Source organism: Lathamus discolor, chromosome 3, assembly GCF_037157495.1.
Source record: "Lathamus discolor isolate bLatDis1 chromosome 3, bLatDis1.hap1, whole genome shotgun sequence".
Taxonomy (NCBI): Eukaryota; Metazoa; Chordata; class Aves; order Psittaciformes; family Psittacidae; genus Lathamus; species Lathamus discolor.
In genome coordinates this window covers 127133151-127272870 of record NC_088886.1, presented here as the reverse complement: position 1 = coordinate 127272870, position 139720 = coordinate 127133151, and the positions used below count along the sequence as shown (strand labels likewise).

The window sequence follows — 139720 nt, the reverse complement described above, 5'->3', positions numbered from 1 at the left end:
ACGCACACGCACACAAACACACACACTGAGTGTGAGGTTTATAAGAACAAGGAAGGGAATGAAATAGTTTGGAGTATTTTTGTTTTCCAGACTGTGATTAACCAGGGCTATGAGTTGTTTTGTTTCATGAGTCACTCTGGAGCCTTGTTCAATTTACCATAGGATACCTGAAGTGAAATGGCTGGGGAATTTTCGGTACTGATTTGCAGAAAGAGAGATTGAACCATCCCACCAAGAAAATCTAACAAAACCCAGGCATACCCGAATTTCACAAAAAATCCTGATTTTTTTCCTAAGGTTCCTGGCAAGGGGTTTGTGAGGGTGGAACTGGGAGGGGGGAGGGTGCTCCATGATCTTTATTCAAAATGTAGGCATTTTTGGCAAATTTTATACGAATGCTCCACAGGTATTTCAAGCACAAGTACTGGTGTGATTTATGCCTTCATAACCCCAAATCCAGCGCCCAAATCTTGCCGCTCACACACATCATTTTCCATGCAAACATTCCAGGTTAATTTCTTTCCATTTTACTCCGATCACAAGAAGCTGACCCACCTTGGTGGGTTTCTGCTTCCTTGCTGATTCAGACACTCATGCATTAGACATATACATCCTTTTTTTGTTTCGGTGTCTGTATCCCTGCTGCTCGGTTTGAAACAGTCTCACTCAGTCTTGTAGGCTGAGCCTTTCACATCTGGTCTGTTAGTTGACTATAGAGTCTATTCCATTCAGTCGTTCAAGAGAGTTAGTTTGAAGAAGGAGCACAGTTGCTGATCGAATATGTAACACTTCAAATAGTCTCCTTCTCTGGGATATATCCTTGAAGGTACTGGTTGCTCTTCAGGAACATTCTCTTTCAATGCACAATGGCCGAATCATTTGTGGATATTAAAGGGACACTGTCAAGTACTTTTTAAATAGTTTTTAGGGTTTGGGCTTTTTTACTCTCCATTGTTTGTAATATTCTCTTACAAGCTTGAAAATAAAATTTCTTTCCCTACTGTTTTTGTCCTTTTCCATTGGGCATGTATCGTTCTCTCTGCTCACCCCATTCCTTTCACCTGTCCTCCTCCTCCTCACCTTTCTTCTGCAACAGGAGGAAATCCGCATTACTGATTTCCTGCTGTCTGTCCTCGCTCTATGGAGGGTATGTCTCAGCTCTACAGGGTTGAGCTGTTTTGCTTGTGCAACTTCTAAAAAGGAAACATAAGAGCAAGAAACCTAAAAATATGGAGATTAGGTAATTGAGGAGCAACAGCTCAGCAATCCCAAAATAATGAACCCATAGTGATCAAGCCTGAACCCAGCTCTCCCCAAATTTAAGATAAGGACTTCAGCCAAATTGCATCCATTTGGCAGCAGTGCTGAGCAGCACTGCACAATGGCTGTGTCCAACTGCCCTCCGTCATCTTCTCAGCATCTCCCACAGCTTTTATTGGAGCCAGGGTGAACATGGGCCACCAGCTCCTTTTGGCAGCTAGACTCTCATGGCTCAGGTGTTTCTGGATCAGAGAAGGTGTCAAACTTCACCTTCCAGGTTTGAACATACTAGCCATTCTGAAACGTTGAAGAGGGAAGTTAGCATCTTAAGGCAGGTCGTATTTTTCACCTTGATTACTTGACAGTGTCCCTTTGAATATCAGAATGCAACAGAACAGGTACTTCTTTGGCAGAGAATGTGGAAGGTGAAACACCAGCCAAGAAAGCTGACTTACTGAGGACCCATGTGAAACAGCATGGTTTCTGAGGCCACTGTACCTTTATCTGACCAATCCTATTATCTACCAAAGAGTGCTTTCGGCAGAGGACAGGGAAAGGATGTTGGTGGGCAGAGGAAGAGGGAAGGGGCAATTCCAGTCATCTCTAAAAGCAGCTATTCCCACAATGAAGGTGTTGCAATGAACAGTCTCTGGAAGAACCACTTCTGATCCACAGTAGAGAGAAACCTGGCCAAAGCAAGCAATCACAGCAGCCTCTCACCCCAATGCCTGTCCTGGAAGCTGTCCTCCTTCCAAGAAATGAGTAATTATGGTGGGGTTTGGAAGGGGGAAGCACACACAGATGAAGGGACAGCTGTCAGACATGATGTTGTTTCCCTCCCTGCCATCCGCTCATTTAATATGGAGAAGTCAAATTCCTTTAATTTGGCTGATGGTTTCAAAGTTCATGAGGTCAGAAGCACAACTTGCCATGAAAGAGTGGTGTGATCTAGTACACTGAGCACACAGGACTCTGCATACTCTCACTCCAGCTCTGCCACTGACTCTGTAGCCTTGGGCTGTTTGGCTCAGTCCCCCCTCCACGCAAAGGGGGAATAACAATACGTACCTACCTCACAGGGGTGTTGTGAGAATCCACGTTGGTAAAGCCTGTTGAAGTGCTAAGTCTACCACTGGTAGTCACGAAGTGTGTGGTGGGGGTGAGCAGCGCTGCCCTTTTGCTGGTTACAGTCCGAATCACTCAGCGGGAGTCCCGTCAGCCCTCTCCTGCTTGGAGATCCTCCTTGATCTGAAGCGGAGGGTGTCGTCCGAGTGCCCTCTCCTCCATTGCATGACATTTTTAGCGGCTGTGAGGTGCAGGGTAGTGACAGACAAGAAGTCCTACTTGACCAGGGATTTGCTACAACGTTTTCTATATCTGTGGGGTTTGTTGGTTTGTTTTTTCCATATATTGTGCTTAGAAATAAACTTTCCACTTAGGGCTGGCGGTTTGGGGTCTATTCTGTTGCATGGCAATGTATACAAGTCTTACTGTCTGTCTTACTGTGCAAATGATCCCGCAGCCCAATTTCAGAGATGGGTATGGTCTGAGCCTTGTCACACCGGCGTAAGACTCAAAAGCCTGTCTAGACTGTTTAATATTTAAACAACACTATGAACTTGTCAATTGTATGTGTTCTGTGCAATACAAAGCATGTCATTAGCTGGCTTGATGGGCAGAGGGGCTAAAGAAAGGTCAAAACTTGTTCCAAGAGCTCCATATACGTGCCAGATGGAGCTGAAGGGCTGCCACCAGCAAAGCAAACTTGGGGAAACCACTGGAAACTGTTTTTATAACAGTTAACTCCAGAACAAGGTACTTCCGAGTTTATGAACTTCTAGGCTGCCAGCCTGAGAGAACAAGTGCAAATGTAGTGTGGGGTTTGGGGTTTTGGATTCATTTTTTCTTTCCTCCCCAGAGTATTGATAGCAGAAATACTGATGAGGGTCTCTTCCTTCCATAGCACAGTTCTCTTGTCTCCCACAATCTCCTTGTGCTATCCCCTCTGTGCTACTATGCAGGACTTTAAAAGGTGCAAATGAAGATAGTAAGCTCCTGAGACATGCAAAATACATTGTGTATTGGGGGATTCTAACTGACAGAAGAGATGGGGCAGAGCTATGCTGCAGACAGCATCTCTTCCCCCCCATATCTTTCCTCTAGTCTTGTACGCTGGGTTCCTGAAGAGACGTTCTCTGTATTTTGTTACAAGTCAGTCAGATCAGCTTCCACTGACAAACAAAGCTTGCAGAGTTTGGCAGCTGTTTCTCCCAGTGGAGAAAATTCCAGGTCCTACCACTGTGGAGACCTCTCAGTTCTTGGGCTTTGTGGTCCTCCAATACAGTTTGGGGGTGGTCAGTGTGGAGGACTGTTCAGCCATCATCAGAAATCGTGTGTGTGGTCCTGCTCATTCTTGTGATTTCTGCTAGTCCCCTGATTTTCCGTCGGTTTTGACAGGTCTTTCTGGTAATGCTTTTCTGGTTATGCTCTTCAGAGGTGTTTTGCTCTGTGTCAGTTGCCAATGCTGTTCTTGCCTATTGAAACATCAGTGCTGGCCTCCAGCTTCCACAGCTTTTCTGTTCTTGCCAACCAGTCTCCTGGTAAATACCCACTGCCAAGTTCAGACCCTCTTCCTCTGTGCCTGCAGTGACTCAAGCACATGTACTAACCCAAGGGTCATCAGAGAACACAGGGACCATTAAGAGTCTGCATCAAGAGTCAGACTCTGTAACCATCAGTCAGTCCTCTCTGATATATTCACTTTGCCAGTCTCAGTGCCTGCTGTTAATTGGTTGCCCCCAAACCCCCATAATGCTAGCAAAACCCATATACCCACCTAACATTTGGCTTTCAGTTTCCAGTGTCGGAAGTGATGGACTGTTTTTTCTTTCTCAAGTAAGTCAGGTGTGTTCCCTGTTGTGGCTTCCCAAGCAAGGTGCAGAAGAGGTCCATGTCTTACCTTATCATGATGCATAACCCAAGGAAAGAACAAGTCAGCGAGGTAGATTTGAGTCAAGAGAGGCATTGGCTGTCCGCTGTTTTTACTCAGGGAGACTGAAAAACACTGCTTTTGCCTGCCAGGTCCCTGACCTTTCTCAAAGCCCTTGTATCTGGCCGCAGTAAACCATCAGAGCCAATGCCTGTAAATGGAGGGCAGTTCTAAAGATTTTCCAGTTCTGAAGATGATCCCCTGCCCACGTGTGGTGGTCAGTCCTTCAAGCACCTTTGCTTTGTTTTCCTCAAGAGAAGAAAAGATTATTTTGACTAAGCAAAGTACTGCTACTCTTCAGTGTAGGAGGAGGCTGCAACATTATCACTTCCAACCTGTGGTTTATCCACCAGGACCCCTGCACATCTCCTTGTGAGAACACATGACCAGAAGACCTATTCCTTCCTCTTACTGTTATATGTCAGTCAAGCACATGGAGGGAAGTGCTTGGTCAGCAGTGCCATTGTCTTAGTGACTACTTCCTGAATATCCTAACCTTCCCCCTACTCTCACTTTGCTTGTGACTGCTGCTTCTTGTTCCTGAGCCAACAGGTGCTTCATCCCCTTTGCCAATCCTAAACTCCAGCCCTGAATATTTCTTGAGCAGACAGACACAGGGTTCCTCACAGACTCATTTTAGAGTCTTCTACATCCTTCCTGTATCCATGCAGGCAAATTAATTTCATTGGTAGACAATGACATAGTTGAATTCTGAGAGGAGGAACAAGTGCTGGAGTTTATTACATTGACCTTCACCTCTTCTTCCACATTGAAGGAGATACAGTGAAAACATCAGTTGGTTTCCATATGACAGCACTGAGCTGATGGCTTTATGAATATTTCCCTCAATAACGCAAGTCTGCCATGCTGCAGTTACTGAAGGCAGTCTTTGATCTCACATCTATCATGCTGGATACAAGGAGTACAGAATCTGACACTGTGCTGTTTACACAAACATCAGAAACTATCTTAGTTCATTATTCAAATTACCTCCAGGTCAGTGGGTTTCTCCTTTGACGAAAGAATGATGTTTTCTCTTACAGAACTGGCATTGCAAGCTAAAATACATGTGTACATTTACATATATATTTAGAAATGTTATCCTGAAAACACAAAGGAAAAAACAAACACCGAACCCAACAAATAAACCTGAAAGAATACTTAACTGTATTGAAAAAGTCTTCACAGGAGCTAAGGAGTTGCTGTGCGGAAAGTATGACATACGATTTGACTTCAAGAAAAGGGAAGACAGAAGAGGGAAATGCTTTCATGTGACCTCTGGCTCATCTCTGGTTCATGTTCATTATTGTATAGCATTTAATAAATGCAGAAGTATGTGGGAAACAGACATTCAGCTCCAGCAGCAGGAAACAGACTGAAGACCCCTTAAACTTATCTGAGCCATACTCAGCAAGCACAATGATGCAAAAGCACAAACACCTGCCATCACAAGTTTGAGAAGGCATGGATTTCTGAACAGGGGCAAGAACTCAGAATTTTTTTCCAAGCCACATTGACAGTATTTTTTCCTTGCTTGTTTACTTCCTATTACTAACCCCTTTTTTTCCCCAAGCATCTAAAAAAGAAAATAAAAGATAAGAAGAGGATTCTGATACACAGGACTTGAAGAATTAAGTAACAGTACAGAAGTATGAAGCAAAGATGCTCCTTTATATGTTATATTATGCATCAAGATGTGCTTTACCAAATAGAATTAGGACATCAATTCCCTGCTTGCTCAAATAACGTCTGAGTGATTTAGTCTGCTCACGATCAAGGAGCCTTCCTAGAACTTAGCCTTCTACAGGAGACCACAGCTTTCCCTTGCACGGGATAGCCAGCATCAGGCAGAGATGTGCCCCTCTACATCAAGATGACAACCTGCTGTTAGCAGGTTGTTAGCAAGTCACTGCTGGGCGATGGGAGCATCTATCAGCTTATAAATGTTTTGTTATCAATAATCATAGAATTTGCACAAGCCAAGTGTGCCCCTGCAAGTTTCGTCTTTCATCCTTTCACAGTTCAAGTTGATGACAGTTACTCTGCTCTTTGCTCTTCATTACAAGACAGCTTTCATTTAAAATCCAGCCTGCTGCACTTCTCTGGGAGTTTTTCCACTGCATATTATCTGTGCAGTTTAGTCCTTTTTTCCTAGAAGGAGGAACAGATCTCTACCTAACCCACCTGATCATCTTTCCCAACTAGAGAGACAAAACTTCGTGTTTTCTGAACAGCTCATCTCAGTACCTGTGTTCTTATGAGATTATGTTCTCCCTCCTCTTACACTCACTACTCCATAACCTTTGCTTTTCTTTGGAAAGGGGTTATTCATGGTAGAGCATCTGTCTGAGATGGGAGTGTGAACAGCCCTTCTACTCCTTACTAACAGGCACACAAACCTTCCTCCTATCCTTCTAGACCGGTGTGGCCAGCGAAACCCTTTTTCATGGAGTTTAGCTTCTTGATCCAGAAGAGCGAACACTTTCAGGTATCTCCTTCACTGCTATTGAGCTGTGGGACAATGGCATGGGTAACTTTTTTTTTCTTAGCCTCAGGATAACTAGAGTGAATGATGTACCTGAGCCAAAACCACAGTAAGGACAAAGCACTTGTATTTTAGATGGTGGTAAAACTGGGTGAGGTCTGCTTTGATGACAGGGAAACCAGAATCTTTGTCAGATTTATATGGTAGCAAAGCAAAAAGGCCTTGTCCCTCGTGTTTTAGCTCATACACATCAGCTCTGTTACAAACAAGCCCTCTGTAGGCAATGCAGGCCAGGCCTGGGGAGGAAACCTTCCTCATTCCAGAAGCACAACCAGCCCATAGCTATGCATCAGCCCCTTCAGGACTTTTGCCCAAGAGGCTGAGAGTAAGAAGGGAGGTAGCTAGTGGGTATGGCAAGAACACTTCTCTGGATCTTCATCCCCAGCAGGCAGAATCCCCAAGTAGGCTAAATCTGCATCTCCTCATGTAAGTCCCTTTTGAAATCACTCCCAAGGATTATGGTCTGATCTTTCACTACTGCAGGGTCTGCCTGGGAGGGGAAGCAGTGTCTCTGCATGGATCTCCAAGGTCTGTTAGGGTCCTGAGTCACGCCTGGAAGAAAACACTATGTTCACTGAGGGATGAGTCAGTGGTGTGTCCATGCAGAAATACTCTCTTTGAGATTCTACAGGGATACCTGTGGGGTTGGGAGGGGGGTACTTTTTGTTTAGGGCAGGAAGCACATGGAAGGGAAAGCTGTAATGTAAGAAATAATCAGCCACAAGGGAGGGGTTGACCAAGAGGAATGACCATGTCAACTGTGTTACTGTCCCATCATTCTCCTGGACTCAGAATGGAAACTTCCAAGTGCTCTTCATGAGCTTACATTTATTAGAAAACTATTCCTGGGTGTTGAAGGTTGTTTTCTAATGAAAATATACATAATAAAAAAGCAAATGAATGACTCTTGTTAATCTTTTCATCTCCTCTGTTAACCTGTAACACACACTGTGAAACTTAACTCCTTCCTTGTTTGTTTACTGCCATTCCTGGTCAATAAAATCTCTCTCTTTCTGGTCACAATCTACACAGGGCTTTATCCAGTCAGCTTTCATCTTCTGCCTACATATCAGAGGTCAAGACTTCACGTGAGGGATTTGAACAAAATGCCATGGCTTAGCACACATAGCACAGTGTTTTAGTACTTTGATTTATCATTTGTTTATGGCATTAAAGAGCAAAAATCATTTACCAAACATCACGACAGCGTTCATGTGTGGTGCCTTCCCTGTGTGTAAGAGAAGCTTGAGGTAACCGCAGTAAGTACAGGCAAGCACTGGAAAATGCCGCTGTTTTCAGAGTACCCACCCGGGTGTGCTAGGTCCTTCCCAGGGACAACACAGAGCTGCCCGTGACAGTGAACGTCTCCTGCCTAAGCAGTACTGGAGACAGCCCTTACTCCAGGGCTGTATCTTCTACAAATTGCTGTGTGAACTTCAAGACGGAAGGAACACTCACAGCAAGCATGCACAGAAGTGAAGATGAGGGAAGCCATCACCAATGCCACAGTAGGAAGGGGTTGATAACAACGTAGACTAGATCCACAGCTCCCTTCCTTAATGCTGGGCATGACAGAAAGCTGTACCCCAGGACATCTTCTGTGTGCCCACTGAATGTCCATTCCAATAAGTCTATTGAAATACACAGGAAAAAGGGAACAAATGGAGAAAATGAAATGGGCAGGACAAGGAGCTGCTTGGAATGAAGCAGCTGTGCTAATCAGAAGTGGAGGACAAAAAACAAGGAAGGGGATAAGGCGGTGGGAGCAGGGGCTGGGAAAGAAGATAGGGAGCAGGGATAGGACTGGCAAAGAGAAGGGAGACGTGGTGAGAAGAAGCTGGTGGCAACTATTGATTACTGTAGCCTGATGGTTTGGAGAAAAGAGGGCAAGACAGGCTCTAGACAATCATGGAAGGGAGGAAGAGGCCATGAAACACAGGCAAACTGGACTTCACAGGGTCCTCTCCTATCTGTCTTTCTATGAGTCCAGGACCAAAATTGGGTCTTTTCAGATGACAGCCTGACAAACACCCTTCTTGTTATATTATATCTCCTGATTGCCCAGGATAGGCAAACACAAATTACTGCACACATCATCTTACCCACAACTCATTCGTACCACAACGTATTATTCCTAATTCAAGGCAGCTTCCCAGGGCTTGTTTTATTTTGTGCACACAGCTACATTGCTAAAAACTGTAATGTGCTCTGCACCTGCTCAGACCAAAAGTAATTTCCTGCGCCAGCCAGCCAGGGCTCTACTGAACTGTAGCAGCTATAAAATGCTGTGGTCTTTGCAGCTCAGTAGGTTTCAGGAGAACTGAAAGGCTTTCAGGGGATGCTGAAAGGCTGGGTTGCTCTAGAGACATAGGTTGTCTGTGAGACAAGGAGGTTTGAGTGATACTGCAGCCTGCATTCCCTCACACACAGACAGGAGTGTTGCCAAAACACTGGCATCTGAACTCAAGCTGCAAAATTCACGGCAGAATGGCAAAAATTACAGGCTTGAGAGTAAAGGCATTTCAGACAAGGTGGTGGCAGGAAGAAGATTTAACCACTGGCAACATGAAACTAGTTTGGTTTAGAAATGGGTGAAAAAATTCACCTACAGTGAATGTAGGTGTATCTGTGTAGGGAATATATTTATCTGAATCTTAAAGAGATAATAATCTTGTTTGCAAATTTCAAGCAGCAAATGAATGCTTCCCATCCAGAAGTTACTGGCCACTTCCAGAATAGATACAACAGCCATCTGCTCAGTGGCCAGAGGATGCCAATCCCTAAAGAAGATGGCTAACAACTGTGTGCAATTACAGTGATAAAATTCCCAATATAATACAGGTCTATCAAACAACTAGTTTATTAATTTTGAACAAGATCAACTCAGGGACTGACATAAACCTATATGAAATCAGCAGGATTTTCCCTCGGGGTTTAGTGGGCACATAGATCAGGACTGTGTCCCTGAGGAATTTCATGCTCCCAGCTCCTCAGCAGTTGCTTCTTCTCGTCTTGCAATCCAGAAGCACAAAGCACAGGAGAGCAGTGAACGGATCACCTCTGCGAGGCCAAATGAGTCAGTCTTTCTGCACGATTTGCAAAAGAAACTATTTTTTACATTCACCACAGAAAAAAAAACCTCATTTCCAAGGGAATTAATAGCCATTAATCTTAAAGCATCATCTCTGCAACAAAGTTTTCATGAATTTGCACACCTGTGTCCGGTCATGCTTACGGGTGTAAACATATGCTTGTGTGAGATGGCACTCAAACTGCTATAGGCACACACAGTTAGTGCAAGGCCTGCTGGGGGTGTGCACTAGCTATGCTGTGATGACCCCTGATGTACATGGTCATACCACCCAATAAACTGGCAACAAGTGAAGCAGAAATGCAGTTAGTTACCTTGCATCTGCAGAGGGAAAGAGCCTGTTCACAGGCAGTTACGGTACATAAGCTGAAACAACGTGAGTTCATTACCAAGATCAGTTATTCATCACTATGAGTAAGCAAGGCCTAACATCTCCAGAAATAGCCAACAGTAGCCCCATGCATCCAGGCAAGACACAGTCACAGAGTTGCGCATCTTACAAAGAGTAATTACAGTATTCCCCTCTCTCTCTTTCTGAACTTAGCTGGGAGCAACAAGCACTGAATACTTAAGGTAAAGAGTGCCCTAGTTATTTAATGCACTAAATAATAACAGACATCCATAAACTCACTTATTTTACATACTTTTTAAATGCCCACAGCCTTGTCTAGTTTGTGAATGCTATGAACCTTATTGCACCACTAAAGCCTTATGAAACTTTGGAGTAGTCTCAGGTCAGAGCATAATGGATCATTTTCAATGCTATAAGCAGAGTAAAGGGAGACTAAATAATTTCACTAGATTCCCACTTTCACATACAGTCCATCTACTTGTCCTTTCCATTCAGATAAGGTTTCATGATAGTGAAAGATGTCAAATCTGGAGTTGTTTCTGTTCACAGCACATGGAGTAACCCTGGAAGCTACATCTGTCCTCATATGGTTTCTCAATCTCCAGTAGATACCTCTATGAGTTGAACAATGTTTAATGCCATACATCTCAATGTGCTTTTATACGTATTTAACGTAGGCACCTACAGCTCACCCAACTTCATACATCTAAAGGCCACTTGTCAAACTCTGAGCTGCCTTAGTAATTATCAGAGAAAAATAGGTACCTCCTAGGAATTATTCATCCCAATTGTATTCAGCACCAAACTGCCTACACAGTTGTCTAATATAATTTGAGATGCTTGACTGGCCTCCAGTGTCTCAATTTTAAATTGATGCCCATCTCTAAAGTTAGGTAAAAAACCACCCACCCCTCTTTTGCATGTATTGGGTAGCCAGCAGCCAAATTGGTCATCTTTCTCCTGACTTTATGAATCAAAGGAAGTTAGGCTGCCCAGGCTGAATACACAATGTGAAACATGGTCACTGAAACATTGGTTTCTTAACTCATCTTACTGAAAAAGGGTTTTTGTGAGGTTCTCCCACCAGCCACAATCAGAATGAGACTCCAGCCACCAAACATCTTAACCCTGCAGTTGTTTGCTTACGGTCTACAGCTAGTTACATCTGTTGCTTGCAACCCGTCTCTCATTCTCAACTTTAATTCTGCATTTACAAAAATAATGAAGTAATTCAGGATGTTCAATTCAGGGGACTTTTTTAAAGAATACTTTTCCTAAAAGTAAAACCCCCACTTTCTAAGCAAATTTAGGCCCTTAAGTTATTGCTACCTCCTGAAAATGCAGGCCTGAATTCCTGAATTCTAGATTAATAACCAACATTTTTTAAACAGCAAACTCTGCAAGGCTGTGAATGAAGCCTGGCAAAAAAGCAGTTCTCTAAACAGCAAGGCAGCTAGTCCTATGACTGTCAGCATTTGTGACTCGTGATACTGCAGAGATCTCTCATCATTTTACAGCGCATCTTCCTGTATCAGAAGCATCTTTCAGAGCTTTGGGGAATTGTTTGTTTTCTTGTTTAAAGACTGCAGAAGGGTGGGGGTGGGAAGCTGGGTATCCACTGAGTATCCAGGCAGAGTGGAACAAACTCAGCCACAGTAGTCAGCAAGCTGGCCTGATGGAAAACATAGCCTCATGCTAAAGCACAGCCCCTGGATTAGAAATCACCCCTGAAAATGTTTAACTAAGGCATTGCCTGACAGTCAAAGCAAACAAGCAGCAGCATACAGGGGTGCATTGAGGCTTTAAAACACTATTTGCAAGGTTGAAGGAGATCAGGGGCTCAACAAGCCAAAGCTGTTTGTGCCCATTCTATTTTCCAAAGTAACAGATCTATGAAAGGGAATCACTTATGACCCCACACAACAAGCAATTGATGTTTTATAGGGAGAGCTCCACAGCCAAGAGATATTCCTTGGACTGCCTTTCTCAGTTACCCAAAAAGTTGTGCTCATCTCCTATCACTTGACCTGCAGCCTGTCTCAGTTTCCCCTTCTGGAAAGCCAAGACTTTCTATTCCACAGAGCAGGGGCAGATGTCACTAGCTTCCCATCCGCACTCCAGCAACTGGGCCACTGGGTGTGAGCTCACAAGCACTGGCAACTACGGCTATATTATCCTATACTTCATGTGGATATCATCACAAGGGACCAGCAATCCTGTTCCTTGTGCTGGGCTTCATTTGAACCTATAATGTTAAACTAAAACTACAGCCCAGAAGACATTCGAAACATTCACAGTATATTTCTAAGTACACTGTCCTTGAGCACGTATAAAACAAATCCTGTTACTTTATGTCTCCAGAAAAAGTCCACTGTTGCCTTTGGCATCTGTCTCCACACTTCTTCAACACTTTTCTCTGGGCTATGGTGGTATTTGCTGCTGTTGCTCAGATGCACGAGATTATGCAACTGTCTAGCATTTTGATTTAATCAGCTAGGGGAAGAAAAGCTGTTCCAAATTCTATTAATAACTGGCAGCCAGCTCCCTCCTCCCCTCCCTCCCCAAATTCCCACAGAAAGAGGATCACAGACAGATCCCTGCAAGCACAAACTAGCAGCCTGACTGGATCAATAACATCCATGGAGCCAGAAGTTTGCAAATGAATTCTGGGTAATTAATCTGCCAGGGAAAGACAAGCTTAATTAAGAAAAGCCAAGCTGTTCTTTTCTCAAACCTTTTGATTAATAAAGCCACGGTATTGGTTTGGCTGAGGAGTTTGGTCTAAGCTTTAATGGGTTTTGTGTTCCTACCAAATGTTTTAAAAGCAAGCACACAGGCAGCAGTAGAGTCTTCGAGCAGCACTCAGAGATGTAAGCTCTTTACTTTGCCTTCTTGACACCACATCAAATGATGTCATTAGTTAGGATGGCCTCAGTGTTTTGGGGAGAATCTTGGACAGACAGTGCCATGGGAAGGTTGCCCCCACCTTCACATAAAGAGGCTACAGTTAAGACTGTTACCCTCCCTCCCTTTCTTAGGAAGAGCATCCAGGACAAAAGGTTTCTTCTGAAGGCCAAATCTGCTTTCACACCCATTTCAAGCAATCCTGGAAATATCATTTGGAAGCAAAGGCAGCTTGCCAGCACCCATATTAGATTGCAAGCACAAGCAGCCATTTGGAGATGAACATTTGTACAGGTCACTCCAAAGTTCCTGAAGCAGCTGTTGTCATGAAGCAGTCACCAGTCCTCCCAGGAGCCATGTAAAGATTTAGAAGAAGTATTAGGTATATTTCAGAGATGAGGGATTTAAGTCCTTTGCTGTTTCGCTTCTGGTTCTACTTCAAACTCCTTATTTCATGCATGATGAGTATCCATGGCAACATGTGCCTAGTATGCTCAGGACCTTTCTCCGGTGCTAATGCCAATTGGTACAGACTCAGCCAAGTTCAGAGTCTTACTCCTCAGGGCAAAAAAGGCCAAACAGTGGCCACATCCAAATTGCCTATTGATCCTGACCTGTGTTAGCTCCTGAACCATGCTGGGTACTCTCATGGAGACATCCTGGGCTAAAAGCATGTCAAAAACGAACCTAAAAAATTACTTAGACAACTTCAGTGCCTGGAAGGGTATCCTGGGTATCCATTCAGATGGAGAACATGTCTCAAACTACTCTGGAAGGGCATATGCAGAAACACCCAAAAAGCTCCCTTCAAAGTGGCATTATTCCCATAAAGGACTTGGTCAGCTGTGAGCAAAACCCTTCTGCAGCCATTTGCATATCCAGTTTTGAGGGGCTAAGAGGCAAGTTCTTGCTATTTTCCCAAGGCAAGAAGGCTGTTTTGGTCTGTTAAACATGTGACAGTTGATCACATTTCTGTCTTGACACAGCACAAAAAGCCAGCAGACAAGACAGTTCAGAACAGGATGTTTCTGGAGGCGCTGGGTAAGTCACAAGAATTCCAGAGACTTTCAAAGGGAACTTTAATCTCACCATCCCTGCTCATCTTTGCAGGTCAAACCCTACTCACCTGTCTGAAGCCAAGGAGGTTCTACGTATCTATTGGAAAAAAATTGCATTTTCCCTAATGGTATCCTGGATACAGGGTAATTGTGGTGAAGACTGATGAAAATCGTTTAACTCCTGCTATGGGGACAGCATGATGGCAGCTAGATTAAAGATGTCCTTTATAAACCATCACAGAGCAAGAGAACTTGATAATGAATGAGTTAATTACACCAGCATTTGAGGCTGATACTACCCATCTGCTGCTTTGACTAATTAAAACTATGACTGACAACAATGAAGCCCTTCTCAGGTCTGAGAGCAATTAATTGCTGAGGTCCTCAATAAATCTAACAGCATCGCTGACTGAACTGGCAGAAAAGACCACTTCAAACAGCCCCAGAGGCAGCAAAGCAGATTATGGAGTTTGAAGCATCCCCAACATGATGCATTAATCTTTCGATGTAACACTGGGAGCTGGGGCCTAGCAATTTTAACTTTTGTTTTATTTCCTTCTCTCTCCCCTTTCTTTCCTCTCATGATCATAGCAAGGGGCAGTCTCAGTAAAGGACATGAACTGCTGAGGAGATTGTTAAGGACACATTGGCCCCTTTTGTCCTTTGTCCAGACTCTCCAAGATGTACTGAATGGGTTAAAATTTTGCTCTTAAATGTCTGTTCTCCTTGGACCAGTTACAACCAGTCCTGACAAAACAGGATTTTGGAAATGCAATGGGGAACCGAACTCTTCCAATGCTTTCTCTGTTCATCATTCAAAGAATGACAAAAAGCAACAAGCCCAGGAAGTGGTGTCAAATCAAATCCCACTACGGGCAGGTCAAGGAAAGACTCTGAGAAACCAGACACAGACCATGGGGGTCAAGAGCAAAGGCAGAGCATAAGCAACAGAGAATGAAGCTGGTCAAAGGATTTTCCACTGTGAGAAATCCTAGACTCCAGAACTGCTTTCCAAGGTAGGCAAACACAGAAAGCCCTAGTGCACAGCCATCTATGAGCAAAAAACTTTGTCAGTGTACTGTAGGGAAAACTGGCCACAGCCAGCAGAGGGGAGGAATGAGGCTTTGCACTTTTTGTCCTCTGTCTACCCTGAATATCAGTCTTGCAAACTAAACCCAGCTGGGGCACAATGGGATTTTGAGGGAACATCACAAAAGACCACTTTTTCAGCAAACAGGGCTAGAAGACATCAGACCATCCTCAAAGCCAGTGCAGCTCAAACATGTAGTTTGGAGACCTTGCACAAGAAGATGCTGCTTTTTCAGAGATGGAGTTAAAAAAAAAAAAAGAAAGCCTTTTTTTTCCCATTTTTATCCTACTTGTCCACTGTTAAGCAGCTCTTGCATTTCACCTCAAACACTTTCAATTAAGGAACTAAAGCTTCTTCATATTACAGATCCAAGACAATGATTAATAACAATTATCAGAAGTGATTAGTTAATACGACCATAATACAACAATCCCACTGCCTGCCAGTCACTTGCAGGCATCAGCACATTGAAGCATGACAGCTGCTCTCATTAAACATTGCCTTGCTCCTGAGGACAAGAGGAGCACCCTCTTCACAGATGCAGCCTCAGCTGAGTGTGATACAGGCTTCAACTTCCCATGCTGGAATGGGGGAGGAAACAGAGTTTAGACATGTTGAAGTCAATACAGGGATCATTGCTCTACAGTTATGTTAGAGAGAGGGCAATTATATCCTGGGTGCATGGCTTTTGCTTATTGCTAGGTCTTTAGTTCAGTAACTGAAAAGGAACTGTGTATGAAAGGGTAAAACAGGGGTAAGTAAGCAGAGGACAACAAAAAGGGTTTACTTACAGGGCTCCTGTTTCAAATTACAAAAACTGGTTATTCGAGTGTTGCAAAAGGGCTCACTATGGAAAGGAACTTTTAACATGCAAGCATAGTTAATAACAGACCCCCTTTCCAGTTACAGAAGACAAGGAAACTAGCCAAGCAAAGAAATGGACCTGAAAGGGGGACGGTAGGAAGGCACTTTCCAACAGATGAAGTGGCCATTTGCAAACATTAATAACTCTTTGTCTCCATCTAAACAAAGGAGGGTGAGAGACAGATGCCACATACATACCTAGATTTCCCAGGAGAAGAAGGGAAGGGAAATTAGAACAGACCAGATGTTCAAGAATTAAAATTTTTGAAGAGTAACTGAAACACTCAAGCTGCTGTTATTGCTCAGGTGGGCTCCAGCTGCCTCAAGGTATGTCTGTCTCATGCAATACAGAAGTAGGTAGATGTGCCCTGGGCATCTCAAAAGAGCCAGCTAGGTCAGAGTCATGCAAGTATCTCTTCAGAGCACTGCACTCCCCTGCGCCCAGAGGGCGAGAGGAGGCTAATGCTCTGCCAGTGCATTTTAAGCCATCTTCAGGAAGCAGATAACTCATCGTGTCTCTGCAGATCAGTTGACATGACAGATATGCACAGACATGCGTATCCACTGTAGAGTGAATCCATCATCCAACCTAAGATTTGTCTCAGATTTTCTGAGTCCACCCGCAACTCAACTAAAGACAAGTCCAAAAAAACCACAGAGGGACAAGGATGGAGTGTGGGGGGTGCTCACATGTTTTCGCTTTCTATCACTTCCAAGTATCACATATTTAACTCATTGTACTCTCCAAAAGTCCTTTCCCTGTTGCCCAGCCCCAAAAGACTGCAGATTCATTAAGGAAACTAAGAAATCACTCTCCAAGGGCAGGGATTTTTTGTCCCAGTTTCAGGTTTGAATCCATTCTACATATTGTCTTTTACAGTTAAAACACCTTCCAAATAGCTGCCTACAAAAAAAAAAAAACTAACAAAACAAAAACAAAACCAAACCCACCAGGTTACAAGAAACAACTTTTTAAAACAACTATAAAACCTTACAGCATTCTGCAAGAAGAACCACTGTGCCAAGCTCCCTGCAGAATTTGGCCAATGTAAGGTAAGACAGGGCTGAGGGTGTAACTCTAGCTTTGTATTTCTCTCTTAACCACTATCAGTTCAAGGTAAGCCCAAATGTTATTTTTATCCACTGTACAGACCAAGTGCTACAGAAGTACTTGTCACACTGCAAAACAAGTGTCATATTGAATTAGCGATTCTCTACTACACTTGTCCTGCTCCTCCACAAGCAGGCGTGTAGTAGAAGTGTAATAGTAAAAAAAAAAAAAAAACAACAAAAAAACAAAACCATAACAGTTTCTAACTCCTATTTTATAAATCAGCTAAGTCCTCCACTTACATGACATTGTTGTCATGGACAGTCAAGAGAAGCAGTAATTAGACTGTCACATTAGACACTTGTTAATTACGTTCTGAGTTCTCAATGTCAGGAGAGTTCTTGTTCGTACCTTTAGAAGCTGTGAGAGAAGGAAGAGGGAAAACAAAAGCAACTCTTCTCTGATGCTGTGTAGTTGAATTGGCTAACCAGCTACTGCAGTGTAGTTGCCTTATTTTTGCCACAGACTAATGTATGCATCTGGATGTGCAGATGGACTGATTTTATCCACAAGAATATACAAAACAATTGAAGTCAATGAAGCTGTACTGGTATGGAAACCCACAAAAATAAAATCAAAATGCAACACATCACTTCTAGCATATTGATCTTGATTGGACCAGTTCAGCTGATAAGAACTCAGTTCATGAGACAAAAACACCATATAGGTTTGAAGAAATTGGAACTAGTATTTTTGCTTCAGGCTCAACCCTGACTTGAACTGATTTTCCTCTCACCAGGTATATGGTATGTCTTTCAGTATCTTTCCAACTAAATTATTATGCTTTCCTCACACCTCTCCACCTCATGTACTTAACATGTATTAAATTAAAATGTAATTTTCACAGCTCTTTCACAGGTGGTCTTTGAGCCAAACATCCCTTCTGAAGCACAGAAAAGGGAAGATGGCTGTCCAAGCAAGTGTCAAAGGTGACTCCATCTATCAAAGACCTCAAGAACTGACCAGTAAGTTGCTCTCAAACAAGGGTGCAATAAAAGAAGGAAAAATCTAGGACTAAGATCAACATCCCTCTTGCACAAAAACTGAACAAAGTGAAGGGTGTATCAGTCATTGTTGATACACAGCACAGCTGATATGCCGAGCAGCAGTGAAAACTGCAGTTAAAGCCCTGCTCAAAGCTCTGCTCAGCCAAATGACCTGAACCACTTGCTCCCGGGGGTAGAACTCACAGCAAAACTAAAAGTAGAACCCAGAAGCCCTCATCATAAATACCACCAGTGAACTACCAACACATAAAATATGGCTGCTAACACATAAGATCTTCCATCTGCTTTCATATGCTTTGATTCTCCAGGCGGAGAGCAACACCAACTTTGATGACACATTCCTGCATTGTCTTCTCTGACAGCCAAGCTGCAGCAGACAGCAAAGTGTGCACAAAACCCCTTTTGCACTGAAGTACCTGTGTCTGGACCCCACAAAATTAAGCATAAACAGACAATTAGATGCCTTTGACAGTTCTGGACATGTTCTTTTAGACATTTTAAAAAGCAATCAAGGGAGCACAGGCCTAGTTGAAAGGGAGTATGTTTGTTCCTTTGGAGTGAGGATCACAGGCAGCTGCCTGAGACAGCAAACCCCTACACACTGGCCTACAGCAGTCATCAGGGAACAGCCACACCATGAAATGTCCTGAGCAGAAAGCAGTATGGGCTTTCTGTACCTCTTGCTTTTTAACTGCTGCATCTTTCCTCAGAGAAAAGGGCCACACACACATTGGCTTCTGCTAACACAGCAATCTGCATAAGATGCTTTAAAAAGGGTCAGTGAACCTACCTTGAACAGAAAACACTTTTTCTTTCTCCACTGAAAAAGCATGGGGAAAAAGTTGCCCTTTCTCCCACGTTCAAGAGTTTGCATTAGTCTCAGCTAATCCATGCTAGTGAAGGGTGTGAAAGTATTGCTCTGTCTTACAGAAGAGATCTGAGGCAAAAGAAACCATTTAACACCTCACATCCTCCTTTTTTTCCCATACTCTGGTGTGCAAGCAAAAGTTTCTGCAGTCATGGATTTCTAACCTCAGAAGCAACAGCTGGCTCGTTTGTTCTGACTTCTCCCACACCCCCTTAGCTCCTCTGGCTAAGGGAAATGATGGCTAATCATGAATTTTGTAGAAAGCAATCCAGAGCACTGATTTGAAGGCTTCAGGACATGGGAAAATCCACCAATTTCCTCAATAGTTTGATCTAAACTGTCAGCACAGGGAATCAGGCTCTCCATGTCTGCTGCTGTTGCTGCTTTTCACTTAACCGCACACTACAAACCTCAAGAACAGGGCAGAAAGGATAATAGCAGTTCACAAAAGCGCAGTGAGACTGTCGAAAGAAATACGGTGCTGATTAAAAACAGATTGTCTAGAGTTCAAGCACTGTCTGCAAAGTGAATCAAAACTTAAAGGTGTTACTACAGACAAATGCATGTGCTACAAATCAAAATTTCTCCGCCTGTGTCAACTGTCTCTCACAGTTACAGCCTATATTTAACAAGGCAGACAAGCAAGCCATGCTTACTGTTTCAAAGCGCATTTCATGAGAATCTGCTATGCCATCTCCACTACAGTGCTTAGATAGCAGCAACAAGATGAGTTGGTAGAAAAGTTTGGCTTATATTAGACTCAGTAAGATTAGATTGGAGAGTTATGAAGTCTGCATTTTGACAGGAGATGACAGGACAATGCTAGTCTCAACACAGGCACATTTTGAACCCGCAGAGACACATTCTGCTACCAGGAATAGGGAAGGTATTTTTGGAATCATTCAGAATCTGCCTTGTAGCAAGTCTTGTCACACTCCTCTTCAGCCTCCCACGCTTTCTCCCACCCTGCAGTGCAGGTAACGTCTGCATTTTTGCATCATTTGCACCCCTGAGGGCACATGGTTTTCCAGTTGTCCCTTTCTGCTGCCTCCCACTGAGAAACCAGCACTAAAAAGCATTTGCTGTTAGAGCAAAGCCCGCTGCTAAACACCATGATCCCAGAGAACAGGTTCCAGAGATGAACGAGTTACTTGTCTTTTACAATCCAAATGGCCCCTTGAAAAGCCCCTTGGGGCTTTTGTCACCACATCTGATGTTGGCTTGACTTCACCAGTGGCACAGGAAGACCATGTCACCAATGCCACTTCCCCACTGGCTTTGACTTGCCTAGCTCAAGTGTGCAGAACCAGTCCATAAAGGTCTGTGACAAGGACATGACTTGTCTCTGCCAGCCTGGACTACCCGAGGACTGCATCTACCTTCCTCTAATAGGCACAGCTAGAGTAAGAGTTGCACAGGACGACAGTGCTGAAATTGTAATTTTCCAGATCCCCGGTTGCTGTTTGTAACACCAAGCTGTGCACAAGGAGAGTGCTACATTAGACCACCACCTCACTCACTGCGTGGTTGACCAAGTGCAGGTGCTTAGTCACACTATACAAATTCAGATACAACTCCTCCCAGGCAACACAGTGACACCAAAAGCCCTAATGACTTGGGCTCAGATCAATATCTCTTTTGCGAAGCAGGTGCTTTTGCTTTAGGATCAAGATACCAAGTTGACTTCTCTGCAGCCTACACTAGCTTTCAATCTTGAAAGCTTACATGGGTGATGCTTTTTCTTTCCTCATGCTGATCTACAGATCAATATGAACCTCTTTATTCATCTGATTATAGCTTCAGGGGCTCTTCACAGCTCAAGTACATTTGTCTCCCTATGATGTTAATATAATCAGGCACAAAGATCACTTCATTAAAAGATCATCTATGCTTGATCTTATTTGAGCTGTAAAAATCACTTATTCGTCATACAAACCTTATGGTGAAAAGTGCAAAGCTGGATGACTCGTTTAAGCCCAGGAAGCAGAGTTCAGCTCCAAACTGCAGCTGGAAGAAGAGCTGTCACCACATAAAGGCAGCACTTCCACCATGATTCACATGCAGGCTTCACATTCCAAGCCCCAGTTAGCCTTCTATTTAAGGCCCCAAACCAGCCAGTATCTTGGCACTATTTAAGCACTTCAGACACTTGTTCCTGCCTTATGCTCAAATTGGTGAGACAGGAATGCAAACATCCTTCAAATCCAGCAGAGGTGACTGACTAGCCTGGCTGGCTTTGCAAAGCAGTGAGCCAGGCTGCAGCTTCTACTCCCTTTCTATCAGAGAGCTGCTGATGGGAAGGACAAGTCTCCAGCAAAACAGCTGTCCCATAACAAAGCAGCAACAGCAGTAGTCTTCACTACTCCAGATGAATTCAGGAAAGAGACCCATCTCTGCCCAACAGGGCCTATCTACTACATAGATAGATGGACACTCTGCAACTGGGTACATGGAAGAAGTGGAGACTACATTGAATGCAGGGTGCAAAGTATCTGTGGCAGAACCCAGAATGGAGTCTAGCTCTCCTGTACTGTAAAATGACGTCCTTATTTTCCTCTTCTACCTTTCATATCCCCCCTGAAATGCAAAATGCAGGGTTTGCTTATTTATAGCGTGGTCAGATAGACACTGTACTCAGAGCAAAGGGGCTCTTTTCTAAGTGGCTGGTGTCCTAGAGGGGATGTTGTCTGCAAAGGAGGCCAAGAATGTCCCAGCAAATGCAGCTTTAGGTTGGTACTTACGTAGCCTGGTGTAGCTTCCAGCTGGTTACACAGTGAATATCACACTTCCGCAAAAGAGCACACCTTCAGCAGTAAAGACTAAGATTTGTGATTAACAGCCCAGAGGAAGCAGGTAAAAAATTGAATTTGAGACTCCAATATTGGTAGAAAATGCATTAGCTCCTTGACTAGGACAGACAATAACTGGGTAATGGAACAGCACAGCCAGCCTGTGTCCACTAGATTTTTTTCAGATCTAACCCATTTTCGCAGACATCATCTAAGGACACCTACCCTCAGGCCTGCGGTGAAGAACAGTCTTTGTTAATTCTGCAAGGAAAGCAATGCAGCCTTGGGACACTGAAGCGTGCACACAGAACATGCAGACAAAGCACAACCTCTGCCACTGGTGTCCCAGTCCAAAAGGGACATCTTTCCTCCACAGAAATTACCTTGCCCTGCCAATGTATTCTGTATGTCTACCAATACTGACCCATCTGTGTGGATATTGCCTCTCTACACTATAAAACACTCAGCTGAAAAACAGGAGCAATGCTTACTGTTTGTTTGAAAGCATCAGGATGAAAGTAAGCTATTACAGCACTCTCTGTGCCACTAAGTTATAAATAAACACACAAAGCCCTGAAATCTTTCTAGTAGATTCTCACTGAAAAAAACCCCATAGCACCTATACATATTAAAAATGCAACAATACAGGAAAACCTGAATCCTTGGTTCATCCTTCATAGAAGTTCCCAGACATGAATTAAATACATATGCTTAACACCAGACATGCTCTTATAGCAGCACCATAATGCAAGTTGTTCTTTCCTTATCAGCCTGAATGATTTTTCATGAGCTAGTGATCACAACAAAATTCAGGGAGTGATAATTACAGGTCACCAGGCTGACACTGGTCCCAGAAAGCAGAGATTAGTTACTTGCAACAGAAACAAGATGAAAAATTTTAATGGAGCATCCCAGAACTAAAGACAATAAATTGACAAGAGGTCGACCATGCAGCACTGGAGAAATAGGAATGTCTCCAAAGAATGGTGGTTTGAAGCCTCCTTGGTACCTTTCTGGAGATGTGAATTCTGAAAAGTCATTAAGTCAGAAGAATTTGAGGGGTCTCATTCCAGCCCCTAGGAGTCAGAATCAGGTGGCAATTTCCTGCAACCAGTGGTTTTGCCTCCCAAACCTGGAAGTGCAGCAGACAGTGCTGATTTCAGCAGAAGGTAAGAGCTGAGAACGAAGCACAGCAGTAACACGGGCTGGAGGGAGCAGTCATATAGCTGGAACTGGAAACTGCCAAAAAGGCGAAAGTGAGCAAAGCTGTATGGACACCCAAAAACTTGTAGCCAAGTTCAAAAGTGCTCTGTACACAGTGTATATGGCATGTGAAGGAGGCAGAGGAACACACTGAGAGGGTGCTGTGCAGGAAAGAGATAGAAAAAGAAAAGTTACAGTACTTCCATGCGAAGCCCCCTCCCCAGAAACCAGCTGGTGGTTTTCCTGCTAACCAGTGAGGTGGTGATGGGTACAGTGTAAGCCTCCATACACTCAGCCTACAGCAGTTCGTAAGCCACAAATTGCTTCTTGCCCCAAATTACAGTTAGTGGATCTCTTCATTCTAAAACTCATTTGCAAAAGCAGTGTGAAGGCAGTTGCACAAGGTGCATAACATGTAACAGATACACATCAGACCCATGGCAATGGTAAGAAAGGAAAAAGCAGACATTAGAGACTTGGTGCACAGAGCCAGGCCAGCTCATTCCCAACCCATCTCTGCTGGTTTGGAGTGATGGCATTTCCCTGTCTTTTTACATCAAAGCATTAAAGTCTGGAGCTGTTTAAATACCAAGCAGCAAAGCCACTGTCACACATTGCTTTTCCTTTAAAATCTCACAGAGAAATATCACCTCCTTGAAGGGGTCACTTTATTGTATTGTTCCAGGCACAAGAGGCAAAGTACGTGAGCACATTTTATGCCCAGAAGTCTGCTGAGCTTGACATGAGACTGTATCTCCAAGGTCTGTTAGTAAATATAAAACATGCATTTCCTCGTAGGATGTTAAGTCAGCTGGTCAGCAAATCAGCCTGTTAATGATCTCAGGGCACCAGTAAAAAAAAACATAAATCATACACTCAGCCTATGGCACCTTACAAATAACTCATTGCTTCTTACCCCAAATCACAACAGCATGCAGGGGAATGGTGTAAACCAATTTTGGGGACATCAGTGTTTCTGTTCCATGCTGCTATGAAGCTGTGGGCTTGTATGTAAATATCTGCCATGTGTGCATGTGCATTCACATGTGTACAGACATCACCACCATAGGGGCAATCTTTCCAAAAGGAAACAGAGAAGAAACGAGAACCTGACTTAGGTTTGCCATAAAGTTCCCACCCTATTGAACTCAGAAAAAAACAACTGCACAGGGTGTGAAGGCTGTTTACATCATCATTATTCTGATAAACTTTTTTCTGTATGTTAGTCTTGTTTTGCTGTAGGCACAGCTTCCCAAGAATGGCTGCACAGGCAGGCAGGAAGGACAACCATGCTAGAGGTAGCAGGCCATCAGCACCATGACACAAAGCTACAGGACTCCTCAGTCCTGATACCCCACCCTGGATCCTCATACCTGCACTTCTGATACAGACAGGCCAGATGCAACTTTTAAGGCTTATACAGCAATGCTGATGGAAGTGACAAACTTGCCTTCAATTAGCCAACTGAACAAATGCAAGAGAATGGAGCTGCTTGCTTCAGAAAGCACAACCGCTTATGAGAAGTTTGATGTATTAGGGAAATTGTGTAGCTCTGTGTTGTGACTTTTTTTGGGTAAAACGTCCTTAGTCAGCAATGCAAGCCTGGGTAATCATTGTTAAAAGAATTCCATTATGGGACTGCCACCCTAGGACATATGGGTGTTATCTACAAACAGCAAATGTGCATTAATAAAGACTAGTTTATACATCACAAATATTGACAAGCTCCATGCAGAGCAACTACACAAACTCTGTCACCAAGCAGGATTTTGAGCTGATGACATACAGCCAAATTCTGAAAGCCATGCAAAGACTAAGGACTTATTTTTTTTCTACAGTACTGTGCTCCACAGGGCCTCTGTGAGCTCATTTCAGTGAATCCTAAGGCAATGTGCTTGTTGTTAGGATTTGCTCTCTTCTCATAGTAAATATTTTGCCCTCTTCTACTCATTGTTCCCCCGATTGTCTTGAAGCACTATTTTTCAGCTAATATCAGATTACAAACTGTGTATATGTGTTTTGAATTACATTTCTCTTCTCCTGTCTCAGTTCCCTTAATACCTTTAATTCATGCAGGGATCAATTCACAATCCACAGACACAGCTGGCTTGTTGGGTACCCAACAAATCCCCAAGTGAGTGTAAAGGAAAAGCATTCAGAGCAGTCAAGCAAGCTTCCCTGCAACCTGCTCCAAGAGCAGCATGAACCTGAGCAACTGGGCTGCCAATTCTATGCATACCTGGTGATTTAACTCAGTATCCTCTGTGTAGTCATTGCTATCTGGAGGAAAACTGATGCTGTCCAAGATAATTTTGGTGCAATGAAGACATCAACTTCTGTCCCACCAGCTGGTTTCATACCAACCCTGAGAGCATACAGGAAATCTTCAGAGACTTCAGGAAATCTTTGTACAATGAAGAATACAAACAAGGGTAAGTTATCTTCAGGTGCATTTGCTCTAGAATTTGGCAAGTGGGTTGATTGTTTCTTTAAAGAAAGATTTCAGGGGGTTGGACTAGATGACCTTTAAAGGTCTCTTCCAACCCAAATTATTGTATGATTTAAAGACAGAATTTCACAGAATTGCACCTCAACAATTGTGGTAATTTTGAAGCTACCAAAAGAATCACAGCTTATTTTCTTCAGTTTCACTCATCCTTAGGCTTTTGTACCAGTCTCAAACCATTTTCAGCCTGGCCTAGAGGAATTTTCAAGACCAGATACTGGCAAAATCCCATCACATGGAAATTCCTGCACAAAAAAAAAATCAGCAGGTAAACCTAAAGACAACAATTTGAGTACCTAACAATCTCCATGTAGTTGTAATTTGCCTTTCAGTTCTCTCTATCCCACTGTAAATCTCTGAAATGCCCACAGCTCTTCCGCAAAGAATTAGATTCTGCAGAGTCATGTTCCCTTGACAGCTGTTCAGGTGAAGCGGGTCCTGCCTTCTAGGACACACTCACTCTGTAACATAAATGCAAAGATTCTGTCCCTTGATTTCCAGTGGTCCCCTTGGTTATATATCACTCTTTTTCTGTTTAAAGTTACAGTGACCTGGTGTAGGAAAAGGTCATTTCTGCGTATTTTTCTCCCTTCATGTTTGAATATCCTCTGTCTCATTGTAGCTCTTACATCTGAGTCATCACCAGCTTTGGGTAAATGGGGATTATATACAATCTTACGTGTAAACCTTGAGCTGTGAGTCATTCATATGCTGAAGCCTCTATCGCTCCCATCTCCTGAGGGCTGCAGAGAAATCACTCCTGGACAAGCTACAACCTAATTACATATTGTCTTGTTGGACTAACCCTATTCCTTCTACATTGATTTTGTCACTGCTAACTGAAGGGAACTTCGTGACCATTTGCATTTTTAAACAGGTCAGTGTGTGTGTGTCTGGGAGAACAGTAAATAAATGTTCATTACGTAAAACAGCTCATTTTTTTTCTGGATTGTGAAAAAGATATAGAAAAGCTGTTCTTTCCAACAATAAACTTTGAAACCTCATCTGTTTCCTCCCATTGTTTTCAAAGTCATTAAATAGAGTAACTGATTATCCATTTCTCCAGAATACCTCGGTCTTTGTTTAATGTCTGCCTTTCACATATTCCCGCTGCCTATGAGACACATAATGGAATTCCCACTGCTCCACTTCTCCTCAAGACTAATGATCATGCTCTCCTCACATCCCAGGGAGCATCACAATAGCTTGCTTTTTGCCTTCATTTACTCCCCCCACTCCCAATTTTTTTGCCATAAAATTGTTGCACTTACACACTCTCTGTATATGAAGTCTCATCCAACCCAAGTCCCTCAAAAGTCTTTCAACCGCCTGCTCTGTGAGATCCCGTAAGTAAACACCTTTGCCCAATCGCAATGGGAGGATAATCAAGAGGCAGAGATTGAATAAGTGGCCCCAAATGAGTCTTCAACAGAACTAAGAATAATACCCTACTGTGCTGTCCTCCACTACTGAACCAGATTAGCTCTCTCACTTTCTCATGAAATAAATAAGACAATGAAAAATTTTTAATGAAGCTACAGGGGACACAGCCTGCTTCTCTGATTCTTTAACCTACAGGTTGAGAGAACATATGCCATCTAGAGTACCTTCTTTATCTCCCAAGAATCCTGACCACCAGATCCCACAAAGGTTTGAACCATCGCTTCTGACAGAGCCACAGACCCCTTAGAAACAACGTGCAACAAACTCAGCCAGCTCAGTGACACATAACAGTACTTGCAATTGCAGGGGTCCTCATGCTTTCCTTGTTTGCTAGCAAATAGCGAAAACACAAACCTTCCCTATCTCTGTCCCTTCAAGACACTTCTGCAGTATGTGCATCCCCTAAAGGTAATGTTACTGTCTGCAAAGCATAACTCATACCAGACAAACAACTGTAGTTAGCTACAGAGCACACTGATAGTTCTGGTATTTCAAGTGGCAGAACATAATACAGAAGCAAGTTCATTAAATATATGCAATTTCCATACCACCAAAAATGCTTTATTTCCCAAAACCCTTTGTCTCTTTTACTCCTTTCCCTCAGGGAGAAAAAGGATCTAACTGCTGGCTGATGTTCTCTTTGATAAATTCCCTCATAAGAAAATGAAGAATCAGCAGATCTAGCTTATAGATGATTAGTGTGTTAGTCAAAGGTGGGATTCAGATTATATACAAATTTGTACACTACCCAGCACAGTTCTGTGAAAGGTGAATCAGTTATTGATTATGCTATGCTCTTCCTGGAGAGCATACAACCTTCTAAACCTTGGGACAAAATTGGAACACGCAGATACTGTGGCTGGTAACTGCTGAAAGTTCACAAGGACTAAGGGTGAAGAACCTACATCACAAGTCATTAACAAAGGTCGCAATATTTCTCATCTCACCTTTGCTTTTATCATTGGTAGGCAGAGAAGTGACACTCCCTGAATGTTCAGGAAGGCTGAGGGCTAGAAGATGAAATTCACATGGGATTCACGCACAGTGTTACGGGATCACAGGTACAAGCTGTTGGCTCTTACCTATGCAGATCAGGCCTTTCCATGCTGGCCTGCCTGGGACCAAAGAATAAAGTTCTTCCCCTTACTCCTAATTTTTAGTAAGTAAAGGCTCCCTAAGCATTCCAAAATAGCTGCTATAGCTCTTGTGCGAAGCCAGCATGGTACAGGGGGCTATACACCACTTCTTAATACAAATATTTGTCATTTGACTATTTGCATTAGCAGGCTGGAGAAGGAATGTTCTTACATCCAAGCCATATAAAACTCCAACAATTGGGTACTAGAACTATTTTACCTTATTTTACCTAGCATTATGTCTGATCCACATGCTTCAGGCAAAAATATCTTCACCACAGCTGGTACCCTCAGGAGCTTGTGCTCCCTTCATGCATTGTCTCAGACAGCAGATAGAAAACATTTCTGGTTATACTCTACATTGGAGGTATTTTTGTTTTCTGTTAGTATCTGGACAACCACAAGATTCACTCCCTTCTAGAAGAAAATGAAATGACAGTTATTACTGCTTATTATTGTGCATCAAAATAGGAGGAAAAATAGGGAAGAAAAACAATCCTTTGGTTTGATACATTGAAAGCAACATTAAATACATTTCTACAGTCAACCTACCAACTCCACTGTAGACTCCCCATACTCTCATAGGAGTCCATACAACTCACTTGGTGCATACAGAGGGGTCCTAAGTACACACATGCATGAACCAATTTTAAGTGCTTTTTAGTTCTGTGAAATTTCACTATTTGGTAGCAGCAAGAAGTACTGTGAGTACTTTAGGCTGCTGATAAAAGAGGTGCTTTTGATGGTCAGTACCTGAGAGGTGAGGCATCAGAACAGGATTCACTTCACCGTCTAAACCACTCTGACTTCACAAAGTTATTTGGAAGAGGAAGCAGATTAATTTCTGTTCAACTTAAATCACTGAATTAGAGTAAGTATGTGCAGAGAGAAAGTCAGATGAGTGAAGGGCCTATTTTAAGCCCCTCTTAGCTCACAGATGCAATAAAATTATGTTTGGTCTGTAAAAACTAGAAGAAAGGACAGGTTGCCTAGTTTTTGTTTAGTTACTTCATTTTTGTAAATGCTAGTACCATTCCAAAACAGCAAATTTGGGGAAAAGGGGGGGGGGGGGGGGGGGAAGTTGGGGGGCACACTAATCTTTCCAGTTATCAATATTTGCTACATGGAAAAATATGGTCAAACTTCTAGCTGTGTTCAAAAGTTTTCCAAGTACTTTTCTTGCACAATATGGTATCTCTGCCTCTATGCCAAATTTTTATGCACAGTTCAGTGTGGTTTTTCATCCTTTGGGAAAGGCAAGAATGGCTAAAAATTACAGCCTTGACGTTTTAATAGATCTATTTTAGTTCTTTATATCAGATTATGAGAGTATTACAAAAGAAAACTTCACCAATTCTGGTTTCATTTATTTTCCTTAGCGTGTGGTAATCCTTTCTCTAAGATTTTCAGGTTCAACAATTATGAGAAGAGCCCAAACTGGTGCAGAGCTTCCCTCAAAGCTGCCTTCGAAACAGTGCACAGAAATGCTATATACATAAATTCCACCACCTAGAAAGACAAACTCCTGAAGAAGTCAATGCTGTCTTCATTTACTAGCACCATTCCAGTGGTGGGTTTAATAAAGGAAGCTGTTCTTTGCTATGCAGTAGTTCTTCAAAGAACAGAAACACAAGCCTGGGTGGGCCTCCAGTTCCCTGCTAGTGCTGGGAACATTTGATTTTGATTTTTATTTTTTTAATAACTTTTTTAACCTGCATCTCAAAAGAGAGAGGAGAAAACTTGGAAATTTTCTACATCTGATACTTGTTAGATGCTGCCATGCACACAATTCTCCATTATGCACCTAATGCAGTACTAGTACCAAGAGATGAAGAATGATGACAAAATTTAAAAGGAAACAAAGCTTGGTGGAAATGGGTTTTTCTCTGTCAAAAACCAACAGCTTAAGTTAACTGCTTATTTCACTGGATGGGTGGCATGGTCAAATGAAACCAAACTCACCTCTTAACTTATAAGCACACCATGAATATCTACCAGTATATTTGCCAGTTTAACAAAATGCAAGCCCAAACTCTTCTTCCCAGATTACCCCAACCCACCTGAGATCATGAGAGAACTTCTCCTTTCCCTTATATCATCTGACTTATGGTAGAGGCCAGCAACTTCATCCTAAGAGCAGGATCTCCTATGGTAAGCAACATGGCAAACACAGATTATAAAGATGGGCCCTGTCTGCAGAATTCACAGCCTAAACAACTTTTTCAGTCTTCCACAGATGATGGTGAATTTCCTTCCTCGTTTTCTAATTCTAAAGACCCTGCCCCAATACCAAACAGACAATCCTACCAAAACCAAAATATCAGGAAAGTTGGCAAGCAGAAAATCTACCCTGGCAACTGAGAGACTGCAGTGCAGCACAATAATATCTTCACAGAGGCAGTGTTTTGATGGTATCTGTTATACTTTCATGCCACATTGTAAGAACAGAGGTAGAGCGTTGCTTCCAGAGCTCTCTAAACATGCTGACATCGCACTGTTGACCTGACAATGAATTTGAAGCCAATACAGTATCACATAAATTGTCTTAGTTATGTAACATTTTGGAAGTTATCTTCCACTACTTCCGTGACATTTTCACAACTGTTCAAGAGCACAAATTGGGTTTCTGAAAAATGAATGAGACAAGACTTGAGAACTGTGTTACAGAGTCAGCAGACTCACTGTTCAGTGAAAGAGCAACCAAGTTCATTAATAGAACAGATACAAGCCTGGTTACTTACAGATTCCTGGTATGGTGTTACTGGAAGAGCCTCATTCTTCCTCTATGGCTCCCAAAGCCAGTCTTTTGCCCTTTCTGTGGAGCAGTCACAGTTTCATGCTGCAGCTACAGCTCCCTCCCATATTAATTATGCTTCCTGGTATGATACACCTCTGGATTCTTTCCACATCTCAAAGTCTATGCTGCGAAGTACCTTTTTTCTAGTCTGCATTTCTCTTTCAACTGAGGAATAGAAGAAGACATGCAGACTAAGCAACACATGATACTGATGATGTGCCATGATAACTAGCCTGCCAGCTGGTACTTCTCAGCTGCCAAGCCAGCCAAAGAGGGACAACAGGCTGAACTCTATTCTTCTTCCTTTCACCTCTTCCCAGCATTAACTTCCATAAACATCCTTTAAAATATAATACTGAAATCACTGCCTCTCCATCAAAGGTGACTGTTACTGTCCAATAAGTTAAAGAGCTATCAGAGCAGTAGATTAACAGAAAGACAGACAACAATCACAAGCTTTGATCTCTCAGCAAACAAGGCTAACCATGGTTACTGTCTCATATTATTAGCACCCAAAGAAATTTCCAGAGAGGCATTCCTTTCAGGGGAAAAATAAGATAAATCAGTAAGATACAACAAAACCACAGTCATTATATTTTGGTTTTTTTTTTTTAGACACTTGGATAATTTCTCTTGTTATGAAGTACAGGACAAGGGATGTTCTGTTGCTTACAAGAAAACAAATTTGCATGGCATTTCCTGCATGTCTGCTTTTGAAATGGACAACTGGCTGCTCTGCTGCTTCTGAAGACTGGCCAGTATTGCAATTCAGAACAAGCAACCTCAATGTAATTAGCAAGCAACCAGGTCAGACTTCATAACTGAAAATGTGAACTTAAGACTATGTGAAAGATCTCTTCCAGCTACTCAGTAAGAATCTGAAAGCAGACCCCTTGCCAAAAAAAAAGGTAAAGTCAGGCTGCTATCTGACGGACACTCAGAAAGATGTATCACAGGCTTTTGATGACTGATACGCAGAAGGCTGGGCAGAATGAAAGACACTTGCCTTCTAAGAATTTGCTTTCACTTACTTTGAGTCATAAATTCCCATTCCCTTCTTCAGTACTAGCAACACAGTTACCATACTGAGCCTAAATGTGCTGTACAGGTAACAAGAGCTATGAAATTATACTCCATGAACTAAATCTTTATTACTTGACAGAAGCAAAACTCTCTAAAAATTTGGTCAACTGTTTTGAAAGAGAGAGAAAGCCCTAATCCTTATTTTGATTTGTGAAGTAACTCTATATTATGTCAGGTCTTGACCAAGACTTTTCACGATCTCTGCCAAAATGGTAAAAATTATTTTATTGGGGTGTTGTACAGTTTAGAGTTTGAAAAGAATAGAACAAGTAATCGCACTCAGCTTCTATAGAGAGATTTTGCTGTTCAGTGTTTGCACTGTATGCCCAGAAAAGGGGTTTTTGATAGATTCCCTTAGGTACTGCATAGATGGCTAATAATCTGATTTCAACAAGCATGGTTTGAAGAAGACAACAGCAAATTTTTAAATCTTTTATTAATTAAAAAAAACCCCAACAAAACAACAAAACACAAACCCTCAGCCAGTGTTATACTCTATAAATTGGCCTTGAAAGACATTCAAAACAATGGACAAAACAAATATCTCTTATTTACAGTTAAGAAAAAATACCTTCCAGTAGCACAAATCCTCTAAAGACCTGGAAAGATCACTTATTCCCTGATGTATGTATTTGAGAAACCCTTTCAAAGCCAGCATGAACTCAGTCAAGACATGATCTACTGTGAGGTGGTTGCAACTAGATGATCTTAAAGTCCTTTCTAACCAAAACCATTCTGCAATTCTATGATGGAAGAGAGGAGAGGGCAGGTCACAGTCTAGGGAGATAGGGCCTAAAAACAATCGCTTTTTCCCACACAGGAGCTGCTGTTCAGTATAAAGTGCAGATATTCCAGAATATTTTTTAACTCTTTTTTTTTTCTGTTTTATGATCTTAATATAATTTTGCACAGTATGTTTATACATTTGCAATAATGAATGAACATTTTAAATGAATGAATCTAACAAATAAGCATCTGAGAAGGTGTCATTAGTGTATCTCCAGATCTGTATTCAAATTTGAGTATTTGGCTACTTTGGATTGCTCTGTGTAGACAGCACTCCATTCTGGTTACCAGTATAACTATTAGCAGTTATCTATCACGGGTGTCAGTGTACAGCAATAAAAAAACAAATCCCAGCATATGCAACAGGACAATGTATACATAAAGGGACAGAGACTGTTTAGCTGAGCTGACAGGATGGAGGAACTGTATGAAGAGATGACTGTAATTACTGTGCTTTGAATTCTGTTGCATATTTCAAATGATTACTTTGTGACCCCCAGGCCTAGAATTTTTTCCCCATAAGCCTTTGTGCATATTTTTGCTCTGTTTCTTTAATAGAAAAAAAAGCATGAAAATAGAGACTTTTTCCCCTCTGCAACAATAATGCTATGGAGTTACCTCCACTACAGATTCAGCATTACCTGGTAACATCACTGGTATTTTTGTCTTCCTTCCCAGGCAATGTAACACGAATTTCAGTCACCACTGCAGACTGTCATTAAATTTAGCAGTGTTTAGCTGAAAGCAATATAAAGGATAAGCAAAACTCAGTGTTTAACTAAACTAATGAACAGAAAATAAATAAGAAAAAAAAGAAAAAAAAGAAGTAAATGCCTTAAAGGTATCATTACTTCACAAATACTTCAGATTATTTCAATCTTCTGTTTTTCTATCTTCTGTTCTAGATTTGAAAAGTCAGATGACATTTTTACCAACTGGAAATTTCTCTGGAACTTCTGCTCTCATTTGAGAAAATAGAGATGGATAAACTGTCTTCTCATTAGTGTGTTTAGTGCCCCATCTCACAGGGAGATCTCTTCCAAAACTTTGCTTGTATAGGCACCATATTATCACCCACTCACATCATGTCCAGCTGCAAACAGAAGAAACAGATTTGGAAGAAGTAGCATTGAATTCAAGTTATTTCTTATGTGTTCAGCACTTAGAAAACAAAGCAAATTTGGAAATCCTTGTTGTATAACATAAATGGACTGCACAGAACTTAATACTAGGCTTCTATAAAGTACAAAACCAAACCGAAACCCCCTCATCTTCACATAATAATATGTGCAATTTAAAGATTAAAAAAAAAATAGTTCAGAAGTAGAAACCTGTTTACTATTGAAGCTTCTTTAAAACTGTCTACACCATCAGTTTAAGCCTTGGAGACAGATTTGTAATGACTCAGCCTGTAAAAAAACAGCTAAAATATTTATTAAAAAAACCTCTTGAAATCCTTAAATTTCAGGAAGCCTATAGAGAGTAACATGAGAAGATTAAAACATCTTTTTAAAAATTATTTTCAACCCACATAAATAGCGGTTCTAGATCTATAAGCTTTGTTAAAAGCTATTATAGTAAATTATAACAATCTGCTATCAAATGAGCACACTTACTAGCTCTTTCGAAACACTCTAGAGAACACATTTAACCTATATAAACACCCAGGTTACTATATAACATAGTATTTGCCATCATGAAATTACACACCTGGTTGTGTTTTACAATAGCAAGTAAGTAATTCCATGTGGCTCTTTTCTGACTCAGTTCCTTAGGTGTTTTTTCTAAGCCATGCACATCTACTGCTTTAAGAAGCACTCACTCTCACTGCATCTTTCAGTTAGGTACTCACCAAATCATCAACATCACCGCCTTCATCTGCGGGAGGCAGAATTTCATTTTTCTTTTCTTTTGGAGCCAAGAACTGAAAATAAAAATATATTTATATGATATTGGCAAAACTCTGGCCCTTGATGTTAAATTAACAGAATGTCCCCTTAATATTTCAAAATAAATCCACATGTAATTAAGAATTATGAAGGAAGTTTGTTCTGGTTTCCACTCTCCAAAGTCATTTTGAACTACAAGAAATTTCTTAAGACTTGCTTTTAAAGGATTTTATGGTGAAGTGTATTGGAAAACAGACAAAAAGATATGGTTCTTCAGACAACTTATGGTTAAGCTGTAGAATACCCTGCAGTAAGGATGCTGCAAATATTAGTACCTAGTCTCACAGAAATATGAGGAAAGTTCACAGAAAAGAAATCCTCTGTACTAAGTCCACAGAAACAACCTCAAGCATGGGAAGTACTGGAGACATCAACATCTGGAGCCTGGGACTGTACACTTCTCCTTACCCATCTGTTATTATCCATTGTCAAACATGGGATTCTGGGCTAGATGGAAATTTAGTCCATTACGGTATGGCCACATTTATGTTCTTACAGAAGGTAATTTTAAAAGTAATATTATTTAATATTACGTGCAGCTACAAAATACTAAAGGACAGCAAACTGCATCCTCAGTGGTGAGGCACTGGAACAGGTTGCCCAAAGAAGTAGTGAATGCTCCAGGCCTGGCAGTGTTCAAGGCCAGGCTAGACAGAGCCTTGGGTGACATGGTCTGGGGTAAGACATCCCTGCCTATGGTAGGGGGGGTTGGAACTAGATGATCTTTACAACCCTAACTATTCTGTGATTCTACGGATGCCAGTCATTAAAATTAGAAAATTCAGTATGTAAAATTCTACTGCTATAGCTGCTGATACAACTCACCATATGCCCTTCACTTACAGCATGGCATCCATAAACATAAGATAAAGGTAAGTTGCTCATATAGTACAACAACTGAAATCAAACATACAGACAATATCGGGAGTACAACCACCTCTGAATTATTTTTCTCTTAGCCTAAAATAGCGTGTGGGGAAAATATCTGGAATGGTAGAAAAAAAAATGCAAATACTTGATTCTTACTTTAAAAGTATCCAGTTGTTTACAAATTTTAGCTATGTTCTCTTTACAATAAAATCATGTATTTTCTTTTTCTTATTAAAATGCACCAGAATAAGTACACAGAGCCAAGAGCAACCCTGCCACAGATAAAAAGATGGCTATGAAAACTGAGGAGGAAGAAAAACAATAGCCCATGACTTTTGAGTTCCATCATCCTTAATTCAGAAACAACTTGACTCTAACGCTAGATGATGAAAGAGAACAGCTACTTAGAAAATAACCACATTAATCAGGCTATAAATACCCGCTTAGAGTCTATGTTTATCTTTTCTGAAAACAGCAGGCTCCTGAAAGCAAACTACTGTTTACCTGAGAACTCTTGACTGTAACTGCCACGGAGGCTGTGTAAAAGGCCATGGGATCCCTACCAGAGCACTATCAGTCTCTGAGACAATATATTGTAAAAAGCTTAGATATTATTTTACTTAAATAAAACATTCTAATCCTTTCCTAGAGCAATACTGACAGTTTTATGCAAGGCCTAAAACACTGAGAAGTTACCAGCTGCATCCCATTTGTGGGAAAGTACCAGATATCCACTAGGATGAAAAGCAAATACATTGCTTTTGGTGAACATGAAAGACAGAGGAAGTGGACAACCCCTGCCAAGCTGACTCACTGCCCAAATATCAGACCACTCCTACATCTTCAACAGCAACATCCAAGAGGAATGTAGAAATGTAGAAAGCTTATTTCTACAACAGACAACACCCATAATTTGAACTCAGCATGTTAAAACATCATATAGATTTTGCAGCTGAAGAAAAAAAAGTAAAAATGAGGGGCCAGAGGAAATTAGAATTCCAAGATGCTGTATGTCTGTGTATCTATCTTTTTCGCTGGAAAAGTTCTCAATCTAAGAGTAATATAAGGCACATACTATAAAGCTAAAAGCTAATAACACAGCTCTGAAAGGCTTTTTAGGTCAGACCACTTTTCATTTTACACATTTAATTGAGAGTCAAATGGTATTTCTGAAAGTAGCACATTTTTTTAAGTTTTCAAAATTAGCTTTCCCACAGTAAATTAGGTAACGAAAGATAAAATTTGAGGAAATGCATGATGAAAACTTGCAATAAATTGAAACCCGAAGTTTCAATTACCTTCATTACCTTCCCAAAAGCACCAGAAAAATCACTTGACATTTCTGCTCTTTTAACCTATCATCCTTGTGCTCTAAAAAGAGTATCTCCAATATTATAGGGAAAAAAAAAAAAAGCCCTTTACCTGAAATAATTTTTTCTCAGTGATAGGAAAATACACATGGATAACCCAGATCAACCAAAACAAAGAAGAAAATTTTTATGTGTTACCTATTTAATAAGCAGCCCTGTAAGTCTTCTTTTCTCTTTCAAACAGCAACCCTAGCAATCTTTTATTCAAAATAGTCCTGGAACTGCTATCAGCCAGTGATCTGGAGAAAAGGCTTTTGTATCACATAGGACCACACTGAGAGCCAGCCCCTTGATCTACACATTTGCACCTGACCTAGTACAGAGGTGAAGAAAACTTGCATCTTACCCTACCGTATGATATTTTAAAAGATCCAATATCCTTTTAGTGAATGGTATTACCTTCAGTATAGAAAACAAAAACTGGTTTTGCAATCTACTACAGACCGAGGAAAAATGCTGCCTTACTCCAAGAATAAGTAGTCTTCCAGCTTCTGAAGTGAAAAGTCATATGAACCCTCAACAGAAAACAGCAAATCAGGGTTCTGGTTTTGGATCTGGAAAGTGCATGGTAAGGTGGTTGTCTATCAAGTAAGTGGCATTGCCAACTGCCTAGTTAGCAAAGATGCAACTCATTGATTCTGAAAGTTAACCTAAGTGCTGTGTTAGAGAACAGTGTTGCAGAGCTGATTTCATGCATCCTCTCTTACTCCACTATTTTAAAGGGAAGTTATGGCTGCTGTAGGACCTTCAATCAATCACAAAAGAATTTCCTGCTTTGCAACACCTGGCTGACTGTAGGATGATGTTGAACAGAAAAGCAATTTTGAAGTCAGTCTACAAATGCTTTGCTTCAGCTTAGCCTGGCAGCTGTAAATCTAGTCCATGGTACTCTAATTTGTATTGCATCCTTATGCAGGAACAGTATTTTTTCAGTCACTTCAAGGTCACAGTTAAGACAACAGTATACTGTAAGGTCTTCATAGCTAGTAGAGATTTCGTTATGTTATAGTGGCTATTTCACATAGCATTAGCACATTTTGAGCATCAATGGTAGTTTCAGACTAGAAAGTGAAGTTCTCAAGAAAAGTACTGTCTTATGAAGTTTCCAAGTAAATTCATAGCATTTGGAATACACAACAACAACTGAAACTCTTCAAAACGACCACTGGGGAAAAAAGTTCTATACAATTATGTGTGATGAGAAACAGCCAGTAGGTCCTTCATGTCTAGAAATAACATCATATTCTGTCATTTGTACTCTGCACTTGTGCTTAGCTTTCTAGTCTCTTCGTTTGTTAGCTTTGAATTTTCATGACATTTCTGTGCCTCTTTCACCTTGAGGTAAATTGTTACAGATGAAAAAAGCAGTTTCTAAAATACAACCTTTTACCCACTCATTAATTCACTCATGAAGAACCTACTTCTACCCCTTCCGGTTATTGCTAATGTAAAGCCTGGAAGCTGCCAAAATCAGTGTGGCATCTTTTAGAAAAGCTGCTTCCCTGCAAAGTACTTAGTGATTTTAGCCACAGGTTTACCTTCAGGGTCTGTAATACAAGGACCTCCTTTCTCATAACCTATTTAAAATCATGGCTAGCAGCCTGATACAAAAATGCCAGTATTACCATCGCCACAAAAATACAGGTTTTGACAGCAACTCTGAATTCTGCTTTCTTTGAAACAGAAGGCACCATTCTGCCTGTTAGAATTCATTCCTTTATAACTGTGACATCCTTCATTCATCACTGCAGTTATGAAGTGTCATATTCCTGTAGAAATAATACCTGCAAATACTCCAAACCTTTTGTTTCTAAAAGTATCTTACACAATCAACAGTAATAATACCAGCATCATCTATGATGCCCATCAATCCACAAGAGCTCCATAAAGTGGAAAATGCCGGTATCATCACACATATGGTGAAAACTAGCCACAACAATTATATATTGCTAGAGTTCACAACACCTTAAGACAAAAAAGCATCCCAGGTTTTGAACTCATGTAACAATGAGATCGTGGTTCTTTCTATGAAGCTCAAATAGTAATCTTGCATATACAAATAGTCTGTTATTGTTTCACTGAGTTCCTAGAGTTCCTGTTCTTCGTAAAGTATATTTTCAAATAATGATGTCATTACATGCTACTTTCTAAAGCCCAATTAAAGTAAAATGCTGTGGGACATGCCAGAGAATTATTTTAACTCTGAACTGGGGCAATTTCAACTGTGTGGCAAAAGACCACTCTTCTTCGTTCATATGGATCCTGTTTCATTCACGTAAAGATTTATCCACGTAAGAAAGAATCTTCTATTCCACAGTAAGAACTCTATACAAATAGTTGCTCATTAAAAAAAAAAAAAGATACCTTTTCAGCCTCTTCACTAGTCACTGAACTTTCCTTTGCTTCATCTTTAGTGATCAAAGAAATTCTGTCTAAAAAAAAAAAAAAAAAAGAGATATAAAAATATCATTAGAAGGCTTCCCAAAACCATACTTGATGTTAGAAAAGAAAAACATCTTCCAAATTCCAACTTCTGAATGTGTCAGCAGAAGGAAAAAAAAAAAATATTGCTCAAAGGAAAATATGACTTGCATAAATGAGTCAACCATCACATAAACTATGATACAAAAATAAATTAATGAGCATATTCATAAGATTGTGGAAGTATCCATTTAGGAAACTGCTAATATTATGACAATCAAACTAATGAGACACTGAAATCATAGATCACAGATGAAATGCTGAAAATCTATCAGAAATTACATTTTTAGTGATTCACAGCATGCTCTTAGGTCCTTAGAAAAATTAACTCCTAACATACACTTATGCTGTGATTACCTACACTCTAACTACCAAAGTGCTGGTCCTGCCCCACTTTACTCCTTGATTGTGCCAGCACCACTACTCTGTGCAGTGACCCCTGAAACAACAAATTAAAAAAATCTTAATTACTTTTTACCCCAATAGTTTTTCTTCAGTTTAGCTCATCACTTGGCTACACATATGCCTGTGCCTCAATAAAGAAGCTGTGGGTGTGAGAGCAAAGAAAAGTCAATTCATAAAGGTTTCACAAGTATAATGCCACCTTAATGGCCCAAGCAAACTTGCCATAGATCTGCCTTGCTCTTGAGCCACTCACTCATTTACTCACTCCCATCGTCTTTTGGGGATTGCAGTCACTCATGACAATACCCAATGTATGTCACATTTGGAAGAAAAGAGGGGATGAGTCATTGGCAACAAGAAGGGAAAACAGGACTTCTGCTTTTGGTAGCAGCGAATGAAAAGCTATTTCAGCTGCCTAGTGAAAGCAGCTAGATTATGCACAAAGCACCATGATTTTATCATCTTACAAGACAATCTATTTTGTATGAAAATATCTCTACATTTGTAATTCTGTTTTCTCAATAATATACTGCAGCTTTTTTACAAACTCTGGTTTGTAAAATTATTCTAGCATGGCTTTGGAAGATCCAGGTTTCCTCCTTTCTAAGTTTATTGGTTTCTGTTTTTCCAATTTCTTCAGAGGTCCCCTACAATACTTCTGAATATAACATTCTTTCAGTGTGGTCTTGTGCTGTTTGGGTTGAGAAACAAATTCCCATCTCGTAATTTGAGAAAGTTGGATGAAGTAGACATTACAGAGTGTCTAAGTTAATGACTTTAAAAAGTGTTATACAAAAGCATATATTTGCATTTTATAGCATGCACGTTTAAGAGATACAGCTGAGCAGTTAGCAGATTTTCTTAGCACTGGTTCCAACTAAAAAGAGTATGACGTAAAAGATTATTTTAGTCCACCATGTTTTGTATTTGTGCAAGTGTTCCCTTATTTATCTCTTGCATAGTCTCTGAATGCCTTTTAAACTGCACTGCATCTACCAGCTTAATCATAGGTAGATGTCACATTACCACATATTCTGTCCTTCAGGTTGCTTAAATATGAAATGATCAGTGACATATTTTGATACTATCTATGCCTTTTTTGAAGCTTCATTTGGAAGAATCTTTTTATATCGGTGCTGCATGAGTTTTTTCCATTTATTTTGAAATTCAGCTGAAATCATATCTTCTTCTCCTTACTCTGTAACATTTAATTTGTCTCTCTTCTTCCACAATTAATTTACCATTTCAGCAAAACTTGGCAAGGCATTATGAACATTGCTGAAGTATGAAACTATTAGTGTGAAAAAGGAAGCTGCAAAGTGAAAGATTATTTTGGGCTTTTTGTTTGTTTGTTTTAAACTAAACCCAGAGCCATCTGTTAAATTGTCCCATTGCAAAAAAGAAGTTCTCTCTTAGATAAAGGATAATAAACCAGAAAAATGTCATGCTACCTTGCATCATGATCTCCCAGAAATCAGCTAAGGCTTTATCTTCCACCTTTGATTTCAGGGCCTGCAGAAAATCATTAAAGCACTGCACCTTGGACAGCTGAAAAAAATTACAGCAATGATAAACAAGAGATTAAAAATAATACAGAGCACTGCAAACTTAATTCTTCATGAATGCATCTAACATGGTGAACACAAAAGTCATTACAGATTTTGGTTTTTATCTCTGCTAAATCAAGAGTTCTAAGGAAACATGAGCCACAAAAACTGCCTTTCCAAAAGCTAGAAAGACCGTCTTGTAACTAGTTTTATTGAAGAACAAATTGGTAGGATTGCTTATTTTTCTTTTACAAGCATCAGAGAATAGATTTTTTGTTTGTACTTTTAAAAGAAAACGAACAAAAGCAAATAATACCAGAGCTAGTCCCCATTTTGGTAAGAAACATAAAATGCAAATATGTTTCTAATCTTTCAAATAATATAACATTTTAATCTGTGAATCAATTCTTTTTGCTGTAACAACAGATTATAAACAGATTCCTAATACAGCAAATAGATTCATCATGCCTTTAATTTGAAAGATATGAGAGTTTTAACATATTACCTTCACAGCCTCCTCTCTGAAAACTCTGATACAATTGATCCCTTTCATGTAGTACTGAGAACCTTTATTTTCCAGGAACTGACTGATGCGGTTTATCAACTGCTGGCTCACTGAAGAACAAAGAAAAATAAATAAATCAAAGAATGCACACTTTCAAAACAAAAAATATTTTTCTTTTACATCTCTCTTTCTATTCCACAGGCATCTTTAAAGAGTTAATCATACCCCTACTGCCTCAAGCGACTTAAGTTGACAACTGTTACTTAAGCTACTGAAAATTACTTCAGCATCTCTGGAAAACCTAAATATACTAGGAAGAAATGCAAGCACGGCCAAAGCAAAAGCCTTTCACTGAAACCCAAGATAAAAAGCACTGGACTAGCTGGTTTGATAGAAAGTAAAACTACAACCACTTGGGATCCAAAACTGAGGGAGGTTACGTTCTACAACACAAGCATATCCCCATAGCATCCTTTGAAATACATGCATATTTCAATAGAAGTGTTAAATATACAATGAAGATATAATAATGTCAAAACAACATCTGTAGGGTGATTACAGTTATAAAGAATACCTTCTTGCTATTGACATTAGAATATACCTTGTCTCTGTACAGGTAGTTTGAGGACTTTTTATCCAGGCAGTGCTGTTTATGATTATGGAGATAAGTATCATAAAATGTGCATGCCTCAGAAAGAGCAACAGAGGCAAACAACAAGACTTGTACCAACAAGAAGGGGAACACCAGATTCATTCTCACTGTTCAGCTCCTAAAAAGTAGGTAGCTGTAAAACACTGCAAATGCGACAAGTGAAAATGTCACTAAGAGCTTCTGCTCTTCTGATTTTAGTACTTTCTTTTCCTCATATCTAATTACAGGTGAAAAACTAAAAAATGTTACCCTCTGGCAGACACCTCAGCCTGGGAAAAGACAAGTGGGTGAAGGATACAACAGTGATCTATAAACTCAGAAGCACTGTGAAGACAGTGAAGGGAGTGATAGCCTGTCTCAAAACAAGAGTGAAGAACTGGGTTAAGAACATATGAAAAAAAAAAAAAAAAGAGCTCCTCTTCAAACAAAACCAGTCAACCTCTTTACCACAGACTGCAGCAGGATGCTACAAATTCTTAAAAAAATGCTTTAAGAAATTCTTTAATCAGGGAGATTAAAGGTGGTGTTGACACTGAGGAAGAAAATGCAGGAAAGGATTCTGGAGAAGTCACAGCATCTGCCTGTCCTGTTCTTGCGCTGTTAAAGTTGGTTTACTACATTAGTAGAACCTTTAACCTTCTATAGGTTAAATCTATAGACCTTCTTAAGTTCAGAAGTTACGGGCATAGATATCACTGCAAGTATTTCAGCCATGGAAACATCAACATAGAAAATAATCTGCCAGAGTGATGGAAGAGACAAGGATAAGGAAACACACCAAGAAACAGACACTGTTTAAATATTGTGTTTCACTCTGCTCACTGTAAGCATACACAGCAATAACTGTTATTTATGTTCCATAAAATGCTTAACTGAATATGAAGAACAGCATCTCTGAGTGAAAAAGATGTGAAACAAGACATGCTTGATATTCTTTCCCACTAGCTTTTTACAGTTTCCAGAAAAGGAGGCAGATAATGGCTCTGTCCAACAGCAGCCATCACACAAGAATGTGTCTGAAAGTGCCTGCTCCTCCAGAGGTGATCTGCTCATTCTTTTTATTTACTTTACCAGTAGCTGACAAACTAAATTGAAGTCTCAATACTTAAGCTCCCTGAGTTACATCAGTCCATTTTTTTCCATGGTTAACGATTTTCTCATTAAATGTTCTAATTTCTTACGAATTGCACTAATAAAAGCAAGTCCTGCTGTTTTTTTCAGTGGTGACAGTGGGTTTTTTAAACACTGCCTTTTCATTGATGTGTTAAATTAAAACCCCAGGCACTACGAGGGTGCAATAAATGTCTTTATTGTCAGAATGATTCCAGCATACTGTTTGAGATTATCAGACACTCTATTTCTTCTTTTGCATTTAATTTTTTTAAATCCCTTTCTTTTTGTTTGCACTGGCAGGCATCAGAAGACTTCTTGCTACTGACTGTGAATGCCTCCTTTAGAAATCTGTTTTAAGAAATATAAAAAAAAACCTTACATGTTTTACTAGGCACTGAGAGACTATTTGTAGGAAACGGGTTAAAGGCAACACTATTTTAAGTCAGTCTTCTAATGTCTTAAAACAGCTTGGTAAATGCTGGGTCTGTCCACTGGGCCTTGCTTAAGTGACAGGCAATAATTCATGAATCTAAAATAGATAAAATTCTTCTGATTAGATGACCGAATTATTTCAGGGGGCCAAAGACAACCAAAGAAGGTAGATAAGGATTATAAACTGAAGTTCTCCAAAGTGGACTCTTTTTCTTTACGTTTCTAGGTCTGAGAACTTTGTTGATTTCCTGTTGCCTGTCATCTGCCTATTACCACAAATCTTTGGGTTCCGGTGCTGCAAAAAATAGATCTCCCTGGTTTTTGGCATGTGCTGCATAAAGATCTCTATTAAACTGAACTGTGAATATTAAAATTAACTCTGATGTGCCCCAGACAAATCTCAGGCATTGAGCTTTGAAGAGCAAGTCCTAGAATTACAAATGGACACCCTGTTCAGGACACTATTGTGTAATGGTAGCTTTTTTTTTCCTTCTCTCTGAGCATCCACCATCCCATAGACACCTTTAAGGAAGTGAACTAATGAACTTCTACATTTTACATAAACTGGAATTCCAGCACTCCTAATAATCACCATGTTCTGCAGAACAACCCAAGAAATTTTAATCTTCTGCTTCCTCCTTCTACTGTACCTGATTGGTTAGAAAACCAATACAGTGATTAAAGGCTGGAGAAGTACAGGGAAAAAAATATCTTTGAATACAACATCTCTTAGTTCTAACAGAATTTATTTCTTTTGTCTCTGGCATTCAGATACATTCCCTATGCTAAAATACATTCACCAGTGCTGTTATTTCTCATGAAATATGCTATGAACAATTATATTCACTTCATATCTCTGAACAGTTACAGTACAAAAGTGTAGTCATATTCTCATGTTTGTTCAGTTCAGTCCTTGTTCTTGATTGCTATGCCATCCAGATTACAGAATAGTAATAGATAAAAACTGTATTAGAGTCCAAGTTCAATTACTTGGGGATTTTTTTTTTCCTTAAGAAAAAAATCAGGTTAAAAAAACCAGTTCTTTCTGCAGATGCAAGACTCCTGTTGTTGTCTATCTTCTGATTTATCTGCTGGTGGTGGTAATGATTTATATTCATGGGCAGTGCTTAAAGTAAAAGTCACTGACGAATCAGTTAAATCACCTCATAATTCATTTTAAATTACTGCTCTGTAAGAATAATCTTTTTCTATGTGAAAAGAAGAAAGAGATTCTAAACTGAAAACTCTCCTAATTTTTAAGGACTTCCTGCATCTTTAAGCCAAGAAATAAGAATTTTAACATCAAGAGCTGCTGAACTACTCCAGTGTCCTATAAGGTGCTGTTCAGTTTTGAAATGCTGTCTCTAAATGGCCTGTTGGTACGGACCAGAATGATTTAGACTGGACATCTGTAGGACATACAGCCCAAATCCCTGCTCAAACCAGGGTCTTTGTGAATTAGGTGGTTCAGTGCTCCACAGACTTGAGTTCCAAGTAGCTCCAAAGATGGAGAGTGTCTAAGTTCTCTGGGCTCCTCTTTCTGTGTTTGACTACCTTAATTGTGATTTCCACCCCCCACAAATATCTAATTCACATTCTGTTTGTTGCAACTCAGAGCTTTGCATCTCACCCAATTGCTATGCCCTTCAAAGACAAATCTGGCTCCATCTTCTCTGTGAAGCAGACGTACAGAAAACTTCAAAGTAATTTTATGTACTCGAATATTTGGTTTGCAAATATTCTTCTAATGACTGACTCATTTTCATCAAACCAGTCATTGCATTGGCCTACCTAGCAGCAGAGCATGAACAGTCTCTGAAATACACAAACATCCAAAAAGATAGAAATGCAGATGAACTGCAAATACACACGCCAACAAAACCTGAAACTAAATACTTTAAATTAAAAAAAAACCAAATACCAAGACTATAGGTCTAGAAGAGTAGCTAACTATGCATGTTTCTACAGAAAAAATTATCATCCTTATTGCAACTAATAAATTCCCACTGCAATCTCTTACATACAGTTCTTTTATGCATACAAAGCACCCAGTGCAAACCCAATGTTTTACATTTTACTTAAGAAGCTATCTACAAGCCACGGCAAAAGTGTGACACGTCAGGCATAACAGTATTTGCTGAAATCTATACATGCAATTACTGACTCTTATTCTTCTAGAAATCCCTTGTAATAAAAATATTAACAAGCTTGCTATAAATGACAGCTGGGTACAATTTGTCTCTGGACATTTATGTCCATAACTGTACAGCTGTCATTGCAGATTTCTCTCTTCATTGACAATCAGTACAATAAAAAAAATGCTCTTTCAACTACAGGACTTCAGACACCATGTTCTCAGATAGAAGTCCTGGAAGGTACAATGAAATCCGGCCTCTAAACTCACAAAATTTACAAACCAAAGAAAATACTATACATGTGCCAATATCTTTTTTTACTTCCCATTAAGACAGCCTAGCTTTTACAGAAGCCTATGAAAATACAACACACAGTATCAGACACCTTCTGCTCTTCAGAAATGCAGACATGGATGGAAACCCGTAAACAGTCCAACAGGATGACCTGATAGTCATGCGGCTACTCCTTTGGCATGACAAAGACGGCAAATACTGCATTTGAGAACCGTCTTTGCAGCCACAGCAATGAAGAAACACATTGTACACCCCTGGGAGTAATAATTAGATTCTACTCAGGCAAACTAATCTATTTTATTTGCATTCATTGACAAAAATGTCAGCAGCTGTTATCAGAAAACTGCTCTTTGTGATGACTGTGCACTTGTAACCTGCTCAAAATAAGACCTGCATAAAATTACATCTCTCTGGCCATGAATGCAAATGAGAAAGATATCTGGAGAGGAAACACAATACTAGTTACATGAGCAATCAACATTAACCGGTAAGCTGACACCATCACACACAATACATGATATAAGCTGTAAGTGGGTCCCCCTACCACAATAAACTACACAGATGTTGATTCAAAACAAAGTTAATCACTGTTTCAGGAATTGAGCCACCAGTTTCAGAAATCTAACCCTAAGACCCTTACCAATTTGAAACTCTCTGATTTTCTAAAAATAGGTATTTACGCATTAGTGACCCAGTTCTCACTAACAGCAAATGCATCATTTCTCCTGTGGGATGCAGCATCAGACTCAGGCTGTCTAACTTGCACTTAAGGCTCCTCCTGTGAATGGCACAAACCCTGACCATCAAATCCCAAAGAGGCTACTACATGAGATGCAGTGATACTCATTTTGGTGATAAATACACCATCAGGAGTTCTGACAAACTGGTAAAAAAAAAAAATTAAAAATCCCCCTGCTATACTTAGGTCTTGATAACTTCATTCCTTTTGGAAGGAGTCTCGCTGGGGACTAAAGAGGACATGTGCCATTAACCTGCAGCTTAATTAAGAAGCCACTATACTGTCAATATTTGAAGTACAACTCTCCCTATTACTACAACTTCTCTAGCTACCAAAAATAACCCACCTCAACAAAACAATTGAACGGTCTTTCTCCTCCATGTAGAGGGCCTCTGCTGCTGTTTTGTTTTAAACTGAGAATCTAAGCTCTATTCAGTTTGGAAGACTACACTGGATGCTCTTTTTATACAAGAAAAAAGCAAAACAGGATGCAACCTAGCAGTTCTCCTGTCTGTGTTGTGACATAAGAAATGTAATTTTTTTTTCAACAAGCTATTTGGATGCCACAGATCATCCTTTCCTGCAAAGATATTTGACATTTCACATGTTTTAGCAGAGGAAGGAAAAAAAAAAAAGTTTCATCATTAAATGTGATATAAAATTATACCAAAAAAAACCCCACACAGAACCACTGAACAGTTTTAAGGCGGATTTTACTATTTACATAACCAGAATGCAATTCAGCAAGCCATTAAAAACAAGCCTGTAATGTTTTATGTATCAAGCTACCTAAAAGGCTCTAAAGCAGAAAAAAGATTATGCAAAAGAAAAAGATAATACGCAGAACATATTTTTATTTATAGTGGCTCTGTCTCTCCTTTTGAATGGGTGACTGCACTACATTCTGTCTGACCACACCTTATAATTACAGAACAGATCACACATAAAATCAGATTGCTGAAAATTTCAGAAGCCATCCAAACATGTACTGCAGTTATCTCTAGCACAACTACCAAGTGGACATATTTAAGCACTCTTTAGAGTTAAACCATCTTTAAGGGTAATCACTTTACTTATTTCTGCCTTAAGCCTTTCCTACATGATAAAATTAATTACCATAACAAAGGAGCCAACTGTTTCACAGTTTCTGTATTCTAATGTATTGTACAATGGGGTTTTTTAGTGCATCTTTACTGCATTTGAGAACACAATTCTCACTAATTTTTCAAAGAGCAATTTCTTCTGGATCTAATACAAACTGTAGGTAAAGAACTGGTTAACTGGCTTATAGGTCTGAACATTCTGGAGAGAAATAGCTATATAGGCTTTAATAAACTGTATTGCAAATCAATATACTACTCAACATGCTCCTGCAAGCTATGTCTAAAAGGACCAAAGACCTTGTTGAAATAGCTAGCACCTCACTTCAGCACCTCTGCAAATCTTTTTCTTTGAAAAGAACTGCTACATTAGTGGCTATTCGGTAGATGAGATTTACCTTGCCACAACCTTCAAATTACCCTTTAAAAGAAAAAAGGACCCCATCCATCTTGTGCATTCTTCTTAAGATACCTTCGGATGACTTATATCTCTGTATAGCTATTCCAGTAGGGAAATACCATACAAACAAATGATAATTCTGTTGCATTTTCAGATTCAGGACATGCAAGACAGTGGCTGACCTGTGCTTTTTATTCTTCCTTGCCTCTTCTTCAAAACCCTCTCTTATTGCACACTGAGAATAGATTCATAGAATCATAGAATGGTTAGGGTTGGGAAGGACCTTAAGACCAGCTAGTTCCAACCCCCCTGCCATAGGCAGGGAAACCTCCCACTAAACTATGTTGCCCAAGGCCCTGTTCAACCTGGCACACAGAGTCAATTCAGTGCACACAGAATCACCTCATCTTTAGGAACTACATACTACCTGCTCATTACACCCTAAATGCACCCATGCAATCTTTTGCTCACATTAAATAAGAAATGATCTTTGCATGTAAAGATTTAAATCCCAGGTATCAAATTCTTATTTCTTCATTGAACAGAATAAATAGACAGCAGAAGACAGGCTTCTCACACTGTGCACAGCCAACAGCTTTCCACTTCAAGCCAGAAAGATCCTGTGAAGCTAGATGAGAAGCTGATACCCTTCAGGGATCTGTAAGAAACACCTGAGGAGTTGCTCTGATGCCTCAATACAGCTGTTTAGTGCCATCTTACACAAACACAGGTATCCAAGACTTTCAAATGAGGAAGGCAAGTACTGACATGGGAATTGAGTGACACCTTTCTTTGGTAAGTAGCACTAGAAGCTAACCAGAAAACTCCAAAGCATCTCACATAGTACTAGAAATTTATGTTTAGACAAATAGCCTGAATTTACTGAACCCTGAAGATGCTACTAAATATAATTAAGATAGATAGAAGTCATTTACCATCTTTGAAGTCAGCATTTTTCTGCCTCACCAGAATTCGGAAATCTTCTGCTGGATTAACACTGCCAACCTACAAAATGAAAAATTATGCAAACATCAGCCAATATCCATCTCTTTCTTCTTATGAGGCAACAAGGATCTCTATATTTCTGTTCATTTTAATAAGGAAACAGAAGCTCTACACTTTTCTGTGTGCAGATTCATAGAATGCAAGTCTTACAATGTGTGTTAATGCACAGTACTCCCAACAAAGGGTAGTTATGACACAAGCAAGATGACCTTACACTTACTATGCTGCACTGTTATAAGCCGACTGTGCTCTCTAGGGTTTAGAGGTCAGAAGCTCAGTAATTCAGGCTACCTGCTAGTTCAGCTTTGAGACCTTCTGTAGCACAGACCTCTCCCTAATCTTGACAGGGGCTTAATGAGGAATGGAAGCTCCCAGGCATGTGGCTACAGAATCACTGGTTTGCCACTCCAATGGGACGCCCAAAATTAAAAGCTTGCACTCAATTCATTTATCCTTTCTGGCCCAGTCTGACATCTTAAAGTTGAAGCTCTAAATGAGCATACAAATGCAGAAGCCTTTCAAAAGGACTAAAACCAGGTCAAATATAAACACTTACTGAAAAATGGATGCAGCAACTTTAGGGGAAAAAATTGCATTGCTTAAAATTTTCTTTCAAGAATGAAAATTCTCCTAACTGAAATTTTTATGCTCAGCTGTCAAAATAATTTGTAGCTCTTTCAATAATCTTGCTTGGTCTGTTAGTGCTTCATTTTAATCTAGAAGTGACACTTTTCAGGAAGTATCAGAATTCTATACTAGGAATTCTGAATATTTAAATATTTTTAGATTTTAAATATTTTTAAAAATCTGAATCATGCATTTTGAAGACCAACCTTAAAAGACAACACATTTGAAAACAACGGAAGTTATCTCAGTATTAAATCACTTCTTTCCCTTCAATACAAAGAATCAAGTAAAGGAAGGTGCACAGTTATGATACAGGCTTCACCTACCCATGTGCACATCTGGAGTTAGGTTAGACCTAGCAGCAAGATGAAGCTAAATTTGCAATTTAGAACCCTGTCCTGGTTGCAGCAGAGAACAGTCTCGAATATCACAGCAATACCTTTGATTTAATACACAGAAGGCAACTTCTATGTTGCAGATGATATGAAATAGAGCAAGAACAAAATTCAACCACTGAACCCCAATTCCGAGATTCTGTTTTCTTCAGATCCTCATGCTTGCCCTTTAGAGTTCTAGACACTGGGGGAGAATTTTTCCAAAAAATATCCAAGACTGATGGGAATTTGTGCTAAAATAGACCTAAGGGCAGCAAATCTCTAGCAGAGTTTCAAATCTACAAGTAGATAGTATTTCAGTCATGTTTCGGCTAGAAACTTTCCTTTTATCAGGAACTCTATATATTCACTATAATAGAGAAACTAAATTCCCTCTTTAAGCAAGAGATTTGTAAAAATATGCTTACAGAGGTGACATTTCCTTCAGCAAGTTTCATGATGCTAAAACTACCTTCCTCATCTTCAATTCTTGGTTTCTTAGGGTTGGGTCCATCTTCACTGCTGCAAATGAGGAGGATAGAAATTAATACAAACACTTGAAGTAAACTGTCCTGCCTACTAAGTAGAGAGTTAGTAAATTAATGAAATATACACTGAACACTGGACAAAACTTCATGATATAACTATTCCTAAATTAACTCTAAACTAGTTTTCATTTTCCTCACAGGCTGCACAAAGCAAACAGTAAAAACACAGATCAAACTTTATCTTGGCATAAAGCAAAGGCACTGCTTGTTGAAGGTGCAAGATTATTCATGCTTATTTCAGGACTGAATTTACTTATACACATCTTTTCCACTTTTCTAAATATAGACTATCTCCAGTCACTTTATTTTGAACCTGTATACTGCATTGCCTTGATAATTTACAGATTATAATTTACTGATTTACGGCATATTACATATAGTAATATACATAATATATTACAGTATATTACATTTGGTATTCTTGCCACATTTGATGTAAACAGAAATAGCAAAAAAAAAACCCTTAGCATTTAAATAAAAAAATTACTTACTTTTCAAAAATTACCTGCTAGTTCCTGTACTGGAATTGATAGCTGCTACAAAACTGTTTACGTGGTGGCTTTTGAGTCTAATGACCTACACTCTCCACCAGCACAAAAGAGCTTTATAAGCTTCCACCTACAGCAGTCAAAACCTGCTAGACACACCCCAATTAAGTACATAAGAACTCTCAGGACATTTTAAGCTAATTGCAAAATGCTTTCAAAAGACTGTTGCTCTAAAAAAGCTGATTTTGAATTTAAGCTACTTTGTTGCTTTGTCCTTACAGGTAACATATACCAAGGTACATTCAAACTAGGAACTTAACTGTAACATCCACCATGCCAAAGTTTACAGCACATCTTGGCAACAGAAGAAAATCAGGCAATCACAAAAGGGGAAGAAAATCAGATGCTGGGTTCTGTGTCACTTAATGTGACAGGCTACTGACACAGAAGAATCAATTTCAGTTTAAGAATGACTGAAAGCTACTCAGCTACCTGAATAGCAGCATCTGTGTTCAAGGAATCCCAAAACAAAGTAAGTTTTTCTCAAAAATTCTGCTACTACAGTGAAAAGACTACAGGGACAAAGCCAAGGCTCCAAGACTAAATGCCACTTTACATTCTACAAGGTTAAAACTGATTTTTAAACACTGCATTGCACATTACAATCAACTATTAGAAGGCACTTGCACAGTCTTCCTTTTTACTTTCTATAGCACACCCCTCCCCTACTTTACAATCAGTGTCTATCCCACTTTGTTTCAGCAGTTTTCTCTGTCCTATACTTCTTTTTGTCACTACTGAAATGAAATCTCTTCTTCTCAGCAACTCCTGTCATCCAACATAACCTTACTTATCACTCTAGGAGAAATTCTTACTTCATTTATGCGTCAAGACAAGAATAGGATACCTTGCTTCATCCTCAACCCTGCTGACTTTCTGGCCGACCTTGAACAAGGTGCTTAATTGTTTTGGACAGCAAATATGCCAGTCTGTAAAATGGAGAGAAACTGATACTTTTTTTTAACACCAGTGAGTTTACAACTTCCACTTGAACCAAAATCCTTGTATATTGATGTGCTTTGATGAAAGGTACAAAAAACAATGAAAATTATCTTTTAGAGTATTTTTCTCCAAAGATGTTTTGCAATCAATTGCAATGTCTTCAAATCTTTTTCCTCCTGCATTATTTTTACTGATTCAAAATGCTTGGGGGTTGGAGGAAGGAGGAGAACATAAATGCTGATGCTGCATTTAACTGCTGAGGACCAAATCCACAGCTGTCATTAATCAGTTCAGTACAGCAGAAACTAATGAATCCACACCCATTTATACCCGTCAAGGATCTGACATTTAGAATCTGTTACTGGCAATGCACTGATTACCAGTATTTTTAAACCGTAAAACGTGCAACTACTATTTGAGAAAAATTAATTAAATATAAGATTAATTTAAAACACCCACTTCTGCGTTTATATAGAATCCTCTCACGTATGCAAAGTTGGATGAGGCAGCAGCCTCTCCAAAACCAACCTAAGGAAAGAGTAAAGCACTTTCTGTTTTACTGGATTTTTAAACTACACAAAGCTTAGCAAAAGTGAAATGAATACTGAATATTAAAAACTGTGTTAAGATAGCATGCCTATATTTATGCTGCCTTAATCCCACTAGACCTTAAAAATTAAGCTGAGATGAATCTGGTCAATATGATGATAGGAGACACAAATTAGGCTTAGGGAAAAAAAAAAGTCAGGAAAGCTTCTAGACAAACTTTTCAAAACATTTTAGTGCAAATCATTTAGATTTGATAGTTTCAATAAGTTAAATATTATTTGTTGTTAAACATTTTTCTTCTTGTTGCGGTGATGTATCTTCTACAGTGCTTATTTAAATCCTCTTTATCAAAAGATGGTATCACTCAGCTGTTCCCCAAACACTGAAAACCATACAGTTAACATTTCTGTTGAAGCAATGACAATACCACTATACCCATCCATTACTACAGCAATATTCTGCAATTTCTAAAACTCTATTACCATTCATTCTTCTTTGCATAATTGAGTTTGTATCCTTTTATTTCCCTTACAGATTTTTAAAATCAATTTTAATGCCCTACATGAATTTCTATCTTAATTATTTTTATAGTTGCTTTCATCGCCCTTCTAAAGGAAACCAGTTTTTAAACAAAACAGCTCTCCTACTTGCTTGTCAAATTGATGCCTTTGGGGTGATATGTTTTCATACAACTACCAATAAATTTTTGCTTAGATTCTCTCTGTAGCTTGTTTGAATCTAGTTTTGCTTTCTTTGGTTTTGGGTTTGTCTGGGTTTGTTTTTTTTTTAAGTGCTTCTATCACCTTTTTAAAGTACACATAGGAATCTATTTATGTATACACACACACAGAGAAGCTGGAGCACAGAGCATGGACAGAAGAGTTTGCTCAGTATGAATTCAAGGACACACCGAGGCAAGACAGGCACACATAGCAATAAACAAAATAAAAAGCAAGGTGCTTCCCAGTTTGTATACAGAAATGCAGTCATTGTTCTACAGAAGTAATGTGAGAAGCCTATGTCATGTCTTCCCAAAGACAACATGCTGACAGGGCTCTAGCCATCCCCAGATAATGAATATATGACAGCTCAGATAACCAAGGTCTCAAAACGGCTCAAAGACATTGTTCCTAGCACTGAAAGGACTGAGCTAAAAAATTACAAAAGGGAGGGAGAAGGAGCTAATTAAAAACTCTCCAACATGTGAGAGTGGTGAGGCATGGAACAGGTTGCCAAAGGAAGTTGTGAATACTCCATCCCTGTGTTCAAAGCCAGGGTGGACAGAGCCTTGAGCAACCTGGTCTCGTGAAAAGTGTCCCTGCCCATGGCAAAAGAGTTGGAACTGGATGTCCTTAAGGTCCTTTCCAACCCAAACCATTCTATGATTGTATGATTCCAGGGAACCCAGTGGTCCTATTATAAACATTCAATAAATTAAGCTCCAAGACACAGATTTCATTTGAGCAAATTGGCTGGAGTGACAGTACTAATGCAGCAGCAATTAAACATTTATTCTTTATATCTGCAGCACAAATAAAGTAAATATAGCATATGTAACAACAAAAAAAGAAAATCTTAAAAACTCTTCAGACAATAGATGTTCCAGAAAGTGTCTGCAGCAGTTTGATTTTTCAAGACATCCACATTCACTGCACAGCAGATAATAATGAAGCTGCTTTTCTTTTGATTTGGTATTCAAAAATGAAAGCTGCAGAACAACCTACATTGAGCATGCTGAGAAGGAAGACTCATCTTTAAACCGAATTTAAAGCTCTGCAGCATTTATTCTAAGCTAAATTAGACCCTCTGTTATTCTTATTTGAACTGTTTTGTTAGCTACCAGTAGAGAACAGAGAGAGTAAGCTGCAACAGGTTGCCCAGAGAGGATGTGCAGTCTCCATCCAGACTGGATGAAGCTGTAAGTTATATACTTAGACCACAGATGACCCTGCTTTGACAGCAGACTGAAAAAGAAAGCTTCTGAGGCCCCTTCTAACCTGAAGGATTCTGTGACAACAAATACAGGTATGAGGAAGCTACAGAACAGTTCCTAGTGTGTCTTGCCCAATAAGAGTAAGACCACTGTTAATCACAAAATACCCCAGGCATACTGTGGTACCTCAATACTCTCCACCCATCAGTATTTTTATAGTGTGTAGCTCATTGATTTTATGTTCCAAAGACCCTGAGACTGCTTCATCCAGCAAAAACAACTTGAAGTGTAAAACAGTTTAAAAAAAATCCATAGTACAACTCCAACTTACTTGTCTTTGAAGATATCTTGAGCAGTCTTCTTGTCTTTTTTCTTGACAACCTCCTTTAGGGGGAAAAGTGATTTTACTTTTTCAAGAGGACCCTGACACCTTTCTTTTACCACACCGGGCATCTCCAACATCTCTAAAAGGTGCTCTTCAATTGGTGGCAATGGCTCATTGGGGTGAAAAGCCTTATGCTGCAAACACTGCAAGAAGCAATTTCAGCAGAGAAAAACTTTCAGTTTATGTATATTTATGTATATTAATATATTTTAATATAATGTCTGTATGCCTGACATCATACAGTAAATGCAAAATATCTTCCATATTAAAGAAATAGTCTTCATATTGCTGAGAAATATTCTAGCTCATAAGTGCTCCATTACAGAAGTGGATTGTAAGTCAACTGGTCAGCTGTTTAAGAAGATAAAGAGCATTAAACAAGAACAGTGATGTAGATGAGTGTTCCCACACTCAGTGGCATGAGTTCTATGAAAATTATTAGGAAAATCCCAGTCATCTGCATCTATTCAGCTTTTTAACTTCACTTTGTCTTTAAAATGCAGATCTATTATAAAAGAGTCACATGGGAGAGATTTCTACACATCCCAAAATTAGGAATTAGCAACAAGATAAATACTCCAATCATGTATTTCAGTTACTGTCACAGTTTACTGTCCGTCAAAAAAAAATATTTCTTCTTGGTCAATAATACTCAATATGCATACAAGAGAAATTTTCACCAGCTTAAGAGCAAATGAAAAGAGAGAAGTTAAATGTGCACAGGTAAGACACAGAAAACAGGTATGGCTGGAAATCAGCTTTGAAAGACTGAGGGAATGAAGGGGCCTGACAGTTTACATCAAAGTTGGAAGAGATGGTAGTAACTACAGAGAAGGCTTTTTCGCCGAAGTGTAAAGACAGTGCACACAGGGAGTCAAGCAAAGGGAGAGAGATAAGGTTAATGAGGCAGACTATGGAAATTTCACTGAGAATTCTAAAAGCAAAATAGGTATCTTAAATGTTGTGAAGTGTGGAACAGCAGAAGAGATGTATGTGTATGTGTGTGTATATATATATGTATATATATACAGATACCAGTGCATGCACACACACATGCATAAAACCACAATCATAGAATGGTTTGGGTTGGAAGGGACATAAAGTACATGATTTTCCTAAGCTCATTGTATTGGGTGTGTTAGACACAACTGTGAAGGTAACTACTCCTGGTAAACTAGAAATACAGCAGAAATTTGCTCCCCTGTTGGCTGTCAGACATGCCATTAATTTAAAAAACAAAGCCAAAGCAAACAAAACCCTCTATTCATACTGAAAGGCTGCCAATAAAGAAAATCCAGACCATATGCTACACATCAATACTGATGTGCTTTCATGCTGCTATTAAGATTCCAATCCATATTAGAGCATACTGTCAAAAGGAGGCAGTTATACAAGGCTACTGATTTGGAAAGACTTGTAGTGATTTCAGGCATAATTATTTTGAAAGAGAGTAAAATTGTTGCTAGAAGCTGCAGTAATGGCTCTTGTGATACAAAAAAAACCCTCCGATATTAGAATAACATTAGAGAATTGAATTAAACTCAAGAAGCAAAAAAATTAAGTCTGCTGTTGTGAATGCATCTTCCATCTGAAATCACTATGTGTGCAACTGGAAGAGCTGAGCAGACCAAGCAGCCACAACCTCCACTTGATCCTCTTTTTAGAGTAGACAACTACTTCTGAAACCTGAGATGGTAGGTACCATCAAAACTCAGGTGCTAATAAGAAATTAAGTTGAACAGACTTAACCTGGAGTTTCTAATTCCAAACAGTCCCTTTTAAACTTGCTTCATCTTCCTTCTGTGATCAGCAAGAACCACTCCCACCTTCACCAGCTAGAAGCAACCCACACTGCCACTGGCATCCAGACTCACTGTTCTGTTCATGCGTGTTGTCAGCAACGTATTAGCTCCTCCTTCCTCTTCCTTATTTCCTTAACATTTCTACCCTAGAGAAGTAGCAAGCTTTCAGAAACAGGGGTCATGCTAAGATGCTGGTCAATGAAATGAAGAACTGGGCTTTTCAAAGAATTCATTCCATGATAAGCAATGGCATAAATGCATGAATAGACAGGAATTTACTGCAAGAAACCATCTTGACTTGTTCCCTTCCACACAGTGTTTAGAAACACACTTTTGTAAAGCACATATTTTAGCAAATCAATAATAAAACCTACAGCAACCTGGTAGTATTTAAAGCCTTAGAAATAAGAGACAGATTAGGCTAGCTAAAAGATAAAGCATCTAGCCTATCTCTACACCACCACAATGATCATGTACTTATGATCTCCAAAACAAGAAGGATCAATTACTTTCCCAAAGTTCTTATTCCATGGATTATGGAACAGGCTTGGACAAGTCAGCTTACACTAGTTATCTAGCTTTTGGGCGGTTAAACCTGTGTGAACTGAATCCCAACACGAGTGTCTTAAAGTTCAGTTTACAGCTAGTTTCTGACAATTTCCAAACTACCTTCCAAGAGATCCACTACATTCAACCAAATATAAGATTATTTTTTGTTTAAAGCTCTTAGACTTCTGTGAGCAACCTCCTGTCCCCCTTCTGTTCTGCTTTTTGAAAGAACATAACCATACAGTCCAACCATTTATAAACAAGCTCAGTCCTCTAGGGTCACTTACACACTTTACACAAGAGCCATTACAGCATATTTAGAGGCAGACTCTGCAGCTGGATCCCATGAAATATGTGATGCTACAGGCTACTGTGCTCACAAGCCTTCCCCCATGTCTGTCTCAGTACAGAGGAATTGGTTTATTGGCTATCAAATAAAATGCACTGTGTTCCCCAAATACTGTACATGTTTCAAACCCCTGTATTTAAGAGGAACAACTTAAACAGTGATGTTGAAAGTCTGCTACCACAAAAGCAATGGAGGTTCACTCAGGTTTTTCTTGAAGCAAGGAATAGAAGCTGAAACTCTGGATGGAGACTATTCCTCATCTTCCACTACAGCAAGCTTAACAACTGCTTTCCACCCACTCTGTCATTTCCTGATGCCTACCACTACTTCCAGAGATATAATTTAGCCTGATGTTTCTGTTTAAATCCTGGCTCTTGTCATTTACCATTCCAAATATCTTCATAAGGTAACAAAGCAAGGAAATTAAGAAGTTCATCCTTTCTTTGGAGTTAGTTTTCCAAACTATTTATAGGTCCTGTTTAGCCTAATCAATTTACTGGCTACATTCAAAAAATGACGTATAATTTTTCTTTGTATTTCTTAAGGAATCAGCAGTGCCACTTGGTCTGCAAGCAAAATATTAAGAATCTGGAACATCTTTGCAGCAAAGGAGAGAACAATCTTTCTGCAACTTACACAGATTAATAGCAGTTTTGTAACCGCAACAAAAAAAATAATAATAAATGGGGCTGTGCATGGCCAAAAGAAAGCACTAAAAGGACTGGCAATTTAAGGCTTTATGAACAGCAAGCACTGTGGACAGGAACTGCATACTACCCAGCACAACAATCAATAAATACTTTTTCCACCAGTAGTGTTCACCCTTACAACATCCTATTACCCTCTAAGGAAATCGGTGATTTACACAGTTACTCTCTTCTAGCAGCCCTTGACTCAACTGCTATGACAACATCATCACACTGTTCCAGAAGACAAATGGCACATGTAGAGAAACATCTGTCATTTACAGGCAATATCCACTGAACCAAAAGAACGTAAAATTGTATCTAGCAACATAACAGAACATATTCCATCCCCTGTTTCATTTACAAGCAAAACTACATTTATTTTTAATACCCAAGCTTTAAAATCCTTCCTAAAATACTAGACGTGCAGAGATCAATCCATGTTTAGCTCTTGCCCAGCAACAACCTTCTACTGACCAAATCTTGCATTCAGTTACACATTGTCTTGTCAATATGACTGGCAGAATTTGAAGGGAACACTGAGTTCTTCAAGTTCCAATCAGAGTAAGATTTGAAAAGAGTGGGCTTACATATATTCTTGAAACATATGTATGACCTTCAGATCCTTTGGTTCTTTTGACAACACCGCAGTAGGATGGCTTGTGGATGCTGGGGTAAAGTGTCTTAATTAAAAAAAAATAAAAATAATAATACTTGGAAACCGAAAAAAAATTATTTGGAATTGTTGAGATATGATGAACATGGTTGCTTTAACACCATTTCTGGTCAATTTTCAGAGTGGAGTCATGCACTCAATATATCTCCATGGCTCTGTATAGGACACAATTCTGCAGCTGCGTAAGTTACAACATCATTTTCCTTATTCTTGAATTTGCTGTGTCATTTTTTGAACACTTGAATTCCAAAGTATAATTAAGTCTCTCATCGTCACAGTTGCAATGAAAACCTTCACGATATGAAAGGAATGTAAATCAAAATTTAGACAGCTTGATGCAATAACTGCAAGACGTGTGAACTGTTCAGCTCGCCTGTAAAGTGCATCAGCTCAGACACCCAAATGGAATACATTAAAATGTCAACAATGTTGACCATTTACTACTGACCAAGTTCACTCAGGCTGGTCTGCTTTGGAAACACTGCCAGATGCAACAGTGGACAGAAAAGTGACTGCTCAAGATTTAACTGGACACAGAATTAGAAGCTGAAGAGGTCCCTGATTTTCAGTCAGTTTCTCTCTGCCCAGAAGTTGAAGACTGAGACTATGTCCACACTATGATCACTGCAATACAGTGTTGAGATACCCAAGCAAGTCTTAATTTGTCTAGTCTAGGTCCTGCAAATATCATTGGTGCTGCTGCAGACACCTCAGCACAGGTGTTATTTCCTTTCCTCCCTGGGAACTGGAAAATTTAAGAATAAAGTCTTATGTCAGGGACAATGTAGAAATCACTGGCTACCCTACTTGCTACTTAAAAAAAAAAGAATTCATATTCCATCTTCACAATACACATCTTTCCAATGCGAATCAAAGACAGAAAGGTGAAAAGTCTTAACAAAACAAGGTTTTTAAAAATGCCATGTAGTTCATCTCACCTGATACAGCCTCTGAAAAAGAGGGTTTGGGATTTTGCTGGGCTTAAACAGGTCCTCAAAAGTTTCTCCATCATCAGCTTCATAAACCAAATTCATAGAATCAATCAAAGAGTCAACAGCAGATAACTGATCCGCTAAGGCAGCAATCACATACAAAGAAAAAGTAAATATGCTTACAGATGGAAGCATTTCTTGGAAAAATTTCTAAATGAAGATTCACTTCAGAACATGAGATTTTGACCAAGTCATTACGTGCTACAGAATACACTACAGATACAGACAGGCCAATAAAGAGTAACAGACACAATAACAAACACCCTGCTTTATTTAAGGACTACAATGTAAAGTCATAAAGCTTTTCTTTTCCCCCAAGACCTCAATTATTGCTGCCCTTCCGCTTCCATTTTTCTTCTTTTTCAAGATGTTTGTATTTGCAACAGAATGCTTATATAAAATGACTGCTGCTGCTCAACCCAGGACAGCCATGTAGAAAATAAGAACAGTTGATTTGAACAACTAAAGGGCATAATATAAATTTTTGAAGTTCTGATGGCAAATTAACACAGTTCACAACAGTCAACTATTGCTTTGGTAAGTCAGGTTTGAGATTGGTTCTCAAACTACTGGTTAGAGGCAAGAAAACAGAAACTGTTTCAGAAACAATCCAGCATGCTTTATAAACCCTGATGTGCAGATACCCATTTAATGAATCTCATAAAAAATTTTAGAAGTAGGAGTTGATTTTAAACTACATCCATTTAAACTCATTGCTATGCAATATTCTCAGAACAGTGAGTCAAGCTTTGTACGGCTGCATGCTCTATGGCTCTCCAAAGACAACCTCCATCTGAACCTGGACACCAGTGCATGCTTTAAAAAAAAGCCCAACACACCACAGAAAATACATTCTTTGTCTTGAACATTATATTAACAGGCCATACTGCAACTGGCTAGGACCAGCTTTGAATGAATGGAGCTGATGCCTCTGTTCTAAGTCTACCTAGCTAATCACACATCATAGCTCCCACAGGGTTTGCCCATTTAGTCTCACAAATGAGTTCAAAGATCAAAGGATACAGAGGACTAAATCTCCACTCTCTATATGAAGATCCTGTGAAACTATTACTCCCATAACCCAAGCCAGAAGCCATTTAACAGGACAGTTTTAAAAGACTGTGGGCAAACCTCAAGTCTGCTCAGCTTGCAACTAAGCTGACACAGTTTTGCTACAGGCTTTACTCGTCAAGATCACATCACCATAATGTATTCCCCAAAGGGATGGGGTTGTTCTTCCTAAATCAAAGTAATGAAAGCTTATGTTTTCATTGGAAAGCCAAATATTCCCTTTTAGAGTATCTCAAATGAAGACAAATAGGTTACCTTGCCTGGCTGCCCAATGAATTGCTATCTTACCTGTAGGAATGCATTTTTTATTGTTTTTCAAGGATGAAAATATATATTGTCTTAAGTCTTCCATGTAGGGTAGTTGCACATAGATGAGACACTAAGTGAGGCAAAAGAAGAAACCACTGAGCCTGAAGAAAATAATGTAAAATATCCCAGAGTGCCCTATCAGGGCAATATAAATATAAGAAAAAGCCAAAGATGTAATATCTGTGAGCATGAAAATATTTAAATAAAATATTTACAGAGCAACACAGTTTTAAGCAGAACAAAACACAGAATTATTTTATAATACAGCGATGGCTATACCCCTCATTTTTTACTGGTAGAAAAAAGACCTTTCAGGTCATCCAATCATTTTTCTTGCACAGAGTTCCAACCAGCCAAGCTTTAAATAAGTCATATATTGGCTCTTTGGGAGGTTTCATCATAGCTTACTATGTTCAAAAGTTGTTTTTTGGGTTTTTTTTTGTTTTTTTGTTTTTTTGGTTTTTTTTTTTTTACATTCTCAGCTTCGCTTTTCTTTATTCAAGTACCTCCTCCAGTTCATACCACCCTAAATAATTCCTTTCCATCCTTTATGTTTACGTCCTTCAAAAGTCTGAAGATTGCCATGTCTGCCCTCACCTTTGTCACTGCTTCGCCATGTTATACGTATTTAGCCCTTTCAATAGTCTCTCGTAAATAAGATCAGTGGAAACATGCTGTAAAAATACTGATATGTGTTGCTTCTAGGTGTCTCAGAATTTTTTATATATATATTTCATATATGAGTATGCTGCATACAGAATTCCTGTTTGTTTCTTAGAAACACTTTTTTTCCATCCTGTTTCTTAAAATAACCTTTTCAAGTAAATACTGTCTTCCAAACACTCCAGATGAATTTGAACAACAGCTTTAAATGCTGTGAGCTCCTCCCCTCAGTTCCAGTTGACTTGGAAATCTAACGACAACAGCCTAGTTGGACATGCTTGAAATGCCACATCAACTATCAAATTCAAATTTTGCACTACTAAGCCACCTGGAAATAAATCCACAGTTTAAGAAACTGAAGGAATCCAGTACAACATCAGACTGTATGCATAGAGGTAGATATTCACACAGCAAAAAAGAAGTGGCAACTTATTACGTAACTAAGGGATTATACTGGTTTTAGATACCAAAAATTTTGAGAGTTCCAGGATAATAAAATGAAATTATTACTATATTACCGAAACAAAAATCAGTATTATTTAAACCTGTAATATAGAGGATACTAGTGGAAGCATATACATTATTTTTCCATGTATTTTTTCTAGGGAATTTTCTTACATTTTATTACCTCTTTGCCCTAACAGTTGGTACTATGACTGAAAAGTCACATTGGTTTCTTCCAGTATTACAAAACACTGCATATGGTTCAAACACGATCATTTATTAATTGATATTCGCAAAGCATCAGTATGGAAGCTCTTTACAGAAAGGTAAGAGTGAAAAATTACCTCATATGCATCCTTAATATATGGAAAAGCTGCTCCAATTTGGGGGTTGCTTCTTCTATCATAAGCATAACGTACTACAGCTACTACTTTCAACTCATCCAATGCATGAACAAGGGCAGAAAAAGCAACTGCTGCGTTCTGGAAGGGTAAAAAAATATAATAAAATCCACACAGTCCTGCAAGCTGTCACTAGCCTGCTGAAATACATCTTTCACAGTGAACTCTACTGCACTGATTTACCCAAGACTAGTTCCCATTTCAGCTATAACTTCAACACAAGCATTTTTCATGTTCAAAAAATGAAGAATCAGAAAGGTCAAATCTCATCATGACAGTTTATCAATTCAAAGCTGAGCAAATTTTAGACCTAGCACATTCCACCTTTTCCACTAGGCGTGAAGAGCTCTCAGAAGTATTACAAGAGAGAGAGAAAGAGAGGGAAGACAGACCCTTAAAGGAACACATCATAGCACCATACAGTGAGGTTTTTATCTCTGATTTTTAAAATAATTTGGAGGTCTGGTCTAAACAACACAGTGACAGAGCTTACTGTTGCTCTGCATGTGGATGGACTTAAGCACCAATTCTAGGTTCCAAATGTTCTTGCACAAGCATAGTATTTACCAGTTTCTCATTATTCATGAGTTAGGGTATTCACTTGGGGTCTAATCCAACTTCTTTTCGTCCTAATGGGCAACGGAACAAGATCTACCTAACCTGCATTAGAACTATGTGCCTTATTAACACGGAAAGACAGGACAATCTCAAGAGCCACTATTATTCTTCTCTGTTCCACAGCAAAACACCCTTAGCATTAAAATCCAGTTCATCTTACCTCATCATTTTTTGCTGCAAAGACCTTCAGAACCTGGTTGCCCATGTAGCAATGCCTCTGGATCTACAGATTCAAATGGCCAAGAGTTAGCCCGATCTAAAGAAAATGTCAGCAATGCAACTGGACCAATGAAATTCTGAAACAACTAACATATTACTCAACTGAGAAGCCACAAAATTTCATGACTGTGCATAGAAGTTAAAGCCTTGCATATGTTTTGTATCTCCACTTATCACTCAATACAGATATTCAGTCATATTCAACTTGACACTCTCATACCTTCATCATCATAGAATCATAGAATAGTTAGGGTTGGAAAGGACCTTAAGATCCTCTAACTCCAACCCCCCTGCCATGGGCAGGGACACCTCTCACTAAACCATGGCACCCAAGGCTTTGTCCAACCTGGCCTTGAACACTGCTAGGGATGAAGCATTCACAGCTTCGCTGCGCAACCCATTCCAGTGCCTCACTACCCTAACAGGAAAGAATTTCTTCCTTATATCCAGTCTAAACTTCCCCTGTTTAAGTTCTAACCCATTGCCCCTTGTCCTATCACTACAGTCCCTAATGAAGAGTCCTTCCCCAGCATCCCTATAGCTCCCCTTCAGATACTGGAAGGCTGCTACGAGGCTTCCACACAGCCTTCTCTTCTCCAAGTTGAACAGCCCCAACTTTCTCAGCCTGTATTCCTGCTCATCGATGAGCAGAAACAAAAGATTACGGCATCTGCAGCTGTTAGCAGTCTGAATAATACTGTAGTAATTCAGAAGTCAGTGTGGAAAACCAAAGTAGTTAATAAAAGGCCTAAACCTAGTTGACACCACATCTATGCTATAAGATTTTCCTAGCAAAGATATGTCAAAAAGGAGCTGAAAAAGTCACATCCCTAATTAATAAAGCTACTTCAACAGCAACATGAAGTATATGCACCTGTGCTGGCAAAGAAGCACTTCTGCTGGCAGAGTTTATGCTGTTCATGAACACGGCTGAACCATGCCACACACACCCCCAAAAATAAAATATAATTACATCAAGGGTTACTGCTGGAATAGCTGGAACCACAGAGGGTGGGAAACACCCGGAGAAACACTGTAACAGGGGAAAACCTGTCACTAAGACTGCATACTAATATGAACACTCGGTAAAATTACATTTCTTTGCTACAGAAAAATCTCTTCATATTACTGTACCAAACTAACCTGGAGTTTCATTATTTAGCAAATTACCATAATGCTGTTGAAGTCAGAGACAACTTGGATCCAAGAAGAACTGTTTAAAATATTACTGCACGATTTTTCAACTTAAATTATTCTACCTGCAATTATTCTTTCCTGTTCTGTCTTTAAAAACTCAGGAAATTTTATGTTCAGTATAGTATAAATAATCAGATGTGTGTGTCACTACACCTTTATGTGTTTGGGAAAAAAAAAAAAGGTCGCTTTGTAATATTTTCAAGTATTATTTCTTGATTTATATGACATTACTTATAAATTAAAAATCAAAGTTTAAGCAGCCTCTGATCTTCTTTCCTGAGGGATGTGAATAACTTGGTAAAAGAATATAAGGTGGTTCTATTCCTTCTTTAATTATGTATTTGAAGATGTTCCAGTTTCTCTAGTTAATAATAAATATTCTTTTCCCCAAAGTTTTTTAAAGAAACAATTTAATGCAAAACATACATTTGAATAGTGTCAATATTACCATTCCAAACAATAAAATTCCAGAACCAAAATATAAGGAAAGCATGGGTTTTGAAAATTCCAGTTATAGTTGAAAACTTCCTGTTATCATTATCTAAACAGTGTAATTTTAATTCTGCAATCACACCTGAATAATTTTATTATACTGGTGTCTACACAACTATTACTGGGCATAATTACACTCCTAGTGTCCTGGGTTTAGCAGTATGCTGTGGTTTAAACCCAACCACAAACCTCGTTCACTCACTCCCCCCCCTTCTTGCCCTCCCCCTGCTCCTGGAGGGACGGAGAGGAGAATCGAAAAGAATGCAACTCCCACGGATTGAGGTAAGAACAGTTTAGTAACTAAGGTATAACACAAATCACTACTGCTACCACCAATAATAATAATGATAAAGGAAATAACAAGAGGAAAGAATACAACACCTCAAAACCAGCCGACCGATAACTCGCCCCACTCCCCCCAGCCGAGCACCGACCGATACCTCCTCCAACCCTGCAGTCCTCCCAATCCTTCCGGGTAACTCCCAGTCACATCCTGGACATGACGTGCTGTGGTATGGAATACCTCTTTTGTCAGTTTAGGTCAGGTGTCCTGTCTCTGCTTCCTCCCAGCTTTCCCTCCTCCCTGGCAGAGCATGAGGCTCAGAAAGTCCTTGGCCAGACCAAACATCTGAGCAGCAACTGAAAACATCGGCGTTATCAGCACTGTTCCCAAACCAAAAAATCAAAACACAGCACTGCACTAGCTACTAAGAAGGAGAAAAATAACTGCTACTGCAGAACCCAGGACACAGTAGCAGTCAGATTTTCTCCTTCTTAGCAGCTGGTACAGCGCTGTGTTTTGACTTTCAGCCTGGGAACAGCGCTGATAACACCGATGTTTTCAGTTGTTGCTAAGTAATGTTTACTCTGACCAAGGACTTCATGTTCTACTGGGGATGAGGGGAGGCTGGGAGGAAGCAGAGACAGGACACCTAACCCAAGCTAGCCAAAGAGGTATTCCATACCACAGCACGTCATGCCCAGGGAGGTAACTGGGAGCTACCCGGAAGGGTAAGGGCTCTCTTTGGTGGAGGATTGAACTTGTTCAGTGGATGGTATTGTATTCTCTTCCCTTGTTATTTTATCATTATCATTGGTGGTAGCAGTAGTGATTTGTGTTATACCTTAGTTACTGGGCTGTTCTTATCTCAACCCGTGGGAGTTACATTCTCTTGATTCTCCTCCCCATCCCTGAGCGGGGTGGGGGGGTGGGATGGGGGAGGTGGAGTGGAAGGAAGGAAAGCGGGAGAAAGGGGGGGGAAGTGAGTGAACGAGCTGTGTGGCTCGGTTTAAACCACGACACCTAGTTACAGAATCAGAGCACACCCTACTTAAGATGTAATTCCAATGTGTTATGAAATCTACAAGCCAGAGAAGCACATCATAAAAAATTATCAAAAGCAATAAATACATTTTGTGCACTGAGAAAATATAAGCCAATTTGTTAATTGAGGCATATTTACGTGAATCAAGAATATTTCTAGAATTAATTATATTCTACAATTAATTATTAACTATGTATTCGAAGGTATTAACGCATTATTTGACCAATGTGGGGAGGAGAGGGGGCGGGGTATGGAAACCATGTGAAACAGCAGCTCACTTACAACAGCATTCTTTTTTTATCTGTTTTCCTCTTAGTTTCTGTTTAAAGTAAAAGTCAGACTTCAGGTCAAAACAGGAGACCAGCCTCCAGCATAAGAAAATGCTGCACATGGTGAAATACATCTTGTGGAATTAAATGAAGACAGTAAGACTCAGCTGTAGGCCAACTTAATAATATGCTTTGGACCACCACACTGCAATAACGTAAGGGCATATCTAGCAACATGCAGGGGTCTCTGTGCCACCTGTAAAGTAAAAATATATTTAGTAACATCCACTTGGGAGCAAGCTCCCACAGATACTACATATTTTATTAGCATCTCTCCTTCCTGGTAAAGGTAACAATTCCTCAGCTTTCATCACCAGTACTATTTTTTTTGGACAGCAAGACATTTCAAAGAACAGCAAGAGGGCTGAGAGCTTTCAGAACAGAAGGTGCAGTGCTGCCCTATTATTTTCTGGTTTGAGTGGTGAAGGGGACTGGGTGCAGTGAACTCCAAGAGTAAAATTTCAGTCACCCTGTACAATATCCTGGAGAAGAAAGAGTGGGAGCAGCTTAACATTACTAGCAAATACCGGTGCTCACATCTCTGTACTTTCTCCTCATATATCCTGCTTCAAGAAGGGTTTTCTTAAGCCTTTGCCTAAGGCTTCCCTAATACTCAAGTCCTGGATATTCTGCAGGAAACCACCTTGTGCTGGATAGCTTTTATTAAGTTACTTGCTCAGTATAAGTTCCTTACATCTTCCAGCTGAAATGAATGGCAAAGTTAATATCACAAGTACAGGTAAGTGCTTATAAACACCAAGCATCTCGCTGAAATATGGAGAGCTTTTGAACGTTATCTTCATCTAAGTTCCATGAAGTCTTTGCTACGTTTAGGTTTTATTACAGTAGAAATAAGAAGCAAGTCACAGTTTACAAACTAGTCCTCATGGAAATGAGAATAAACCCAGTCAGTTTTCAGGCTGTGACATTTTTTTAATGTTCAGAGAGAGACTTCTTCTGCTCTCATGGCCGGACAAAACCCAAAAAGGCTATTGCATGATCTGAACAGAAGAGACCATCTTCTGTTGCAGATCTGACATTTAAGTTCATGAGATGAAATGAAACTAAACTACAATAGCTCTTGTCTCCACAGAGATCCGAGTTCAGTGGTACTTACTTTAACTGAGGGCCCAACAGCCACATTTATGAATGTCTGTCCTCACAAGACTACATACTGTTTACGTGTACTGGAATGACAAAGTCAAATCACTCCTGTATACATGACTGCAGATGCCCCACTCCCAACACTGGAACGCAGTACAGCATCACAACTTGGCTGGACACGGGGTAACGGGTTAAAACTTAAACAGGGTAAGTTTAGATTGGATATAAGGAGGAAATTCTTTCCTGTTAGGGTGGTGAGGCACTGGAATAGGTTGCCCAGGGAGACTGTGAATGCTCCATCCCTGGCAGTGTTCAAGGCCAGGTTGGATGAAGCCTTGGGTGGGATGGTTTAGTGTGAGGTGTGCCTGCCCATGGCAGGGGGGTTGGAACTAGATGATCTTGAGGTCCTCTCCAACCCCAACTATTCTATGATTCTATGATTCTAACTTCAGTGAATTCAAACTGAAATCCATTGTTTGAACAACCCAGGTAGCTGAATTGGAACAGGTTTAGTACTGTACCTGAGAGGATCTGCTGAATCCCAAAACAGAAAAGCATTTTGCTTCTGTTTTGTATTTCATTTGTTCTTCATCTTCCTTGGAAAAAGGAACTATGTCACTCCCATAGCGAAACCCTGGAGAATAAGACAAGAGCATCTGGTAAGCATATGGCCCTACAATTCTAACACCAAAATTAGCCCTCTGAGTATTTTAACAATCATACATGCCCCACAGCTACACTCCACAAACACTCATCAAATTACTTTCCCTGTTAACAAAAAAACCACACACCCATAGAAAGAAACATTTTGTACTTCATGAACAGCAGTTGCACTCCTTGGGCATTGCCTGATGTAACACAACTACCCTCATAGACAGCAGAAAAGAAGGAAACTGAATATCTTGGCCAACAAAGTCACACTTGCAGAATAGATTAAAGCAAATCAGAATAAATTTCAGCAAGTAGACAGAGCAACACTTCTTGCAAATGTAATGGAGAAAAACCCAAACATACCACAAAGCATGGACAGGAAACCAAAAGAGATCCAGAAAACAAAATGTGTTAACAGTGGAAGTGAGATACACCTTTATATACAAAGGTATAGGCTGTATGCAGAAGTGGTGTCTGTATGTATTTGTGTTTTACTTCCCACGCACAATCGTATGTCCTCCTCTACTGCCACTGAGGACAGAGCAGGCAAGGAAGAGCAGGTATGAGAGAAAGGATTGGAAAAAGGGGTGAGAAGTAAACCCAAAGCAATTTGCCTCTGAATACTACAGTAAGAAAACAAGTTGAAACACGCTGAAATTTTCAGTTCTCAATTTACTTAATGCTGCTCAAGAAGTAATCTCCTTCATAAAGCCTTTTAAAGAAAATATATAAAGAGCTGTCATCAAACTGTGCTTGATGGTTTTCCAAAGTGCATCCATGAAGGAAATAATGGTTTCATCTTCCCAATTTCAGAGTATCTAGAGCAGCTGCTTATCTAAAAAGAAAGTGTTATGAAAGCATACATGTTACCAGTACAACTGAAGACTTGAAAACAACAGAGATAGCAGCACTACTCAATACAGAGCTGAGGTATGGTCCTCCAGAGAATATAGTTTAGGAAGCTGTAGTACCTTCCAAGTTCTACCTGGTGGTATTATTATTGTTATTCCTATTACTGGTAAAAGCAGGAATTTTTAAAATATCTGAAGACAAAGTCTCACGTAAGTGTCTGTGTTCCATCAACTTACAGAGCTTACATTCTAAGATCACAGCTAGGCTTCAAAGTATAAAACCGAAAGATGTTTAGGTGATTTAAGAGTACAAGCCATTATCACGGTTTGTCTTCAGGGTGCGCATAAAGAAGTCATACCTTGAATAGTATCATCTTTCTGAACCTCTGTCTCATCATCATCATTCAAGCAGTAAACAGTTTCTCTCCGCACATCATCTTTTCTGAGGGTTTTAGCATCCACAGTTGTCCAAACTTTTTTCACCTTCTCTTCTGTGACCTTTATATCAGAATTCAAAGAAAGGGAACATCTTTCAGACTGCTTACAAAAAACATGCAAAAAATTCTGAGACCAAGCGTTGCATTATTTTGCCAATAAGAGACTAATAATGACAGCCTCAAATATGCATCTCTGACTGCTGACACAGTGCTTTCAGCACAGATTGATCAGCTTGTGACCTAGCACCTGAACTGTACCATATTTGCCTTGATTACTCATTAAAGTAATGCGCCAAGTCATTTGTGAAAGTCTTTTAGTCACAGGATAGCATGTAACTTGATACGTATTTTACTTCCTCCACCTATATAAACACTTTTGACAAAAAATTAGATATATGTTAAAGATGCAAGAAGATTCAATGCTTATTCAGCTTGTTTGCCCAAGTTTTTCATCAGGCTTACTACACTTCAGGATAAAAATACCATATATTACTGGAACTTCCCCAAAAGGCAGGAAAAGATCCCAGTTGCATAACAGGACCGGGAGAGGAAAGAAGGAATAAATGTCTTCAATGAGTGAATGTTTCCCAACTACAGGGAAAGAAAAATGCTTTTTTTTTTTTTAATCACTACTTTAGTGAAATCAATGGTGTATTTAGTGAATGAGAAGAAAAATGGAAAATTGACCAGAAAACAGAAAAGACAGATTATGTCCATAGATCACAAGTCTATTCCTAGCTCTGACCCAACTACTGTATGACCTTTGGACTAGTCACTCCGTTCATGTTGCTCATTCTCCCAAGCCTAATTTACACACAAAATAAAGACCTTCAGGAGAGGACTCTTACTGCATATTTGTACAGATCTGGCAAAATATCCCAATAAAAATAAATATGCATAAAGAGAAAGCTGGCAGCAGAGATCTCTTTCAAGGCTAGTATGCCTGTCTCTCAGAAATCAGATATATTTCAACTTCACAATACATCTTCCAGAAACATTGTGACATTGGCCAGACTCTTGGTCTTGGGTTCAAATACAAACCAAGTAATCTCCATTTCACCAGACACATCAATGCTGCCACGTTATATAGTTACCCATTAATTATTCAATAACTGGAATTTTGCACATTTTCTGTGTTTAAATACACTTACTTCTTCCTGGCACTGTGTGAAGGACCCACATAAACTGTAAGGGAAACAGACTATGCACAAGCTCTGCCAAAGAGTATAAAGCAAACAAGCCGAAAAAATACACCTTTCTTTCCAAGTCTGAAGTAACAACAGATGTGATTTGAAACAATAGCTGGTAAAGCATTTAGGGCCAACATTTTACATACACATGTGCATAACTCCCCTCGTGCCTAGAGCTTAAGAATCATATATTAAGTCTTACTGAGCTGCAGACATATCACTTATGCCAAATGGAAAGCTTTACACTTGCAGCATTCTTAATTAGGTTCATCAACCTCAACACCATTAAGTGTCACAGTGTAGATAGCAATTACTTCTATTTCTGTACATCATGAAACTTAGTTCTTTAACATGTGTACAATATGGTGAAGTTAGAGTTGCTGTGGGAACCACAGTTTCAGATGTACTGGCATCTACGCACATAAAATCTCTGCCATAATTATTTCGAATGTTATTTTATCTTTTATTTTCTTGCCTTTAAAGAAAAAACTTGCAGCTGCACCTAACCTGCTGCCAAAATACATTAAATCATATGATTTTATGAACTTACTGATTTGTAGGCCACAATCCTTATAGATAAATTAGAACCAATAGTGAGCTGGCAGGGCCAAGCCATAGGTCTTCTTTCTATTTTCTTAAACATTGAAAGATGCTCCAGGCTTTCTCTAAATCAGGAAAACAGAAATGAACTCTGGTAAACTGTAATAAAATATTACAGACAATACACTCTCTTCAAGGAGATGCAAGAGTCCAATCGTTTTAACTTAAGACTGCACAAAGCTCTAGAAAATAAACTGTATGAATAATCTTGTCATTAACTATTGTCAGAAAAAGAGAACGAAAACAAGAGGTGGTGACGCAGATTATCCACATTTCAAACCTCTACCATGGCGTGACATTAGTGCTTAAAGACAGTATGAAACCACACAATTGCTTATTAAGCGTTTACAATTATCTTTGCTCACCCAATCAGGGCATGTAGCTATTTGAAAAAGCCAAATTAGAAAAAGCTCCCTAAGTGGCAAAATGTTTTCTGCAGTGGAGGTGAAGAAATAAAGAATACAGTTTCAATTAACGGGATTTTGTTTGTGTGGTAATTAACTTTTGACACTTTGCTTTTTATACAGTACTAATGAACTCATTATTTTCAGGGCATTCTGCTAGAGTGAAACAAGTGACTTTCAGTGTTTCTAGCATAACCAGCATATATGCAAGTTTATAAAGACAAAAAAAAAAAAAAGGAACTGTAATGATTTTACACTAAAAAGTGTTGACTTCATTGCATAACTTTAAGCAGTGGAGTTCAAAAATTAAAAAATGACTGCAACTTATATTACTGTGAAATCAAATAGGCTTGCACCTCAGAACAGCTTCCAGCTAATACAAACTATATCAGCCATTTTGCTGTAAAATTACAATGCAGAGAAAGCAATCTTCTTTTTTTTTTTTTTTATTGCACAATGAAGCAAAGATAAAACGGTGCAGACTGGCTCTTTTGCACATGATGATAAAACCCAAAACCTACCTTTCTCTTCAGTAAAGCACATGTCTGGCAGAAATTAGGATTAACACCTGAAAAATCAGTACAGAATTCTTGGTATTTTCAAGTCTCTTAGGATGAGCTGACTTTTTCTAATGCGTTAACAGAATTTAAAATACAATTAATGGAGAAAATGCACTGGGATTTTTATCATGAGATAAACATTACAGAATCATAGGATAGTTAGGGCTAGAAAGGACCTTAAGATCATCCAGTTCCAACCCCTCTGCCATGGGCAGGGACACCTCACACTAAACCATGCCACCCAAGGCTCTGTACAAGCTGGCCTTGAACACCGCCAGGGATGGAGCATTCACAACCTCCCTGGGCAACCCATTCCAGTGCCTCACCACCCTATAAGTAAAAAATTTCCTCCTTATATTCAATCTAAACTTCACCTGTTTAAGTTTTAACCTGGTACCCCTTGTCCTGTCACTACAGTCCCTAATGAAGAGTCCATTTCCAGCATCCTTATAGGCCCCCTTCAGATACTGGAAGGTTGTTATGAGGTCCCCACGCAGCCTTCTCTTCTCCAGATTGAGCAGCCCCAACTTTCTCAGCCTATCTTAAATATAGGAGGTGCTTCAGTCCCCTGATCATTCTCGGGGCCCTCCTCTGGACTTGTTCCAACAGTTCCATGTCCTTTTTATGTTGAGGACACCAGAACTGCACACAATACCCCAAGTGAGGTCTCACAAGAGCAAAGTAGAGGGGCAGGATCACCTCCTTCGACCTGCTGGTCACGCTCCTTTTGATGCAGCCTAGGATACGGTTGGCTTTCTGCACTGCAAGCGCACACTGACGGCTCATGTTCATTTTCTCATTCACCAACACCCCCAAGTCCTTCTCTGCAGGGCTGCTCTGAATCTCTTCTCTGCCCAACCTTTAGCTGTGCCTGGGATTGCTCTGACCCAGGTGTAGGACCTTGCACTTGTCATGGTTAAACTTCATAAGGTTGGCATTAGCCCACCTCACAAGCATGTCAAGGTCTCTCTGGATGGCATTCATTCCCTCCAGCGTATCAACCAAACCACACAGCTTGGTGTCATCGGCAAACTTGCTGAGGGCGCACTCAATCCCACCTTCCATGTCACTGACAAAGATGTTGAACAAGACCGGTCCCAACACCGATCCCTGAGGGACACCACTTGTTACTGGTCTCCAGCCGGACATTGAGCCATTGACCCCAACTCTTTGCAAGTGGCCATCCAGCCAGTTCTTTAGCCATCGAGTGGTCCATCTATCAAATTGATATGTCTCCAATTTAGAGACAAGGATGTCACGCAGGACAGTGTTGAAGCAAGAGACATCAATACAGTATTTTTAAAAAGAATCTGTTACGACATCAGTAAAAGAATTCAACATACATTCAAGAATGTGTGTGAAAATTAAACACCCATCAAATGCCTAAAATTGTCATTTAAGCTTAATTTATGAACTCTGCCCTTTTATTTCCTTACATTTACATAAGAAAAATGCTCCACCTTATCAAAGATGTAGCCAAAAAAACCCTACTAAGCACACATTTCAATTTGTGCTTTTGAAAATGTCTTGTCTCTGCTCTCCAATCCCTTCCCCCAAAATCCAGAGGCAGCAGAAGTACCTCCTATCCAACAGTCAGAATATCAAACCCTTTTTAAAAAACAAAACAAAACAAAAAAACAAACCAAAACCAAAATTTGCTCACTTACTTTCTTGGCATGACTAATTTATTTTTACAAGAGTTGAAATATTTTTACCAGCAGGAATAATGAATATAGGGAAATAGAGAGTGTATTCCAGTTGGTAAATTATCATGACAGATTTGCAAAGCTAACTTCTTAAACCTTGATAAGTAACTTAAGTGCATCTAAAATCTCACATATTCTTAAACAACTAAAGCTTTAATCTATTAGCCATATGCCTATTTATCCAAAGATTTTGGATTTTCCCTGAAAGCATGGCACAAAGACAGCTTACACAGTAGCATGGACCTGTGATTAAAAAAAAAAAAAAAATATATAAAGAAGGTGACAATCCATGTAGGAGCTTCATGCATATGGATTATCCTAATGGATAAATGGGCCCAGAAAGATACTGCTTTTCCATGCAGCCTTTTGACAACTGACAAAGCCTGCTTTCTTCTGCAGACTGACTCCCATGTTGACTAGTATGAAGTACATACACAGTGATACATTTTTCTTCGCTAATCCACACTAATGCAAAGTAACAGTTTAACTGGCTGCTGAGGCGCAAAGCAGATCAGTTAGGCAGGGTGAGGGAAGGAAACCCCACAAATAAAGTTATGAATAGTAACATGCAAACCTTCAGGTACAAACCTCATCTAAACATTACACTTGATAATCAAATTACAGTTAGGGTTTACTAAGATTCCTGAAAAACACATTATCTAAAAGATGACACTCCATAATTGTAGAATAAAATTACTAAGACAGTAACATCAGACTTCTATATAAAGCACACAGATGCATTTTGCTTCTTTCACAACTGGGACAACACCTACATGGAAAAGTGTTGGATATATCATTAACCACAGTTTTTCAGACACAAACATATATTTGCATTCTTTCACTGGGGAAACATGAAGTGAAAACTGATCTTTCAATTCCTGCATTTACGAATGCCTCTAAAACAGTATATTGTTTGGCACAACAGCACAGTAGTCTCTGATTAAAGACCTGGGAAGTAGGTGATCTTAAGGTCCTTTCCAACCCTAATCATTTTATGACTCAACAAACAGCATTACAAAGGACATGAAACTGTTCGAACAAGTCCAGAGGAGGTTCACGAGGATGATCAGGGAACTGAAGCATCTGCTATATTTAGGATAGGCCGAGAAAGTTGGGGTTGTTCAGCCTGGAGAAGAGAAGGCTGCGTGGAGACCTCATAGCAGCCTTCCAGTATCTGAAGGGGGCCTATAAGGATGCTGGGGATGGACTCTTCATTAGGGACTGTAGTGATAGGACAAGGGGCAATGGGTTAGAACTTAAACAGGGGAAGTTTAGACTGGATATAAGGAAGAAATTCTTTCCTGTTAGGGTGGTGAGGCACTGGAATGGGTTGCGCAGGGAAGCTGTGAATGCTACATCCCTGGCGGTGTTCAAGGCCTGCTTGGACAGAGTCTTGGGTGCCATGGTTTAATGGGAGGTGTCCCTGCCCATGGCAGGGGAGTTGGAGTTAGAGGATCTTAAGGTCCTTTCCAGCCCTAACTATTCTATGATTCTACGATTACTCAAAACATTAACGGGAGTTCGATAAACTAGTGAGCTAAAAGAACAAAGAACAAAGGCTACCATTAAATGCAAATGTTCTTTCCAAAACATGCTTTTGCAATCTCATTTATAGAAACATTCTCTCCAAAATCCACCGAAATTCATCCAAATTAAACAGATGGAAGAAGATTAATTTCTTTTTTTGAAATCTGTAAGTTTTTCTGCCTATTATGAAGCCACAGAAAAAGCTGTTTGAAAAGTACTGCGTGTACAGTAAGTTATAAAAGTCATTGACTTCAGTGAAACTGGATTTCAAGTGACTGATTATTAATTTCATCCTTTGGGGAAGAAATCAGAAAGCAAATTTAAAGTATGATAAAGAGGATTAGCCAAGTTTACCTGAAAGTATAAATTTCTTCCAGCCCTCCTTCTTCATCCAAAGCATGCATCAGTTTTCTCACCACATCAATGCCTTCCTCCTGTTGCTCAGTTAAACCCTTCCTTGGAAAAGGGTTTTTGTGAATATGAGAATGTGCACTGGCACTTGTATCTCCACCTCCATCATCAACATCCACTGGAAATGGCAGACTAAGAATACAAGCAGAAGCAGTTAATTTTGACTTTCTTCTTAATTAAAATAACAAACCAAAACAAAAATTGTATCAGGATCAACAGTTTCTATCTAGCTGCTGTCAGATGCATAAAGAGCCACATGGCTTGTGAAACACATTAAGTAGTATTTCAAGTCTACTTGGCATTGGTAACATATTCACCAAGGTGCTGCATCAGTTCTGGTAATCATACAACAATAAAGATGTCCACATATGGGAAGAGATTAGGCAGTACAGACAATGCCAATTAGAAAATAGCTATGAAAACAGACTGAACAAAATAAAGCCCATAGAGAAGGGAGTCAGAGGGCAAGACAGTCTTAAATATAAGTCTTCTGTTGTAGAGGGGAAGGGAACAATCGGCCTTACATACTCAGCTTGCACTCAAGTCACATCATGGAGTCAGGCAGATACTCCAAAAACTGATACAGACATTTCAAACCATAATCTCTAAAACCAGCTCCCTGAGGAGACAGAAAAGTCTCCATCACTGGAAAATACTTATAAAGATTAGACAAACAGCACTCAGCAATGACATACACACAAATGACCCTGTCTGAAGTAGAGGATTGCTCTAGATAACTTGTTAAAAGCCACTCCAGGCTTGTGATCCTGTATCGGCTCCAAATGCCAGCAAACAGGACTTTCTCTGCAGTGGAGCTGCTAGTTATTTCTGGAATATATGTTACTCTTTGAGATTTTAATAGCTTACACACTAGGTGAATTCCTGACTGAAGATGACACTCTTCCCTGCATTTAAGAATCAGATTCAAAAATTTAGCCAGGGGTTATAGATAAAATGATTCTGCTGCTCTTCAAAATAACACAGAGCTAACAAAGTGTAATAATCACAGAAAAGAGACAAGTAAGATCCTCTACTCTGTGCTCCTGACAATGCCTGCAGATTTTTTAAATAATCTTTCATCTAATCCAATTTTGAATTAACCACATGACACCTTTTACCACATTTCCACAAAGTAAAAGAAATTTGGCTTTGTATTATGTTTTCAAGAAAGCAGCCTACAGATCTCTACCATACTTTCTCCTCATTAGTCCTCACTAAACTTATCTGTGAAGCAACATCTAATAATCAGTTAACAATATGCACGACAGTGCATATATAGCAGAATTAAAGATCAAACTTCAACAAAGTGTTTGGTACCTTTTCAGGAAGCAGCATCCACTGACAAATAGAGAAATTGTATTTTAAAGCTGTTAGGAGAGCAAAAAGCTTCAAACCTCTGATACACAAAAGTAAGATTACTTTCATCATGCAGTGCTTAAGAGACTCATGTGACGAGAATGGTATAATACCCGAAGCTATACAGTGCTCAGCATGCACTTTGCACTTGGCAACAGGGAAGAAGACCAACTATCTGTCACAAGTTACAATCTAATCAATAAACAGGGTATAAGAGATACAAGCACGGGTGACAATAAAAGCACAAGCTCTAGTGAAACATTATTTTTAAACCACTATTCTGAGTATTTTACATTTGTACATGTATTTCTCAAAGCATCATCTGCCGGCGTGGCTGGGAGACAGGGTATAAATTTGCAGCTATTGCTATAACAGCAAAACTTCTCTGATGCTTCTATTAGCCATAGGGCTTTTCCTTTGCTGCATTACAGGCAAACAAAATGTAAAGATATATCAGAAATTTCACAGATTAAAACTGCAAAGTTAACTTGTGGTGTTAGCTAGTCCTAGTCTGCATAGCAAACTGCAGGTGTGGAGGCAAGGTAGCTGCATGATGTACTCAGCTTCATGGTGCTGTCGCCACTGCCTCCAGCATCAACAAGAGCTCAATAATCTAGAAGGGCATTTCAAGGCATGTTGCAAGCATACCTTCTTTTACAGTGTAGAGAGAACCTGAGAGTAGCCTGACAGTTTTACACTCAGCCTCTCCCAAGCACAAGCGAAAAAGAACTTTTTGGTGTAGGATCAGCCCATGATTTTTAGTCACTTTTGCCTATCTAACCCCTCTGTTATCTTGCAGGTGGGTCTGCAAATGGTTTTAATGAATTCATCAAATTCTTAACATTGCTCCTTACAGAATGCTGGACCTAAGTGAAAGTAAATATTAAAATGGAGAGAAGTAAAACTGTGGCTTTAACTTCCTCCTGTTAAATTGTTTGTTATAAGCAGCAAACATTAATGTGCACACAAAGTCTTGCTTTTAAATAAACTCCTACTAGAAGGCTTACAGCTTCCTATGTTACCATCATGTGCAACATCTAATACAGATCTCAGCACCATCACTGATTCTTCAGATCAATGCCTATACCTATACAGCCAAGGGATTCACGTCATAACACTTAAGATATCACTTCCATTTTCCAAATCCATCACTGTGATTATAACTCTTCAGACTTGCTTTTCTACTGACACCAGAATCAGCTATAAACACCTGCAACACTACCTCTTTATTTCTTCCCAGTAACAACCTTATCTAAAAGGATCTAGGCTGCTGCTGTGACAAAACTACTGCTTCCAAGTTTCTGTTACTGTTTCTATTTCTGGCTCATTGTTTCCCACTTTTCTGCTTTTATAGCTCATTGGTCTCCAATTTGGCTCTAACTGAACAAGTAGCCATCATCTCACCATGTATTTGCACACCACTTAACAAAAAGGACTTGGCTCATAACTGGAATTCATGGCATATGTAATTGACAGAAGTACTTAATCATATTATATACTGGTACAACTTTATAGAAAGAATACACCAACAGATCATTGGCTTCTTCAAGATCATTATTAAGAAAGAATAAACATTTCCCTTAAAAAAAAAAAAAAAAAAGGCATAGTGTGTAACAGCCACTTCCATACTTACAAAAACTGAAGTGAAATTCCTGTTTTCTTCAAATTAGCAATGATAATTTCCAGCTGATCCTCACTGACAGGACTACAAAGGTCTGTAAACAGTTCAATATGTCTCTTCTCATATTTCTTTCCTCTTGAAATACAAAAAGAACATTTACATATATAGGAAATACAATCTATAAGGCCTTTTTCTAATTCTTTGCTACAAACAAACCTACTTGCTAGAAGTTGTCCTGTCACTGGTTGTTATACTTATGGTAAGTTTTTATCTTTGTATGAGTCCCCCTACTCACTATCTTCTGAAATTGAAGACTCTATCCCTGTGACTGGATAAGTCACTAACTACATCTGAATGAATGGAATTCTGCCAATTTTCACTAATGATGACAAAATACTAATAAAATGTTAGGTGCTTTATTGATTATACTGGATATTTCCTTGGCAGCTGTGTGACCTTATGAAAATGGAAAATGTATTTTTAAATTACTGTTGTTGGTGGGGGTTTCATTTTAGTAAGCTGATTTAGTAAATTCATTGGATAAGATGGACTATAAAGCCTACTTAACATGCTAAGAAGTAGTAACAGTAAGCACCAGAAAGTTCTGCCAGCTACAGAAGAGAGTTCAGTTAAACTGATACGGTTTTTCTGGATATTTAACCATAAGGGTGACTTTCTCAAATTTTTACCTGATAATATTTCCTCAACTGATGTTAAATCCCATATCAAAGGGCTTGATGCATACAAGCAACTTATCCACAGTATAACAAAAGCAGTTGCTCCATAGGCATTCAAGGTTATACTGTTATAAATACAGTGATTTAACTCACAACTCAGTTTCAGCCATTAAATTGATACAGCTTTCCATGCTGATTAGATTTTATTCATAAAAATACAAACTACATCACTAAGTCTAGTTTTCTGCATTCACAATTAGATTATACAGTATCTCTAACAGCATGTTCAATCTCTGTTTTGAGAGTAAATAAGAGTATCTTCCTTTCCTTGGACCATCAGCTCACCAAGTGCTAGAAATAGTATATTGCCAGTTTAAGTACATTTGCTGACAACTTTGTAACGCTTGTGCCAACATCTTCTTTCAGCTTAAACAGTGGGTTTTCCTACTGCACATTTATCTCCCAAGCCTGCATATTTACAGAAAGCCAGCTTATCTCCAAGAGTCTTGAATTTGCTAGGCTGAACAAACCTTTCTAGGTCCGCTCTTTGTCTCTTCTTTGTAAGATACGCCATTACCACGGTACATTTGGTAGCCCTTTTCTATGCACTTTAAACATATGAATTAATGCTTTTTGAAAATGGATCACACAAAACGTAACACTTAGTGAAGTCTTTGTGATTTAGTATTAATATTCTCTGTATTAATAAGTATTAATAAATCTACTGCAAAGTTCCTAGTGGCATCAGACAGCTCTTAAGAGAAGCTACATGTCTCCTGCAGATTCTTCAGGGACAGACTCCTGTAGAGTGTGGTTTGGTTTTAATGTGTTTTGGTTTAGTTTGTTTTTAAAGCATTTTTCATATTTATACAATACTGGAAATATAATACTGACAAGAAATCAGATCAGCTCCAAAGTGCAAGGTCAGAATTCTGTAAAAGGCTTCGAGTGACATACTCACACTGTTTGCTTCTGAAGCAAGTCCATGCACACAATAATTGCATCCAGAACTAAGCAAATTTAAGAAAAATCTCATTTAGAACACAAATCATGCACAAAAGTGTTTTTCCTATGAAACAATCTTTTGTTTCCACCCCCTCCCAAACACTGACAAACATGCATTTTATTTAACAAGCAAACTAGCTTTTGAGACAAGTACTCTCCAAGTATCTACTGTGCAAGTTCCTGTATAACTTGCCAGTTTTGTGATCTTGTCTCTTCCCTATTTATCTGATGGAACAGTAAAAAGGCTGCTTAGGGGCCCAGAAAGGAGGTTCAAGTACAACAAAAGAGCAGCCAAATCTTCACAAAATTACTTTGAATCCACAAACAAAATTTATTTGTACTTTCAGTACACGATACTGTTTTCTCATGCAAGTTTTCCTTCAAAACATCTGCATCTGGCAACCTCTTTATAGTTCTTTTCTCATCACAATTTCCATTGAGGAACCTATTTTTATCACTGAGCATAAACCTGCCCACCCAATGAAGAAGGAACATGACTACTTCTGCTAAGATACAGCTGACTAGATGCACATTTCTCTGAAACAGCTCTGACAGTCTGTATAGAGCTCAGAACAATCATTTGATGGCCAGAATGAGGAAAGACAGCACACGGAATTTTAACAGCACATAAATGAAACACACTAAGGGACACTACATAGGTTGTCTTCTTTTAAAACTGTTCACCTTATGCAACTAACAAAAGAATACATTCAAATATAAACAACATTCAAACCAGCAATGTTAGAAATACTTTATATAGAAATCCATCTAATAAACTTCTACTCTCCTTTGTATGGCTTCTAGTACTTCCGATGACATATTTCATACACAATATTTTTATTTGATGAATAAGCATAAACCAAGTTCTGCAACACTGTTTGTAAAAACAGATGCCTTATTTGAGGCAAAAAAAAATTGCTATTTTCATTCTTTTTAATTAGCAGAACATTTCATGAAAGCAATGATCCCCTAAGGCCAAGACTCCATTCTGCTAGCCTAAACAAAAGTCAAAAAGCAGCTAATCTGCTTTTGAACAAACTTATAGCCACAAGTTAGCTGTATATTATTTTAGTTAAAATTTTGGAGCCAAATCTGAGCCTATTTCACAACACTAACTTCCTTTCTCCTATGCAGCTGAATCAAGAAGTTCTGTACAAAGAAAGGATACAGTCTGCTTTTTCAGAGCCTGGTTTAATCATATCTTGAATGTCTTCCAGCAAATCAAAATCTGGCAGCATTAATGATCTATGTACAGTAATGTTTTGGTATTGATCCCTACTGGCAAGGTCATTCCTAGTACCATCAGTGCCAAACAAAACTACAGCGACCTCATCTTTACTCTCAGCAAAAACCTGGAAACACAGAAAAGAAAAAATAGGTATAAAAACACAGGTAGACTCATACATAACTAAGTTACACAGACTCCAACAAGCAGAACTAATTTTGACACAATGTCAAGTACAGTGAATTTACTTTATTTTACATTTTCAGTGCTATACTACCAGAACGTAAACTTACAGAGAGGTCACTAATTCAGATATAATTAAAACTAACAGATTGATACGATGGTATCTGGGATAAATAAAATTGACTCAGTCAATTTTGACTCAGTCAATGAATCTTCATTGTGGTAAATCTTAAAAATGTTAAAGCATTTTAGAGAAAAAGTACTTGTTTCCCCTAAAAGTTTCTACTGCCCTGAAGAAAAAGAATTACCAATTCAACTATTACATCTCACCCACAAAAGTACAGCTGAAACAAAGAGCACTGATCTGTCCTTCATAAAAAATAGTCTAGCCCATACTCATTTCTCATTTATTTCAATTACTAGCAAATAAGGAAAGTATTTCACAGATGTTATTGCTTCCTCTCCCTTTTTAACAAGTTTTTTACCACATGTAAAGTCACACAAACCTGTCGCTGCACAAACTTTGTCATAACCTTCTTGGCTTGTTCAAGTGAAGACTCCTCACCAGGGGCAGAGCTGCTCATTGTAAAGCCTACATCCAGGCACAGCACTATGGCCACCTAGAAATGAAAGGGAATGCATGCAAAGGGTAAATATGAGGATAATTACTTAAAAGGGTACCTACAAAACCTAAAAATCAAGCTACATTAACTACTGGTTTCTTTTACAGCAACTGTTAATACGAGACAACAGTGAAGAACAGAACCACTACAACTGCACTGAGCACCATTTAATCCTGTACGATGTTCCAGGCATCTCAGTGGAAAATTCAAGAAATCCAATGTTTCACAATAATCTCTTGAGATGGACAATTTCTGTATAACCTAATGAACATCTTAGCAATCTCAGAGGTCTTCTACAGTAAGGAAATAAAGCAGAGATGTTTTGGTTGACAATTATAAGCACAACACAATACAGCATAACTGCACAACACAACATAAAGATTGTTTCTGGAAGTCTACAACTACATCCACCCCTCGCAGTAAGCTCAGAATAGCTGCAGAGACCACTCTTTGGTCTAACTCAAGCACAGTTCCCAGGGACAGCCAGAACATTTATGCTATTTCAAGTGCCTGCACCATGCAGCTGTGCTATTAATGCCTTGGAAGGATAAATTCCAACTTCAATTTAGGGGCTTAAATCCCACAAGCTATCTATGTGTTCACATTTCTGATCATTGCTGTAACTGTATGCACGGAACTGTGTGCACGCAACTGTATGCGACACTGCCCAAGTCTTCCCCTTAACTGATTCATAAACTAGCACGTGAATAAAATAAAATTGCTTTGTGTCATTTCTCTTGTTCGACCTTTGCTAAGTTCCTTTCAAGTTCTTCCACAGACCCTGCTTACCTTGATTAATCTGAGTAATTTTATCATCCAGCTGAATGACGCAAGAAGAATTCAGCAAAATTATGCCCCACATCTTGCAGGACACTTACAAAAAGCCAGCTGAAAGTTATTGTCACTGATTAAACCAAGATTCTTTTGTCACTGATTAAACCAAGATTCTTTAAATATACATCAAAACCCTGCCTGGTGGATTGTCAGTAACTTAAATTACACTGCCTTCAAAAAATTACTGGTAGCCAGAACACAGGAAAGTTAGATATTACCTAGGCTGAAACCAGTCACCTTGTTTTAAAATACAAAATATATTCAATTCTCTAAGAACTGAAGCTGCCAAAAGGTGTGAGCAGTAAGTCAGATCAGAAGACTGTCAAGCAACACGAGATGTATAATCTGCTTTTGCAAAGCAAAAGGGATGAACAGAAAGATGTTGGTCTAAGCTCTTTTGCAAATGGCTAGTCAAATAATTCCAAGTACCTTTTTAAACATCAACCAAAAGAACCTGATTCTTTTTGTCACCCAAATAGATAATTCTTAATATCAAGTTTAACGAATATGAATAATTTGCCCAGATTAGCTCTAATCCTCTGTATTAGCAGCTCCAAAATTACTTTCTTATCCTCTTCCTTTTCCCAGAATATATTGTGCATCTCCCCTGTCATTTTAACAAGCACTGTTTTAACTCCCTACATCCTTCCAGGAAAAGAAGAAAGAAAGAAGGCTGAGCAACAGGGTTCTACAAGATGTCCAGCACGTTCCACTCATTCTCAGCACTACTCATCACTCTGCTTTTGCTGGTGGCTTGCCTGGGAGCTAGGAATTAATGCCTCCGAGTCTGCTAGGTCTGCAGCTTAGAGCGAAATAGAGACACTAACTGAGGCTGCACTGCGTTCTCACAAGAGCCTTGTTACTGCTCACCTGCCAGCCTGAGGAATTACTCTACCAGCAACTGCAGACCCTTTGTTTATTGCTGCCCTGCCTCAAGACACACAACGGCTGGCAGCTGAATTAATTCTGTTGTCTCAAACAGGTAGAATGCTCTTCACAGCTGGAAAGATGACAGCAAAGTAACCAGTCAAGAGCTGCTGTTTTGCTTAAGAAAATGATCAAGTGTCAAGTGCTAACATGCTTTTTGGGAAGGCAGCAAAACTCCAAGGCTGGTGTGTATTCAGGTATGTGGAATTCTCCTTCTCAAAGAGAGCAAGTAATCCTTTCAGTATTCCTCCTTTATATGTCTTCTCATCCGTTATTAACCTCTGAGCATCTCACCTGAGCATCCAGCGCTGCCATTTCAGGTGCAGTATACTAAACAAAGCTTTTAAGATGCACACCATGTGTGATTGTAGGACAACACTGTCACACCCGTGCTAACATCCATCTGTTTTGCCCAAGTACTGATAAGGGTGAAATGGAACAAGCCTGACTTTAACCTCAGCGCTGAAGCTAGTTACAATTAAGCTACAAGACATGGCTACAGCAGGACTTTAGCAGGCCATATAGATGAAACCTGTGCTTTACAGATACTGAATATCAAAAAAGATCTTAATGCAGGTTTCACCAACAAGATTCCTTAAACATACCAAACAAACTGTACTTCTAACTGGACAAAACCATTTCTACTATTATCCTAGCAAGAGCAGAATACTACTACTGTGGTAGCTGCACAGTGCTCAACATCACAGCTGCCCCCAAGATGGAAACACTGACGTTCCTTTGAATTAGACATCTTTCGTACCCACAGCAGCTCGGGGGTCGGCACAGGGAGGAGTTACTCGGTTTCAGAGCCAGGCTTTGCAGCCGTGACTGCTGTGCTGTTTGCTGCTAACCTCGAAGTTAGCTCACTGAAGGTAAGCCAGGCCGGTTCAACCCCACGCTGACTGCGGTAGCACAGAATGGTTTGTAGAGACTTAAAGATCATCTAGTTCCACACTGTCTGCCTTCTGCAGGGACACCTTCCACTAAACTAGGCTGCTCCACGCCCTGTCCAACCCAGCACAGACAAGCCGCCTAACGGCGGTAAAGCCGGTTCCCCCAGGTGAGCATGAGGGGACCGGCCGCGTTCAGCTCCCAGAGAGGCAGCAGTACCGGCACGACCCCGCGGCGCCCGCAGAAGCCCCACACAGCGACCATGGGGTCGCGCCAACACCCACCGCCCAGGGCCAGAGCTTAAACAGCGCTCGCGTTACAGGCGGGCAACGGTGGCTCCAGCCGGGGGGAGACGGCAGACAAAACGGGGTAAGAAACGCCAAAGGGCTGCCGGGATCCTACTCGACCCCTCTCCCTCACCTTGCCGCTGCGCGCCATCACACTCCTTCCAGGAAGCGGTGCGCTGCGCTCAGCGCTCCGGCCGGCGACGCGCCCAGCCCTCTCCACGTCCCCCCGGGAACACGGCAGTGGGGCCTCGCGTTCCGCGCTGGGGAGGGCAGCGCCACCCAGTGGCAAGCGGTGGCCAGCCCTGCCGGGGCGCGGCCGCCTCAGCCACGGCCTCGAGTTGGGCGGGGCCTGGGGCGGGACGCAGGGTAGAAGCTGGGCCGCAAGGGAGGTGTGGGGTGAGCCCTCGTCTTTCTCCTCAGGTCATCACCCTCAGAGCGCCCCATTTCGTAGGCTCCGCTGTCCCTGGGAATTTGGCCATAGGGTGAGCAGTGGAGCAGAGCCAAGGACAAGCCCTGTGCAGGTGTACAGGGGCCCCTGAGGAGAGGCAGCAGCAGGGCAGGTCTTTGGGGCAAGCAAAGTCCTGCTGTCCTCTCCTGCCTCTGAGCACCTCCTGACTGACCCCATCCGTCACCCACCCCCCAGGGACCATCTACTCCAGCCTCCTCACAGCAACCAGGAGTACTGCAGAAGAGGGAGCAGCCATTCTCCTTTGCTATAGTCCAGACCTTTGGGTTGAAAGTGTCTGATAAAGTCACATTCTGCCCATGGATCAGCAGTGGGACAGGATTCTTTAATTAAACATTGGCACAACACTAGCTATCTCTCAGCACTAACAGCAGAGAGAATTTCAGAACAGCATTACATCCAGGCTCTGATGAAATGGAAGCCAAGTATAATAGCTGCTGTGCATCATATGTATCTTGGCTCCTGTCGAATGTTAAATCACCAGCAGAGACATATAGAGAATGGCAAATATTTCATCACGTATATTGGATACTTCTTGTTCTGCAGTACCTTCGTTGTATCCTTTAAGAATATCACTACTACTGTTCTTTATATTCTCAGTGTATCTCAAAACCCACATTATCACCTATAATTATTCTCAAAACAGTGCAAAGTGGTGATACCAGGATAGCTACGAAAGGGTAAACCTCACAGGAACATTTCAAAAACCTTGTACCAGAAGACTGACCCCTCAAACGCAAGCATTCCCTTTTCATACTGAGTGATGTCTTAAGACAAAAATCGACTTTCCCTCCTTACTACATTGCCATGCCTTGGGAATATTGGTAATTGAGGGATTTTCCCTTCAAAGCACTTTGCGTATCAAAGGAACAGAGCAGCTTGGCAATGTGACAAACATTTTATGGGAAATGGGTAGACAAAAAAAAAAAAAAGGCAGCAATTGTGAGAGAAAGGCATGCATTGTCTTCCGGGATGTCTCTAAGGGGATTTCAGACTAATCAGCCAAGAAAATCAGTTCTGCTTATTATTATTGTTCCTGATGTTACCTCTGTCCCTAGGAGTGCTTGCCACATACCTACAGCCTCCCTTTGGGCTAGCAATCAGGGAATCCCCCACCCCAACTGATTTCTGACATATCTTGCAGTCTAGGCGTGAGACAAAAGATGCGCACACACACACATACAAATGTCAAAAACAGAGAAACAAAATCTGATCAACTTCACCAGCAAAGGCGTTTCTCACGCCAGCAGAAAAGCATTTTGCAAGGCACCGTAAACAATGAACACTCTATTTTTATGCCAGGGTTGGGAAATGAAACCTTTCATAGTCCTCTCTGAATCCTAGATTTGACATAAAAGCTGAATCCCAGGCTTTGGGCCAAACTCTCATAGCTGGAGCTGTAATTACAAATATTACTCAGAGGAGCTAATTTGGGCATGAACTTGGCTTTGCAGGAAGATTGGCATGCCCAGCCCAGGTGTGGAGCTCTGTTCCCTTACGAAGTCTGAGTAAAACTAAAGACACCTGTAATCATGAAACTCCATGTGTGATCTTCCTATCCATTATGCTCTTGGTCTGGCATAAATGGGGTCTTAGCACTCTCATCACAAAATACACAAACAACAAAACAAAACATGCCCCCTTTGCACCTTCATGCTGCCAGATTTCCTCGGAGTGATTTCCACCATTCAAAGGAAAACTGGCTAATAATTTCTGAAAGAAACTTTAACCCCCATTTCTTTTTCCTTCACAGCTCTCCACAGAGCTCCCTTATAGGTAGTCATCAGATCCAGCTAATCAACTCCACTGGGGGCACTGGCGCTTCGTTAGCTGGGAGTAAGATTTGACAGTCTTTGCTTGTAAATGCTTGCTAAAAGATGCTTGTGATTAATTGGCCATTTCTATTCTGCAGAATGTCAAATACATAAATAATAAATATGTGACATCTCAGAGGACGCAGCATCCAGGGTGATCAGCTGTAATCTCATTTGCAACAAAGTGACTCAGACCTCAGTCCCAGTTGAGGCTCCCACTCATTGCTGTTACTCCAGTTTTGGTTATTTGTCTTCCCCTCAGAAAACTAAGCCTGTATTAAATAAGCATGCTCTTGGAAAATATGAGGGGCCTGCCTTGTGCTTAACTCTATGCCTTTGCAAGGCAGTAACAAAAAATGGCTTCCCCATTTTATTACAAGAAGGAATGTGTTTCCCAGAGAGTTGCAGCTGAGACCCAGACGCTTATGGCTGCTCTGAGCAAGTGCAAATGGCTTCAATGTAAAAGTAGAAAGATGACTTGGCCTTTCTCCCTCCTGGAGCAATTGCCTACAGGGTAAAATTTTGGATAAATGCCTGGTGGAAAGAGGAAAAACATCATTGCCATCTGGGATCTTGCCCAATAGTTTTATTGAAATAGATACATGGAGCAGAACTGTCCACAGAAGAGTTAACTTCTCAATCATTACCTATTCTTTGCATGCATTTATACGTATAAGTAGGCACTAATTGCAAACAGAAGAGTTATGAACTGAATTTCCTACAGAAATAATCAAAGCAGGGCAAGGACACTGTGACACCAATCAGCTTTGTATTTCTACCAGTACAAGCTTGGCAGCAAGCTGGAAGACAAAGTAGACAGAAAATTGGCACCCAAAGCAAAGCAGACTTAGAAGCACAGCTGTTAGTGTCTTCCTGTGTTGGGCTTCATGAGGTGTGCACAGTTGTCTTCTCCCAGGAGGTGTTTCCAAGCACCTGCTTGCAAGCTCATTCCAAATCTGTGGTGCAGACCAGTCCTAGTATTTATTATGTCTATTTAGTGACTGCTGATGGTCCTTCCCAAGAGATGTAAACCTAACACACAGTCTTTGCTTAGTTGCTTATGTGAAATACATCTGCAGGGAAAAGATGTCAAACACAGGCTTCAGTCTCTAAAGCAAAACTGGAGCTGTAAGTCCACAGAGCTTGTCCTCTGGCCATCTATGACTCATGAACACTTGGCAAATTACAAATCTGGGCCTCTAATGAACTGAAAAATAATTTTAAAAGCCTTCTGGGGATTTAACAGTTCCCATCTGTTAGTCTACCTGCTCTGTCCATTTTTGGTTTACATCGTGCAGTGGAAGGATGTGAGTCTGCTAGGAAATAAGGAAAATACTGTGGTAGAAAGCTAAATAGGAGGGATTATACCACACCACCTTACCTTGCCTGAAAGTACAGTTGAAAAGCATAGTAATCAGAGGTAATGAACAACAAAAAAAAGGGTATTAGCTTGTGGTGTGTTATGGCAGGCACATTCTAGCTCAGGGGCTCCTGACTGTGGTAAATGGGTGCATCACAGCTGATACACAATCTACTTCAAAGCAGCACACCCACAACTCCTAGTCTTACACCACTGCAGAGGAGGCAGGGAACACTTCAGAAGTGTCTCCATACATGCATCTGCACAGAGCTGCAAAACTCCTGTGTTCATAGTTCCTCTTCCAAAAGACAGTGTCACCATTGCTTTTCCTCCTCACTCCCCCCCGCTTCAGCTGCTGAATTTATAACCTTCTCTTCTGACTGCTCCCTTTCACTTCTCTAGACTATGCAGTTAATGCACATTTCTCAGGCAGAGTAAAACTTACTGGCTGCAGTACACCAGCAGCAGCCTTATTAAGTACTATAGAGAGAGAAAACATGAAGTCACAGGACAACTCTGTTTACAACCCCTTTTCCCAATGTGTTATTTACCTTTTTCACTCTATAATGGAGTCACCTTGAGGATCATTTTTCTGTTGCATGCACATACTGTCCTGCAGAAAGAATTGTTGCCCATCCAGTTGTTCTTCTGCCTGCTGTTTGTTATTCCTGCTGAACAGAATGACACATTTGTCTAACAAGTTGCATCATAGGCTTTTTCCTCTTTCACACCATTTATGAAATTTGCAATGATATTTTTTTAAGTTCTAATCTTTTCAGACATTGCACTTGCCATCCCTCTTAGTTTGATGTAATTTCCAGATTTCATAGACACATTTTGTCTTCAACCAAGATATGAAAGAATAGTGCTCAGCCTGAGATAGCCACCCCACAAATATAGCCACCTCAGAAATAACCACTAGATGCAGCTCTGTATATAACATTCTAGCTGGTTTTGCAATCATTTTATCATAGGCTAAAATACACAACAGTTTCCTGGCCTGCTTATGAGAATGTCATTTAAAACAGCATCAAAAACTTACTAAAATGAAGTTAAATAATTTCTATATAGAAAGCAAAAAAAAAAAAAAGAAAAATGTTGACTTGTCACCATTTGTTCTTTAAAAAAAACCCTGTTTTTCCTTTTACTTATTATCTTCTGAGCACTAATAAATGGTTTGACACAATAGCTTCCACCAGCTAGAGCACAAATAGTCTGTATCTCCCCAACATTTTTACACTTCTTCATCCTCTTTTAAAAAGTAGATAGTGTATTTACAATCTCACCTATCTTTTCAAGGAAAATGACTAATGCTTGAGATTGCTCTAGACAGTGTTACATTTGCCTTGGATTAAATTCACCCGGCTCAACTGGTTTTAAAAAAATCTCCATTGGTTAAGCACTCTGACTTTTCCTGGTTTAACTCAAATCACTTTCTGCTGCTGGTGTTAATTTTGTTGCTGGATCCAAAGGTTTTAGCCCAGCTGAAACTTATGTGGTTATCTGGAGGAGTATAATAATGGAATTTCATGTTAATTCTTTACTGTATTTTTCTTTAAGAAGAGAACGTTAAAGTTGCAGAAGTCCAACTCCAAAATGAAGGACATTCTGATACTGAAGTTTCTCGTGCAGTCTTAGGCAAGTACTTTGTGTCTATGTGTTATGGTACAGGTTCAACTACAGAAGCAGGTACTTTTTTTTATAGTCTTTTCAATATGTATTGGGATAAAATTGGGGCTGTGCACTAAAGGAGTCATAAGAATCTTGCCTCATTTGTTACAAAAATTGGGAGACAGAGCAAAAGAGGAAATTCTTATGGTTATGCTAACTGAATGACATTTTAAAAAGTAAATTCTCTGGTTTTGTTCAGCAGGTTGCCTGCATTCTTATTTACAAATCGGAACCCAAGTCTCTCACCAGTAGGTGCTGGCTATGTGAGTTGCGTTTCCCCAGTGCTCAGGTTGAGATAGTCAGATATGTGTAAGTACTGAGCACTCACAGGCGTCCATGAAAGGAGCTTCACTTTCAACACAGAAAATACCTTATGCTAAATGTTCTGAAAAAAAAAAAAAAACCAGCAGCAAGGGATCTCAGAGGTGCACTGAGACTTCATAGACATTTCTACTCTTTAAAATCCTTGTGCCTTTGTTGCTACATGTAAATATATCAACATTTATGTTACATGCTATCGAAAAAAAAAGCATGTTAACTACTTACATGCTACAGTGCCGTGTTACTGAGAGATTGCTTTGCACAGTTTGTGCAAGGGAGAGTTAGGGCCACACTTTGAAATATAAGGGCAAAACAAACTGCTGGATTGGCTTCTTTCGCACACTCCACTATACAAACCTGGCATGCCAGAGAAAGAATAGCATGAACTCTTGTGATTGAATATTACTTCGGATTGCATTCCTATAAGGAACAGGGAAGGAGGGATTAACTTTATATTAATATATTAAAAGTCGGCATAATGTAAGTTGGCATTAAAAAGTTGGCATAATGGTATTAGCCGTTGCTCTGTCATGGTATATAGATTTCTTTGGACGCACATAGAAAGGAAGAAGAAAAAAATACTGCAGTATGCTTTATTTCCAGTTTTTCAGTTTCAGCCACTGGGGGGCAACATGATCCCAGTAACCTAGGCAAAGCAAGCACTACAGCCTGCAGAAATGGGCAGCGAGCACCCAGCCAGCACCTCTACTGCAGAGGAATTTCACAATAAATTAGACAAACCCCAGAATTTATATATACTTTTACATCGCATTTTTCTGGAAGGGTAGATCTAAAAAATTCTTCGTACATCTAACATCTGTTTATCTGGGTTTCTGCTTAGGACGATGTGTTCATGAGCTCTAAATCAGTGGATTAGCCAAAAAATTTTTGATGGAGGTGATGTGAGGACCACTCAAGCCTGGTATCACGCGAGGTGAAATATTTCCCTCTGCTAAGTAGCTGAAAACCTGACACATGTCTCTACTCTTGAAATAACTCTGGCAGATTTCTATGGATTAGTTGTTAAATCCATTACAACAAATGATTTCTTTATTACATATTAGACAACTGTCAGCAGCGTAAGGTCTGATTTCCTTTAAAATTAATACAAATAGTTTGACCTAACTGAACTCCAGAACACCTGAGTTCCTGTAGAGGACCAGAGAGTTCGTGTCAGATATGCTTGCTTTGGGGTAAGCAACAGCCCAGTGAAGTGTTTGAAAAAAGTTAGAGCCAGTATTTTAGGAAGAAGTAACAAGTACAAAGTAGATGTCAAAAGATGAAACAGCACCTTAGAAACTGGGGGGGGGGGGGGGGAGGGGAGGGGAGAAGAGGAGGCTGCATTATAGGACACAGCAAAATAACATTTTCTGAAGTCTTGTATTGGCTGCTGTTTCAGGTTATGACAGAAGCAGAATCTCATTCATCTTGTTCTCCACATGCTCTTCATTTCACAGTCTTTCTAACTCACCTCTCCCTGTGTAGTAAGTCTTTGTTTGCAGCCATTATCAATCCAGCTGTGTTTTCAGCATCTCTGGAAAGCAGTTTCACGCAGTGGGATTGTTCTGGACAAGCCAGATAGGATAACTCACTGTGTGAAGGATTTGTTTTGTGGATGCTCAAGGATAAGCATTTAGTGTCCTCCCTCCCCAAGCACCATGCATGTATACACACATATACACACACATGCTATCTAATAGTCCAGCTTAATCCTCACAGCACAGGATGTTGTTACTTATCTATCCAACCAGACTGCAGGAGGGGATGGGGAGAGTGTTCAGCTGCCAAACAAGGCTCTTTCTGAACTGGGAGAGAAGACGCCATTTAAAAAACCCATTTGTTTGCCTGCACCTGGAAGCAAATTGAAATCAGACTGAAAGGATAGAAATCTAGATTTTTAGAGAAGTATCAGCCTTAATGCATTTTAAAAATGGAGCATTGCAACGTGGAGGATGGGAGATCATGTTTTAAAGCTTTTAATTCTTCCCATTTTGTGCAGCTTCGCAGGACCAGCAGCAGCGTGAAGTCAGGAGCTGCTATTTCAGGGGGAAGAAGGGATTAAGTGCGTTTCTTTGTACAAATTAATGCTAACCTAAAACACTAGCAGACATAAGACAATGTTAGATGTAGAGGCATGGGAAGAATAATTTCAAGTTTTCTCTGTCAGTTATTTTTGTCAGGAATTCCTTGGAGGGAAGGAAGACATCAAGATGACAACTGCTGATTTCTGCAGGTCTTTTGTATTAGGCAGACATTCAGATTTTTATAACTTTCTATTGAAATAAATGGCAAATTTAACCATCAAAAGAGACTTGATTTTAGGGTGGAACTGGAGACTCAGAGCAATCCTGCTGTTATTGTGTGGGTGGCTGAGGTCACCACCACCACATGAAATTTACCTTATAGCCTGTTTCAATATTAGAGTTCATCACTTCAGCAGTGTGTAATTGCATTGTAGATGAGTAGTAGTATTACTAATGACCACAGATGTCATTTAGCAATGACACTACACACTACGTGTGCCTTGGGATGATACTGCTTGCTATATTAAATATTTAACTTTTTTTCTTTTTTTACTACATGCAGCTTCTAAGAATTATTTCTGCTCATCTCTTAAGTCACAGGGGAGCTCATTAGAATAAATTAATGGAGATTAAAATTGCTTGTATTTATTAATTCAGTATGCAACTTCTACATGGTTAAAGTGTTAACGAAAATCTCCATTATGATGGAAGGATATTCTAATAACTGCCTGTAGTTATAAAGAGTGGCTCGCTACAAATTATTTAAATACATTATAGTGAAAGACATTAGAGGCTGACACTTCTGTAGTTTAGGACAAGTAATGTATTGTTAAGGATAACAGGAAGGGATTCTATAGGTACGTAGCGAATAAAAAACAGACTAGGGACAATGTAGGCCCCCTGAGGAAGCTCTCAGGAGAAGTAGCTACACAGGATTTGGAGAAGGCTGAGGTTGTGAATTACTTCTTTGCCTCAGTCTTCACTGGCAAATACTCTGACCGCACCACCCAAGTCTTGGAAGGCAGCTGCAGGGACTGTGAGAATGAAGACCTTGGGCCCACTGTAGGAGAGGATCTGGTTCGAGACCATCTTCAAAATCTGAACGCGCACAAGTCCGTGGGACCTGATGGAATCCATCCGCAGGTCCTGAAGGAGCTGGCGAATGAAGTTGCTAAGCCACTGGCCATCGTATTTGAAAAATCATGGCAGTCAGGTGAAGTTCCTGACGACTGGAAAAAGGGAAATATAACCCCCGTTTTCAAGAAGTGGAAAATGGAAGACGCTGAGAACTACAGAGCAGTCAGTCTCACCTCTGTGCCTGGCAAAATCTTGGAGCACATTCTCCTGGAAGGCATGCTAAGGCACATGAAAAACAACAAGGTGCTTGGTGACAGCCAGCATGGCTTCACTAAGGGGAAATCCTGCCTGACCAATCTGGTGGCCTTCTATGATGGGGCTACGGAACTGATGGACAGGGGTAGAGCAGTTGATGTCATCTACCTGGACTTGTGCAAAGCATTCGACAGTCCCACACAACATCCTTGTCTCTGAATTGGAGAGACATCAATTTGATGGATGAACCACTCGGTGGATAAAGAACTGGCTGGATGGCCGAAAGCAGAGTTGTGGTCAATGGCTCAATGTCCGGCTGGAGACCAGTAACGAGTGGTGTCCTTCAGGGATCGGTGGTGGGACCGGTCTTGTTCAACATGTCAGTGACATGGACAGTGGGATTGAGTGCGCCCTCAGCAAGTTTGCCGATGACACCAAGCTGTGTGGTTCGGTTGATATGCTGCAGGGAATGGATGCCATCCAGAGGGACCTTGACATGCTTGTGAGGTGGGCTGATGCCAACCTCATGAAGTTCAACCATGACAAGTGCAAAGTCCTACACCAGGGTCAGAGCAATCCCAGGCACGGCTACAGGTTGGGCAGAGAAAAGATTCAGAGTGGCCCTGCGGAGAAGGACTTGGGGGTGCTGGTTGATGAGAAAATGAACATGAGCTGGCAGTGTGCGCTCGCAGCCCAGAAAGCCAACCGTATCCTGGGCTGCATCAAAAGGAGTGTGACCAGCAGGCCGAAGGAGGTGATCCTGCCCCTCTACTCTGCTCTTGTGAGACCTCACTTGGGGTATTGTGTGCAGTTCTGGTGTCCTCAACATAAAAAGGACATGGAACTGTTGGAACAAGTCCAGAGGAGGGCCACGAGGATGATCACGGGACCAGAGCACCTCCTGTGTGAAGACAGGCTGAGGAAGTTTGGGCTGTTCAGCCTGGAGAAGAGAAGGCTGCGTGGAGACCTCATAGCAGCCTTCCAGTATCTGAAGGGAGCCTATAGGGATGCTGGGGATGGACTTTTCATCAGAGACTGTAGTGACAGGAGAAGGGGTAATGGGTTAAAACTTAAACAGGGTAAGTTTAGATTGGATATAAGGAAGAAGTTTCTTACTGTAAGGGTGGTGAGGCACTGGAATGGGTTGCCCAAGGAAGTTGTGAATGCTCCATCCCTGGTGGTGTTCAAGGCCAGGTTGGATAAAGCCCTGGATGGTATGGTTTAGTGGGAGATGTCCCTGCCCATGGCAGGGGGGTTGGAACTGGATGATCTTAAGGTCGTTTCCAACCCTAAATATTCTATGATACTACTTTAGCAAGAAAGACTGAATAAAAGGCATGCTCTCTTTAAGCCAACTACCCCAGGAGTTGTTGGATTCATGCCCAGCATTGACACTGTAAAAGCCATTCAGCTTGCTTATATTTGGGGTTGTTAGGATCTCAACTGCAGGTGATTCAGATAACCAGGCTTGAATAAATTAAGGTATGTGCTATGTCATAATGAGCCAGGTTGCTGTTATTTTGTAGTAAAAATATTTGATTCATTTACTTTACCACTGCAGGAGCAGAAAGAATTTGATGTACACATGAAGATAGTCAAAGGCACCTTGAAATGTATTGGTCTTAATAAACTGATGGAGGAACTTGTAATAAACCAAGCCCTGAGGGAACATATTGCCTAGGAGGTTGATTTTTATCCTATTTGCCAGGCAGAACATACTATCACATTCAATAGTTATTCTTCTTTATCTTGTGAAGTTAAATTTCCACCTGGAAGATATGGCTGGGAAAAGGAGCCCTAAGACAGGGAGGTCACATCTGAGCAGCATCTGTGTATCTCAGAGGGCTCCAGGTCAAATTTACCCATGGCATACCTAATTTCAATGGAAGCAAGCCACAATGTATTTTAACTGCTCTATTTCTGGCAGAAAGTTTTATGTTTTAGCACACTAAAAGCAAGAGCATTTTTTTAGCACTGGGGCAAATGTATTGTTGGCCTGGCTCAGATGTTCTCCTCATTTTAATGCATTTCGACAGACTTCAGCTACTGTGTTAATGATAAGAAATTAGGAAGACTGAAAGTAATGGAACTGGGTGACCAAGGGGGACCCATTAGAGCCCCTCACTCCTCATTTCTCTGGGCTGCTTGTTCACATGAAGTCACACCACACCTGTTTATGTGAAAGGATGCCCAGGGGGCTTTTTGAGCCCCCTGGCAATTTATCCTAATTAAACACACAATCACAGCCCCCCCCTTCTCTTTAAATGGTTGCCTGTCAGAAGAGAAATTATCCTCTAGTAGTGAAGGCAAGCAAACTTGATGTCTCTTCTAATTCACCAAATTAATTGAAAAGTTACATTTCTAAGTGGATGAGCCCCCATTTTTGCTTCAACCTTTCTCTGAGTTCCCATTTCCATACAGGGAATAAATTCAGATGGACTAATCTGTTCAGAAATGAATCTGCCTTAACATCACTGTCCTATACCACACTGAAAACTCTTTAGAAAAAAGCAGGAATGGCACTGGTCCAACAGATTAATTCACTGCCTGTGTCAAAACGGGCTTGCATTAGCTTTGAGCAAAATTGTGTCCATCACAGTGCAGGAATGTGGGCTGTGCATCCTTTTTTCTCTCTTTAATGCTAGTGTAATTGCAGGCTTCAGTGTGCAAGAGCAGACTGTAGTGGCTTTTCTTAACTATTGTTGCACCTTCGAAAAGGCATACACTGGTTTGGCCACACAGGTCCACGGAGCAGCCCCTGCTGTTAATCTCAGTGATGAATTGCAGGATCCCAGCCTCAGAATTCAAAGCACTGGCCTGAAGCGCAGTTCACACTGTTCATTGTTTCAGCTCGTGGAGAAACTGAATGGGATGGGTAAGTCAGCAGGCAGAATTAGCATGCTGGTGAAATACTTGACACAATCATACAGGTGTGTTTTCCCTGATGCAAAGGTCTTCAATAGCAGTCTTTCCCACTGCCAACCATTATCTTATAAAATTATTACCTTGTACCTCAAAGGTGAGACTGGAAAGGCTTATTAGCTAATTCTCTGGGTCCAGTTCCTCCATCCCACCCTGCCATACCAGCAAGTTGGGTGTCCTTCACCAGGTTCTTCACTGGAGGTGGAAGTCCTATGCACGGAATCCTGTTCCTTTGGCAATGTTGGCAGCAGGCATCACACAGTAAGCAGCTGGCATTTCCAACTGTTGTGTTGGACATGGCACTACCAGTTGGAGGACATTAAAAGTGATTCTCCTTTGACTCATCAGAGACATCTCTGGAGTACTAACAGGTTATAAGAAATCTTCCCAGCACAGCTGTAAATAGCATCTCCAAGTCACAGACACACAGACCATATTTGTAGAGTTAAATATATACTTCCTATTTTGTTATAGAACTGTGTCCCACTCTACAGATCCTTGGAGCTAAAGCCAAACAGATACTCATGAGTGAAATTAAATTAAAAAGTTTTCATTTGTGCACTCTTAAGTAAAACCAAAGAATAACCCAGAGCCAAGAGATATGGCAGCTATGGACAGGCAAAGGTTAATAAAAGGTAAAACTGAGACCAATTTCAGCCACACTTTAAAGTGGGTCTTGAAAGTTAATGACTTTTAATCAATTATCAGTATGAGATGACTGTCCATCCCACAGCACTGTTTTTAACACAAAATAAAGCAGAAGCACGAAAGCAGCATTCTTCTAAAGCCATGTACATCTTTATTCTCCACCCAGGCCAGCAAGGATGGGAAAAGAGAATGCAATTAAAAATAACAATCAGCAAACACACACTACCTTTACTTGAAAAAAAACCCCAAAACCATCCAGACTAGAGCAGCCAGAAACATACTCAACATCAGAATAACTGGAATTCCCTGCAGTTTGACAGTGGCACATAAGCAAAAATTACTTGTGAGTTTCTGAAAGCAAAGGTAGAACAAGACAAAAACTTGTGCTTTTTTCTATTACAACAGCTGATAATGATTATATATTTTGCAGCAAGCAAACCACTTCAGGGGATAATGGGCAAGAGAGAAAACAAAGCTATCCAGAGTTGTTTTGAGAAGAGCTGGAATAAAACTTTTACAAATAGCACCAGAACTAACTCCAAGCTTAAACTAGCCCCAACCAAAATCAGTGTCAGAATACCCTGACATCAGCAGGAGCAGAGGCAAGCTTGGTTAAGTGTAAAGAAGACACACAATGGATTGTTCCAGTATATCCCCAAAAAAGTGGCCTCCAACCCCAGAAGTGTAGCTGCCATGGCAGAGGGAGGGTACTACGACTTCTCTGACACTCTTTTGTGTCTACATAGCAGTAAGAGGCACAGATTTGGTTTTGTCTCCACTCTGGCAAGCTGTTTGCAATCCTAAAAGCAAATCCTGTAGCTCAGCCAACATTTCACGTGGCTGTATTCTGTAATGAGCTAGTATTTATCATTCAAGCCCTCTGTAAGATGAAGACTCTTTGTGCTCTGACCCCAGTCTTTCGTCTAGCCTTGAACAGCTGCTGTTTGGCAGTGACAGCTGAGTTGGGTTTTCTCCCTCTGCAGCAATGCACATTTGCCAGTCATCCTTCCCCCAATACCCGCTTGTTTGCTGCATGTTGGGGTCAAGATACACAATCTAGTCCTTTCATGCCTGCAGCGTCCCTCTAGGCAAAGCCTGAAAACACTCGCCAACAGGCCTGCCTTCCCATTAATGCTTGTTAAGCATTACTTCTTCCCACCCTCTGGCCATGTGGGAGCCTGTGATTTTCATGTGGAAGAAGTAGAGTGACTGTGCTGGGTCACTACAAACACAGGCATGACTGATCCTCAGCTTCTCTATTAATTCAGAGACATATCAAGCCTGATTGAAACAGCCATGTGAAAGGCATTTCACTGCTTGAACTGGTCCCAGGCATAAGTCAGCTGCTTTGAACCCCACTGAATTACCTGCCACTAAGTTGGGGTCTATTTTATATTGGGGTTTTATGTTTTGGTTTGGTTTGGTTTTGTTTTCTGAAAGTTGGTCATTGCCTTTAAAGATTTAGCCAGTAAAAACTGAAAGCTGTGCATCAGCAGGCAGCAAATACAGCCTGGCTGTACCCGTCCCCAGGGAGCACATCTGCTTTGCCAGTAAAGTGTGGGGCCAAACCTGCTTTTGATATTTAGCTATTCACTATTGGCTATAACTATTCATACTGCTAATTCTTGAGACAGCCCTAAGAGGCTGCTTTGGCTGGACCTCCCATAAGGGGACAGACCAAAGATGCAGCAGGGACTTTACTTATTTATGTGTCAGGCCTAGATGATCAGCAGACTTGTTTATACATCACCAGCTCCCAAATGTCCTAACCAGACAGTCAGTGTAGTCTTGAGCTCATCCTTGGAATACAACACAAAACATTAGTTTCTGTGAAACCCAGCTTCTGAATGTTTCTCTACCATTCTAAAACTAAAGCAGCTCCATGTCCGGTAGGGAGACTGGGGAAGTGAAACACTTGTACAGACATGAGTGACTGTGCAGTCTGACTGCACGCTACGAATGATCTACCTACACACATGCAAATGGTGGGCTCCTCTGGGCTGGGGCTGAGCCAGACCTTCTAGCAGCACCAGCTGAACTGGAGCACTCAGAAAATTAATCATGTTTCAGAAGTGTAATTCAGTCCCCATTAGAATCTATTACACCTCTCTCATTTTCCTCTAGTCCTCCTAAGGCCCAAACAGAAAATGAACTTTTCTGCTAGTCAGCTTTTTAAAGAGACAATTAAAATTTCTCCAGTCTATGGTGGCCACCTCAGCCTGGTCTGGGAGCCCACTCAGATGCCATGCAAAGTCCCAAAGGAAGGAAACCAACTATAAAAATGAGACATGAGGGGCAGAGGGTGTATAATCCACTGCTCTTCCACATAATTACCCAGGAAGTGTGGAGGGGATGCAAATTTCCAGAGCTGAGGCACTAATGCGTTTGCACTGGCACTAACAGACATGGGCTCACAGATGTCCCTCTTCTGAAAGGGAAGCTCCAGCAGCTCTTTCATAAGAGCAACTTCAAAAAGAGAACAACTGTTTCAGTGACACCTTCCCATCCCAAGCACCTTCAACATTTGATATGGTTTAGTGGTAGTCTTAGCAGTTCTGCGGTAATGGTTTGCCTTGATAATCTTAAAGGTCTTTTCCAACCTACCTGATTCTATGATTCTAACCCCACCTACCTAAATATAGGTACTGCCACCTGCATTGCAGTAACATGGAAACTGATTATGCTTCCTCAGAGCAGGTGTTTCTTCCCTGTAAATGCAACTGTTGGCACTGCACCCTGCATACAACTCTCATAGCCTATTCTTCCCTAGCAGTGCACCTATCAAGAAATCAAATGTAGGTGTGTCCTAAGCACCTATTTGTGCACCTGGGGGTTCTTGATGACAGGCCTGTCAGGTCCCCATGCACCACATTACAAAGGAAGTCTTTCCATCATGTGATGGGTGCGTTTCAGTGTTGAGTTCATGTGCCTTTCTTGGAACCTGTGCTGTCCTCTCTCAGAGAAAGACCAGGTCTTTTTGTGCTCTGACAGTGTCTAAGCAGTTAGCTACCTGGAATGTTTGCTGCACTTCCTGGAAGGACTGGAAAAGGACCCTTTTTAGGAAAACTGCAGGAACATCACATGATTTGCAATTTAGCCTTCACCTGTGAATGGGTTCTTATCTCCTGAAGTTCATCTCCCGAGTATGGACTTCTTTTCACGGGGTCAATGGGTCACTGTTATGTCCTACTCCTGAAAATGAAAGTCTAACTTTACAGAAGTGAATTTTTCAGCATCTCTCTGCTGTGCTACAAACAGCATGAGCACCACAGACCTGGATTTTCTCACCATTCCTAGAAGTTGTAATTAGCTAAAACAGATGGCAAATCCTTGGAGAGCCATGCACCTCCCCACCCAGACCATGTGAAACTAGCACACTAACATTCCGAGACATTTAAAGAGCACTCCCAGCCCAGTATTTTTTTCATTAACATTTGTGTTTAAATATATATATATATAAAAATTCAGTGTGTTGTTTTTTAAATGAAAACCACTTACATATGACCAAAATAGTCAGCCAGGACAAAGGTTCAGACTGCTGAGGTCTCAACGCCCTGTGCAGAGCTCTTGCCGGAGAGACTACCTGAGATATTATCAGAATCTAGCAGCTCGACAATGCTGTATGGAGAACAATCTTCCAAACCCAGCTTGCTGCAGAGCCAGCCACAGAAGCCCTTCTCCATATCCCTGACAGCATGCCACCAGTACCCAAAGGACCATGCTACCTGGGCCACAGCCGAGTACAGGCCTAGGGAAAAAGACACAACCATAATTATAATTGGGTAGAAGATGATCAGAAAGGGACAAAAGGTGATTTTGTGCCAGAAGGTCCTCTCTTCGTTGTACACCAAGAAGATATTATACCATGTAATGGTTCCATAGTAGAATGAAACCACAAAGGACACTACAAAAACGATGGGGATGCAAATGATGGTCCAGAGGACGATGTGGGGTCCTCTGTCTAGCCCAACATCACATTTCTTCTTCTTCTCAGGTACATCTTCTTTAGGAGGTTCCTTTGACTTAGCGAGTTCCTGCAGCTCTTTGTCTGTTAGTGTGACATGGATGTCCACCATCTGACCCTTCTTCTTTCCCCTGGTGATTGTTCCTGTCAAGGTCACATATCGGCTGTCTAAAGGCATGTTCCAGACACCTACAAGCACAGATAAACTCATCTACATTAGATTTACTGTGTAAATCCCCAACGACCCCAAAGACAATTAGATAATGCATATGGAGTAATAGATTTTTAAAAGATGGAATGCAAGAAGCAATGCAGTATAAAGAAGATTATCATAGAAGAAAATGGAAGAAGAGCTAATGAGGGAGAAGACAAAATTCCAGGATACAGAAACCACAAGGAAGAAGACTCCAGCATCTGCACTAGGGAAAATGTGTGAAGGGAAAGTGCTGCAGGAGTATATGAGAAAGTGATGAGATAGAGTGAATGAATCAAAAATGGCATGCCTATTTTCTCTGGCATCCTCATACATTTATTCCTGAACAGCGTGGACACTTGGGGTGAATTAGATAAATATGATTAAAACTCCTGTTCTGGAACAAGCACATCCACACATGGAGCTATATTATATAGTTACAGTATATAGCTATGTGATAGAATAGCTAATATTTCACTTTACATCTGCACTGTGTCTCAATCCAAAATGATTTTCAAAGTCCAGAAAAAAATTAAAAATTCTCATATAATTATATTTACGTTTTAAGGCATCAACAAAGATACCAAAAAGTTAAGTGTTGGGATGTGTGTTAAAAGTCACATACAGACTGCCTTGGCTTCCAAGTGACACTGGTTTAGGATGGTCCCTGCAGTAGTACTAGCCATAAACTCTTTTATGGGGCTAAAACATGCTTCCTCTTCGTCTTAAATCTGACTAGCTCAGTAGGAGGTCTTCAGAGGCTATTAAAAGGAGGCTCAGCAGTTTGAAGTGGCCCACAAAAATAAGAAGGCAGCAGATAAGTCCTGAGGATAGAGGTTGCGATCATGGGAGAGCCTGATGCAACTGATGGATCCGGAGTATGTATTCACATTTACTCCCCTCTCAGCCTGCACTGTGGTTTCACAAGAGGATTAGCCATAGCACCTGCCCCCCACACTTCTTCCCTACAAGGGGATCCAGGACAGACACCAGAAGTGAAAGTTGCTCCAACATGCCATACGATGACCTTGCAAATAATCACTCTTAATGAGGAAGCTGTGCTGAGAATATGCAAACAGAAGGCAACAGCAAATCCTAGATAATAAGTAAAACTCCCTATCATGGGTAGAGCCACTAAATCCATCTGCTTGCATCCTTTCACTTAACAGGCAGTTGCTTCAGGTGTGGAGAGGGGCTTGATCACAGCATCACTGGCTTAAAGCACACTCTTACAGCATTTTTCTGGATCAACTCCAATTAGCACATAGATTTAAAACTAAGAGTGCTGCAACAACCAACCTCTGCAATGAACTGCAGGAGACAACCCAGCTCAGCCTGTAATGCTTTTTATTTCAGAACATTTTCATGTATGAACTCAAGCTGTCTTTGCCTGCAGACTTGGGGGTAAGAGGTTTGGTCTCACAGTCACTTCCATTTGACCTTAGTGCATGCTGACATCAAAAAAAGTTTACAGAAAGTGGGTGCTCCCAGGAATACATACCATCTGCTGTGGACTGACCCAGGAACTTGGAGCCTTCCTCAGAGCCCTTCTCTCCTCCTTCATCTGCCTGTTCTTCTTCCACCTTATTCTCATTCTCTGAACGATACACTATTATTGACTCAGGACGGGACTCTTTCTTCTTCTTTTTCCTCCGGTCCATAGTGGCTTCCCCATCAAAAGTGACAGTGGTTGCCACAGCCCTTCTCATGGAGCCACAGTGAGGACTTTGGCTTCCAGACTTGCTCTCTTTCTGCATGGTCTCCTCCATCCCACTGCTGCTTTCAAGCACCTCGCTTGGCATTTTGCAGCACTCGTTTCCAATTTAACAGCTCCTGCACTTTGAAGTCATTGATCAGACAACAGTGCCAAGGGTTCTTTGTTTTGGTAGGATGTCCCACTGCTGGCATCCAAACTATGCACTCCATTCCCAGCCTGAAATGAGAGAGAAGGCTGAAACAGTGTCTTTTTGTTATCAAGTAGAAAAAAATGGCAGAATTTTCCCGTAAAAGGTTACTTCCAACTGGTTTAAAAGTCATCTGAAGATCCTTATTACTGTCCTGAACATCAATTTTATTACATGGATACGTGTTTTGTAATATCACCTAATCCTGATTCCCATGTTCCAATTTTAAACATAACAAATCAAAGCTACTGGAAAAGGAAAGAGTATTAACATTTATAAGAACAGATTAAACAAGCACAGCTCTGGGTGAATTTAACATTCCTCTGCAATGCTGGAACTAAAAGGAAGACAATAGTTTTGGCCCACATGCATGAGAATGAAGAAATGAAACCACAGATGAAAAAGAAGTTGACTGATTTAAAAGACTTGCCTAGATGAGAAACAACTGCAGCAGGAACACTGAGCTCACCCTGCATTACAACAGCTATATTAGTGCCAGCCTTTCTCATTTTGAATGTCTTTTGACCACTGCAAGGACATTACAAAAAGCACCCAAATGATGTCAAAATGAATGATGGTTCAAACCATGCCAATTTAGCACTATGTAGTGCTGTCAAACCTTAAAAATATAGCATATACAGTGAATTTAAAGCAAAGGACGACTTCTCTGGAGGGGGAACTGGAAAACACAGCAAAATTTTCTGATTGTGCTGGGAAAACAACCCAATTCTTCACAAATATTTTTAACAAATATAAGGGCTCAGTGCGTACTCTTCATTCAAGCAAAATTAACAGCAATATAAGGTGACACTGTTATCTATGGGAAAGCTGTGTAAGTAAAAGACATATAATTAGCCATGCATCAAGGCAGACAAAGCCTTCTCCATAAACATGGAAAATGCAGGATTATGGGTTCTCAAATTTCATAGCATCTAAGAAACTGACTGTGCCAAGTATTCATGAAGTATTTAGGTACAAATTTGAATACACTGAATAATGTTTTAACAACTCTGAAGAGCTCTGTTGAACATTCACATCTAAAAGAATGCATGTGACCAATAATTAAGCTTCTACCTAGTATCTGAGTCATCTCTTTAACAGGAAACTAAGAAACACAGTTATCATAATTTGTAGCCCACACAGTGCTGGGGAAATTTTTTAACAGATGCTAGAAAAAAGTTGAGCATTTTTAGATCCTGGTCTTCCCACAAATGTAAGATTTTGGTAGTTTGTTTTGAAATCCAACTGCAGGTCCTGAAGGAGCTGGTGAATGAAGTTGCTAAGCCACTGTCCATCATATTTGAAAAATCATGGCAGGCAGGTGAAGTTCCCACTGACTGGGAAAAGGGAAATATAACCCCCATTTTCAAGGGGTAATGGGTTTAAACTCAAACAGGGGAAGTTCAGGTTAGATAAAAGGAAGAAGTTCAGAGTCTTCTCTTGCTCCTGAGCTGAGAAGCGGGAATGGGCAATGAGGGGACAAGCCCCCTAAGCAGCACTGTTGCTGTGGCTGGGTCAGAGCCCTTGAGATGAAGAGGTGAAGGAGCCCAGAGTATTCTGTTTAAGCACAAGCAGGTAAAATCTGATGCCAGTCTGTCTACATCAGAAACAAAAAAACATGGCAAAGGAGATGCCTTTGATCCAGCAGAGGCGGCTGCAGTAAGATAAAAAGCTGAAAGATACAAATACAGGGCAGATGTTAGGTAGGTGTTTAAACAAAGTGGGTAGGTGTCATTTGATATACATCACAGAGGGCTGTGCAGAACTGTCCATAACTGGAAACTTCCAAATCTGGACTGGGTATCTTGCCAGCAGTTGGGTAACCAATATTTCAGCCTAAGAGGTATTAATGTGGAGAAGTCCTCTAGCTTGTATTAGGGACCAGTCAGATTCAAACAGCAAAAAGATTCCTCCTGTATTAAGTCTGCTTTCGCAGTAGATGTTTATTTTTTTCTCATCTGTTTCTGCCAGTGGAGCAGCTGGGAACACCCTCTGCCACCTGGCCCAAGCCTGAACACAGCACTTAGAAATACCACCATCAGCCCCACGTCCCACAGGGATGCTGGTGAATCAGACAGGTTCAAGCCTCAGTCCCATTTTTCCTGGGAATATTTTCTCTGTAGATGCAAACAAAAAACGGGCTCTTGCAGAAATCACGGTAGTGTACACGAAGTTTATTTTTCTCTCTTCCTTTTACGTCCTGTAAGAACATGACCAGCCCTCACCACCACACAGCTGGTTCACAGCACCAACTCTTTTCAGACATACACCAAGATCTTCACTCCTTAAAAGCTTTGCTGTGGAGCTGAAACATGACAATTGCTGTGCACCTAATGCTAGTGATGTCTCCCATGTTGGCAGCACAGGGGCAGACAGGAATCTAATAACTGTCCATAGGAGGGAAGGAAAAGAAATGGTCATATTTCAGATAGCTGGGAGCAGTTATTAGCCAAACAATTTGTTATTAATCTCCATGTGAAAACAGATGGAGAACCCTGGGGAGGCAGCTCTGCAAAAACACTCCGTAGAGGAATTTTTAGAAGCATAGTCTGCTGTTACTATGCAGGAAAGCTACTGCTGCATATGCTTCCCATGACAGTATTAGTCTTTGACACACAAAACAGGAGCCTAAAAGTTTGGCCTTGCACCATTTAGGTCAGAGGAGGTTTTTTCCCATTGGTTTTCATGGCCTGATCCTGCTGCTAACAGACGAGAAATTATCTGGTTTGAATACAGACAGGAAGGAACAGCCTTTCCACAAGCTAAAAAAAATCCTTGATCTTAAATCCTGCTACAGCACAAGTAACCCTTTTATGACTGCTCAGAGCAGACGTGAGCAAAAAACACTGACAGTAAGCAGTGAGTAGCATCAATTATTTTAATAGTCATATAAAATGTACAGCATGTAAGAAGAACTAGCAGTGTCTTCACTCACATGACACAGGGGTTATCTGCAGAAACAAAAAACAACCTGTGCTTTAGAAGCATTGTGAGTTATCCAGAATGGGAAAGACAGGGATCACGAGATGGTCGAAGCTGAGATCCCCAGGACAGTGAGAAGAGCGTGTAGCAAGCTCACTGCCCTGGACTTCAAAAGAGCAGACTTTGGCCTCTTCAGGAGCCTGCTTAGTAAGGTTCCATGGGATATACCCCTGGAGGGCAGGGGGGCCCAAGACTGTTGGTTGATATTCAAGGATCACCTGCTACAAGCTCAGGAGTGCTGCATCCCAACTAGAAGGAAGTGCGGCAGGAGGGCCAGGAGACCTCCTTGGATGGGTAAGGAGCTGCTGAGGAAAATTCAAAGGAAAAAAAGGCTTATAAAAAATGGAAGCAAGGACAGGCGGCCTGGGAAGAGTACAGGGATGTTGTCTGGGAAGCTAGGGACCAGGTTAGGTAGGCTAAGGCCCAGTTAGAATTAAACCTAGCCAGGGATGTTAAGGATAACAGGAAGGGATTCTACAGGTACGTAGCAAACAAAAAACAGACTAGGGACAAAATAGGCCCCCTGAGGAAGCTTTCGGCAGAACTGGCTACACAGGATTTGGAGAAGGCTGAGGTTCTGAATGACTTCTTTGCCTCGGTCTTCACTGCAAAGGCTCTGACCGCACCACCCAGTTCTTAGAAGGTAGACGCAGGGCCTGTGAGAATGAAGACCTTGGGCCCACTGTAGGAGAGGATCTGGTTCGAGACCATCTTCAAAATCTGAACGCGCACAAGTCCGTGGGACCTGATGGAATCCATCCGCGGGTCCTGAAGGAGCTGGCGAATGAAGTTGCTAAGCCACTGGCCACCGTATTTGAAAAATCATGGCAGTCAGGTGAAGTTCCCGGCGACTGGAAAAAGGGAAATATAACCTCCATTTTCAAGAAGGGGGAAAATGGAAGACCCGGGGAATTACAGAGCAGTCAGTCTCACCTCTGTGCCTGGTAAAACCTTGGAGCACATTCTCCTGGAAGGCATGCTAAGGCACATGAAAAACAACAAGGTGCTTGGTGACAGCCAGCATGGCTTCACTAAGGGGAAATCCTGCCTGACCAATTTGGCGGCCTTCTATGATGGGACTACAGAATTGATGGATAAGGGTAAAGCAGTTGATGTCATCTACCTGGACTTGTGCAAAGCGTTTGACACTGTCCCACACAACATCCTTGTCTCTAAATTGGAGAGACATCAATTTGATGGATGGACCACTCGGTGGATAAAGAACTGGCTGGATGGCCGAAAGCAAAGAGTTGTGGTCAATGGCTCGATGTCCGGCTGGAGACAGGTAACGAGTGGTGTCCTTCAGGGATCGGTGTTGGGACCGGTCTTGTTTAGCATCTTCGTCGCTGACATGGACAGTGGGATTGAGTGTGCCCTCAGCAAGTTTGCCGATGACACTAAGCTGTGTGGTCCGGTTGATACGCTGGAGGGAAGGGATGCCATCCAGAGGGACCTTGACACGCTTGTGAGGTGGGATGATGCCAACATTATGAAGTTCAACCATGACAAGTGCAAGGTCCTACACCTGGGTCGGAGCAATCCCAGGCACGGATACAGACTGGGCAAAGAAGAGATTCAGAGCAGCCCTGCAGAGAAGGACTTGGGGGTGTTGGTCAATGAGAAAATGAACATGAGCCGGCAGTGTGCGCTCGCAGCCCAGAAAGCCAACCGTATCCTGGGCTGCATCAAAAGGAGTGTGACCAGCAGGTCGAAGGAGGTGATCCTGCCCCTCTACTCTGCTCTGGTGAGACCTCACCTGGAGCATTGTGTGCAGTTCTGGTGTCCTCAACATAAAAAGGACATGGAACTGTTGGAACAAGTCCAGAGGAGGGCCCCGAGAATGATCAGGGGACTGAAGCACCTCCTATATTTAAGATAGGCTGAGAAAGTTTGGGCTGTTCAGCCTGGAGAAGAGAAGGCTGCGTGGAGACCTCATAGCAGCCTTCCAGTATCTGAAGGGGGCCTATAAGGATGCTGGAAATGGACTCTTCATCAGGGACTGTAGTGACAGTTCAAGGGGTACTGGGTTAAAACTTAAACAGGTGAAGTTTAGATTGAATATAAGGAGGAAATTTTTTACTGATAGGGTGGTGAGGCACTGGAATGGGTTGCCCAGGGAGGTTGTGAGTGCTCCATCCCTGGCAGTGTTCAAGGACAGGTTGGATGAAGCCTTGTGTGGGATGGTTTAGTGTGAGGTGTCCCTGCCCATGGCAGGGGGGTTGGAACTAGATGATCTTGAGGTCCTTTCCAACCCTAACTATTCTATGATTCTATGATTCTATAAGGTGAAATACACCCCAGAGACACACCTTGAGAGAGGGCTCCCTAGCCACAGATCCTCCTTTGTCTGTTCCTTTTACTCCCTAGCCTCCCCATCCCAATCCCTTCTTCACCCAACACTGCCTCTGATTTTGTGCATGGGGATGTGTGTGTTTCTAAGGATGCCTATTACCCAAAGGACTATTTCCAATCCCTAGTATTTTTAAACAGGTTATCTGCTTGCAAGTTGTACACATGGAAAATAGATGGTAGCAGACGCATCCAACTCTTTGGGACAGATTTGTCTGTCACCAATCATGTAATAAGAAAAGGCACTGGTCTAATGCAGGACATGTGGCCCCAGACCCTACAAACATGTGGCAAGACCTATGTAAGAAAGCATATTTAATTCAGACCTTATGCTTGGAGATGGCCAAACAGTAGGGCTCCCTCAGTACCTCAATACCTAAATGACTCCACATGATCTTTCACATATATGTCCTCACCATACCCTGCTGAAACAGATGACATATATCTCCTCTTCTATTCCTGGTGAAATAGCTCAAACTATATTACACAGCCACTTGAATGTAGCAAAAAAAAAAAAACAACCCTTCAAAGCTGTGATGAATAACGTGCTAGAAGGCAAGAACAGCTCCTCCCTATCATACTATGGTCTGTGCAGCTGGAGGTAAGCTTGACAGAGTGATTTGTCTTACTGTAAATAACACTTTTGCATTTTAAAAAGAAAATAAAATGTTATTTTCAGCCAGATTAATTTCCTCGTCAGGTTCACCATGCAGCTGCCCCTGGAGGAAAGAATGTTTAAGGATGGGGAGAAAAACTACTCCTCATAGCAGTGCCCACTGTGAGGTTTCATGAAGTGTCTGTATAACAATAGCAAGAGGCACAAAGAGAAACATCTGCCTATGCCATCTCAGCAAGGTAGGAGAAAGCAAACAGTAAAGCTCATAGATCGCACCTGTCTTTTCCTCCCTGCTTAATCCACAAGCTCCAAAGTACTTTCATTTGTCAGAGAGAGAGAGAGAGGAAAAAAGACCATGCTCTGTCCACTCAAGCAGAAGTAGACCTCAAGGACTACTTTTTGGACTGCCAAAAGTAGAGGATGGCACCGAGCACCGGAACAGAGGAGATAATGCAGTAAGATGATTCATGCCACCAAAAAACTTCATGGGTGTTTGCTAATGGAGACCGCACCCTACGTATCCCTGGAGAAGCAGAGGGTTCTAAAAACTCAAACTAAAAGCAAAGGGAGGAGCGGGCAAGCAGCACAGTCCCATGTTTGCACAGTCCTGATTTATCAGCTGGCACAGGGCTCCTGCCTGTCAGCAGATGGCATTAGTGCCAGTGCTGAGCAGCTTCTGGACCTATCCCACTGGCCCACCCGTGTTGGCCAGCACAGGTAGACTATGACTGAAGCTGCAGGTACAGACTCACTTGGGTGTGATTAAGGGCTCACTAGCTCCCAGTGCCACGCTGGGTGGCTCAAGCCCCTTGCTCTCCCTGTGTCTTTCCATGAGACACACAAATGCTTGCTGACAGTAATCTACGAATACAGCCAAAACAACAACCAAAAAAAGTAGTGGAGAGAGGTGTTCCAAAGTATCACTAAATTGTTTCTGGATTACATTTTCAGAGGACTTTTTTAAAAGTCAAGGACATATTATAGCGCATTGGGTTTACGAATCAGTCATTTTTATTTTCCTCTGCTATTCCGTAACTTTTCCAAATGTCACAGAATAATAACTGCTGTGCAGACCAGTATTACTGAAGGCTGGAAAACAGCATACAAGAATAGCTGTGCATCTCTATTTTATATTAAATTAAACGCCTGATTTTCTTTGCATACAAACTTTTTCAAAATCCCCAAAATGTACTGGTCTACCTTTTTTTAGAGTGGAAGCCTGAACTGCTGTCTCTCCCTCCCCCCTCCACTCCTTTGTCCAGACTGCTAGAAAAAAGAGAAATTGAGACAAAGGACACAAAGCTTCCCACTGCCTCCACAGGGATGAGATCTATTTCTTTATGTTTATTATACTATGCTAAAAATGTCGACGAATGGCACTTGCACATTAGCCTTTAAAGAGAACCAAGGCTTTAAAAGGAAAACTACTTGGAAATGGAGGTTGGTTTGAAATCTCCAAAGCAAACCAAGTGGTTTAGATATGAATCTTGAATAAAATCAACAGAAGTCCCTGTATCTTGTAAGAAAAAGATCACAATGATAAACTGGAGACAACATGTTCCCCTGTTGCCCTGCTCTACCCCTTACTTCTTCATTTGCCAAAGCAGGCCATACTGCACCTTGAAACCCCTACCCACTGATGGATTACACTGTACAATAGGAGCAGCCAAAAGAAGTCAGTCCCACCAACTTGAGCACAACATCCTGCTCCATTGCAGTGCCCTTAAGCTGGAGCCAAGTGTTGCATCTATTTTTATTGGTATAATACCAAATTCATCCTCAGTTTGAAGGCCGGATATTAAATACGATAGGAAGATGCACTAGGGGCTTGCTGTGCACATCAGACCTATGTTGTGCCTCCTCTAGGCATCCAAGTAGAATGTCTATATCCAAGTAGATGCCATGAAGACAGTAATACAGCAAGCATATAGTACATTAAAACAGAGTTTTGAGCCTCTCACATCCCCTTTCAGAGCTCAGAGAAAACACCTTCTAAACACACGCACACAAGTAAGAAACACTGGGAGTTGCTACGGCTGAAGACTGCAGAGCTATGAAGCACCAGTGCTACGTGTGAAACACTTGTGCTAATGCAAGACAGCACAGTCCTAGCTACAGACCTGATGGGAAGGTGAATTCAGGGAAGGATTCCAAGACCTCTCCCTCCTTTTCTTAGGAAATCATGCAGTGCTTTCACTGGGATGTTTTAATACATGCTGGACTCTTGCCTGACCTTTACAATACCTAAAAACTAGGACTCTGTGTTAGCACCTTAGGCTCTTTTTCCATCCCTTGATACTCAAAAGATCTCTGACTGTCTCTTTCTCCCCTCCTTTCCTGCCCTGCTCTGTGCTGGCAAGATCAAAAAAAAAAAAAAACCAATGATTTGCTCAGACAAAATTAGGAGAGATCACACAGAATTTACCTGCAACTAGAGAGCAAGAAGTTGCAGCCATGCAGCCCAATGGGAAACACAGTCAATTGTAAGTCCAGTCTGGAAAGTATTATCTGAAAAATACAACCACCAAATAACATCATGGAATCATAGGATAGTTAGGGTTGGAAAGGACCATATCCTATGGTGCTTATTTAGACAAGATATTTGGGGGCTTCAGATCAGAGTTTTTTCAGACTTACACCTGGCTGCAGCCCAGGAGTTGCTCATGAGCCAAACTGCATAGAGAACTAGAAGATTCCCCTGGGAGTGATTCAGGATTGCTTAATGCATTGCACAGTAAATATAATCTAAGATATTTAGACAGTCTCTCCAGCAGCAGGAATTAGTTGGCTCAGGGGACTCTTGATCTGATACAAGTACAGACACAGATCCATGATGCCAGGGTATTAAAAATGCAGCACTTTCAATTGCAGACAAGTGAATGCTTCAGTTTTATTAGTACCGTATTAGCAGGGTGTATGATTAAAAATAAGACCTGTCTACATATCAGTTTCCAAGTGTTTGATGCTGATATTCTACATCTTCCACCACTACAAACTCTGCTTTGAATGGGGTGTCTGTCTTTGGTAGCACCTTTTTTCTAATCACTGAAATGGAATTCCTAGGGATGACGATGAAAGGTTAGAAAATCCTACTTATCTCCTATTTAGACTAAAATCCCCCAAGAAACTACTGAGAGTAAAGTACCCTTCCAGAAGAGAATTCTGTGAAGAGATGAACCAACCAGAAAGTCTTGACCATCAGCTGGGGCTGGCCAGGAGGCATTCTGACACAGAAACCAGAAGCCACAAGACAGAAAAGCACTCAGATGCTGGTGAGATATGATGAAAGGAAAAACAGCCACAGGAGAGAATACAGAGTCAGGAGGTGAAAGTAGCAGGGATTTCCAAAGAGACCTTATGCATAATCCCACAGAAAGGTCCAGAAAGGTAAGGAAAGAGATACTCACACCCATTTTCATTTGGTTTTGGCTCAATTCAGGCATTTCTTGTAATAGGTATGGGAGGCGGGGAGAAATTATTGTTGTTACACTTTATGTAATTTGGTATCCCATTGAAAAGATATGAAACTGAAGCATCCATAAGAGTAGGGTTCTGGGAAAGTAGAGGAGGCTGGAGTGCAAGCCTGATTTCTTCTGAAGGCTAACTAGCAGAAACCCTCTGTCATAAGTCATCTCTGGCATTAACGAGTTATTTCTGGCACTGAGATGCTTTTACTTAAGTCTCCTCTACTCTCACCTGGTGAGACTGCTGGCCCCAGGGATACCTCTGCTGGGGTTTGGATCCCACAGAAGTTTCTCTCCTTTTTGGAGCAATCTGTTTTCTCACATCAGGCTGGTACTTAACAACTCTAAGACCTTCCCCTTGCCAACATGGATTACAAGCTATGGGAGGGCGTAGACGCCCTGAAGGACAACGGGCTGTAGTATGTAACATTGCCAGGGTTTTTAAAGCGTGGCAGCATACTGGACTGGCATATGTCATCAGCTGAATAGCTAAGCCATAGGCTGGCAAAGCACAAAATCAGCTTTTGACAAAAAGCAGCCTTTTCTAAAAATGCAGAGTTCCCTATTCATCATGACAAATTGAACTAGTTCATTCAAAGCCAAGGCACAATCTGAGAGCTGTTAAACCCAGGAAATTTAGGTTTTCCCTTTTTCTTTTTATAAATAAAAAAGTAGATGTTGAAGAATGACATGTGCTAGTCCCACAAATCTGGAGGAGCTGACAACTGGAGAAAAAAACTACTGATGAATTCTTTTTCACAACAATGTCATTTTGATTTTTGAATGGCTAATGTTTTAAGAGATAGATACACCAAAAGGGGGTAGGAAGGGGGGAATCAGGTGCTTTTAACTTCAAAAAATGAAAATTAAGACTCTGAGGCTTTAAATGCAGATTTATTTTCTTCCAAATGCAAGCTGACACGTACTGAGTAAATAAATAAATCAGCTGCCTAATCGGACAGTTTCCTAACACATAAAAATTAAGAATCTGAACATTGAGTTTATAGAATAACATAAATATGTAAGAGGAGCCTTCTGCTTACTGAATTTACCACTATGGCTGTGTGTAGTGGCAGAACAGCATGTTTTAATGCTACCAATAAAATAAAACATTCATTTGCAAATAAGAAAGTACAAACACAGGAGATGATTAAAATTGATTTTAGTTAACAGGATTTTCTTCTTTTCAGCTTAAATAATTTTGAATTTCAACCACTGGAGTAAAATCAATTCACACAAAGGTACACTTTGAATCCTTGTTTCAAAGGCAACCTATATGACAGCAAGTCATTCCCTTGCTGAAAACATCTGTGAGCACTGGTTATCTCAGTCCTGTTCTTTGTGCGCAGATTTTGTACCAGAAGGGGCTACTGTCCATTGAATGCCAAGGAATGGATGTCTTCTTTCCTCAGCTCCTTGCTCTCCAGTCTTTATGCCTTTCCTTTTTCTCCTCCCACCCATCACTCACAGAACCTTAACTCATGTTCAGCCCCTTACTTATGACATTTCTATGGCTACTGAGAAATTAAAAAAATGAAGCAACTTATCTATGATTCTATTATGACAGGGAAGAAAAAGTAATTTGCTAGTGCTCTCTAGGAAGAACACTGAAATCAAGCAAGTCATATGAGCAGAGAGGCCCACTGGTGACCTGCAGCTCAGTTGGGATGGCAGGCAGGTTGGAATATAAAGATCTAGTTCACTAGCACAGATAAGTGCTTCTCCCTGGGATTAATTAATGATCACTGTGATACAGCTTAAGATATGTAGGGCAGCCAGAGACAGTTAATGGGGATCTGTGGCAGTGTCACCCTCAGTACTTCACATTTTGCCTCCAGAAAGTAATACCATGCCTTAAAATATTAAGGTATTCTGCAAACTAAGCCACCTGGAAGGCAACTTTGTCTAATGGCTGCCTGACTGGCCTAAGTCACTATGCAGAAGTCTATTCCCGTCTTATCACCCTTTGCTGAATGAGTCTGGACACACTGTCAACTTCTTCATGCATCCTCTTCCCTACAGTTAAAAGAAGGGTATACAGCTTCCTTTGAAACACACTGAACTCCAGGGTGAAGATGTTACATTTGCCTCTGATTTAAAGTATTAAACTTTAGCATATGTTTTGGGAAAAGTAAATAAATTTGTTTAACAAATGAGAACGCCAAAATCGATTCAGTAATTCTCACGGTTTATGTGTCTTAAAAAAAAAACAAAACCAACCAACCAAACAAAAAAACTTTCTCACTCTTCTCACACTAACAATCTCCCCTAAGGCAAAAATAACGGGACAAAATTGAGATATAATTACAAACATCTCTTCTATTGAAAAGGACAGAGGAGATGCCCGGAAAGATACTGAACATGCACCCACGCTCCAGGGCACATCACTGCTGGTTAAAATCACCTGCAATGGACAAAGATGCTTTGTCACTTCGCTTTGGGATACACAGGAAAATAACGTTGTCTGTCCTCTGTGCCAACTGAATAATTAATACTGAGCTTATTAAGGGCGACTTTAAGTGGGGGAAAACAAACAAAACCCCGTAAAGGCACGTTAGCACACAATGGCTATGTTAGGGACAAGTAAACGGCACCACCTCAGCCTTCGCAGCCTCTTCCTGACAAAGCCCATGCCTGGAAGCAGGATCCTCCGTCGGCGATTGCCTGGCAGGAAACACCAGCGGCTTTCTCTGCTATTTACGACACTTTTAGAGCATTACGCTGCCTCCTCCTGGCTGGGGCTCCGTTACCCTGCTCTTCACGGCGTCTTCCCGCGTCGCTGCGGAAGGTGACCCGAAACGGTGCAGAAAAACACCAGAACCCCTCCCCGTACAGCGGGAGAGACCGCGGGTGGGGGAAGCTGGGTTTGCTTCCAGGCTCCCGCAGACTGACCATACCCCGAAGCACCAGGAGGCACCGACCCCTCCCAGGTGCTCGGACGACGGTCCCTCCACCGCAGGGACAAACCCGGGTGCCACCCACCCGCGGCTGATAGCCCCACCTCCCGCACCCTTACCTGCCGCCCACGGGGCCCCGTTCCGGGCCATGCTGCGCCGCAGGACGACCCGCGCTGCCAGGACCCCGGGCACCTCCGCCACCGCTCAGCCAGCACCGCGCTCGGCGCACCCGGGGCGGGCGGGGCCGCTCGTCACGTGGCGGGGGTGGCGGCCGCGGCGGCAGTGGCTGCAGTGGCTGCAGTGCGAGGCGCTGTGTGAGAGAGGAGGAAGATGGCGGTGGCGCAGGGGCTCCTGGCGGCCGGACTGTTCCGCAGGCGGGTGGCCATCGTCACTGGCGGCGGCACCGGCATTGGCAAGGCCATTGCCGGCGACTTGCTGGGGTTAGGTGGGCACGGGGAGAGGCCGCGGGGAGACCCGGTGGGGGAGCGGGGCAAGGTGGGTGTCGGGGAGCGGGGCCGGGAGTGAGGTGAAGGCGGGGGCTGGAGGTCGAAGGGGAAGGCTCGGGGGATTGTGTTGTGTTTTGGGGGTAGGCAGCGCTCGGAAGCGGCTGAGGAGTTCATGAGTGGGACGTTGTGGCAGGAGTCAGTGAACGGTGAGGATGGGATGAGGGTGATGTGGGACTGTGTCTTTTGACCCGCTTGCACTTAAAAAGATGCATTATTTTAAACTAGAGTGGTCAAAGTGAAGTTATTTTAAACTCGGACCCTTTCATATTTGCTCTTAACAGAGTTTTCATCTTGCTCAACGGGAGGATTTAGTTGGTTGTTAAACTGAATCTTACGGAGTAGTACAGTTTTGAACCGTTGTCCGCATGGTCAGCGTAACAGAAATGGTGCTTCTCACTCGGTGCTTGTGACAGAAATGTCCTGAAGTTAATCTTAACTTAGCCGCTTTGTGGGGTTTCTTACCGTATTGATTATAGAGAAATGGTAGAATCTGGAATGAAAGGCAATCTTCTGAGTAATCCACCTTGCAACACCTTTTCTGCAGGTTTCAGCATAATTGCTAGGGATTGTTGGCATCAGACTTGTTTCAGATAATATGTGTTACCATTGTTGATTCACTGTCTTCAAAATACCAGCACTATTATGCCATAATCCCTGTGGTTTGTGCTCTTGGGATGAGTACTGTGCTATTTCAGTGGGTAGTAAAGAGCTTTCTTGGTTAAGACTGTGCTGGGAGGCATCTTTGCCTCTCGTGGCCCTTACCACAGCTTTCCACATACTCAGTGGAGATGAAGTGAGGACTCACTGTCCTACCTTTGTATTAGTGGTGAGCTAAGCAGGTTTTTTAAGCTATAAGGACATGCTGCCTTAAAGAGGTGCTTTTTAGGCATCATCATGTTGTTGGTCAATTATGTTATGCAGTTACCTTAAAATTGTACTTAATTTGATCTGCATTATTTTTCTCAAACAAAGTAACAAAAGCATATATCCATAACACCCTAAATAGAAAATAAGGCTGCAAATCATATGTGAGAAAATGAAGAAAGAACTGTGGCTGAAGTTCATCTGTGTAACTGTCTTCACCTCAGTCTTGCTGGCTACTCCTGACAAGAAAACGACCAGTGTATACTTTGCACTGTAGTCTGTATCATTTTGGAGGAGTGCTGGATGGACAGAAGATGCCTGTAGAAGCAGTAACAGATAATGCCCGTCGTGATGTAGTTTGGTTTTATAACCAGTCTTGTATGAAGCCTTATGTACAGATTTAAACCTTCTATCTGGAAAACTGTGCTCTTTCTCTCCTGACTTTATCAGGAAATGGCCTGGTCATTCTTTGTGAATTAAAATAGGTGAAGTTTGTACAGTAAGTACCAAGTGTACCTCAGTGAGTTAGAATCTCCCCATCCACCAGGTAGAGGATTTAGCAAAACTATAGTCTTTTACTGGACCTTGCTCACTATCAGTGTGTGTATTAATAAGCACTTAAGTTGGTAAATATAACTGTGCTACTGTGATTTAGTATTTTGTGTTAATTGTTAATTGTGTGTGCCATTTTATGAGCTCTGCGTTAGTCAGGTGGTTGTGCAAGTGACAGGAGTTCTTAATTTAAAAAATCAGGAGGTGTCAGAGACTAATCTTTACATGTGTTGTTTTAAGATGGCCATTGATTGAAGCTGAAGCTCCCATTCCTAGGGATATGTAGTTACAGCACTTCCTTCTGGAAGAATTAAACTCCTTTAGTTATTTATTTACTTTTATGTATGGTTTTACAAAACAGCCTGAGCCAAATGAACAGCTTGCTGCTCTTTACACCTACTAGTTATTTTGAGCTGATTCTCGTGGTTTTTTTGATCATGAGAGGCCAAATTCCACTTAGCAAAATAGCAACAGCAATAACAAAAAAAAAAAAAAAACCAACAACCAAAACCCTACAAAAAAACAACCAAACAAAAAAACCCCAAACAACCCACCTGTCAATATGTTAACTTTTTTGGTGTTTTTGGCTGGTTGAGGGTGTTGAATTGGTATGTGTTGAAGCAGATGAGCAGCAGAGCTGCTGGATGGCTTCTGCTGGGCTTCTGAGACTATGGAAGGAGGGAACTGGGAGCAAGATGTCCTTGTCTGCTTGGCAGTAGAAGCTAGTAATTTGCTTATCCATAATACGAAATTGTATGCTTACTGGATTTTCATTAGGAATTAATTTGGTGTGCTCTGCTTTTGTCTGTGTAGTATCAATTGCTGAAACCTGAAAGCTGTCCTGAGTCCACTGGTGTGACAGAGAAATTAGACTGGTTGTAGTGTAACTGCTTGCCATTAATTTGGCAGCTGCATTGTTTTTCTCTGTAGAATGAGTCCTCCTGCCTCCAAATGCTGAAATAAAAAACAACAGAAGAGTTGAGCTCCTGCCTATTTTTTCTTCTCCTTTCTGAGCTAGGATTCTGCAGTGTGTGGTGATGCCACAGGGAAGCCTCTGTTCTTGCTGTCTATAGTCTGCAGATAGGAATTAATCTTGTGAGGCTGTCATCCTTCCCTTCAGACCCTGTAAGGTTAAAAAGTGTTTTCTCACTGCTAGTCCAAATTACAGCCAGACATGCAGTAAGATTATTTTTGTGGCTTTAGGAACAAGCGTTTTTTTGTAATCAAGACCTGCTGAAACATCTTTAATTCATGTAATTGATAAACGCAGCTGTGAGCAGAGGCAGCAGAAATGATATCTGAGAGCTACTTTGCTGACTCTGCAATTCACAGCCTATCTTCCCTTCTGCAGGAAGGACAGGAAACCTTGTAGACATTTTTTTGATTGCTCTTCTCCTGGCACAGTGGGATCTTGTTGCTAAGAAGCACCTGACATCAGTAATTTCTCTTGCAAGAATTTCAAGACTGTATCTTCTAGACAGTGACTAATAAACTCACATCCTACAAGATACCTCCACAATGTTATTAAAAAAGCCCAGCATAACTGTAATTTTAACTATGTTACCTGAAGGATGTTTCATTTTGTCTCTACAGGTTGCAATGTTGTTATTGCCTCTCGAAAATTTGACCGATTAAAAGCTGCTGCAGAAGAACTGAATAATAAATTTTCTCCCATCAGTCCTGCCAAAGTGACTCCCATACAGTGCAATATCCGCAATGAAGATGAGGTAAAGACTAGTGATGTTATTCTGGGGATTAACATGTCAAAAGTATATTCTGTATATAAATTCTCAGCTCTCCAAAGGTCTGCTCTGTCCTTGTCAAAAGTGGCTTAGAATAGGGGAAAAGTGCAGTAAAGCACTGTTAAACCGATCTAGATAAATTTGCCTTCCAAGGGAAGACTATTTTTTAACCACCTAAGCAAGAAAGCATTTCTAACTGCAAATGTTTTTCTGACCATGCATACGTATTTCAGATATTTCTGGGAGAAGCAGACTTTGGAACTGGCATGTTCTACAGCCGAGTCAGAGCCCACTTAGCATGGTTCTTTGTCACATTGCTGTGACAGCAGTGAGGGGGTGTTAACTTGTGAGGATGGAGACCTCGGAATAGTTCCTTTGATCAGGAAGTCATAGCATGGAATCTCAATGCCTGTGTCTTGACGCAAGTGCCCTGTATTGTCAGTTTCGCTTGTATTGAAGGAAAAAAAAAACCCAACAACCAACGAAACCAGCCAACCAAAAAAAACCAAAATACACACACACACACAAAAAAAAAAAACCCAAACCCAAAAACCAAATGCTATGGATATTATTATTTTTAGCCACATATCAAATTTGGTTACAATTTGTGGTGTGCCTCACTAGGAACTCTATTACTTTCCCACTTGAGTTGTTTTTTTTTTTTTCTTCAGATTGCAAAGAATGGAAGGTGAAAAGCAAAAGTACTTAATCCACATTCTTCAGAAGTCAGCATTCACATTCTAGTTTTTTAATCTGTGTAAATAAACATTTAAAAGTCTATCATCAGGTTGGACTTTTAACTTACTGAGGGAAAAATCAAAAATATTCCAGTAACCACTGACTGCTACCTTTTTTTCTTAACCTTTCAAAACCTCTGTTAAATTTTAGTGTAATGTAAATTCTAGTATAACTTATTTAATGACCTTCACTAGCTACGTAGGTTCTGGAAATAGCCTAACGTACAACCATAAAGCAAATAAAAAATAAAATTCTTCCCTCAGGAGACAGCTAGTGCTATAAAATACTTAGTGATATACTCAGACTTTCTCTCCCAAAGGAGATGACCCTTGAGGCTGTGCAGTATGTCACTTCACCTACCAGTGAATTTTAGGTTAGTATTTACTAGCATCAGAAGTGCAATATAATAGGTTATGACAGATGTCAGAGGGCAACGTACATGATTAAAGCTACAGGAAAGAACAGGGATAGAGAGAAAAGGCTTAAGCCTTCTTTCACATCACTGTTCTTGCAGAAAGTACTGTGGCATGCTTAATAACCTTCTGCAGGTAAATCTTATTTCTGCATCAGTTTAAAAATGAGTTAATAGGAACTGCAGTGTTCTGTGAGATGATAGGGAGCTTGGATGGCAAAATGAGGTAATCTCCACTAAACAAACTACCATTCATTTGTTCCCTGTTTATTGAGTGTAACCAACTACATATTTGACAAAACAGCCTTAGATGGCTTTGGAAACTTTTTTGAAGGTGCTTTTAAAGCCTATTTTCTAGTGCTGTCTAAAGTTTTTTGTCATTATTCTGTTACTGGTAGCCAAGCTGATAACTTGGAGAAACTTTTGTTTTGCTATTACTGTGCAGTTTCATCATAGAATTGGCTTGTTTCCCATGTAGTTTTAATTTACTTATTTACAGATGCACCTGAACTTTTAATACAGTGTTGGAGAAGCCTCTATCAGGCATCTCCTGCCAGTGCAAGTTCTCTTAAATCATTGTCATTTCATATCTGTTTCTATTGAAGAGATGGTTGAGAGGAGTAAGGTAAATTAAACTCTAGTCTTGCATTTTTCAGTCATCAACTCTGTTTTATAGTTGGACTCACTTCAGTTCTCCAACTGCTCATACTACTTTCTGTTGAAATCTCATTTAGAAAAAAATTCACTATGAAAACTTCATAAGCCTTTTGTGGAAGTTTTAAATAAGGAATGCGATTTCTATTGCTTGTTAACATAAGAACTTCAGTATTAGTGCTAAACAAGTATTTATCCATTCCAGATGCCCATCTCCAAGACCAGATAGTTTTAATGGTTAGAGACATCCTGTGATTTTTGTTCTTTAGCTCTTGTTATTCTGTTTCAATGAGGAAAAAAACTTAGGAGTTCAGGTCCTCCTTAGATGTCAGAACTGATCCATCACAAGTTACAAAGCCCAGGAAGCTTCCTGAAGAACTACGTAATTCATTTCTTACCTCCTTCTCTTTGACATCTCACTGAAACCTTTCTAAGAGTTAAGCCTTTCTCTTAAAGGAAGCCACAGTTATCACCTTTAAGAGCAAGCCATCTGTTCGTACAGTGGCATGCCTTTTTTTTTTTTTTTTATTATTTTTTTTTATGTCCCTACATCTCTGCCAGTTGTTCTGCATTTCTTTAAAGGTCCCTGTGAATTTCGTCATGGCTTTAATTTTATAATAGGGCAAACTGGAGGAAGAGAGTCTCAGTAGAGGAGATCTGAGGAAAATGAAGGTGCTTTCAAATTTGCCAGATGATCTATTAGTTTGCTTGGGCTTTTTCACCTCCTAGTACAAATCTTAAACTAACTGATCTGCTTTGGAGGTGACACAGTTCCTTCCTCCTGTGTATCTTAGTCCGGATCTGTGAAATTCAAGCATTAGAATATTCACCCCTCGTCATAGAGTGCAGTTGGTTTGTTAGAGCTCTTTCTGACCTAGGAAGAGTCAGAGGAGGTGCAGTGAATTAATTGCTGCAGAAGCTTGATGGCAGATATCATGGCAATAGCTTAAGGAATTCACATTTTGAAGTCTCTTAATCTTCATCCTCGGAGGCCTTCTTGCTCTCTAGCAAAGCTTACTTTTCATTTTACGTACAAGAAATAATCTTGCTTGATGGAGGATATTCAGCCACTGCCTAATCTGTTAGGCTTATTTGTCATAAGTTTGCTGCTGCTGCTTTTGGCTAGTTTTCTACCAAGTGTTTTGTAAAGGTTAAGATACCTGTTTTGTTTTTAAATATGGAAGAGTAGAGGGTTCTGGGATGCCAGTAAGAACAACTGAGGTTTTTGTGCTTTGTCTTCACTGAGCATTATTCTGAAGTAATGTCTGTGCACCTGTTCCTTGTCCTGTGGTCTGGAGTATGCAGTGATCAGTATTGCTTCTTAGTGATTATGAAGCTGAAGTGATTGTAATTATTTCAATGTTTTCTGGTACTGCCCACGTAATTGTTGAATATAACAACAGTGGGTCAGCTTGCTCTTGCTGAGATGCAGGCCAAACAGCTCTGCGTGTGCGTTTTCAAACCAAGCTCTTTTTCCAAAATCTAATTTATTAATTAAGTCCAGTGCCTCAGTGTAATTGTGGTTGGACTGGAGGAGAGAGATCCCCTCTTTTTTCCATTATGAAAAGAGCTTTCTATTTATCTTTGTAGGTGTTGGGAAGGGGAAGCATTTATTTGTGTGTCTTAAATGCTGAACTACAGAAGATCTGTTGACAGGGGAAAGACAGACATGAGGAAGTTTTTACCGTGTAAAGCCTTTGTGATACATGCTCTGGACAAACATTTATTTATCTGACACCTAGATAGGTAGAAGACATATCTGGCTAAGTGAAAGATAAAACCTTACTTCTAGTAGGCCAGTGTTGAGAATTCTGTACAGTGTCCCCTTTCTGTACTTAAGCTCCAGCAATAACTGTGGCTGGATCAGACCCTGAGGGTAAAACCTATCACTTGGACATCTGACAAACAGGATTCCTTGAGACAGACTCAGTGCGGTACTATTTAGTGCTTACCTTGTGTCTGAGTTCACTAGTAGCTTTTCTTTTCCAATAAACCTTATAGCTTGGCATAGTCTCAGTTGGTTAGTAAATACTGTATAAAGCCTGTAGTGGAAGGCTGTGGCTTGGTGGAGAGCTATGGGTAAGAGATTCTTGCCCATAGAGAAGAGATTCTATTCTACTTTAACACAACAGTAGCACAACAAAAAACGTAACTGTTGTCACTGTGCAAGAATGGCTACCGGTTCTAATCCTCACATAGCAAATCTGTAACACTCCATAGTGGGTAGTTTGCCTGGTGAGCTTTACTCAAGCTCCAGGTGACATGTGGACATGCAAGTGGACATTTGTCCCTTTTCTCTGTGTCAGCGAGCACTGTCTGTGCAAGTGTGCTACTGCATAATACTTTTGAGTTGCAGTCACACAAAAATGGTCCTTACTGAACAGCTCCAGTCTTCTAGTTGTGTCTGAAGTGCCTGGTTTTGTTCTTTTCAGTCTTTTTCAGAAGAGCATCCTGAACTGTTAACTCTGCCTTGTACAGTTTTGCTTTGCTTCCAGAGAGTCTTTAGTAGCTTTTTAGTAAAGTTCTTTCTGTGTGGATTTTGGATATTTAGGAATAGAAAGGAATCTTCTTCAGTTCTCACTGTGATTTAAATGTGTTCTACCAGACCCTCTTTCTTGCTGTGCTGGTGGCTGCTGTCACCATGTTTACTGTAACTGGGAGAAGCACTGCAATGATACTTTTTCTGTAACACAGAAGACATTGTGAAGATTGCTACAGCTGGAGCCATCTGAGCTGTCACTAGAAAGCTGCCACCTGCTAGCTTTGCTGGCTTTCTGAAAGCAGAACTGGCTTTCTGATACGTAGTTGGGTTTTAGGTTTGGGTTGGGGTTATTTTTGTTTGGTTTTTTGTTTGTTTCTTTTGGTGGTGTTTTAATTTTTTTTAATTGCCTCTGGAATATGGGACAAGAACTAAGAAAAGTTTCTTAAGATATGTTGGCCTATTTTGAATCGATATGTGATAGCATGTTTTGTCTACCTCTTGAAAACTTGTAATTTCTTTTTCCCAGTGGATTTTTCTTCTGATAATTTATTGGGGTTTGTTGGTTGGGTTTTTTTTTTTTTTTTTACTATCATTAGCATTTTCCTTTTTCTCTCTCCCACCCTGACCCCCCAGCCTGAATAGCCTTAGTCTGTTCAAAGATTCCTTGTACTGAAACCATTTCTCTTCCGTAAATGAGCCCATACTTCAGTGACTTACGGACAACAATGTTCAAAGCAAGATTTTCAGGCTAACAAGGAGAAGAGTTTGATAGGCTTAGCAAAACATGATTTTTGTTGCCTGTTGAGGCATAACTTGTTTTAATCTGGTTGTGAGCAAACCCACAAGTCTTTGTGGCATGATGCTTCTCACAAGTCACGGGTTTGGGACTGCAGTCACAAATGCTGTATTTTTTTTTATTTTTTCTTTTCCCTCTCAGATCCCTCAAGCTGCAGTGATTGATCTGAGAAATAAGATGACATTCAAAACTTAAAGATGGTGATTTAGGTATCAAAATTATTTTCTTAGGGTGTTGTGTTTTTTTTTTTTTTTCTCAGGAAGCATTAGGTTTCAGTCAGGCTTCACTCACTATATGTTTAGATTCTTTTCTTCAGGGAGGTGCATCCTTACAGGATCCATACTGTCCTGTTAAACCATCCTGAACTGTAAGGTAGCTATTTATGAGACTGAGTTAGTGAGACTCTTGGTGAGGTACAGATCATGCATTGCTGTTTCTTTTATTTTTTGGTATTTTCTACTGCTAATTCAGTATAGAGGAAGGCTGACTGACATCCTTCCCTTAGCCAAATCTCAGAAGTAACATCGCTCCTAATGTTTGGTTGGGGTTTTTTTGGGTTTTTTTTTGTCTGTGTTTTCTTTGACCACAGAAGATAGATTAACTTTTTATGTGTGCTTGAGTAGGAGTAACTGATGCATCCTATCTAGTTACGATAGGTAATGTAAACAGGAAACAGTCATGTTGTCCCATTTCCCTTGTTTCTTGAGATAAAGATTAAATTATTAAGCAGTTGCTACACAGTTCTTATTACTATCTTGTAATAGGAAATTTACATCAGCTTTGATAGCTATAAAATCTTTGAATGCTTTGAAATATCTTCTCCAGAAGCTCTCTTGTGATTAGTATGAATGTGTGCAAAACTGCTCTACTTCCAAAAAAAGAAAATGTAACAAGGCTTAGTCTACAGCCTGTAGCTCAGATTAGGTAAATGTCAGAGCTAGGTTTAGCTTCTCAAAACCTCTTTCTTTCTATATGAATTTAAGCCACCTTTTTCTGCACTGACAGCTCTTTGAGTGAGTGAGTGTCTACTGCTATTTGTTGTTAATAACTTCTCAGAGTACCCAAAGGTAAATAGTGCCAGACAGGGCTCTTAATTATAGTATTCATCCTGCTTATAGACAGACAGTATCTACTTAGTCAAATATTCACCTTTCTTTTGCTAAAGAACACAGCCTTTAGTATTTGAGTTTGTGTTTTTGGGTAACAAACTAATCTTCTTGGTCTCTGTAAGAAGAGTGGCTGTTGGGAACTCATATCAGAGCTTTAGTGAATGTACAAAATGTCTAGATAAGAGTGTTAAAACTTCATAAGATGACTTATGTTTTATATGTAAAATGCTCAGGTACATATGTCAGAAGAAAAATATCATAATTATTTTTTATGGAATGCTTCCAGCATCTGGTGTGACCAACCCACTCTTCTGAAAAATGTCAAGAGGTTCTTAGTAGGTCTTAAGTAGCTGGCTTTTGTGTATGTTTGCTTTTATAAACCTTCAGCAGCTTAAATCCCCTTCTTTTTTTCACTGCTGGTATTTTATGTAGCACCTGCATTATAACAGGAAGATCTCCTAAGTAAACATGGACTTGGCCTAATTCTTCTTGGTTGACTAAACTTGTCATACTGATCTTCCAGCCTTTATGAAAGCTGGTGCCTCCTGTTTATGTGTGAAAAGGGTATGAGAGAGAAAATACTGTCTCAGAATGAAATCGAGTGTATAGTTTAATCAGAATACTATACTAACAAATACTGTTTTAGGTAGAAGCTTTGGTGAAGTCTACACTAAGTCTGTATGGGAAGATTGACTTCCTGGTGAATAATGGAGGGGGCCAATTTGTAAGTCCTGCTGAAGCCATCCCTGCAAAAGGCTGGAATGCTGTGATAGACACAAATCTGACAGGGACCTTCTACTGCTGCAAAGCAGGTAAGAACTGCACATAAAGCATTTTTTGTTTGTTTGGTTCGGTTTTGTTTTTTTTTTTTTTTTTTTTTACAGAAATGCCAGAAGACAAGAAATGTAAAGTTTCCCTACCTTCTTTTTTCACACACTTACCTGACAGCAGATATTTGTTTTCACAATCTCATCCAAAGCTTTATGTTAAACTGTACATTACATTTGTTCATATATACAAACATACATTTAGGGAACTATGAGCTTACAATTAAGTGCAGATTTAGGCAGTCAGTTGGCTTGGATACTCACTTAAACAATTGTAGGAAAACCGCTTAATTTCTGTGGCCTGAATTCACTGTGTGTAATACAGGAAAAGATTTCTCTCCTATCAGAGGTATAAATTTAACTTTAAATTTAAGCATGGTACACGATTCTCAGATAACGCTGGGAGCGTGGAAATGAAAGTAACTTATGTGGAAGCATGGATTCTTGACTTTGACCAAAAGGCTTCTTGAAAAGGATCAAGCCCTATCTGGACCACACCTGTTACCGCCCAGTGGTGAGGCTATGGTACAAAGAGCAGATTGTTTATCTAAATCCACACAGGAAATGTGTAGTGTAATTGGAGTTAGGAGTCCAAATTTGGCTTCAGTTGGCCAGTTTGTTTGCCTGCATTTCTTCTGATATTTATAGGTTATCTTCTTCCTTCATACAGTGTACAATGCTTGGATGAAGGAACATGGCGGAGTCATTGTCAACATTACTGTTACCGTGAGAAATGGGTTTCCTGGAATGTCGTAATACATATTTTATTTTTACATTTTGCTATGTTTTCCCCCTAGAAGTGCTAATTGCTCCAAAAGACTTCATTTTAGAAATGACAGCAGAAGAGCATAGAAATAGTTAGGTCAAGAGAGGACAATCATATCACTTGGCTGTCTGTGTGGGGATCTCTTCCTAATTCAGTGGAGACTGTTGGAGTAAATGGTGTCTCTGTTCTCTGACAACTTGTTTGTAGGAAACTATGAAGCAAGACTTGCTAGCAAAATGGTATGCTAGTGGGACTAGTTGCACTTAAATGCAACCTTTACTTTCTCTCCAAATTTCTGGAGAATTTGTGAGAATTTGGCCTCTGTTTTCCTCTTCTACTGTCAGTTTAGAGGTGTTGATGGTGTAATGAGTTATGGGAATAGTGGAGTAGGAAGAACATTTCTAGTACGTTCCCAGGTTTTGGCTTTGTCCTTTGAGTCGTGTAATGCCTGCCTTTCCCGTTTTCCTTTTTGCTCTCGCTTTTGTAGCTGTCTTTCTTGGAGAAGGTCTTGGATACAGATAATTGGTTCTATTTGCTCTGAACCTTTCTTGGAGCAGAAGGAGTGTCGTGTGTACAAACATACTACCACATTTGTAGTTCTTTTATACTGACTCAAATGATCACAGCTGCATGAAACTGCAGCATCCTCCCCATATCTGTGTGTGTACTATATTTATGCAAATGTCTTTATCCTCAAAATGGAGATGAGCCAGGCATCATCTAATCTGACACTTTTCCACCAAAAAAAATTTTGTCGAAAAAGAAGTAATGCTCAGAACATGAATTCAAATGAAATCTCAAAGTTGTTAAAATGCTGCATTTTGACAGTTTCGTAATAAAAGAAGTCTAATTTTTTTCTTTGAAACCACTTATTTTTTACATTTGAAATTAAATTTCTATTGAAGAAAATATAAAAATGTAATTTGAGCTAATGTTACGTTGCCTCTCTTTGTCCTGATTCAGAGTTTAGAGCTTTCAAAATTTTTTATTTATTTATTTTTATTTTTTTTAAGGAACAGCAAAATATTTTCTCACTAGCTTGTTGCCAGTGCAAAATACATTTAGATATCCACAGGGTGGTGCTGAAGTTACAGTTATTTGAGTTTCTCCATTCTGGTTAAGTCTGGTTGAAATGTCACAGCCAATAGGCTGAAGCTGTGTTTGATAGTTGAACCAAGAGATAAAAAACCTAATCCCGAATAACAGTGGAAAAAAAGTTTTCCGAAAAACTGTTGTGTGTGGATGAGGATGGACAAAACTAGTTTCAAATTAAATTCTTGTTGATTTGATACCTGGTTTAGAAATGTACTGTTGAAAATGACTTGCCTTTACAAGTTCAGCCACCACTCATGCCAAAAATCACCTGATACATTTTTGCAGAAGTATAACTTCTGAACATAAAACTAGTAATTTTTTTTTTGCTCATAGTGTGCCTGGAGGTTATTTATTGATGGCCTAAACATATGAATAAGTTGGGTTTTGTTATATTTTCCTTAAGTTTTTCTTATTCCTTTCCTGGTATTTGAGAAGCTATTGTATCTATCTTCTCTAAGTCTGTTTTATTAGTCTAAAGGAATTAAACTCTATTAGTTTTCTCTGCATCCCACTTTCTGCTGTTCATCATTGCAGTCATTCTGTCTGCATTCGCTCAGCCTTGTAAACAGTCTACTTTTTGTAGTTTTACACAGTTTGAACTTTGCCTTCAGTTGAAAACAAAAAACATTTTATAAGCCTGCTTGTGCAATAAAACATAGCTGGCCTCATGTCACATTGGGGAAGAGATAAGTATTTCCAGAAATGACAGGAAATCATAGCATAGCTTGTTTAAACTGTGACACTATGATCAAACTTACAAACTAGAAAATATCTCTCTCACAGCTGGTCCAGTCATAGAAAGCTACTCTGACTACCCTAGTGAGGATGTGGTAGAAGTAACATTGGGCACTGTTAGCTGGGGGAACAGATGCTTCTTTTGCTTTTTCTCAATAGGCATTCAGGAGCTGCAAGAGCTGCAGTGAATAACCTAACCAAGACTTTGGCTTTAGAATGGGCCCACAGCGGAGTAAGAATCAACAGCGTTGCTCTTGTAAGTAATGGCAAATGATCTGATTAAACTTAGCTATCATACATATTCAAGGCTAAAATTTTCATACTAAAAGGGATTTAAAAACCTATAGCCTGTAACTGTGGATTATTTATATATCTCCTTATAATTTCCCCATCTAAATTCTTCAGGTCATTTAGAGTGTTTTGTACTGTTCAGATGATAAACCAGAGATGGAGGATAAAATTGCTTCTGCTTTCTCCTTTGATTTGGCACTCTTGTTTTGATTTGAGTTTTACTGTTTGTTGTTTGCTTGTTTTGGGGGGGTTCATCTAGCTTAATGAAATGATACCTAGGAGGGTTGTTGACCTGTCTTACAAACCCTTGACATAAAATTGCCAAATGCTTTGCATTTCAGTAATGATTACGTTATTTCTGAACTCACAAAATTTTTTCTATTTGAGGTGCAGGTATGCTGATGGTTCCCACCTGTGTTTACAAAGTTATTTTGAAAATCTTTTGAATGTGTCACAATGTCTTTACTTTGTCTCCTACGTTAAATTAATTGGGTTTAGGCATAAAAAGACTGTATTTAGAGTGGATCCTCTCTCAAAGACATTATGTATATATGTGTGTTCTGATTTTATTTCTTTTATTTTTTTTATTTTTTCTTACCAAATATATGCAGACAGGAAACCACTATACAGGTCAGCTAAAATACGCATGTCACATTTCTGAGGAAGTAGGTAGCACGTAGCAGTTGTTTTACATACTTGTATGGAAAAAGCAGCTATATTTTTCTAGTGCATGGTGCTGCAGACATACAGGTTATACAGAAGCCCTGGCTTTAACATTTAAGATTGTGTGATCTGTTGTGATCTGTGTGATCTTCACTCTTAACCACAATTTATTTTGCACATTTACTCCCTTGGGAGCAAAAGACAAAAGGAAAACTTTGTCTATCTCCTTCTACATTCAGCATTTATCTTATCTCGTAATATAGTTAAGCGTCAGATTTGTTTAACTGGTCCCTAGGAAAATCTTTGTACTATCTTTGTAGGATGTCTGTATATCCTGTTGTACCTCTTGTCCTAAAACATCTGGCTCACTTGCTTTGGCATAGCACAGAATGCTTAATGGCAGATGTGTGTTGATTGTTCAGGTAGTGGCTCTTATGTAGCCTCTGTGAGGCCCAAGACATCAGGAGACTTGTTAAGGCTTGTTTTTCCTGTTTATTTATTTTTTCTGATTTATCAAGTCTTGGGGAAGTAATTAAGACAGCATTATTATGTGAATATATTTTTCAGGCATGCTAATTACCTCATGAATCATACTAATTATACATTATAGCATATGTCAAAAGAAGTTTTTGACAAGCAAACACTCAGTGGTTTGGCTCTTTTAGAAGGATTTGCTAGCTTTGTTACTGTAGGGGTAACAAAAATCCATGTAATAGTTACAGTAACACTTCATATCCTTCCATCACCTTTGTTGGACACAACTAAATCTGTGGTAACCATAGAAAACAGTAAACATTTTATAGGAGCAGAGTAATATGTAGGGAATAGGTACATAGACAGGGAAACGCATTCTAAAAACAGTTTCATACCAGTTACTTCCCTGGCTCCCAAAACCTAGCATTCACATTTCACAGATACCTTAGAAGAGAAATCTTAGCACGTATTCCATGGATGAACTCAAGTTTTATCTTATTTAAACTTGAGTCCCAAAGGTTCTGTCATAACTCATCTAATTCTGTCTTACCACTGCTGTAGACTTAATCTTCCCTCTCAAGTCTAAACTGGGCTCTATAATTATCAGAGCAAAGACAATCACCTTTTTCTGTTTCTATAGCAGCTAAATAGGGAGAGTACAAACTCTGATTGTGAAATCTGTCTGCTTCCATAATTCACAAGAAAACCAATCTAGCATTCTTACAGATTACAAGAAACTGTTGAGAACTTGTCCTTGGGGCTTTGTAGTTTTCTGCTGTAAGCTAATATGAAATACTTGCCATTTCAAAACGGTCTTTGAGTTTCTTCCTGTGCCCTCCACTGTAGTTACTGAAGTGACATCAGGGAATTGGAATAATCTGAATTACTTTGCTTGAATAGAGATGTGAGTAGCAGCCAAATTACCTTATTCCATAAATTATGCTATTCCATTAAATTTCAAAATTTGCATTCAAGCGCTGTTTGGGTACTTTAATGCCACAGAAAGTGACAACTTCACAGTTTTACAATGATCACAGTTTAAACAATATGCAAGAGAACTTAATTTTCACTATGCTGTTTTAAAATAGGGACTAGTGTTTTCAGAAACTGCTGTTGCAAATTATGGAGAACAAGGTACAATGATGTGGTTAAAGATCATACCAACTATTCCTGCCAAGAGGTCAGCGGTTCCTGAGGAGGTAATGTCCTTCAGAACATTTGTGATATTTCTACTTCTGTGTCTCTATTTTGAAGCCTCTTTGTTATATGGAGAATAAAAAAGATTTAATTTTGCACTGTTATGGATTATTAAAAAAGAAAAAAGCTTGTGGTAATGTGTAGTAGTGCCAAGCAGGAGACTTAACCAATAGTCACTATTATACTGAAAGTTTAATTTAGATGCTTCTTAGCATCTAAAAGATGCACTTAGCTATAAAGTGTTGAATAGTAGACATAAGTTTCTGAAAGAGTTGCCTTCCAACAAGAAGGACTGAAAGGATGAATTTAATGTGAAAAAAAGTGTACCTTAAAAGTACTTAGCTCTCTTCCACCAAGAATGTGCATCTTTGATAAACTGTTCAACTCTTTTGTTTGATTTTTTTTTTTTTTTTTTTAATTTTTTATATCTGGTGTTGATCATCGAGAGCTTACTAGTTTTCAACTGTTATGTACCTCATGTTTGAGGCTGGAAATATGGCTTTAAGAGTGTTTAGTTTTCATTTCTGAGTAGAAAACGTTGTTACGTCTTGCCTGCAAAAGTTTTTACAAGAACAATTCCCAGCAGTTAAAGAAAGATTAAAATTGCCATTCTTGTGTTAGATCTCTCCTACAGTGTGTTTCCTGCTGTCTCCAGCTGCTTCTTACATAACTGGGATAACTCTGACTGTGGATGGTGGCCAGAGTTTATACAGATCTCCCCTAGAGATACCCGGTAAGAAACAGGCTACAAAACAGTGCTCATCAAGTTATCGAAGTCAGGCAATGGGAGGGCACAAAAGTAGAATGCCTCAATTCTCAATCAGTTAAGTATGTTGTTTTATTTGTTTTCTTCAGATCATGACAGATGGCCCTCGCCACCAGAAGGAAAAAATTCTGAAATGCTTCAAAAGCTTCTTTCTGGCAAATTCAAGCCAAAGCTGTAAAAAGAACGATATTTCACCTTACTCCTAGTTGCACACTTGCTGGTAATCTTGCTTTGTGATTTGGGTTGCTTACTCTCAGTAATTTTATTTTTTTTTCTTGTACGCAACTACATTGGGTATCTTGATCTTTGTTGATTTATATTTTAAACTTGAAAGGCAGTACATAGTGAATTTCTTCTCTGAAAACACTCACTGCCCTGAAAACATTCAGTCTCCTGGGGAGGGAAGGTGTAAAACACATTTTCCATTTGTACAAACATTAAGAGTCTGAGACAGAAGTGAATAAATTAACACTTATTTTGAAGTAAAGGGAGTAGAGAGGGAATGTTTCAGAATCCTTCTGTTGCTGATGAATTTGGGGAGAAGGTTATTTAAATCTCTGTTATTAGTTGCATTGATAACCCTTGACGTAGCTGTTAGTTCTACCCTATTTCTGTTCTGCCACACACTGAGCGTTCAATGATGATTTAAAGACTGAGTAGGTATTTCTCTACTCAGAGTTAAAAATACTCTCTACTCAGAATTAAAAATAAAGCAGAATACTATTATTAATGTTTCAAACTCCTATGGCATATCATATTGGAAATGTTTTTAATTCCTTGCAGATACAGTGACCTAATGGAGTTAAGCTGGTGGCAACTTAAGTTTGATAATCAGATAATAAACTTAAGCTTGAATCTATACTATTTTCCATCACTGTATGTTAAACAATTTAACATGAAAAATCTTGAAGCAAAACCTGTGGTGTATATTGCACTGCTTTCTGCAGTATGCTGTATTGTGAAAGCAGAAACTTGGAATCCTTCATTTACTTCTTAAAATGCTTTCTACCCATACTCTGTTCTCTTACAGTGTTAATGCAGTTTTGTTCATCAGTGTCTCAATGCGATGTGATTTTTGTGATCAATGGAGATATTCCATTTAAAAAACAGAAATCTTGCAATGTATCACTTGAAGAGGCTATATTTGTCATTACTCACTTTTTAAAATTCACTTCAAGGCAATTGTTCCCATGTCTAGTAACTTTATTTGCTGCAACAACTGAAATTCGTGGAATCAAGTTGCTGCTATAGAAGCAATCTCTTTAATACTTCATTTTGGATTGAATGTAAGAGTCTCTGCAAAGAGAATCTTTGCCTGTTTGACTGCGAAGTGTTTGACTTTTATGTCTTTCTTTAAAATATGGGAACTTGCATGCATACACACATGTAAATTGCTTTTTCTTTTGAAAACCTGAATGCTAGTTTGAGGGGAGGGTGTTGGAACCAAAATGCTTTCTCCTTTTGATATGGCCTCTTTCCTTAGTAACTGGGTGCTCATTCACATGGTGTAAGCTTGTACAAAGATAAAAATCAGCCTTTTTCAAACCTCTTGTGAAAAGTGTATTTTTATTATTGCAAATATTAGTTGAGGGTACACAGCAAGAAAATTCCTGGAAGCAAATGCACCCATTAGATAACTAACTATAGCAGCTTGGCCCATTGCATTTAAGGGAAGTTATTTTGTTTGTTAAGAGATTATTTCTACATTCTTCACATTTTTCTGTAAAAGAAGGTTAAACATGAACAGGCTTGAGACTTGTGCAATTTATTTTCTCTTTACATTTGACTGTGGGCTTCTGTGATACATGTGGACTGTAGATTTGATGTGAAATGAAAGTGATTTGATAAAACTAAATTATTTTCACTGTATCTCAGAACTTGATTGAGCATAAACTTGGAAATAATGATTTTGTACTGTTGCAAATTTCCTCTAAGTTTGCTAGAGTATGAATATTCATGAAGAAGGGAAGTTTATACATAATGATAGTGAAATGCATCACTCAGTGAAATGGAACATTGGTGAGCATTATCCTGTGTGGGAGACATGTTCAGTCTAGAATTTATAAACACCTCCACAAGTAAGAACTATAACAAACCTTTCCACTTGCACTGAAAACAAGGAACTTTTATGTGACCTTACCTTCTTCAACTTCCAGCAGAGCAATGGATATATTAGAAAGGTATGAAGAGGCTTGTTCCTGTGTGTGCTTTTTTCCTTGTCAAGAAACAGCATTTGTTAAGTCATAATGCACTGCAGCTTAGTGCAATAGGAGAACATACTCAAAATAGGCTAGGGGTAAGTCTCGTTTAAGAATACAGAAAATACACCCTCAAAAAGAGAAGGAGAAACATCAGTGTTCTCTGCCTTTTTCCCCTGGTTTTTGTTTTTGGTGTTTTGTTTTTTTTTAACTTCAGTAATAAGACTGATGTCCCTACGTGCTTGAGGCTTACTATGCACAATATTAAAATGCTTGTCACATTATATTAGATGTAAGGATAGTAACTCCTTTGCTGTGATGGTTTTGAAATGATCACAGCCCCTCTTTTTCCTTTTTTTTTTTTTCTTTTTTTTTTTTTTTGCATATTTTTCTTCTGGCACCAGGAAGAACATGAAATGTTTAATCCTTAGAATAGAGGTTTTGTTTTGGTCTTTGCATCTTCAGTCCATTTTTGTGCAGATTAAAATTACTTGTAAAATTTTGCAGTGCCGTGCAGAAACCCAGTGTTGTGTTGGCTGCAGCACGAATGTTTCAGGTTTCTGCTGCTAGTGCTGCAGATAAAATCAGCTGTAGCAAAGCTCTTCCTACGCTGTTGTACCAACAGCTCTTGATCAAAGGGCATTGAAAGGTTAAAAAAAAAAAAAGGGTGTGGTACCAAACCATCCCTGACCTGATTCAGATTTGGGTATGTGAAGTTCAGAGAACAGAGTTTGATTTTTGTTTTGGTTTGGGGATTTTCTTATTTTTATTTTTTTATTTATTTTACAAGGGAGGTGAATGCAACTGTTGGAAAAGAGTTAAGGAACCTTAGGAGGAATCAAGGGTATTTATTGACTAGACACTGAAACTGAACCATTTGCTGTGCTGTACAGTTGTAATAAACACAGAGAAAACTGTTAGAATGATGGTTACATTTACCATTCTTTTAAGATCTCTTTTCAGTTGCTTTACTATTTACCCCTGGCTAAACCTGTACCTATTCTACCTACCCCTTATCAGATACTCATCTGACTGATAAGCAGGTGCTTATCAACTACTACTTTGCTTCACTGTCTGGTGTTAGATCTGAATATGTGTTGTAGAACTTTACATTTATGAAAGCAGCGTCTTTCAGTGAAAGGGATTTTTTATCAACTGTACTTGCCTTTTTTACAGATATTCTTTGTGTTAATCAGAATATTGATTATTAAGGGTACTTATGTAGCGTAAAATGAAGTTTGATTATTCAGGGGTTTTATGTAGTGTAAAATGAAGTCTGTGTTGTAAAAATCGTCATTCTGTTAAGATTAACAGTCATCATGTTTGCTGAAGGGAATATAGTCTGTGCACTGTCAAATACAAGACTTGCTTGTTACAAGCTTTTATGGTTATGCTTAGTCTTCTGAATAGTTGTATAGAGTATCCTGTGTGATCTTTAAGAAAGCATGCTATTTGCCAGACATTGTAATTTCATCTACTTATAATCAACATCTCTTAGTTTACTCCTGCCATCTTGAATAGCTGGCTTGTGTTAAATGACTGAGTAATGTAGCCGTTAGGGGAATAATCTTATTAGTAAAGTCAACACTGTTCTGGGTAGCTGAATATGGCTGAGTCCTAAAGGTAAATAGGTTTGTCTGCTCCAACCCTATCATTGAAGTTTATGAAGCAACCCATCAGTACTGCTGCCTAGTCTCATTTATAGTGTGCTTTTTCTAGAGAAGCGACTCCATACCTGAATAACTACTGTATTTTCCCACAGTCTAGACAAGTTTCAAGTGTTATAGACAAGTCAGTAGCTGGCTGCTCTTTTCTTCATTTTGCTCTGGAGCTAAACTGAAATGTCTTGAGCAGTGGGACTGCATCCTGAAATGCAAAATACAAATTATGATGGGAGATTCCAATCTGAGTAAGAAATATATGTGCTAGAAGGGAAGATGAAGCCTCTTCTAAGTCTTTCAGCAGAGGCTTAGGACTGTCTTCCCTGCGCTATTTGCTCTTCCTCTCTCTTGGCATCTGCCTCACAGTGGTGGTGCATTTGTATTGGGAGGAACTGGAACTGCTGAAATACAGGCATGTGTTTCTTCTGTCTTGGAAAGACGGAAGAGCACAGAAGGCGGGTAAGGCTAGTGAAGGCTTGAAGTAATACTATTGTTTGCTCAATGCATGAGAGCTGGATTTAAACTTATAATAAGAATGTTGGCCCTCCTGCTGGTGAGGATCACATTAAAACATCTTGGCATTGCAAACATTATGCTGCTGCTGCTGCCCCCGGAAGAAGACATTTTGACTTCCCTTACTGCTCTATCTCTAGCAGCTTGTTCCTTTGCCAGTTAACCCCTCTCCTAGATTTAAAAAAAAAAAAAAAAAAAAAAAAAAAAAAAGTATTAATCACCTAGCTGGGTCCTTTTTTGGATGTAGTTCAAAATGTGGTAACATGGTAAGATGGTGCCAGCTATAGGAAAGACTGGTGGGGAGGCAAAGAAACTTGGGAAATAAATGGAGGATGATGTCATGGCCATGAAAAGGAGCTGTTTTGTTCCTTTTTAATGTGTTCAGAAGCTGTGTCTTTAGTGTTAACTAATACAGTCACTTGTTAGCCTCAAGCAATACATCTAGAAGGTGAAAACCTCTTACTGCAATGAGGTATTGATTCTGGAATCCATGGAGAGTCTTACTGCCAGATTTCAGTCAATTGCTTGAGTAGACCATCCTAAGTTCTGCTTATCCACTCCTCCTGACTTCCATCGCCTGTAAAGGGCTTGTGCTGAATGCATAAAAAGCTAATACACTTTACTGCAACTTCTGTCATCTATTTTTATATTCTTTTTCCATATCAGCAATTACACTTGTCCCTATAAGCTTTATTTTGCTCCAGTAGCATGACACATGATCTCAGAACCATGCCCCTGGGTTTGGGCTGAGCTCACCATGAGCCACTGTCATTAA

General features: G+C 40.2%; 3 protein-coding genes across 8 annotated transcripts; 1 reads left to right on the top strand and 2 right to left on the bottom strand.

Annotated features, from left to right (window-relative positions):
• Nucleotides 1–32514: 32514 nt before the first annotated feature.
• On the bottom strand, nucleotides 32515–87202 carry XRCC5 (X-ray repair cross complementing 5). 3 transcript variants are annotated; one of them, XM_065671542.1, is made up of 21 exons: nucleotides 87111–87143; nucleotides 83922–84035; nucleotides 83176–83359; nucleotides 81964–82012; nucleotides 80338–80460; nucleotides 77292–77480; nucleotides 72691–72805; nucleotides 70873–71011; nucleotides 69533–69645; nucleotides 64506–64568; nucleotides 63671–63808; nucleotides 62199–62289; nucleotides 60786–60919; nucleotides 55732–55928; nucleotides 51309–51402; nucleotides 49810–49879; nucleotides 42010–42119; nucleotides 41409–41505; nucleotides 39436–39503; nucleotides 34735–34806; nucleotides 32515–33975 (listed from the first exon to the last, which is right to left on the bottom strand). In XM_065671542.1, the coding sequence occupies exons 1-21, from the start codon at nucleotides 87126–87128 to the stop codon at nucleotides 33961–33963; spliced, it is 2193 nt and encodes a 730-aa protein (XP_065527614.1). In that variant the 5' UTR covers nucleotides 87129–87143; the 3' UTR covers nucleotides 32515–33960. The 3 variants fall into 3 exon arrangements, with proteins under 3 accessions (XP_065527614.1, XP_065527612.1, XP_065527613.1); XM_065671540.1 differs by lacking the exon at nucleotides 87111–87143 and adding an exon at nucleotides 85743–85794; XM_065671541.1 differs by lacking the exons at nucleotides 60786–60919; nucleotides 62199–62289 and having other exon boundaries at nucleotides 87111–87202.
• A 2613-nt stretch (nucleotides 87203–89815) lies between these two features.
• Nucleotides 89816–118147, bottom strand: TMEM169 (transmembrane protein 169). 4 transcript variants are annotated; one of them, XR_010610870.1, is made up of 5 exons: nucleotides 118024–118147; nucleotides 105194–105625; nucleotides 103034–103688; nucleotides 91169–91285; nucleotides 89816–90330 (listed from the first exon to the last, which is right to left on the bottom strand). XR_010610870.1 is itself a non-coding variant. In XM_065671536.1 (4 exons), the coding sequence occupies exons 3-4, from the start codon at nucleotides 105492–105494 to the stop codon at nucleotides 103066–103068; spliced, it is 924 nt and encodes a 307-aa protein (XP_065527608.1). In that variant the 5' UTR covers nucleotides 105495–105625; nucleotides 113969–114051; nucleotides 118024–118147; the 3' UTR covers nucleotides 99441–103065. The 4 variants fall into 4 exon arrangements, 3 of the variants coding, with proteins under 3 accessions (XP_065527608.1, XP_065527609.1, XP_065527607.1); XM_065671536.1 differs by lacking the exons at nucleotides 89816–90330; nucleotides 91169–91285 and adding an exon at nucleotides 113969–114051 and having other exon boundaries at nucleotides 99441–103688; XM_065671537.1 differs by lacking the exons at nucleotides 89816–90330; nucleotides 91169–91285 and having other exon boundaries at nucleotides 99441–103688; nucleotides 105194–105643.
• A 7-nt stretch (nucleotides 118148–118154) lies between these two features.
• Nucleotides 118155–136118, top strand: PECR (peroxisomal trans-2-enoyl-CoA reductase). The gene is made up of 8 exons (XM_065671538.1): nucleotides 118155–118349; nucleotides 121420–121553; nucleotides 128406–128571; nucleotides 129257–129338; nucleotides 131342–131438; nucleotides 133699–133809; nucleotides 134429–134540; nucleotides 134663–136118. Exons 1-8 carry the CDS (start codon nucleotides 118235–118237, stop codon nucleotides 134749–134751), a joined length of 906 nt encoding a protein of 301 aa, XP_065527610.1. The 5' UTR covers nucleotides 118155–118234; the 3' UTR covers nucleotides 134752–136118.
• The last annotated feature ends 3602 nt before the right edge of the window (nucleotides 136119–139720 follow it).

Bases quoted from the DNA above. Each gene is read 5' to 3' on its own strand.
- XRCC5 (XM_065671542.1), bottom strand. The intron at 80,461-81,963 runs GTGAGTATGTCA...TTGTATTTCAAG, and splicing joins TTGCTTCAGAAGCAAACAGT to AGGAAAGAAATATGAGAAGA. The intron at 42,120-49,809 runs GTAAATGACTTC...TTTGTTCTTCAG, and splicing joins AAATGCTGACTTCAAAGATG to TGAGCCAGCAGTTGATAAAC.
- TMEM169 (XM_065671536.1), bottom strand. From the start codon at position 105,494: ATGCCAAGCGAGGTGCTTGAAAGCAGCAGTGGGATGGAGGAGACCATG. The intron at 103,689-105,193 runs GTATGTATTCCT...CTGTGCTTGTAG, and splicing joins GGGTCAGTCCACAGCAGATG to GTGTCTGGAACATGCCTTTA.
- PECR (XM_065671538.1), top strand. From the start codon at position 118,235: ATGGCGGTGGCGCAGGGGCTCCTGGCGGCCGGACTGTTCCGCAGGCGG. The intron at 131,439-133,698 runs GTAAGTAATGGC...GTTTTAAAATAG, and splicing joins GAATCAACAGCGTTGCTCTT to GGACTAGTGTTTTCAGAAAC. The intron at 134,541-134,662 runs GTAAGAAACAGG...TGTTTTCTTCAG, and splicing joins ATCTCCCCTAGAGATACCCG to ATCATGACAGATGGCCCTCG.